We start from the raw sequence: 124,533 nt of genomic DNA, 5'->3' as shown, positions 1-124,533 counted from the left end.
GGGATGGTTAGTATTGACCTCGGGGGGTTATGGCTCGAAATGTTTTTGAATTAGTGGCAAAAAAGGGGGAAAAACTAGGTTTTTCTGGTCTATGGACAATCAGGACAATTTAAAAGCAGTGAAAGGGAGGTAGTTCAAAAACATTTAGCATACAATGTTGGGTGTCATTGGATTTATCTCTCTCATGCTACTTGTCAGATTTTGGACTTATTGCCAAAAAAAGGGGTGGTATTAGTTTTCAATTTATTTCCCCAAATTTCTCAAATTCAGAATTTTTATAAAATGTGAAGAAAAAAACTTTAATTGCACAAATTGCTCAATAAATTTGTAAGATCTTGACATTTGTTTTGTATCAGAAACCCATATTATGTCAAAAATTTGATCAGAATCCAAATTCAGAGCTGTATCAAGCTTGAATGTAGTATCCATACTTGCCCCAACTGTTCAGTGCTCGACCTCTGTGGTTGTATAAAGCTGCGCCCTGTGGAGCACCTGGTTTGTTATTTTCTTGAGTATTACATGTATTATAATAGATAGAAATGAACTATAAACAGCTATTATGTTCAGTAAAGTAAGATCTACAGTTAGTTCAGCATGACTAAAATGGTCAATTGACCCCTTAAGAGTTATTGCCCTTTTTAGTAATTTCTAACAATTTTTAGTAAATTTTTGAAATCTTCTATAAAAATCTTCTATGAAACTACTGAGAAAAGGTGTAGCTTCAGTAAGACCCCTTTTTGACCCCAAAATATAGCAGTTTTACAAAATTGTTAAAATTTAAACTTTTAGCTATTTATTGGAAAGTAGAATACTTCTGCTACATAACTATGTTTTTTTTACAATAACATAGAGTGAATGGACATATATCGGGTACTAGCCTCATTAAGTCATGTAAAATTACTGAAATCTTCATAATTTTAGCAATTGAGTTAATTTTTTAGAACCCATCCCTTTTTTTGGACAATCAATGCATTTGAATCAATTTGAATGTGGTTGGGGTATCTAGTTTAAATTGCTGCTGACCCTGCCTGCCAACCAAGATGGCTGCCATGGCTGAAAATAGAACATAGCGGTAAAATGTAGATGCACTTAAGTTTATCATATATGATACTTTATATTTATAAGGACTGTCAACTTAAAATCAATAGTTAGTAAAGAAGGCATGCCATTTTAGCGTGTGCACTCTTGTTTCAGTTTGTTCTTATGTTGTTTGTTACTACACTGTCACAGATAAGGGAAGGGTTGAGCGCTCACAAACTTATTTAACCCCTCCTAATTTTTATGTGCCTGTTGCCCAAGCAGACTTGGAGTAATTGTAATTGTAATCATTAATCAGCTGTAATTGATTACAATTTTTCAAGTAATTATTGTAATTGTAAATCAGCCCAAGTCAGAAGCCTTTAGTTCAGTGGTTGTGGGTTCATTTGTTTTTCGTAAATTGCTATGAATTATACCATTATGTTTCTAAATTGAATTGTTTCATATTTTTCTTGTTGGGGCCTTTGATTGCTGACTATTCTGTATTGGTTTCTTTTATTTGTTGTAGGCTGTACCGTTGCATATAGTATCTTTCATCCACTTCACATGAACTTTGGTGTATAGTTATCTCATAGGCAATCGTACAACATCTCCTTCTTTTTGTTTATATAAATCAACGTTTAATTGAAAATGCTGTGCTTTTTTCCAACTTTAATCTGTTATTTTTCTTGCTCTTTTTTACATGTGGTGACTAATTATAATTTATATATAATTATATACCATATTATAACATTTGCCCTCCATAGTTCATTTATTCCTTTCAATTGTTTGCAGGCTCTTGATTTGACAAATGTTGCAGCTGGTTGTCATAGTTGTGATTTAAAGGTTTAAGGAACAAGAAGAAAATTTTACTAAGACTAAATTTAAAGAATAGGTAAAACAAATATACATATATATTTTTTATATTGCAGATAATTTTCATGTTACTTGATACAAATTTGAAACACTATGACACATGGACAAAGAATAAAGTTAGTGAAAATCTAAAGTCATATATCCAGTACACTAAGTCATATGACATCATGAAGGCAGAAGACCGAAGTGAAATTATGGATCTTTTATTTTGGTTAGGATGCGTTCAGAAAGGAGACTTTGAACACTACTTTTTTTTTGGTCAAGAATGATAATACTTCATTGATTATAGAATTTAATAATTAGGAATTTTTCACTTTATTTGGTGGTGTCCTGTAGGTAAAATGTATGTGAAGGATTGCCAATTTATATACAATGTAGCAATTGCACTTAAAATCAATGCTAAGTTAACTAACATGAACTTTGAAAACTTGCTTTTTCAATGTGGAAATGTTCCTTGCCAAGGTTTGATCACATATTGAATTGTATTAAAATGTGTCTACTCAACAGACATCCCTGTAATGATGTTTTCAAAACATTTAATTGTGTTGAATTTTTATTAGTTTGCCTAAAATGGAGTTTTTGAAAATTGAGTTTACAAATTGATGGATTTTTGATTTTTTTTTCAAACTGAGTAAAATGTTGTTCATTAAATCTTGTTGAACGTAAAATGTCTGTTTTTGAATGGTTCCACACTTAATTTAAATATTTTTATGTTGACATCTATATTTATACTGATTGAGGGGTAAACAGCAATCAGTATTATTACATAGTCATCTTTGTGATTAATATCTGGTTAATTCAGGGTTCACTAAATTGTCCCTTTTTTTATTCACACTCTTCGTCTTTTTCAATTTTGGGGTGTCTAGACATGTTAGACTAATTGGTATCTTAACTCTGACTATATATGAAGTTTGACCTTTCAATTGACAAAGCAAGACAATTACATGTTATCTGATAGAAACCTGAATTGCTGTTGTAAGGGCAAAAATATTTTTTTTAAATATTTTCTATTTTATACATTTGTGTAATTATTGTAGTTTAATTAGTATACATATATGTTTATTTTTGATGGAATGAATAATTTCTTTTCTGGTATCGTGGATTTGCAAGATTAAAGAAAGTATGGCGTTGATTAAGGACTTTATATATTTGTTGCACTTTGTAATTATATATCATATATGTTTTATGTAAAGATGCACAGGTTACGGGTATACAACATATATTGTAAATTTTGGAAATCATATTGAATATTTATTCTTGATTTTTTTCTTTTTACTGAAGGTTTAATCAGTTTTAAAACCTTATTTATTATTTTAATAATTTTATTCATATACTTAATTCTATGTTATCTTAATCTTTTTAATCATATGAATTTTGCAATTAATTTCCTCTTTTCTACAGGACTGTATATAGCATGTACCTCTATATCTTGTATTATAACATAACTGTTTTTACTTCAATTATTTAATACTGAATCTTTATTGAAATTAAACCCCCTCTCTAAGAAAACATGGGCTACTTATATATATATCTATATATATATATATATATATATATTTTGCATTTATCTTGTCCATCCATTTGTCCATCTGATTGTTTAGTCCAACACTTATTTTTAATCAAATTTTCTTAAGTTACAAGTACATAGAATGCAACATGACTGTGTTGTAAGTTACATATTAACATTTTTCACTTTCTAATGAAATAAAAGTATAGTTAACCCCTCGTGGTCTCGGACTCAGTTGACTCGAAATTTCGGATGAGTCGAAGTTTTCACGTGGTCCCGAAGTTTATTCCATACAAAAGTATGTAATTCGACTCCTGATAAGTCGAAATTGGATGAGTCGAAATTTCGGTTGAGTCGAACTAAATTTACGATCCCAAGGTTAACAAAAGCATTAAAAATTCATTTTTTATCTCGAACTAATACACATATGTCAAAACATGACCTCCGGGATTTAAATGGATTGAAGAGTTATCTGACAATACACATGTAATTAAATTTCCGGTCACTGACCACTGTATTGATTTATGACATGCTATTTCCATGAGTGTTTACCTAAGATTATCTTTTATAGAATTTTTATAAATAATTAATGATACATTGAAAAAGTATTTAAAATGTTTACAAAACAATTAATTTGTGATGAACACTAATGAGCTTGGGTGTGTGTGTATAAAGTGAGGATTATGGCTTCCGTTGATGATCACTTAAAAACTACTCAAACGGCGTCTTTAATCTTGTTATATTTTCTTTTGAAAAGAAAGAGTGAGATAAAACAAAATGAATAGAAATCTAAATTTTCTTAAATCTCTTGTGTCCGAGAATAAACAATTTTGTCAGCTATAATTGACCTGAATAACGAAACTATCGATTGGAAATTACTCTCTAGGAAAAGCCATAGGATTTTTTTTTATTTGAATAAGTAAAAAAAATGTCATTATAATAATAAAAGACTGTGACATACAAATATATCGATCTGATACTAGAATATCGATCCCCATGCCATATTCACCCAGATTTATTTTAGCTTTACCAAGCTAAGCAAGAGTTGTGTCCATTAGATTGTCAACTTTTGGTGTTCGTTTGAGTCGAACAATGTGTATCTCGAAATATTTCTCTGGTCCGGCTGACTTCGACATAACGAGAGTCGACGGTATTTTAAATTAATTTTTTAAGTGTGATTATGGCAATAACTGTTAATGAATTTACTTAAGAGAATTTAAAAGCCCCCCCCACAGTTCTATAACATTGTATAATTATGTGTGCCCCTTTACAAATGGAGAAATTGCTGAATATTTTGTTTCCATTCTCTTTTACTTTAGTTTTCCTCCATCAAATTTTATAAAACTTATACACAATGCTTTTTATTACATAACACAGATCAATTTGAATTTTGGTAGCGCCCCTTTACAAATGAAAAAAAACTGAAATTTTCGCCTTCATTCTATAACTTTAGTTTGCCTCAAGCAAATGTTTAGAAACTTGTACATAATGCTATTACAACAAAACTCAGATCAATTGTGAATTATTAGGTAGTTTCTGTTTTATTATTATTAAGTTATGTCCCTTTATAACTTTATATGCAAGCAGGGGCATCATTTGTCTCCCATGACATATTCTTAATTTATTTTGTAATTTTTAATTCAAATGTTGTATATATATATCAAAAATGAATTTGAAAAAAATGCATAAGTTTTACATTTAAAAAAAAATGAACTTTTTATTCAGGCTGTATGGGTGCTAGGTATTAAAACTTTTTAAGTTTGTTTCTTAAGTAAACTGTGTGTACACACTGCAATTCAAGACAGTCTGATGAACCTTATCAAGTTTAAGGTACAGCTTTAGTGGAACTGTCCTGACACATTTTGCTTCTCTTATAAAATTCTGAATCAATCTAGATATAACTTCACAGAATTATCATGTCAATGTTAAGTTTATAATTTATAATTTATCACAGCATAGTAAAAAAAATGATAGTCAGTTTATTTTTTTAAGTGTTTTACTTTAAATATTTTTTAATGGAATATTCTCTGCATTTATCATTAGATTCCATCTGCTTCATTTTCAATCAATTTATTCATTATAACTATTGTATATTCAGAACATAATTGTAGAATAAGCAATTTTTTTTTATTGCAGTATTCTTTTCATATTTTGATTGACACAATATTTGTTATGTTTAAGATATTGGTGTTTTCAATGATTATTATTAAGAAGAATTTGGCTATAACTATATCTTCTTGCAAAGAATATACTAAATGTGAATGATTTGTTGAACATATATATATATTAATATATAATCTGACTTTGTTACTAAAACTGTTTTTTATTTTTTTTTTGTCAAGCCTTCTGCTTCTGTCAGAGAAAGCTCAACAATAGTGATACGGCAGCGACAGCAGTGTTAGCAAACTTTTTAAAGCTGAATAGGATAACTTTATTTTGCATATTCCTACCTTACTAGGTTCTCATGCCTGTAAGACAGTTTGTACGTTAAGCCCATATCTCAGATTCTATAACCAATTGGTCTATTATATTTGGTGTATTGAATGATTGTAAGTTGTACATGTCCAACTTGCGGGTGTCATCTAACCTTGACCTCATTTTCATGGTTCAGTGGTTAAAATTGTTTTTGTGTTTTGGTCTTTTACTAACACTGTAAAGCCCTACATTGGTCAACTTTATTTGCTGTATGAAAATATGTTATGATGTACATGTCAGTCTGGCCTGTTATATTTGACAGTGACCCCATTTTCAGGGTCCATTGATCAATGCTAAGTTTTTGTTATTTTTGTCTGTTTTTCTAGTACTATAAGCAATAGGTCAACTTAATTTGGTGTATTAAATGAATGAAAGTCGTATATGTCTGTATGGAAATTCCCATCTTGCATGTTGTGTTGACTATTTTATATTATCTGTTTGTGCGTTTCTATATGTGTTGGATGTTTTGCGTGTGTTTGGCAAAGAAATGACAAAGAAATGACTATAGCAGTACTAGGTCAAGCCTTCTATAGCTTGCTTTGCAGTATGGGTTTTTCTCATAGTTGAAGGGCATTAGTGAACTTTTGTTCCAAACTTACTTTTTTAATGCTCTCTGGGGAAAATTATACTATATTTTTTTTTATATACACAATCTGTCAAAATATCCTTTGGTATTTTGGAACAAAATTTTAACTTGATCAACAACTTGTCTTGTTGTTAGCTATATAACAAATATCTAGTCAAAATCTTCAGGCATGACATTTTGAGGAAAAAAGTGTTGAAAACTGATTATTAAAGTGAATTTTCTAAGTCAAAGGACCATAACTCTGCACAAAAAAATCAGACAGGAACAAAATTCAAACTTGATTATCATTTGTAACTTGCCACCATAAAGACATACACCTATCAAATCAATATCTTCACGTATAAAAAACCAAGAATATGTCCATAGTACATGGATGCCCCACTCGCACTATCATTTTCTATGTTCAGTGGACTGTGAAATGGGGGTCAAAACTAGAAAGATCATATCAAAGGTAACGTGTACTAAGTTGCAAGTTGATTGGACTTCAAATTCCTCAAAAACTACCTTGACCAAAAACTTAAACCTGAAGCAGGACAGACAGACAAACAGACAGACCAGAAAACAAAATGCCCCTCTACTGTCGTAGGTGGGGCATAAACAAAACACTGGTTACAAATTTCCAAGAAATCAAATCAAATGCCTTTTTGAAATCTATGAGCAGCAAAATTCCTGGAATATCTTTTTCCTCAGTAAATTGCATAATATCATGCCTGTCAAAATTTTGATGGAACGTATTATGGTATACAAATATCTGGCGTCCGTCTGTCAATTTGTCAGTCGTAAACATGTCGCACTGTAACTTGAAAACAACTTATCCAAATTTCATGAAACTTAATGCAGTTTTTTCTTATTATGGTCAAACAATCTGTATACTTTTTGGTGAAAATAAGATTAAAACTTTTTGAGTTACAGGACTTTGTAACTGAAACAGGGCCAAGTGAGCTTTTCTCATCACTTGGCGTCTGACGTCCTACGTCGTCGTCCGTCCTTAACTTTTACAAAAATCTTCTCCTCTAAAACTACTGGGCCAAATTAAACCAAACTTGGCAACAATCATCATTTGGGTATCTAGTTTAAAAATTGTGTCCGGTGACCTAGTCAACCAACCAAGATGGCCGCCATGGCTAAAAATAGAACATAGGAGTAAAATGCAATTTTTGGCTTATAACTCAGAAACCAAAGCATTTAAAGCAAATCTGACATGGGGTTAAATTGTTTGTCAGGTCAAGATCTATCTGCCCTGAAAATTTCAGATGAATCGGTCAACCCATTGTTGGGTTGTTGCCCCTGAATTGGTAATTTTAAGGAAATTTTGCTGTTTTTGGTTATTATCTTGAATAATATTATAGATAAAGATAAACAGTGAACAGCCATTATGTTCAGCAAAGTAAGATTGACAAATAAGTCAACACGACTGAAATTGTCAGTTGACCCCTGTAGGAGTTATTGCCCTTTATAGTAAATTTTTTTACATTTTTCATAAATTTTTGTAGATTTTTAGAAAATATTTTCCACTGTAATTACTGGACCAAGTTCATTATAGATAGAGATAATTGTAGCAACAAGAATGTTCGGTAAAGTAAGATCTATAAACACATCACCATCATCAAAACACAATTTTGTTATGAATTTATCTGTGTCCATTGTTTAATATGCACATAGACCAAGGTGAGCGACACAGGCTCTTGAGAGCCTCTAGTTTCACATGTCGCACCGATTTATGATTGTGGCTTAAAATTTTACACACTTCTTAGTTATATTAATCTAAAGATCTGTATACTTTTTGGTGATGATTCAAAATTTTATTTTAGAGTTATTGAGTTTTTTGTAAAAAAAAAAGGGGGGTACATGTCACGCCGTATCTCAGAAACTATTTATGAGTTTTGCATTAAACTTCACACACTTGTTAGTTATATTAATCTGAAGATCTGTATACTTTTTCATTATGATTCTTAATTTTATTTTTTGAGTCGGTGAATTTTTATTGAGCTTTTTGGTAAAAAAGGTAGTCTTTTTTGGTCACCTTTCATGCTGTATCTCTATTGCTTAAAAGCTTACACACTTAATATGGGGAATATATAAAGAAACATTATACTATGAAAACTGAAACATGTTGTAATGATTTTTGTTTCTCTCTTTTATCAACTTCTGTTTTATGTAAATTTTCAGTTTATGTATTGACATGCAAAATTTTCTTTTCTAAAATCTTTGCTTCCTTAATCAGAATTATTGCTTCAATTTGGTATCATATAAAACATGTTGTGAGCAATTTTTTTCTGTCTCTTATATTAACTTCCTATTGAGCAGGAATATTGGTGTGTTTTGCTAACTATAAACTATGTATCCTTTGTTAAATGCACATACACTGCGAATAAGATGAATTATTTTACATGAAAATTGAATTGTTGTTTGTATGTTAAAATATGACAGATGCTTAGCTATTGTTAAATGCTTATATATACATTTAAATCATTGTTTGACTGCTTATATTAAGTCATTTTAATTTGTAAATTATACATTCAGCATACCCATATACACTTGTAAACATATGAGTTATTTCATATTACAATAAATCATAATTGTCTGCCTGGAATTGTTATATGTTTGGCACTACTTTATTTATATATGGATAGATATAATTTCCCCTGTATGGGTTTCACTAACATTGTGATTATAAATCAATTGAAACATGCTTGGTATAATTGGTTTTTATTGTCGAGCCTGCGACTTTTGTCCCAGAAAGCTCGACATAGGGATAGTGATCCAGCAGCGGCAGCGTTAGCTAACTTCTTAAAATCTTTATAGTTTAGAAGGTGGGAGACCTGGATGCTTCATACTTTGTATATGGATGCATCATGTTACGAAGTTTTCGCCAGTCACATGTCCAATGTCCAATGTCCTTGACCTCATTTTCATGGTGCAGTGACTACTTGGAAAAAAAGTTAAGACTTTTTGTAATATTATGTTAAATTCTCTCTTATTATAAGTAATAGAATAACTATATTTGGTATGTGCGTACCTTGCAAGGTCCTCATGCACTTCAGACAGTTTTCACTTGACCTCAACCTCATTTCATGGATCAGTGAACAAGGATAAGTTTTGGTGGTCAAGTTCAAATCTCAGATACTATAAGCAATAGGTCTAGTATATTGGGTGAATGGAAGGACTGTGAGGTGTACATGTCCAACTGGCAGGTGTCATCTGACCTTGACCTCATTTTCACGTTTCAGTGGTTGTAGTTAATTTTTGTTTTGGTCTGGTTAGCTCACCTGGCCCGAAGGGCCAAGTGAGCTTTTCTCATCACTTGGCGTCCGGCGTCCGGCGTCGTCCGTCGTCCGTTGTCCGTCGTCGTTAACTTTTACAAAAATCTTCTCCTCTGAAACTACTGGGCCAAATTTAACCAAACTTGGCCACAATCATCATTGGGGTATCTAGTTTAAAAAATGTGTTCGGTTACCCGGCCAACCAACCAAGATGGCCGCCATGGCTAAAAATAGAACATAGGGGTAAAATGCAGTTTTTGGCTTATAACTCTGAAACCGAACCATTTAGAGCAAATCTGACATGGGGTTAAATTGTTTATTAAGTCAAGATCTATCTGCCCTGAAATTTTCAGACGAATCGGACAACCGGTTGTTGGGTTGCTGCCCCTGAATTGGCAATTTTAAGGAAATTTTGCCGTTATATGGTTATTATCTTGAATATTATTATAGATAGAGATAAACTGTAAACAGCAATAATGTTCAGCAAAGTAAGATCTACAAATAAGTCAACATGACCGAAATGGTCAGTTGACCCATATAGGAGTTATTGCCCTTTATAGTCAATTTTTAACCATTTTTCGTAAATCTTAGTAATCTTTTACAAAAATCTTCTCCTCTGAAACTACTAGGCCAAATTTATCCAAACTTGGCCACAATTATCTTTGGGGTATCTAGTTTAAAAAATGTGTCCAGTGACCCGGCCAACCAACCAAGATGGCCGCCACGGCTAAAAATAGAACATAGGGGTAAAATGCAGTTTTTGGCTTATAACTTAAAAACCAAAGCATTTAGAGCAAATCTGACAATTGGTAAAATTGTTTAACAGGTCAAGATTTATTTACCCTGAAATTTTCAGATGAATCTGACAACCTGTTGTTGGGTTGCTGCCCCTGAATTGGTAATTTTAAGGAAATTTTACTGTTTTTGGTTATTATCTTGAAAATTATTATAGATAGAAATAAACTGTAAACAGCAATAATGTTCAGCAAAGTAAGATTTACAAATAAGTCAACATGACCGAAATGGTCAGTTGACCAATATAGGAGTTATTGCCCTTTATAGTCAATTTTCAACAATTTTTATAAAATTGTAAATCTTAGTAATCTTTTACAAAAATCTTCTCCTCTGAAACTACTGGGCCAAATTAATCCAAACTTATCCACAATCATCTTTTGGTTATCTAGTTTAAAAAAATGTGTCTGATGACCCGGCTATCCAACCAAGATGGCCGCCATGGCTAAAAATAGAACATAGGGGTAAAATGCAGTTTTTGGCTTATAACTCAAAAACCAAAGCCTTTAGAGCAAATCTGACACGGGGGTCAAATTGTTTATCAAGTCAAGATCTATCTGCCCTGAAATTTTCAGATAAATCGGACAACCCGTTGTTGGGTTCCTGCCCCTGAATTGGTAATTTTAAGGAAATTTTACTGTTTTTGGTTATTATCTTGAAAATTATTATAGATAGAAATAAACTGTAAACAGCAATAATGTTCAGCAAAGTAAGATTTACAAATAAGTCAACATGACCGAAATGGTCAGTTGACCCATATAGGAGTTATTGCCCTTTATAGTCAATTTTTAACCATTTTTCGTAAATCTTAGTAATCTTTTACAAAAATCTTCTCCTCTGAAACTGATGGGCCAAATTAATCCAAACTTATCCACAATCATCTTTGGGGTATCTAGTTTAAAAAAATATGTCCGATGACCTGGCCATCCAACCAAGATGGCCACCATGGCTAAAAATAGAACATAGGGGTAAAATGCAGTTTTTGGCTTATAACTCAAAAACCAAAGCGTTTAGAGCAAATCTGACGGGGTTAAATTGTTTATCAGGTCAAGATCTATCTGCCCCGAAATTTTCAAATGAATCGGACAACCCGTTGTTGGGTTGCTGCCCCTGAATTGGTAATTTTAAGGAAATTTTGCTGTTTTTGGTTATTGTCTTGAATATTATTATAGATAGAGATAAACTGTAAACAGCAATAATGTTCAGCAAAGTAAGATTTACAAATAAGTCAACATGACCGAAATGGTCAATTGACCCCCTAAGGAGTTATTGTCCTTTATAGTCAATTTTCAACAATTTTTATAAAATTGTAAATTTTTACTAAAATTTTCCACTGAAACTACTGGGCCAAGTTCATTATAGATAGAGATAATTGTAAGCTGCAAGGATGTTCAGTAAAGTAAGATGTACAAACACATCACCATCACCACAATACAATTTTGTCATGAATCCATCTGCTTCCTTTGTTTAATAGTCACATAGACCAAGGTGAGCGACACAGGCTCTTTAGAGCCTCTAGTTTTATTTGCGGTCGTATATTGGTATCACGGCATCGTCATCCAAAGAGGGATAGTTTCCGGATAATAACTTTAGTATAAGAAAATAGAAATCAATAAAATTTTAACGCAATGTTTATAACCACGTAAGGAAGGTTGGGATTGATTTTGGGGGTTATGGTCCCATCGGTTTAGGAATTAGGGGCCCAAAACATACATTTATCTAGTTTCAGGACAATAATTGTGTATAAGTATTTCAATTACTCTGAAATTATACCACAATGTTCCTACCATAAAGCAGAAGGTTGGGATTTATTTTAAAGGTTATGGGGCAAACAGTCTAGGAATTAAGGGCCAAAAAGGGGCCAAAAACAAGCATTTTTGGGATACGATTGCTTGTAATTCAGTTGTCGTTTGTTGCTGTGTTAAACATTTGTTTTTCGTTCAGTTGTTTTTACATTAATATACATGTAGTTTTGTCGTTTGGTTTCATATTTGTGATTTTGGGGTCTTTCAAAGCCGACAATGCGGTATGGGCTTTGCGTATTGTTGAAGGCTTTACAGTGACCTATAAAGATCTGTTAATTTCTGTGTCATTTGTTCTTTTGTGCAGAGTTGTCTAATTGGCAATCATACCACATCTGTGTTTTTCTGTTGCGTTCAAAACGCCTTGGACAGTTGGAGTGACGGATAGATACTGTTACCAGAGACATATATGTCTCTGCTGTTACTATATATATACATGCATCTATATTCAATAACATTTCAGCACAGGCACTTGTTTCTGACAATATGTGGTTTACTATCCATACCCGTACTAAAAAAATCACTCGATTTTTAATTTTAGTACGGGTATGGATAGTAAACCCCATATTGACAGAAACAAGTGCCTGTGAGTAAAGGCCAGAAAACTCGATCGTGATTCAGTTGTTTTAACTTGCTCTTGATGTTAACGTATTATATTAGTCCTTTGGTACTTAAAGTATATAATTTGATTCTTTTGTGGCCAAGAAACGTGACCGTCACGCGTTAGGCTAAAATAGAAAATAAGGATAACATGCAGTTTTTGACTTATATTTCAGAAACTAAAGTAGTTATAGTAAAATTGATAAGGAGTCAAATTATTCAACAGGTCGGCACTAATTCTGAAAAATCCGACAACCCAATGTTGGGTTACTGCCCCTGAAATGCACAGTAACTTGTTTCTGTCAATATGGGGTTTACTATCCATACCCGTACTAAAAATCACGAGTTTTAGGGCCTTTATTGTACCTTTTTCTTCCTCAATTGGAGATATAACCCAGAGCCCAGAGGTAAATTTAAGGGGGAGCAGGGTTTTATTTCTAAAAAAATGGTTGAATATAGAGGAAACACAGGCGGATCAATCCATTTTAAAAAAGGGTTCCTAACCCAGGACAAAAAGGGAGGATTGTATAGAGAACAAAAAATCTCACCCCTTTTGAATCCGCCACTGTGGAATCACTGAAGAATGAGAAGAGCGGGCCCTTACTTTATGAAAATTTCTACATCCGCTAGGGTCTGTGATAAATCTACGCTAAATAAGCTATTGTTATTAATTACGTTAAGTAGGTCAACAAATCATCTCGCCAACAATTACAACTAGATGCATTTAATACCTATCTATTATTTCTATTATACTGACAATGAACAAATAATACAAATAAAATTCTATTTGGAAGTCTCATACCTCATAGGCGGATCCAGGGGGGGGGGAATTTGGTTGATTATATAGGGAATCATTGAAGCATGACTGGAGCGGGCCCCCTCTTAGGTCAGTCAGAGGGCCCCCCCTTACGAAAAGTTCTGGATCCGCCACTGTACCTTGATAAACTCGTAACATAGAATAAGTGACGTATTTGATCACGTAAGTTTCATTGCTAGAAAAAAATACCTTTTAAATTAACTAAGAAAGTTGGTTTTATATAATTTAAACAAAAAATTAAGGTATTTTACACTTTATCTATTTCATAAATAAAAAGCAAGATATACATCAGTTTAATTTAGATATATATGATTAAAGACCGTACACTTAAGTTATAGTTTGAAGCAAGCGCATAGGTCATCATATATATATACGTCTTCAAATTTCGAAGTGTCGGCATTTAACTAAAATAAACGCAATTGAGCTAATTTTTGGTGCATCTGAAAGATAATGTAAAAGCCTTTAAGAATAATACCGTAATTCAATGAACAAATAAGTTTTTCATAGAAAAATATAATATGTTTGCAGGGAAATGCATACTTAAACCCCGTGCCTACTTTAGTGAATATATATACTTTTCAATTAACCGGAAACTGTTCATGAGAGAAATGTAAAAATAGTTTCGATGAAACCTTTTCAAATTACGTCAACGAATAAATATCAGGAAAAATTAATAAGTTAAAACTCAAATGAATTTTCCAGAATTTCCAGAATTTGACAAATCTGTGTGTTTTTCAAAGTGAATAAACAAAGACACAACTTATGGATATAGAGGTAAGATACAATTGAATTGTACAAACATATCAATTTTCGAAGTTGGGATTGAGAACTTTGTTTTCCTAAAACATATCTTTTTTGCAGTTTAGCAAGGTTCTTAAATTGAAGAAAATACAGTTCTAAAATTTACATTGTTGACTTAAAGTAAGAATTGTATGTATCGTTGGCAGTTTGACTGTCCGTCTGGTATATTTCGTCCCTCTTTTAATGATCTATTAATATATAGATATCCATGATTTATCCTCATTCTGTACATGGGATTTGGAAAACTGACATGTATTTATAACTTTGGACCTCAGTCAAAATATTTCCATAGCTTAACTCATCTTAGGTCCATGAAACCTTATGCAATTGCCTATCATTTGTACCTAATGTGGATAAAAGCTTAGCCGTAGGGAGTTTTGTATGAATTAAAGAAGTGAATGGAAAAATCAGCCTACCCCACCTTTGGACATCAATTAAAAAAGTTCCTTGAATTTACCCACCCGGGTCTTAAAGTCCAGATAACCTTAAATATCAGTTGTACGGCTTATGTGGACAAAACCTTTGCCACAGGGACTTTTTTTTATAAATTAAAGAGGGGAAGTGGTAGGGTCACCCTACCCCAAATTGGCACCTCAATTAAAAACGTTAAAACACTTTACCCATCTTGGTCGTTGGGTCCAAACAACCTCTGTACTTATTGTTGACAAAAGCTTTGCCGTAGGGAACTTTTGATAAATTAAAGGAGGGAGGTGTTGGGGGCACACTACCTAAACTTTTAACCTCAATCAAAAACGTTTATAAACCTTACCCACCTTGGTCTTTTGGTCCAGACAACCTTAAACAAAATACCTATCATTTGAACTAAGTGTGGACAAAACCTTTCCCGTAGAGATTTTTTTTATGAATTACAGAATAGATGAGGTGGTGTCACCCTACCATAACTTTGGACCTAAATTAAAATAGTCCCACCTTTTACCACCTGGGCGTTCGGTCAAAGCAACCATAGGCATTTTATTGGCTATTATTGGTACCATGTGTGGATAAAAGGTTATCATAAGCTTGACTGCACGCGGGCGGATAAAGTCATGAAACTTTTTTAATTAAGGTCCAAAGTTATGATAGGGTGATTTTTTCCATCCCCTTCTTTAATTTATAAAAAGGGACGTGGTAGGGATACCCTGCCCCAACTTTGGAGCTCAATTCAAAAAGTTCCGTACTTTTACGCACCTGGGTCTTTGGGTTCAGGCAATCTAAGGCAATTGCCTATTATTTGTAAAACTATTTATCACTGTAGACAAAAGCTTTGTCGTAGGGAATTTTTAATGAAGGAAAGAAGGGAGGTAGTAGGGTCACCCTACCAACTTTGGACCTCAATCAAAAAAGTTCCATATGAATACCCACCTAGGTCTTCACTCCTGGTCACTTTAGGAAATTGCCTATCATAAGTACCAAGTGTGGACAAAAGCTTTCCATAGGGAACTTTTTATGAATTAAAGAACGGGGTTGGAAAAGTCAGCCGACCTCAAATTTGGACATTATCAAAAAAGTTCTATAACTTCACTCACCTGGGTCTCCTGGTAACTTTGATAACTATTTACACCACTGGGTCGATGCCGAAATCTGCTGTTGGACGTTTCGTCCCCGAGGGTATCACCAGCCCAGTAGTCAGCAGTTCGGTGTTGACATGAATATCAATTATGTGGTCATTTTTATAAATTTCTTGTTTACAAAACTTTGATTTTTTCGAAAAACTAAGGATTTTCTTATCCCAGGCATAGATTACCTTAATTAGCCGTATTCGGCACAACTTCTTGGAATTTTGGATTCTCAATGCTCTTCAACTTTGTTTTTGTTTGGCTTTATAACTATTTTGATATGAGCGTCATTGATGAGTCTTATGTAGACGAAACGCGCGTCTGGCGTACTAAATTATAATCCTTGTAACTTTGATAACTATTTGGGTCCAGGCAACATAAGGAAATAGCCAATCATTTGTACCTAGTATGGACAAAAGCTTAGCCGTAGGGATTGTTTTAATAAATTAAAGAAAAGGGATGTAAAGGTCAGCCGACATCAAATTCGGACCTCAATAAAAAAAAGTTCCACAACTTTAAACACCTGGTTCTTAAGGTCCAGGCAACTTTTGAACAAAAGCTTAGCCGTGAGGATTGTTTTAATAAATTACAAAAGGGGGATAAAAAAGTCAGCCCATATCAAAATTTAGACCTCAATCAAAAAAAAGTTCCATAACTTTAAACACCTGAGTCTAAAGATCAGGCAATCATTTGTACCTAGTGTGGACAAAAGCTTAGCCGTAGAAAATCTTTAATGAACTCAAGAACGAAGGTGGAAGGGTCACCTTACCCTAACTTTGGACATCAATTACAGCATTCCATTATTTTTAACAACCTGGGTCTTCGGGTCCAGGCAACCTTGGGCAATTGCCTATCATTCTTACCTGGTATGGACAAAGGCTAACGGTAGGGTTTTTTTATTAATTAAAGAAGGGGGATTGAAAAGTCAGTCTACCCCATCAAGTTTCATAAATTAAACCACCTGGGTCTTTAAGTCAATGCAACTTTATGCAATTGCCAATCATGTGTACCTAGTATGGACAAAAAGCATAGCCGTAGGGATTTTTGTACATGTGAAGCCATAGATGAAATGCCGGACCAGTTTAAGGTTAATAACTGCAAGTCAAGAAGTCAAATCAAGCTGTGATTAATTTCCTCTCTTGATAAGCAAATACAGTTCGGTGTGAGCCAAGGCTCCATGTTAAAGACCATTCTTTGGCCCATTATGTTCTACTTCTATAAATTGTTATTTGGATGGAGAGTTGTCTCATTGGCACTCATATCACATCTCCCTATAATATCTAATCATAAACCTATAGCTGTTCAATGTAACTTATGGGAGTGCAACCCGAGTATAAATCTCAATAACCGAAAATTATACCAATTATACCACGGTTTTGTTGTTTAGGAATTCAAAAGAAAAAAAATGTCAAGACCTTGCCGCGGCCGCCTGAATTTTTTGATAGAAACAACAAAGTCAGTGTGGGGCCACTAAGCTAAACTGCCCACTTTGCACCAGCTGAAATAAATGATTGCTTAGGGTGGGAATCGAACCCACATACACCAACTCTGTTGTCCTATATTTTAAATTGACCAAGATTCTCTCCCAGAACCAACAAATAAAGTTTAAAAATATGTTGATTTTTGGTTATGAAATGGTAAACTTTCTATAGGCTCCACTGTACAGCTATATCTACATGAATTACATCTAATAAAATTGAGAATGGAAATGGGGAATGTGTCAAAGAGACAACAACAAGACCAAATAAAAAACAACAGCAGAGGGTCACCAACAGGTCTTCAATGTAGCGAGAAATTCTCGCACCCGGAGGCGTCCCTCAGCTTACCACATGTATCCTGGTTGATGTACCACAGGAGGATGTTTTACTCCTTATAAACCAGATGTACCCTGGTTGATGTAATGCAGGAGGATGTTATACACCTTATATACCACATGTATCCTGGTTGATGTAACACAGGAGGATGTTATGCACCTTATATACCACATGTATCCTGGTCGATGTACTACAGGAGGATGTTATACACCTTATATACCACATGTATCCTGGTCGATGTACCACAGGAGGATGTTATGCACCTTATATACCACATGTATCCTGGTTGATGTAACACCGGAGGATGTTATACACCTAATATACCACATGTACCCTGGTTGATGTAACACAGGAGGATGATATACCACATGTATCCTGGTTGATGTAACACTGGAGGATGTTATACACCTTATATACCACATGTACCCTGGTTGATGTAACACAGGAGGATGTTATACACCTTACATACAACATGTACTCTAGTTGATGTAACACAGGAGGATGTTATACACTTTAAATACCACATGTACCCTGGTTGATGTAACACTGGAGGATGTTATACACCTTACATACAACATGTACCCGGGATGATGTAACACAGGAGGATGTTATACACCTAATATACCACATGTATCCTGGTGGATGTAACACAGGAGGATGTTATACACCTAATATACCACATGTATCCTGGTGGATGTAACACAGGAGGATGTTATACACCTAATATACCACATGTATCCTGGTGGATGTAACACAGGAGGATGTTATACACCTAATATACCACATGTACCCTGGTGGATGTAACACAGGAGGATGTTATACACCTAATATACCACATGTATCCTGGTGGATGTAACACAGGAGGATGTTATACACCTAATATACCACATGTATCCTGGTGGATGTAATACAGGAGGATGTTATACACCTAATATACCACATGTACTCTGGGGGATGTAACACAGGAGGATGTTATACACCTTATATACCACATGCACCCTAGTTTATGCAACACAAGATGATGTTATACACCCTATATACCACATGTATCCTAGAGGATGTTATACACCTTATATACCACATGTACCCCGTTTGATGTAACACAGGAGGATGTTATACACCTAATACACCACATGTACTCTGGTGGATATAACACAGGAGGATCTTATACACCTTATATACCACATGTACCCTAGTTTATGCAACACAGGAGGATGTTATACACCCTATATACCACATGTATCCTGGTGGATGTAACACAGGAGGATGTTATACACCTTATATACCACATGTACCCTGGTTGATGTAACACAGGAGGATGTTATACACCTTAAATACCACATGTACCCTGGTTGATGTAACACAGGAGGATGTTATACACCTTACATACAACATGAACCCGGGTTGATGTAACACAGGAGGATGTTATACACCTAATATACCACATATATCTTGGTGGATGTAACACAGGAGGATGTTATACACCTAATATACCACATGTACCCTGGGGGATGTAACACAGGAGGATGTTATACACCTTTCATACAACATGTACCCTGGTTGATGTAACACAGGAGGATGTTATACACCTTAAATACCACATGTACCCTGGTTGATGTAACACAGGAGGATGTTATACACCTTAAATACCACATGTACCCTGGTTGATGTAACACAGGAGGATGTTATACACCTTACATACAACATGTACTCTGGCTGATGTAACACAGGAGGATGTTATACACCTTTAATACAACATGTAACACAGGAGGATGTTATACACCTAATATACCACATGTATCCTGGTGGATGTAACACAGGAGGATGTTATACACCTAATATACCACATGTATCCTGGTGGATGTAACACAGGAGGATGTTATACACCTATTATACCACATGTATCCTGGTGGATGTAACACAGGAGGATGTTATACACCTAATATACCACATGTACCCTGGTTGATGTAACACAGGAGGATGTTATACACCTTATATACCACATGTATCCTGCTTGATGTAACACAGGAGGATGTTATGCACCTTGTATACCACATGTATCCTGGTCGATGTACTACAGGAGGATGTTATACACCTTATATACCACATGTATCCTGGTCGATGTACCACAGGAGGATGTTATGCACCTTATATACCACATGTATCCTGGTTGATGTAACACTGGAGGATGATATACACCTAATATACCACATGTACCCTGGTTGATGTAACACAGGAGGATGTTATACACCTTATATACCACATGTATCCTGGTTGATGTAACACTGGAGGATGTTATACACCTTATATACCACATGTACCCTGGTTGATGTAACACAGGAGGATGTTATACACCTTACATACAACATGTACTCTAGTTGATGTAACACAGGAGGATGTTATACACCTAATATACAACATATATCTTGGTGGATGTAACACAGGAGGATGTTATACACCTAATATACCACATGTACCCTGGGGGATGTAACACAGGAGGATGTTATACACCTTTCATACAACATGTACCCTGGTTGATGTAACACAGGAGGATGTTATACACCTTAAATACCACATGTACCCTGGTTGATGTAACACAGGAGGATGTTATACACCTTACATACAACATGTACCCTGGTTGATGTAACACAGGAGGATGTTATACACCTTATATACCACATGTACCCCGGTTGATGTAACACAGGAGGATGTTATACACCTTATATACCACATGTACCCCGGTTGATGTAACAGGAGGATGTTATACACCTTATATACCACATGTACCCCGGTTGATGTAACACAGGAGGATGTTATACACCTTATATACCACATGTATCCTGGTCGATGTAACACAGGAGGATGTTATACACCTTATATACCACATGTACCCTGGTTGATGTAACACAGGAGGATGTTATACACCTTACATACAACATGTACCCTGGTTGATATAACACCAGAGGATGTTATACACCTTATATACCACATGTACCCTGGTGGATGTAACACAGGATGATGTTATACACCTTACATACAACATCAACCCGGGTCGATGTAACACAGGAGGATGTTATACACCTTATATACCACATGTATCCTGGTGGATGTAACACAGGAGGATGTTATACACCTTATATACCACATGTATCCTGGTGGATGTAACACAGGAGGATGTTATACACCTTATATACCACATGTACCCTGGTTGATGTAACACAGGAGGATGTTATACACCTTACATACAACATGTACCCGGGTCGATGTAACACAGGAAGATGTTATACACCTAATATACCACATGTACTCTGGTGGATGTAACACAGGAGGATGTTATACACCTTACATACAACATGTACCCGGGTTGGTGTAACACAAGAGGATGTTATAAAACACTAGAAAATATCCTGTAATCATATAAAGCATCAAAACAAATAAAAACATTGACAACAATAAGGCTGAACTCATCAGATGGATACATTTAACAAAAATCTATGATTATTTCAAGAAAATAATCAATGCATATGAGCATATAATATAAAAAAAAAAAAAAAGATGTGGTATGATTGCCAATTGCCAAGAGACCATGTGACACAGAAATTAACAACTATAGGTCACCGTACGACCTTCAACAATGAGCAAAGCTCATACCTCGTAGTTAGCTATAAAAGGTCCTGAAATGACAAATGTAGAACAATTCAAACGAGAAAACTAACGGCCTAATTTATGTATAACTAGAGGCTCCCAAGAGCCTGTGTCGCTCACCTTGGTCTATGTGCATATTAAACAATGGACACAGATAAATTCATGACAAAATTGTGTTTTGGTGATGGTGATGTATTTGTAGATTTTTCTTTACTGAACATTCTTGTTGCTACAATTATCTCTATCTATAATGAACTTGGCACAGTAATTACAGTGGAAAACATTTTCTAAAAATTTACAAAAATTGATGAAAATTGACTATAAAGGGCAATAACTCCTTGAGGGGTCAATTGACAATTTTGGTCATGTTAATTTATTTGTAGATCTTACTTTGCTGAACATTATTGCTCTTTACAGTTTATCTCTATCTATAATAATATTCAAGATAATAACCAAAATCTGCAAAATTTCCTTAAAACTACTAATTCAGGGGCAGCAACCCAACAACAGGTTGTCCAATTTGCCTGAAAATTTCAGGACAGATAAATCTTGACCTGATAAACAATTTTACCCATTGACAGATTTGCTCTAAATGCTTTGGTTTTAGAGTTATAAGCCAAAATCTACATGTTACCCCTATGTTCTATTTTTAGCCATGGCGGCCATCTTGGTTGGTTGGCAGGATCACGCCACACATTTTTTTAACAAGATACCCCAATGATGATTGTGGCCAAGTTTGGATTAATTTGGCCCAGTAGTTTCAGAGGAGAAGTTTTTTGTAAACACATGAAACAATTACAAAAATTTAAGAAAAATGGTTAAAAATTGCCTATTAACGGCAATAACTCCTTAAGGGGTCAACTGACAATTTTGGTGATGTTGACTTATTTGTAGATCTTATTTTGCTGAACATTATTACTGTTTTTAGATAAATCTTGACTTGATAAAAAATATTAATCCATGTCAGATTTGCTCTCAATGCTTTCTTTTCAGAGTTATAAGCCAAAATCTTCATTTAACCCCTATGTTCTATTTTTAGCCATAGAGGCCATCTTGGTTTTTGACCGGGTCACTGAACACATTTTTTAAATTAGTTACCCCAATGATGATTGTGGTCAAGTTTGGTTAAATTTGGCCCATTAGTTTCAGAGAAGATTTTTGTAAAAGTTAACGACGACAGACGACGGACCAGGGACACCAAGTGATGAGAAAAGCTCACTTGGCCCTTTGGGCCAGGTGAGCTAAAAATAGATGTTTCTCATTGCTTTTAACCGTATAAGAATGATTTTATGTGCATCGAATTATTAATCAAACGATTTACCGTAGTTTCACTCACATTGTTGAAATTCTTTTTCTTTAACTAACGAGTACACGTACAATGCATGTGTTGTCAATCTCTAGCTAGGGGTTAAATTGAAGTTCACATGAATACAGATTTAAAGAGGTCGACTCATTCACTTGCAAGTGAATAACTAATTATCAATGTTTCTTAGCGCAATTTGACAAAATTGAACCTTTTTGGCTGCAAAAAGCGTATTGTTATTTCACTATTTCACTTTCATTATTGATTGAACAAAAAAAATCAAACTTTAGATTTTTTATAAATACAAATACAAAAACCATGAAAGAGGATCAACATTGATACATAAGGTTTTAACAAGTGAATTAAAATGTAAGTTACAGATGGCATCACCTTGCCAAAATTTAACAATGAACACAAATAGAAAACATTTACATCATTCGATTGTCAAGTCTAAAAATAAACACTGTACTTCAGAATCATAAAATTTACTAATTGTTAATATACTGCATCAACATAATAGTACATACTGGTCATATATATATATATGTTATGTACAAGTTATCATTTTGTACAAATTATAATTAGTACAAAAATATTGTACAAATTATAATTTGTATTTTGACTTTGTACGAATTGTAATTTGTACAAAAAGTGCATGTACAAATTACAATTTGTACAAAATAGGACAAAAATTCACTTATATATAAATAACTTGTACAATAATTTTTTATACGGATTTTGGCGAAAAAAGCATTGATACACATTATTGAATTGATACGTACTAAATGACCTGAAAGTAAACCTAAGTTACATAATTCAAAAGTAGTTCTTTATCAATTGTTAGAGCAGGTGATATAGTGATTTATGGAATCAGGTATTGCAGACCATCTTTTGACTCTCAAATCGATAACGACCTGTTTTACAGGCATTTTAACTGTTTCATATAGCGAGCGTTGAAGCTCAGGAACCGTTGCTGTGAATAAACATGTGTATTTAGTTGCTTCAGTCAGACTTTTAGACAAAATAAATATCCCAGAAGATTAAACACCCCGTTTGGTTAGGAATATGACTATGCTAAAGTCAGGAATATGTCAGTTGTTGTTTTGCCTTTTTTTATCATTGTTTTTTTTCAACAATATGAAATATGAAATTTTACAAATATACCCCGTAATCGTTTGCAAAGTTTCTAAATAAAAAAAAATACCTCAAAATAACGATAAGAACTAATCAAGCAGTACTATTGAATGATATTTTTTTTTAAGAAAAAGACGTTTATGTATTAAAAATTTGAAAAAAATCCTATTTGTTTACTTTTTTTTCTCTCAAAAATTTCAAAGATCAACCTGCCTTTTGTAGTAAGTGTTGTGTATAAACGGTGTATTATGTTAATAAGGTTTAGTGTGTTGTCAGTTAATTACAATTCTATTGTGTGAATCATTGCATTTTTCACCAAAATTCGTATTTAAAACTGTTGTACAACATGTACAAGTTATAAGTGAATTTTGGTCAAATTTTGTACAAATTATAATTTAAACAAAATGATAACTTGTACACAACATATACACTCAATAGATAGACCATCTTACATCATAGTACTATCTTACTACACCATAAAAACCAATTATACCAAGCATGTTTCATTAGATAGACCATCTAACATTTCTGTTTTTTTGATTAATCATTCCTAATGGGCTTTGCACATTATTTTTTCTAAGTGTTATATTTTTTAAATTCTATTTCAAACTTAATTATCTTTTTCAATTAGAGCATTCATTTTTTTGCATACACAAGTCCAAGTTCACTTTATTTCATTCTTCTAAATAATCAAAATTTGTATTCATTGAAATGTATACTAAAGTAACTCAACAGTATAACCAAAATCATACATAAAATAGTGTAAATATACTATAATGTTGCAAAGCATGAGCCAATAAATACAGAATAAAGGACTCTTTGTTTTTGATACTGACTTTATCACTGTGTTATATCAGGTGAGCCCGAACCTGAAATTTCACAGTGATAAAGTTAGTATCAAAAACCAAAAGGTCCTTTATTCTGTTTATCGGTAATTACGAAAAAATAAAAATATTTACAATAAAAAAGCAAATAACAAACGAACTATATTGCGTCGAATTACAGCGATTCATACTTGACGTCACAGGCTGCATTATGTCATTTGAAATTTGGTCACAGTGTAGTAATCATAGCGTTCTTTGCACAAAATATTGAAAATGAAATATTGCATGTGTTTTATTAATTTTGTTTTGGACACTGTAACAATTCCAAATATAAGCGGTTAGTCATATTATTTCTATTTTGTCACAAAGCACAGAATGATAGTGATACGATATGAGACATCAGATTAGTTATTGTTTTAGAATTTCAACTTCAAGCTCAATTTTTTTTTATCAATCTTTGGCTTATGGACAATGATGGATAACATTTATCTTGTCTGATATTATACGCTCAGCGTTCATCCTGACAACAACCACATTGATTTCAAATCATTTTTGGAAAGCACTGTGTAATTTAGTCCAAACAATTATGACATCTTGAAAGACTATTATATCGTCGCTGGGCTTCCAAAATGTTGTAAATTATAAGCACTGTAAATAATAATAATAAATGACTTTTTTGGCTAAAAATACTTTTTGACACCAATGGTCTGGGCAGGAGAAAATCTTTGGTATTACAAAATAGCAAACAGTTAGACCAATCAAAACGTTTGAAATAAGACATATTACAAAATTGCCAATGTCAGTTGTTTGTAAAGTTTGCTTCCAAAATGTTATATGAAAATTTGAAAATCATTGTATAACGGCTTTGGGAATTAAATAATTGTACACTTCTTTATTTCTGTGAAAATAATTTAAGTTCTTTGATAATCCAGAAATGTCTCAGTTTTCATTTCACTGTTATTTACAAAAATGTTCAAGTTCGCATACAATATTTTGGAAGCATTAATTTTGTCAAAATTTTCCAGGGGCAGCAACCTAACAACCAGTTGTCCAATTCATCTGAAAATTTCAGGGCATATAGATTTTTACTTGATAAACAAGTTGTCCCCTTGTAAGATTTGCTTTGAATGCTTTGGTTTCAAAGTTATAAGCCAAAATCTACATTTTACCCCCATGTTCTATTTTTAGCTATGGCAGCCATCTTGGTTGGTTGGCTGGGCCACCACACACATTTTTTAAACTATATACCCTAATAATGATTGTGGCTACGTTCGGTTTAATTTGACCCAGTAGTTTCAGAGGAGAAGATTTTTGTAAAAGATTGACTTTGGCAAATTGTTTGATCATGTTGATTAATCCCTGAGCATTGGAATGAGTTACATGAGTTAGTTTATTGCATTTTTCTGTTGCACAGAATATTGACTAAATCTATTCTGTTATAAGGTTTCGTCACACACTTTCTTGGCTACTCATTGAAACAGTGTCTACAGAATTTCCATGCTGGCAAGAACTTTTGTTATTATTTCCATGTAAACTAAGTTTCTCAACTGGCAACTGTGGAGTTGCTAACCATGAATGATTTAAAATGTCTTCAAAAGATGGCCTATCTGATGGACGAATTGCTAAACACTTTTTTATTAAGTCTTTCACATCATGTGATAATCTTCCCCTAAATGATACTTCTGCTTTCATGATTTGTTCATCTTGTTCAAATGGAATATCTCCACAAACTAAGTCAAATAATAAAATTCCCAGTGACCACACTGTTGCTGATTTACCATGGTACCGATGGTGTTTTATCCATTCAGGAGGACTGTACACTCTTGTACCTTAAAAATAAAGATATGACAATTAAGAATAACTTTTCTAATGCATTTCTATACAGAATTAACAATTAAAATTAAGCTTTAACTTTTTTAATGCATTTCTATACAGAATTTAAGTTTTATATGTATTTTTAGTCTCAATTTTTGTCATCAATCAACTGAATTCTTACTGCCTAAAATGAAGTGATGTGTGAAGTGTTCATGTCACAACTCATTCATAAGAAAGCCTGACAGATGATCAATTTATAATATATTAATACCCTTAAAGTAATTTGTGTTAGTAAAATTTACTAATAACCCCATTTATTCATATCTAATAAGCCAAAGTATTGATTTAAAAAACTCGGGTAAATGTTTTGACATGCATGACTGTTCACAGGTATGCAAGGAGTTCTTGTGAACCAACTTAAAATGTCCCACATAATCAATTCTACAGTTGACTTGTTACAAATTATAAAAGCATTTAATAATAGGTTGATAGCAACCAGTCATATTTTTTTGGCTAATGCTACCAATACATGTATAATAACCCAATATCATAACTTGTTATGCACTGTAATTTAAACCTAGTGGTTAACTTTGTGTAAACAATGTATGCTATGTATGTTTCCCTACTGAATATATGAATCATTGCCAAGTTATGCTGAGACACATGTGTGATCATTTATGCTGATATTTTCAGCAGCAGCAACTGTGTAATTGATATGTTTTGCTAGCAGGGGTCGAATTTAAGCTTTTTTGTGTACTGGCCAGCTGGACCAGTGGACTGAAAATCAACTGGTCCGGCTCCAAATCTACTGGTCCTGTAAAAATGACATGCAAAATGAGTGCTGGTATCTATGATGAGTTTATTTTTTGACAACTTTATCAACTGAAATACATACGGTAGTATCCCCCGTAATTGATGTCGCAGGTAAATTCTTTTGTAAACAAACCGAGATTGCAAAGCAATCAGAGATTTTTCAGGGCTTGCCATTGAAGCCGGTAGCCGGTGGAAATCCGCCGTTTACGGTGGCTTCAAGTGCCGGCTACTTCACTGACAAAAATATAAATTCAAAAAGAAAAAACTATCTTTTTCAAATGTTTACAGGCAGTCGAGAGACGTATTGTCGTAAAGTCGCGGTCACGATAAACAAGGATGAAAAGTCAGTGTTTACCTTGGGCTAAATATAGTTCACATGAATTCAGGTCACTGATTGGTTGTCTATTTAAAGTCAGAATGCATCGTTTCTTTTCAAAGACAACAAGAGAGACGTTCCGGTGGCCATTGAAGGATAACAATAGAGATGTTCCGATGGTCATTAACTCGTTGGCTTTTTTTGGCTTTTAAAACCACAGGCGCTTGGGTGTATGATACAGATTTTTTTTTTTTTTTTTTTTTTTGCTGATTAAAATATTCAATTTTCTATATACTCGACCTCAAATAAATAACATTTCCAAATGATTTACGTATCCGACTTATTGAATAGTTTACAAAAAAAAAGAGAAAATCAGGGGATATATCAATTTTCTGTCAATGCTTGAGAAATAATTGTATGGTTTAAATACGCGTATTACAGTCTTTAGAGAGAAAAGGGGGGGGGGGGGGGGGGGGTCATTTGTTAACAAATGCACGTAGTTATGCAAAAAAAAATCGATCAAGATTTTTTTAACAAACCGGATTATTATATGAATAAATCTCCTTTAAAAGTAAATGAGTTTTAAGCATGAAAATTAAAAAAAATAACATAAAAAAAAATGAAATTTCTTTGAGATTTTTTTTTCTTTCTTTAATTTCATACATAAAAAATGGTCATTTGAAAGATGAAATTAGGTGCCAGGAGATTGCGAGAATGCAGTATTTTGCTCTATTTATACCAGAGCTTCTGGGGGCCTTGAGCGGTCCCCAAACCCCCTGCCACAAGGCACCAAGCTTACAGCTTGGTGGGCGTCCGGCTTCGCCGAACGCATGTTACAGCAGCCTATAATTTTAATTCAGCCTTCTACTTCAATTTCAATGGAAAGCCCTGATCAGAGATTTTTATCGGCAAATTTCTACTGGTCCGCCGGACCACCAGCTGACACAATCTACTGGTCCGACGCAAATTCTACTGGTCTAGGACCATCGGACCAGCGCTAATTTCGACCCCTGTTTGCCAGCCAATGTAAAGCATTCTTAGCATCTCCCATATTGAGCATGTTGAGATCAATTAAAATGTGTAGGTGGATGAACTTTAGTATTAAATCAAATACTCAATATTCCTATAACACTACAACAAAATGCAATCTATTAAAGATGCTCACCATCAAAGGTCACATAAACTGTATCTTTGAGCAATGTACCAGATCCAAAGTCAATTATTTTCAGTTCACCAGTTTTCAAATCCACTAAAATATTTTCATCTTTAATGTCTCGGTGTACAACACCTGATCTATGAACACTATAAAGAGTTTCTACAATTTGTCTAAAGAACACTTTGCTGGTTTCTTCATTTACAGCGCCCTTTTCTGTGATATAGTCAAATAAGTCTTGAACATGCTCTGGTCGTTCCATCACTATAACATAACTGTGAGCACTATTGTTTTTCACTTCATACCAATCTAACATTTTAATACATCCAGAAACATGAGAAACTTTTTTCAAGAGAATAATTTCCATTGGTATATTATGTCCATTATGAAGTCCCCATTCAGTCACTTTAATTTTGTTGATTAATTTAACTGCAACCTGAAAGAGATATATGGACCATAATTTGCTATTGGGCTCGTTTCCTATAACGATAGAAAAGTGATAAAAATGTGTATTTCTGTAAGAAAAGTTGTAACTACATCTAAAGATGCCTTTATTTTTATCAACATACAAGTGTATGCTACTCTTCCCTAGAAAAAAAATTGAAATTAACAAATTTCAAAGATTATACGACCGTATTTTTGTGTCGCTTCTCGTGTTACTTTTCGCTTCCGAAGTGCATAATGCCGACTGATTTATAGATAATCGTCACCGGCAAATTCGTAACTTTTGCTTTCAAATAATAAAGAACATCGACCAATAAGAATAGTCAGAAGAAAAGGCCGAGAACTATAAGTATTTCTGTAGCAGGTGTAAGAACACTGGCGTTACTTTCATTTCCGATTTCGTAACGCAAATTTTAGATGATGTAATCTGCTTTGTTGTAACAGAATTCTTTATATCAATATGCAAATATGAACTCTCGCGAGATGTTCAAACAGGTAAATCAGAGATGATTTTCATTCTAGTTTTGTTCTTCGTAATAATTAAGTTAGAAAATGACGTTATTGTTATGCGTTACATTTCACATGAAACAAAAGTCCAGTTATTTCCTTTTTTTTATTAAAATTGTGTTTGTCGTTAAGTTCTAATCATTTCCGGACATAGGTGAAACATGTGACTAACATGTGATCACGCCCTTACGGCCGGATATACGAAATACTAGGTCTAAACATTGTTTTTGTTTCCAACGGGATGTTAGCAAACATAATCTGTTTCGTCTTGTATCAAAAAGGAAAATACAATTTTCAAAAAGATTGCACCGGGGGTCTATTATTTTTCCTATGTGCATAATGTTACATACGATCTTGTGTGAAAATAAATGCCCAATGACTTGACAAAATCGATTTCAGATTTGACGATGTTATAACACACTTCGTTTCCGGATAACGATGTAAAGGGTCCTTGGAAAATTCAATCGAAATTACGTCTCTTATCATTGTGCCGATGCTCGTTGGATTGATTTTGTTTCAGCAGTAAATATTACTGGATATTTTAGGTGAATTAAGATAATTTAATAAAAAATACATGTTAATATACCGTTACACTTGGAATGTACAAATTTGGTATCTTTGTCACAATTTTTAATTATTTTTTTTTATTCATGTTCTGCAAACACTTTTCAGAAATGCAATAAACTTGTCAAAGGAGAAGTAAACTTTTACCATGCATGACTTGAAAGGAAGTACTTTATTGATTTTAGCCCACTAAAGTAGGTTAAAATGTGGAAACCATGTAGATGGTGTACAGGTCACAAATATCACATGGTGCCTATTTTAAAGATTTTAATTCCAAGTTCAAAGTTTTTTTCTTTACTGAATTTAAAGAATTTTACATTGCCAATGATTTGGAATAAATTGTATATAACTGGAATTTCAAGACCAAATATAAATACATTTTTTTGGCTAAAACATCAAGATACAACGATTATGGTATCCTGTATCAATGAAGAAAATATGGAAATTTCTGAATAAATTGTACTAATTGTTTTCAAAACAAGCACATATTTAGGAGTTTTATAATACAGTTACATTTAAGATGGATTTTAAGAAAAAGTATACTGTTCGGATTATTTTAAGCAGATTTTGCAATAAAATAAAACTAAAAAAATGCTTTCGGTTTCTTATGGTTTCCTGTCGTGTTTAAAAAAAACTTTAATCTAACATCGAAAATAGATTTTAAATATAAATATGAAGCAAGTAACACTAGTAATGGTGTTCATTTATGTCTTTTGAAATATATTGTGCAAAATAAAGAAAATAAAGATTGGTTTCCTGTTTGGTTTCCTGTCACGTAAACGGTGAATCAAAATGTATTAATTTTTTCTTGAAAAACTCAATTGTTCCATTAATACTATTCTAACACCAACACAACCCACAGAATAAAAGTTAAAGTTTTAGAACTTATAAAAAAGGATAAAAAAAAGAAACCAAAGACCGAATACCAAATTATGGTCCATATATATATCAAATCTGTTAACAACAATACAATGTTTTCATTTTTCAAATATAAACATTTTAAGTAATGTGTTTTATATTTTCATTTCTATTAATTTTTAACAAAGAGGATATATATGTCTAAGAAACAAATGTTTTCTACTATGAAATTTGTTGTAAAAGTTAAAAAGTTAAAAACAAAATTCTTTATTTTATACTTACAGGTAGACCATCACTTTTCCTTGTGCCTCCATAAACTGTTCCAAAACCACCACTTCCCAGCTGTGCACCAACATGATATGTTTTATTGAGCTCTTTTTTTCCTTTTACTGAAAAAAACAAGAGAGACATATAAAAATATGAGTCTAACATAATGCATAAACAACAAAGTAATGTGGAATCAAGTAAAGATGTAATGTACTAACTCGCCATATTTCACTTCAATTTAGAAAAGTAAAATCAAACTTACTTTGCTTTTTCTTCCCAACATGATGATATTTGAATATATCACTTATTTATCATTCAATATAGCCTTAAAGTACTAGGTATTCACTAAGCAAATCTCAAAAAGACATCCCTGTTGACACGACAGAATATACAAATGTTATGAGTTTCTGAAGTTGTGTGTATAGTATAAATGTTAACTATCAATGTGCTATAATCAGGACACAATTCATGCGCTAAGGCACATCCCACTTGGAGAGATGCCAGATTTGTGTTTTGAAAAAGTCTGTTGAAATATTTAATAATTTATATGATGACAATTTCTTACAAAATGCTGAATTTACTATCCCGAGCTTTGAAAAATATTATAAGCGAGGTGTAAGTAATATAAAATTGAATGCAGACAGAGAATTATATTGCGTTGTAGTGATTTGTCTGATTGAATATGTTATAAATCTGTCCGGCTGCCAAATAATAGCTTGCCGCTATTTTTTTACCTACTGTAATATTGATATTTATAGACTATCGTTGATTTTCTCGCTTGAGCCGGGACGGCAATCGAGTTGAGATGACCAATGATAATCTGTTTATCGCTATTTTACCTGTGACGACGTTGTCAATAATAATAATAATAATAAATTCTTTATTTAAAGAGGGTAAACTCAGTTAGTTACAATAAACTAATCTTCCCTGAGGCCCTCACATACAAATTACAATACAATCAAAACAGATATTTACACATAGTTAATTTACACTCATGTAGTTCAATGCATTGTTAAGAACATAAGATATAATGCTGTTTAAGATGTATACATGTAGTCAAAAAATCAAATGAAAATAATAAAAAATAAAAAAATATACAAATACATTGTAGCAAACATTTCTTATCAGGGTTGTGTTAGGTACTTCTTGATACTTTGCTTAAAAGTAAGTGTTTTGAGCTTTACGCATTGTGTGTGGTAGTCCATTCCATAATACTGATCCAGAATAAGCAAAGGATTTCTTAAATAGTTCAGCTTTTGGCTTAGGAACTATCAGATTACCTTGAGTGACACCTCTTAAGGAGTAAGGATTATTATCTGATTTCAGTTTAAACTTTTGAACTAGGTACATTGGTGCTTCCATACACATACATTTATATAGAAGTAAATATTTGTGGTATTTCATTCTATTGTCAACTGTCATCCACCCAAGTTTTTAAGGGGGCTGAGGGGGATAAAGGATCTGCATCTAGAATCAATCTTGCTGCCCTTTTTTGGAGTTTTAAAATTATTGTTATCCCTTCATTTTTACATTCACCCCAAATAATACAGCAGTAGTCAATTAAGGGAAGAATATACCCATTGTAATATGTTTTCCTTGCATTTATATCTAAAAATTTCTTTATTTTTAATTTCATGTCAATTTCGTTAGCAATGCCACGTGCCTGCTTAGTATGATATGAAAAATTATCACAAAAAAAGATCAAAGGAAAAATGCACAAAATAGCGATAAATGTCTTTATATGAGGTAGTTTTTGATAATTCATATACTAGAAGAGAAAACAAAACACATAATAGCATAAATTTGATTTATTTTTCTCTTTTATCACTACACTGAGCAAGCTAAAAAACAAAAGTACAAAATTTCATAACAAACGCATAGTATTCCACTTTTTATCACAACTTTGTAACCACATAAGATTTTATATTGCAACAACCAGTAAAAGAAAGATAAATAAATTGTCTATAACACTGAACCAATAATGTCGTTTATATTAAGTTCACTTATTAACTATCAATTGATAAAAACAGCGCAATTTAAGTTGTTAAAAAATTGAAAACAAAATGTTTAATAATTTAATGTGTGGGAAGTTAATTTATGTGTCAGTAGATGTTTCCTGGATAGTTGTGTCATCGACAACATGTAAATATTTTATATGTAGTAGGTATATAAATATCAACCACACAATAATCGCTTTTTTCCTTTTTCAGTGTTCATCAAAGAGATATATGCCATAACTAAGTAATAGGTTGTCTATCAATAATATCACTTACCTGATGACATTATAATCATGATAATAGTCTCATCACTTGCTATCAATGTTAACATCCTAAAATAAAAAAAATCTTCAATTCATAGCAACTCAATAAAATTTTCTTTTGTATTTTTATCAGTTAATTAAAAATAAAAAGAATTGTCTTCTTCATGTTCTTATTTGACATGTTTGATCCACATTATGGTATTACAAACAAATATGAATTTCACAAGAATCAAAGTTTAAAATTAGCAAGTTGTATTTAAAATTACGTAAACATATTCATGAAACTTTATGACATTTATAAAATCATGCACATTTTTACAGTGTTCTCCACAAAAGATGCATTTAGCATCAAGGTATTATGGAAACTGGAAATGCTATCTTGCTTCGCTTCTAAAAATTATATCATCATCCAAAACATAATCCATAAGAAAACCATTTCAGATAGTGTCACATAAAGGCCTGGGGAGAACACTATAAATTATTTGCTATACATTTTGTAATTTGTTGGTTATACTATTGTTGACAATTATGACATAACCAAAATCGCTATTAAAATGGGATGTAAAAAATTAACAACACACATTAAAAAAAAAAAAGAGAAAGTAAATAAAATTTATCAATTCTGGCCATACTTTATTTGTTTGGAAATCAGAGAACCCCGACATTTGACAGGTTGCTGGCAATTAATATTTGAATTAGTCATGTTACACATACACATTATAGAAATAGTATTCCTACACCAAACATAGTGCCATTTCTGGCCCTTTAATACCTGTACCCTCTATGAGATGCTAATACTAATACACAAATGTGGAAGTGAACAACAACAAAAATACCATTAAATGCATAATTAGTTAAAAAAAAATGGCCTTATCTATACTACGCCGCATTTTTGCGCCTGACCCAAGTCAGGAGCCTCTGGCCTTTGTTAGTCTTGTATTATTTTAATTTTAGTTTCTTGTGTACAATTTGGAAATAAGGAATTTCTCGCTACATTGAAGACCTGTTGGTGACCTTCTGCTGGTTTTTTTTCTATGGTCGGGTTGTTGTCTCTTTGGCACATTCCCCATTTCCATTCTCAATTTTATTCATCATGTACAACATTCTTTTAAATATGTCTCTATGTTCACAGTGACTGAGGCTGCATGGACTAATAATCTAAGGTGGCCTGTTGCTATTAGTTTTTAACAAACAGATTTAATCAAATGATCACCATTACTATTACAACTTAGTTTTATACACAGTCTTGTCCCTTTTGAAATGAAAATGAAAGTAGAATCCCGCGGAATCTCGTTTTGAAAATTCTTAGGGGAAGGTCTAAAACGCGGAAGTGAAAAATTGGTGTATTATAACTAATATCTCTGGAACCGCTAAAGTTAGATTGATAAATAAAACTGATTTTGAAAGCTAATGTAATAGACTATCAGATAAAATTAAAATATAGTATATTTAAACATGACTTTTTACCGAAAAGTTGACCGGAAGTCTTTCTTAGCGTGACTCTGGCAACACATTTTTGAACATTAAAACTTAAATTCACGAAAAAGCATATAACCCGGTCAAAATCTGTCAATTGATTCTTAAAGACAATTTAATGACAAATAACATCATATAAAGAAAAATATGAATACATTACGTAAAAAGGGTAAAAAGTTGATCGGAAGTCACCCTTGTATAGAAATGATGAAGTCAAATTTTCAACTTTGAACTAAAATTCACAAAAAAATTAAAAAGCCCGGTCAAAATCAAGGACATGACTCTGTAAAACAATTTAATGACAAATAATATGATATAAAAAGAAATATAAATACATTACGTAAAAAGGGTAAAAAGTTGACCGGAAGTCCCCCTTGTATATATTAATGATGAAGTTAAATTTTCCACTTTGACCTAAAATTCCTAAACTATTGGGACCAAAACTCCCAAAATCAATCCCAACCTTCCTTTTGTGGTCATAAACCTTGTGTTCAAATTTCATAGATTTCTATTTGCTTATACTAATGTTATAGTGCAAAAACCATGCCTCTTCAGACGACAACGACGATGACGACGCCAACGTCATACCAAATTTTTGCAGTCGTATAAAAAATGTAATTCAGGGCAATAATTCATGTAAGGAGACATCTGATAATTATGGCGGACATAGAAAGAACTTGACATTGTGAACATTTTTGTTAATGTCAGATTTTCAAGATACAATAAAATAAATGCATTTACCCTTCTGTCCTATTCCTATCCATGGCTGTCATGTTGATTGGTTGACAAGAAGGAAGGAACAAAATGCACAAACTTATATATTCTAGGTAACCTAAGGATCATGCAGCTAAAGTTTGGTAGATATTGGTTCAGGGTTTTATAAGAGCTTTTTATAATCATTTACGACGATAAACACCATGAAAATGAGGTCAAGGTCAGATAACACCAACCTGATGAACATATACACCTTACAGTCATTTGATACACCAAATATAGTAAACCAATATCATACAGTATTAGAAAAACCATGGAAGTATTGTCAATATAATACTTCCATGGAAAAAAAAACACACAAAAACTTAACTATAACCACGGAACCATAAAAATGAGGTCAAGGTGAGATGACACCTACCAGTTGGACATGTACAACTTACAGACATTCCAAACACCAAATATAGAAGACGTAGTGCTTATAGCATCTAGACTTTTAAACCATTAACCCTTAACCTTGTTCACTGATCCATGAAATGAGGTATGTGAAGTGGAAACTGTCTGCCGGCCATGAAAATTGCAAAGTATGCACATACCAAATACAGTTATCCTATTACTCATAATACTTAAAATCTTTTTTTTTTTTTTTAAGTAGTCACTGAACCAAGAAAATGAAGTCAAGGACAATAGATATAAGAAGATGTGGTATGAGTGCCAATGAGACAACTCTCCATCCAAGTCACAATTTATAAAAGTAAATCATTATAGGTCAAGGTACAGTCTTAAATTCAACACTGAGACTAGGCTCACCCGAACAAAGGGCCCAAGTAATTACTAGTTTTAAACCATTCAAACAGGGGAAAAAACGGTCTAATCTGTATAAAAACAAGAAACGAGAAATACTTATGAACCACATTAACAGACGACAACCACTGAACATCAGATTCCTGACTTAGGACAGGTGCAAACAATTACAGTGGGATAAAATGCACATATGACAGAAGGAAACATATTAAAGGCATCTATATACAAAGTATGAAGGATCCAGGTCTTTTACCTTCTGCAATATAAAGCTTTTAAGATGTTAGCTAATTACGCCACCGCCGCCAGACCAATATCCCTATGTCGATCTTTCTGCAACAGAAATCACAGGCTCAACAAAAACAAGAATCAGTTTGAAAGGATTGAAGAATAAATGTAAAATAAGGCAAATGAGAAAACCAACAAAACGGACTCATTTATGTCTTAGGTATAATTAAGCAAATTGCAAAACCAAAAGCTCAAACACACCAAACGAATTAACACTACCTGTTATATTCCCAACCCAGTACATACATTTTGTTATGTAGAATATAGTGGACTTACACTGGTTTTACAGCCAGCCAAATCTCACTTGTATGACAGTTCCAAAAAAAATCATAAAATTGAAGTATTACAAAACAGTATTATAATAATTTATTATCAATATTGCACATAAACAAATTAAATAGTATAATTAACAACATATGATATAATGAAACAACCAGGAATGTCGATAATTAACATAAATTTTCAAGAATTAATATTCAATTAATTGTTTAATTTAAGTTTTATTAAATGCTTAGCGAGAGTTGTATTATTTTTAGGACTTTTAAATGATCAGCACATGTCATTATTTAAACAATCTGGAATCTTGGATTCCCCTTTTTCCATAATAAAATAAAGAATACGCACACAAAAACAGTTTATAACATACATCATCCAGCCTCAAGCCAAATAAAAATATATGTGTGGTTCCAGTAACCCTACCGTCCCTACTTTTTTGACTTAAAAATAGCCTACCCTAAACATGTTATTGTCATTTTTCGTTAAGCACTGTTAAAGTCAGAATGTTGCTCCCATAGACTCAATGTAAAAAAAAACATCAAATAAAAAAAATTCCCTACCTACCTACCCTAACTATTTTTCAGATGTAACTGGAACCACACATACTTTTTTATTTGGCCTCATATAACTAGAGGCTCTAAAGAGCCTGTGTCGCTCACCTTGGTCTATGTGAATATTAAACAAAGGACGCAGATGGATTCATGACAAAATTGTGTTTTTGTGATGGTGATGTGTTTGTACATCTTACTTTACTGAACATTCTTACTGCTTACAATTATCTCTATTTATAATGAACTTGGCCCAGTAGTTTCAGAGGAGGAGATTTTTGTAAAAGATAAATAAGATTTACGAAAAATGGTTAAAAATTGACTATAAAGGGCAATAACTCCTAAAGGGGTTAACTGACCATTTCAATCATGTTGACTTATTTGTAAATCTTACTTTGCCCAACATTATTGCTGTTTACAGTTTATCTCTATCTATAATAATATTCAAGATAATAACCAAAAACAGCAAAATTTCCTTAAAGTTACCAATTCAGGGGCAGCAACACAAAGCAAAACAAATACTTTTAAAGTTATCATTACACATGAGCATATAAATCAATACTTTTCGCTTGGGTTTGGATGACTTTTAAATAAAACGACCATAAACTCAATTAAAATCAACAAAGCACTAAAATGACCTTTAATATAAAACTTTTTTTGGGCAATTTTATCAAGGACTATCAAGTGAGATGTAAATATTTCTGTACTTAACTTTTAAATTCCACATATTTTTTTTTCATGTTTTTTAAAAGTTCAATATCCTTATAAATGCATCAATATCCCATATCCCATTTACTTTTAGGACAAATATCCCATATCCCTAAAATTAAAATGGCAAATATTCCGTATCCCAATATACCCTATACAAGCCTCTGCAATGAAGTTAGAATTTTTTTACACTGCTTATTTGACAAAATCTTATAGTAAAAATAAAATGATGACAAAGGATCATTTTTGTATGTCATTTGTTTCATTTCAAAATGAGAAATGATATCTAACTGAAACTTACAGCTTATTTCCTATTCCCTATTCGTTACCTATTCCCTATTCCCTATTCGATACCTATTCCCTATTCCCTATTCGTTACCTATTCGTTACTTGTTCCCTATTCCCTATCGTTACCTATTCGTTACTTATTCTCTATTCCCTATTCGTTACCTATTCTCTATTCCCTATTTGTTACCTATTCCCTATTCCCTATTCGTTACCTATATTCGTTACTTATTCCCTATTCCCTATCGTTACCTATTCGTTACTTATTCCCTATTCCTTATTCGTTACTTATTCGATTTTTGATAGCCTTCCCCCTTTTTAATTGTTTATACTCTTATATCTGGTAATAGTTCTAAATTTGTTGAGGTAAAATGATCTTTTTATTACCTATTTATATGTGTTTGTGCTCAACCGATCCTTTTACTTTATGTTCGATACTCATTTGTTCCTTATTTGATTTTTATACGTTCTACCTTTTAACTGCTTTATGTCCGTATGTTTGAAGATGGATCTTGGTTCGAAGGGATGAAATCACCGTGTTAGCGCTTGTATAAAAAAAAGAAGATGTGGTATAATTGCCAATGAGACAACACCCCACAATAGACCAAAATGACACAGATATTATCAACTATAGGTCACTGTGCGGCCTTCAACAATGAGCATAGCCCAAACCTATAAAAGGCCCAGACATGACAATCTCAAACAATTCAAACAACAAAACTAACGGCCGTATTTCATACACAAAAAAATAAACGGAAAACAAATATGTAACACAAAAACAAACGATAACTACTTAATTTCAGGCTCTTGTCTAGGGACAGGCACATACTAACATAATGTGGTGGGGTTAAACATGTTAGCAGGGTGTACATCGTTTCGGAGCATGCTATAACCTTGTTTAATTCGTTCCATTACTCGCTTATAATTCGCTTATAATACGTGTATCATATACGTTGCACCTTTTAAAACATGATTTTCCATTGTTTTGTTGTCTCTGGTGGTATGTTTGGGTTCTTAGAGGTGATATGACTCTATAAGCGCATATGTACCCGTTCCAGCGCTCGGTTAATACCCTGTTACCTATTCGTTACCTATTCACTTATAATACGTTTGTTATACATTGCACCTTTTAGAAAAGATTTTCAATTGTGTCCATGTCTCTGGTGGTAACAATGTGTTCTTAGAGATGAAATGACCCTATTAGCGCGGATGTACCCGTTCCAGCGCTCGGTTAATACCCTGTTACCTATTCACTTTTAATACGTTTGTTGTACGTTGCACCTTTTAAAAAGGATTTTCAATTGTGTCCATGTCTCTGGTGGTAACAATGTGTTTTTAGAGATGAAATGACCCTATTAGCGTGCATGTTCCCTATCCAGCGCTCGGTTAATACCCTGTTACCTATTCGTTACCTCAGAGACATATATACACATATATATGTCTCTGGTTACCTATTCACTTATAATACGTTTGTTGTACGTTACACCTTTTAGAAAAGGATTTTCAATTAAGTTCATATCTCTGGTTGTAATAATGTGTTCTTATAGATGAAATAACCCTATTAGCGAGTATGTACTCGTTCCAGCGCTCGGATAATACCCTGTTACTTATTCGCTTTTAATGCGCAGGGTATACGTTGCACCTTGATATAAATCGTTTTTTAATTGTGTTCATTTCTCTGGTGGTAACAATGTGTTCTTAGGGATGAAATGACCCTATTAGCGTGCATGTACCCGTTCCAGCTCTCGGTTAATACCCTGTTACCTATTCGTTACCTATCACTTATAATACGTTTGTTGTACATTGCACCTTTTAGAAAAGGATTTTCAATTGTGTCCATGTCTCTGGTGGTAACAATGTGTTCTTAGAGATGAAATGACCCTATTAGCGTGCATGTACCAGTTCCAGCTCTCGGTTAATACCCTGTTACCTATTCGTTACCTATTCACTTATAATACGTTTGTTGTACGTTGCACCTTTTAGAAAAGGATTTTCAATTGTGTCCATGTCTCTGGTTATAACAATGTGTTCTTAGAGATGAAATGTGTTCTTAAAGATGAAATGACCCGCTCGGTTAACTTATTCGTTCCTTAATCGCTTTTAATACGCGTGGTTTACGTTGCACCTTGAAATAAATCGTTTTTTAATTTGTGTTCATGTCTCTGGTGGTAATTATGTGTTCTCTGAGTTGAAAAAAAAACTATTAGCGCATATGTACCCATTTCGGTTCTTAGAGGTGAAATAACCCTAATAGAACATATCTTCCCGTTTCAGCGCTCGACTCAGTGATACCCTGTTACTTATTCGTTCCTTATTCGCTTTTAAAACGTGTGTTATGCGTTACACTTTAAAAAAGAAATATTTTTGTGTCTCTGGTGGTAACTGTCGGTTCTTAGAAGTGAAATAACCCTAATAGAACATATGTACCCGTTTCAGCGCTCGACTGATACCCTGTTACTTATTCGTTCCTTATTCGATTTTAATACGCGTGGTATACGATGCACCTTGGAATAAATCGATTAGAACACATTATTACCACCAGAGATATGAACTTAATTGAAAATCCTTTTCTAAAAGGTGCAACGTACAACAAACGTATTATAAGTGAATAAGTATCAAATAGGTAACAGGGTATTAACCGAGCGCTGGAACAGGTGAATGCGCGCTAATAGGATAATTTCATCTCTAAGAACACATTGTTACCACCAGAGACATGAACACAATTAGAAAACGATTTATTTTAAAGTGCAACGTATACCCTGCGCATTAAAAGCGAATAAGAACGAATAAGTAACAGGGTATTATCCGAGCGCTGGAACGGGAACATACGCGCTAATAAGGATATTTCATCTATAAGAACACATTATTACCACCAGAGAAATGAACACAATTAAAAAACGATTTATTTCAAGGTGCAACGTATACCCTGCGCATTAAAAGCGAATAAGGAAAGAATAAATAACAGGGTATCAGTCGAGCGCTGAAACGGGTACATATATTCTATTAGGGTAATTTCACCTCTAAGAACCAACAGTTACCACCAGAGACACAAAGCTATGATACCGTGTGGAAGTGAATGTCAACCAAGCCTACATGCACGAATGTAACTAGCGATGAAAACTAACTATGGCATCATTATTCAATTTTTACGAAGTTTTTGGATTATAAAATTAAAAAATTGTTATGTTTTTAGATAAAGTTTTTGTATTATTGAAACATATACCCTTCCGGAGCACCTGAGATCACCCCTAGTTTTTGTTGGGGTTCGTGTTGTTTATTCTTTAGTTTTCTATGTTGTGTCATGTGTACTATTGTTTTTCTGTTTGTCTTTTACATTTTTAGCCATGGCGTTGTCAGTTTGTTTTAGATTAATGAGTTTGACTGTCCCTTTGGTGTCTTTCGTCCCTCTTTTATAATGTAATTTGAAAAAAAAAATATACCTATATGGTCCAAATACTCATATGGTCCGGCCCGTTAATAACCAAACGAGTATTATACTCATATGGTCATGACCATACCCGTATGGTCCAAATACTCATATGGTCCGGAACATATATAATGAACGCATTTCTAATCCTTTTGAAACCATAAAGCACATGCATATGTATAAAGAAAATTGCAAAAGATTTATATTTTTTTTTATTAGATACTATAATCAATAACAGATAAGAATAACAATACATTAAATCATTCGAAAACTGTTCATCTCAAAATGTTTACATGTTCAATAAATGTTCAATACTGTTCAATCACACAATTGACCACTGAGCGTTTTTCAGCTCTATTGTTTTTTTTATACTATACATTCAATTTTTACTTGAGGTCAACAATGTTAATTTTAGAACTGTATTTTCTTCAATTTAAGTACCTTGCTTAACTGCAAAAAAGATATGTTTTAGGAAAACAAAGTTCTCAATCCCAACTTCGAAGATATTTATAAATATCTTGTTTTGGACCACTTGGTATCTTTGCAATTTATTTTAATGTTATGATAATGTACTTCAAAGGTTAGTTTTATTTATAGAGGAGATTAAAAAATGCAGAAGAATATAAGCTCTCTAAATATAAAAATGCTGTATATTATCATGAAGCATTTAAGATAAGAAAAGGAAAACCTGAACCTCGTTGGCATTTTGACTGTCCCTCTGGTATCTTTCGTCCCTCTTTTTTAGATATCCATGATTTATCCTTATTCTGTACATGGGATTTGAAAACTGTCATGTATTCTTTTAACTTGGGACCTCAATCAAAATATTTCCATAGCTTAACTCACCTGGGTTTATAGGTCCAGGCAATAACCTACCAGTTGAACCTTATGAGGACAAAACCTTTGCCGCAGGGATTTTTTTTATAAATTAAAGAGGGGAAGTGGTAGGGTCACCCTACCCCAAATTGGCACCTCAATCAACTCCCAAAATCAATCCCAACCTGCCTTTTGTGGTCATAAACTTTGTGTCAAAATTTCATAGATTTCTATTTACTTAAACTAAAGTTATAGTGCGAAAACTAAGAAAATGCTTATTTGGGCCCTTTTTGGCCCCTAATTCCTAAACTGTTGGGACCAAAACTGACAAAATCAATCCAAACCTTCCTTTTATGGTCTTGCTGTTTAAATTGCATAGAATAGATTTCTATTTACTTAAACTAAAGTTATAGTGCGAAAACCAAAAGTATTTGGACGACGACGACAAGCCAACGTGATACCAATATACGACCAAAAAATTAAAATTTTTGCGGTCGTATAAAAAAGTTAAAACACTTTACCCATCTTGGTCGTTGGGTCCAAACAACCTTAGGTAATTCCCTATCATTTGTACTTATTGTTGACAAAGCTGTGCCGTAGGGAATTTTTGATAAATTAAAGGTGGGAGGTGGTAACACTACCCAAACTTTAAACCTTATAAAACCTTACCCACCTTGGTCCCATCATTTGTACTAAGTGTGGACAAAACCTTTCCCGAGGGGATTTTTTTTTATGCATTGCAGAATAAAGGAGGTTGTTTCACCCTACCATAACTTTGGAACTCAACTAAAATAGTCCCACCTTTTACCACCTGGGGATTCGGGTCAAAGCAACCTTAGGCAATTGGCTATTATTGGTACCGTGTGTGGATAAAAGCTTAGCATACGGTTGTCTTAAACACATTTCATTTACCTTAAACTTCTCATTTCCTCTTGCTAAACTGCATCTGCTATGATTCTTTAATATGTACACATGTATGAATTTAAATGAAAATTTACACAGTCAAAGCTTATTTGACAAAAATAATCAAAATTATACTAAACCAAAGTGAACCAGAAAGTTGGGCATGGTAAAGACTGTAGTACAGGCACAAATACATCAACTTATATGCATAAGAGCATGTTTCCCTCTTTTTCTTTGAAGTAACCCAGTTTTAACATGACTGCATAAAATTCAAAATCGCAAAGTTTAAACAAATTTGGTAGAAATACAGGATAGTTAAAGAAAAGTTATTGAAATTTTAAAATCTTTAACCCCAAAGTGAATATTTGTGGACACTGCAACCAACGACAAAAGTCGCAGGCTCAACGAAAACCATGAAAGAGGATCAACATTGATACATAAGGTTTTAACAAGTGAAATAAAATGTAAGTAACAGATGGCATCACCTGGCCAAAATTTAACAATGAACACAAATAGAAAACATTTACATTATTTGATTGTCAAGTCTAAAAATAAACACTGTACTTCAGAATCATAAAATTTACTAATTGTAAATATACTGCATCAACATAATAATACATACTGGTCATATATATATAACGTAACGGTAACCAAATTGCACCGAGTACCCAAATTGCACCTATTAAGCCAAAATAGTAAAAATAATCTAACAAGATTTCCTAGAGACCGTAAACTATTTGTATTTTTATGATTTGATACTATGCACATCTTTCAACATAGGTAAAACTATTTAGATATGCACAAAACGTTCACAGTATTTATCAACAGGTGAAGTGTTTACTAAAAAAGCAAAATGTACTGAAACGTCACCATGCGACGTCATCAAAACGTCATCTTTTTAAAATGATCAAATACAATATGTTACAAGTATCCATTTAAAAAAAAATAAAGAGTAAACATTGACAAATATCCAATTGTTCAAAATATTTGAAGAAATTAAAAAAAAGCTCTGTTATTAGAATTTTGACAGTGCGAATTTAAGCATGGATGCAATTTGGGTACTCCTCATTTCAGAATCATTGATGGTTTGGAGGTCAGTTTAGACCAATTTTTCTATGATTCCATATGGATTAAAAATGAAATTGGTGTACTTCTATAATAAAGAAGGATATGGCTACAAAATAAACACAGAATGGAAATTTTTGTCTTTATCATAAAAAAACGTAGGTGAAAAAACTGTCAAAATAGGTGCAATTTGGGTACCGTCACGTTATATACACCAAGTGGTCCATAATTTGTATCATGATTACATTAATACTTTGTTCCATTGCATGATTTGTACCCATTTGACACAGGCTGTTTTTGTTTTGTTTGATTCATCATTCCTAATAAGGCCGTTAGTTTTCTTGTTTGAATTGTTTTACATTTTCTTATCAGGGCCTTTTATAGCTGACTATGCGGTATGGGCTTTGCTCATTGTTGAAGGCCATGCGGTGACCTATAATTGTTAATGTTTGTGTCATTTTGGTCTTTTGTGGATAGTTGTCTCATTGGCAATCATACCACATCTTCTTTTTTATATTTGCACATCATTTTTTCCTAGTGTTATATGTCTTAAATTGTATTTTAAACTTAACTATCTTTTTCAATTAGAGCGTTCATTTTTTTGCATACACAGGTCCAAGTTCTACTTATTTTCATTCTTCTAAATAATCAAAATTTGTATTCATTGAAATGTATACTCAAGTAATTCAACAGTATAACCAAAATCATATATAAAATAGTGTATAATGTTGCAAAGCATGAGCCAATAAAAAACAGTATTGTGCCTGCATAATTTCTACTTTCAGAATGATAAAACAGAAAAAACTATATTGACAATCCTGTGTATTGTTAGCTTAATTTTGTTGTAAAATTTAATATAAAAAATGTGGAAAAATGATGAAAATTTTACAGATCATAACTATAAAACAACATTTTTGCTGTAAAATTAGTCAGTTGGCATTTCAACAACCAGACGTATAGTTTCGTCATTTGATCTAAATAATTTGTTTAATACTCCCGGACAGTTCGCATTTGAATTTCATTATTTCTCAAAAGATCACAATTTGAAGTTCGTTTGTCGTCATTTGAACGCATTTTCGTCACAATTGATATAAATTCCCATCAAAAACTTTGGACATTTCCATTTGAAATAAGTTCCTGTACTTTACATGATTAAACATATTTATCCTTGTCAACACAAATCACAAAAAAAATCACAGACACTGGATTTCTAATACTAGTAGTATTTCTTTGTCTTTGGTGTCAATGAGGTTGCACATTAGAGATCAGATCTAGATGATTGAGATAATGAAACAATCACTGCCTATTAGTATAAAACACAGTTGTCAGTGAATGCCTCGTACATGAGAGAGACTATGATCATGATGATATGATGGGATGTATACTGTTACATTCATCTAGATTTGGATATTCCTGAAATAAAAAAAAAATTATTTGAAGAAGTATTACAACTTTAGTTAAAAGTTAACGATGCAGGATGCAAAGTGATGAGAAAAGCTCACTTGGCCCTTCAGACCAGGTGAGCTAAAAATGGCAAAGTTTACTTAAAACTAATATGAGGCAGGCATTACCTGTAAATGGGGACGAAGTCTGTATGAATTATTTTTTTGTAACTTAAACATTTGTTAAAAAAAAAGAAACGGAAATACCTTAACGTTTCCGATTTTGGTTCTGTTGTTAAGGATTTTAGTTGTGACGTTATTTTAATTATGACGTCATATGCAATGTAAACAAAGAAACGCTATCATCAGGTAACATTTTTTCATATCAAGGAATTATTAAAAATGAAATTGGTATTGCGCGTTCCTTCCTATTTTATACTAGACTGATAAATATATATTTTACTCAAAGTTTCATACAAACGAGACCGGAAAAAGAAAGTACATTGTACATTTCTGCGCATGTCCGGGATTTCAAAACATGACATAAAAAAAATTGAACGATTTTGAGTTCATTACTTAAAACTACTAATTTAGAAGCAGGTTGTCTGATTCATTTGAAAATGTCAGGGCAGACAGATCTTGTCCTAATTAACAATATTACTCCATGTCAGATTTGATGTAAATGCTTTGGTTTCAGAGATTTAAGCCAAATCTACATTTTACCCTTATGTTCTATCTTTAGCTATGGAGGCCATTTTGGTTATATCTTTTAAACACTTTACCCCAATGATGATTGTGGCCAAGTTTGGTTAAGTTTGGCCCAGTAGTTTCAGAGGAGAAGATTTTTGTAAAAGTTCAGGCTAGGTGAGCTAAAAATAGCCAAATAATTTTGATGAGAGAAACCTGTGTTCAAAACCCATAACAATAAGTTTGTTTCACTTTTTTGTCATAATTCCATAAGATGTATCATCTCAAAGATTAAATGAACCTGTCAAAACATGGAAGTCGTCAAGTTAAAGTTAAAATAATTTGGAATTTTCTTGTTTCATAAATAATAAAAAAATAAAAATCTTCCTTTTGGATATCAAATAGGTACCAGGATTATAATTTAGTACGCCAGACGCGCGTTTCGTCTACATAAGACTCATCAGTGATGCTCATATCAAAATATTTATAAAGCCAAACAAGTACAAAGTTGAATAGCATTGAGGATCCAAAATTCCAAAAAGTTGTGCCAAATACGGCTAAGGTAATCTATGCCTGGGATAAGAAAATCCTTAGTTTTTCGAAAAATTCAAAGTTTTGTAACAGGAAATTTATTAAAATGACCACATTATTGATATTCAAACAGGAATGCATGACAACTGATGAATTCCAGGAAGACAACTATGAGGATCTGTTTGTGAAATGACAATATAATGTTGTCTTTGTCTGTGGACAAAACTTGGATGAGAATACCATGCATTTTTTGTTTATAACTGTTGAGTAATTATATTTCAAGGATAACGAATTTAAGAAATGATGACAAAATAGCATACCACTCATATTGCTAGAAATGTGAAACATATTTTTTTTTACATATTTGTGGTCTTGAAAGATATTTTTTACTTTTTTTTCCTACCGACCAACTTGACTTTTTAATGTGAAAAATATGTAAACCAGCAAAATTGAAAAACCCTGGCCTAACAGAAAATACATACATAATTACACTGACATTTGTATAATATAGACATATATTTGGGAACAAGATTTATAAAGTAAATATCAAACTTTAAATGAATTTATAAAAAAAACCATTTTGACTATTTATTTTTTCTGATAATTCCATAATTATAGAATAAATACTTACTTCACCTCTGTTGTCCATAGAGGTCAACATTTGATTAAAATCAATAACAAGGTTATTGAAAGATGGTCGCCCTGATGGATTCTCATGCCAACAGGACAGCATCGTTTTATTAATTATTTCTGAAGCATATGGAGGTCTGCCCATTCTATGACCTTCTTTTAAAAGTTCAAATAATCTTTCCACAGGTACAGATGGATAAGGATTCCCTCCGAGTGTAAATATCTCCCACAACAATACTCCATAGGACCAACTATGAAAAAAAGATTAAAATTGTAAAGAACAAGGATTAATATATTTATGAATAAATTTAAATTACTTAGTGAATCAAAATATGCTTTTATTTCAACCATCTTTGCAATTTTTTTTTACTTGAAGCAAGGTCCTATAAAAATCAGTCATCATAAAGTATCTGTAAGGCCTTTTTTTGGGGAAAATATTACTGCTGTAGAACCTGTGATATAAATTCGTTAAGGTGGTACCCAACACTTTAACTAAAATTAATTTGGCTCCTTTAATTTTCTTAAAATGTTGACAAAGTATTTACTTTGACCCTTTGACAAAAATATAAAAATTTCAAAAAGTTTGAACCAACTGTTTTATCAGAAAAATTACACTGGTTATATAGCAGTTTGACAAACACTTATTTTGATCATTGAGAAGCTTAATACTCCCTTATGAACACAATGTCATTAAAACGTTCTGCTGATTTTACAGAGTTATCTCCCTGTAGTGTTAGGTACCACCTTAAGATGATGTACAGGCATACATGTCAAGTGACATGATATTCGCGTGTAATACACGCTTTTTTAATAGTTTACACGCGACGATTTTGTCACATGGCGTGCATTGTACAGTACAATATGAAACAAGTTGAATTAAACTATAGTATCAGTCTTTTGACCTTTGTTTTCGTAAGACTTAATTTCCAGAACATCTACATCATGTTTCTTATAAATGCTAACACAAATTCTTTAGAATCTGGAATCATTTCACTGTTTGTTCAAATCTTTCAGTATTTTAGGCTATAAAATAAAATCCTCTGTTCAAAACAGTTCTCTTTTTTATGTTTTTATTAATATCCAATAATGGCACTTTTCCCTAGTTAATTAAGATTGGAGTTGAGTTCACCTACACAAGGGTGCAATCAACAGTTTTTTTTCTATGACATAATATTTTAGGGACTATGCATGAGTGACCCTTAGTGGTGGAAGGATTAATAAAGATACTTGTATAAAACTAGATATCACTGAAATCAGAATGATCTCTAGTTTATAATGAAATAAAAATAAAGCGACTTTTACTAAAGTTATGGTGCGAAAACCAAGAATAATGCTTACTTGGGCCCCTTTTTGGCCCCTTATTCCTAAACTGTTCAGACCTCAACTCCAAAAATCAATCCCAACCTTTCTTTTGTGGTCATAAACCTTGTGTTTAAATTTCATTGATTTCTATTTACTTATACTAAAGTTATTGTGCGAAAACCAAAAATAATGCTTATTTGGGCCCTTTTTTGGCCCCTAATTCCTAAACTGTTTGAACTAAAATCCCCAAAATCAATCCCAACCTTTCTTTTGTGGTCATAACCCTTGTGTCAAAATTTCATAGATTTCTATTTACTTAAACTAAAGTTATAGTGCGAAAACCAAGAAAATGCTTATTTGGGCCCTTTTTGGCCCCTAATTCCCCCAAAATCAATCCCAACCTTCCTTTTGTGGTTATAAACCTTGTTTTAAAATTTCATAGATTTCTATTAACTTTTACTAAAGTTAGAGTGCGAAAACTAAAAGTATTCGGACGACGACGCAAACGTGATAGCAATATACGACGAAAAATTAAAATTTTTGCGGTCGTATAAAAATCTAAATACATGGACAGCGATTTCCTGTCGAGCTTGCAAATGCATGCATCGTTTCACTTCTTAGGGTATTGATCAGTGTACACGGCCGATAACTTATATCTTTCAATTTTGAACTATTAGGTGTATAATATACATCTCTATCTTGCGTGTCCGAAAGTGATATAATATATAGTCATTACTAAACTCATACGCTTGTTTATGAATAACATTTCTGGTGAAAAGAAAATTATTTATAAAAATATAAATAATACCAAAAAAAACCAACAGATTTGATGAAGTAAAAATCTATATACATATTTTTTCCAAGGGTAAATTTGGTAAAATGTAATATATACTTGTTGTCAATGGTGAAGGACAGATTGGAACATGCCAGAAATATTGATTTAAAAAAATGTACGCACTTGTCGACCATTCGTATATATGCCTGGATAATAAGTTAAGGAACTATAGCGCAAATTAAAATATATACATGTTTACATAAAGCATAAGAAAGAAACATACATTTTGCGTAAATTGGGGTAAAAGTTTTGTAAAATGACTAGTCCACGTATGCCAACAGTATGTAATCATCAAATGTCAATAGACTATTGTATACAAAAAGAAGAAGAAGAAGAAGAGATTTAAATACAGGTCGATATTATACAATTGACTGTCTTTTGATGAGGTAAATATGCGGTTTTATTGACTTTTGGAAAACTGATATTCACTGAGGCCGATGGTCTAAAATTGACTATAAAGGGCAATAACTCCTAAAGGGGTCAACTGACCATTTCCGTCATGTTGACTTATTTGTAAATCTTACTTTGCTGAACATTATTCCTGTTTACAGTTTATCTCTATCTATAATAATATTCAAGATAATAACCAAAAACAGCAAAATTTCTTTAAAATTACCAATTCAGGGACAGTAACCCAACAACAGGTTGTCTGATTCATCTGAAAATTTCAGGGCAGATAGATCTTGACCTGATAAACAATATTATCCCATGTCAGATTTGCTCTAAATGCTTTGGTTTTTGAGTTATAAGCCAAAAACTGCATTTGACCCCTATTTTCTATTTTTAGCAATGGCGACCATGTTTGTTGATAGATCACAACTTCGGATACAATTTACAAACTAGATACCCTAAGGAACATTCAGTTAAAGTTTGCAAGTATTTGGCCCAGTAGTTTCAGAGGAGAAGATTTTTGTAAAAGATTACTAAGATTTACGAAAAATGGTTAAAAATTGACTATAAAGGGCAATAACTCCTACCTAAAGGGGTCAACTGACCATTTCCGTCATGTTGACTTATTTGTAAATCTTACTTTGCTGAACATTATTCCTGTTTACAGTTTATCTCTATCTATAATAATATTCAAGATAATAACCAAAAACAGCAAAATTTCCTTAAAATTACCAATTCAGGGGCAGCAACCCAACAACAGGTTGTCTGATTCATCTGAAAATTTCAGGGCAGATAGATCTTGACCTGATAAACAATATTACCCCATGTCAGATTTGCTCTAAATGCTTTGGTTTTTGAGTTATAAGCCAAAAACTGCATTTGACCCCTATGTTCTATTTTTAGCAATGGCGACCATGTTTGTTGATAGATCAAAACTTCGGATACAATTTATAAATTAGATACCCTAAGGAACATTCAGTTAAAGTTTGAAAGTATTTGGCCCAGTAGTTTCAGAGGAGAAGATTCTTGAAATAGTTTACGACGACGACAGACGACGGACGCCAAGTGATGGCATAAGCTCACTTGTCCCTTCGGGACAGGTGAGCTAAAAAGGAAGAAATTCATCATCATCACAATTGTTCCGACATGTATGTAATATGTACGCAACTAGAAGTACACTAATAATCCTTGAGGGATGTGAATATTTCCCAGGAAAACTATAGAGTATCAAAGTTTCAAATCAATTTCAGAATTTATTTTCTCTCTTGATATTCAATGACAGCAATTTAAAGAATAAACTGCTTGTCCGCTTTAGGGGTATTCTTTCCAGTTGAAACAGACTTATAATTACATTAAAAAATAGGGAAAGATGACATTATATTTGTTCAATTTTTTTATACATCGTTGGTCAAATAGCTAAAGTATTATATATAGTTACGGTGTGAGACGAAGAGTATTTTAAGAAGGACATTCCCGATTATGTATAAATTTTGTTGATGTTTTTCACACTTGAAAAGCATTGGACCCTTTGGACCTTAATGTAGACCCATTTGAAAACAGTACCAAAAATAAAGAATCTGAATATACGGTTAGATTTAGCATATCAGAGAGCCCCAAATAATTAATTTTTTGATGAAATCAAACAAAGTTTAATTTTGGACCCTTTTGACCCCGAATTGATAAGGACCAAAACTCCCAAAATCAATTCAAATCTTCCTTTTGTGGTCATAAACCTTGTGTTAAAATTTCATAGATTTCCATATAATTATACTAAAGTTATTGAGCAACAAACAAGAAAAATGCTTATTTTGGACCTGTTTTTGGCCTCTAATTCCTAAACTGTAGGGACTAAAACTCTCAAAATCAATCTCGACCTTCCTTTTGTGGTCAAAAACCTTGTGTATATATTTCATAGATTTCTATTTCCTTTTACTTAAGTTTGAGTGCGAAAACCAAATGTCTTCGGACACCAACAACGACGACATTGACGCCGAGGCCAACATGATACCTATATACATGTACAACCAAAAAATTCACAATTTATGCGGTTGTATGAAAACTGCAAAAATTGCGTGGCAGCAGCCCAATAATGGGTTATTAAAAATTGTCTGAAAATTTCAGGGTTGATAAATCTTGACGAATTGAACAATTTTACGCCATGTCAGATTTGCTAAGTAAAAGCTTTAGTTTTTGAGAAATATGCCAGAATAGGCATTTGACACCTTTTATAAACTAGATACCTTAAGAAACATTTATTTAAAGGTTGAAGATATTTGGCCTAGTAGTTTCAGAGGATAAGATTTTTGAAATATGAATCTAGACAGAAGACCACAGACACCAAGTGATGGCATAAGCTCACATGGGGCCAAAAGCTGGTGAGCTAAAAAATAGCAGCAACTAAATTTTCCAAAAGCAGTACTTATAATGTGGCATTTAAACACCAAAAAACAAATTTTTTGTTCTTTGTTAATGTTTTTAAAACAATCAACTTTACATTGGAGGATCCAGAGGGGGGTTTCGGGGGTTGAAACCCCCCCTTTTTTTTGGCAGATCAATGCATTAGAATGGGGACAAATAGTTGGAACACCCCCTTTGTCCTGGGTTGGGAACCCCCATTTTTAAATTGGCTGGATCCGCCCCCGACTTTATATCTTTCTGAAGATAACATTTAACATGTATTTTTGTTAGAAGTGAAAACAACAACTTGAATAATTAACTTACACATCACTCTTGGAAGTATATTTTCTGTCAAATAATGCCTCTGGAGCCATCCATTTCACAGGTAGTCGACCCTGCAATAAAAACATTATCCATTAATACTTATTGCATGATGGCTGCTTAAAATCCAATGGCCAAAGTATATATGCATGTTTAGGTTTTATATACCTATATGGAGTTATTTTCTTTCAGAACGACAGGTCATTCTTTTTCAGAATCAACCCTGACGATACCATGTTTCAATGAAATATGCTCAAAGGCATAAAATAATAACCTGTGTGAGGTCATTATTTTCCTTTATAAAAATGCAATCTATAATTTACTTCAAAATTTTATTCGTCTGATAGTTTTTTGTTGCTGATTTGGAAATTTATATTTTAAAGTTCAATCGATGATAGATGAAAAAGAAACCTTCATTGCCCGCATTTTAATTTTAGAAACAAATAACGTGAAGCTTTGTTAATTTATCGCTACAATAAAGAAACATTATCATATACATGAGATGAATTTTAATACAGACTTTCATAAATAACAAGAGGCTCTCAAGAGCCTGAATCGCTCACCTTAATTTTTTTGGTTAAATCTCTCATCAATGATTATTTTGGCTTTTCAATTTATTTAAATGTTCTTTGAATTGTCCTATTTTCTTCAAAAGCAAAAAAAACCAAGAGGCTGTCACAACGACAGCAAACCGGATTTATTTACATTTATTTGTGTTCTGGCAATATCACAAGAACCATTACTGATGAATGGTGAAAGTGAAAATCATCAATATCAAATTTGACCTCCATTTTGTCATCAGTATCAACATTTTGAAATAATAATATTTGAAAAGCTTAGATTGAATGGTTCATGAGTAAATGCAACAACGTGAATGGAAACGCCATTTTACAATCTTTCAAGAACCATAACCCCTGAACAGTAAAAGTCAAAATCGTCATTATGGAACTTGACCTCTATTTTGTCATCAGTTACAACATATTAAAATTTCAAAAGCTTTGGCTGAATGGTTCATGAGAAAATGCACGGACACGACGGGAAACACCATTTTTCAATCTTTCAAGAACCATAACTCCTGAACGGTAAAAGTAAAAATCGTCATTATTTAACTTGACCTCCATTTTGTTATCAGTAACAGCATATTCAAATTTTGGAAGCTTTGGTAGAACAGTTCATGCATAAATGCACGGACACGACTGGAAACTCCATTTTTCAATCTTTCAAGAACCATAACTCCTGAACGGTAAAAGTCAAAATCATCATTATTACACTTGACCTCCATTTTGTCATCAGTAACAACATATTAAAATTTGGGAAGCTTTGGTAGAACAGTTCATGCGTAAATGCACATACACGACTGGAAATTTCATTTTTCAATCTTTCAAGAACCATAACTCCTGAACGGTAAAAGTCAAAATCGCCATTATTGAACTTGACCTTCATTTAGTTGTCAGTAACAACATATTAAAATTTTAAAAGCTTTGGTTGAACGGTTCATGAGTTAATGCACGGACAACATTTGATTGCCGCCCGCCCGCCAGCCAGACTGCCCGCCCGCCCGCCGTACATCCCTAAATCAATAACCGACATTTTTGTCACAAAAATCCGGTTAAAAATTGTTAAAAAAATAACCACTTTTCCGCGATAGAAATGACATTTCAAATAGAAAAAAAAACCATACCCCTCCCCCTTTTCCATAAACTAAGTGGTACAATAAGTTACTTACAATGTGTCTTGTATTTGTCATACACCGTTATCGGATGGTAACAATACATTTGTGTCTTACTTCATGCAGTTACAGTATTTGAGTAATATTCTTATTGTGTATGGATAATATTTTTTAAAAGATTTATATCTAGATTAATTTGTGAGTTTTATTTCACATTCTAACTGAGTCGTAGGGTGTATTAAAACCTGAACGCATTAGAAAGGAATATCCCACTTAAAATAGGATACTAAATTTTGCAAATCTTTATAAAAACTAATTTTTTTTTTACGCTATATAAGTCAGATAATGCATATTTTAAGGTTTTTCTTGTCGTAGAACACCTCTCGGGTTGTCAGGATTGCTCAGAGAAAGACTTCCCTACGGTCGGTCTTTCATTTGATCAATCCTGACACCCCTCAGGGTGTTCTAGGACAAGAAAAACCTTAAAATAAGCATTATCTATAACATAATGTTAACAATATGAATTTATAATACTTTGTGTTGAATTCTTAACTGAACTGAAATCTTATTTTTATACCTTACATTATATAGTAATTAGTTGATTGGCTAATACCGAATCATGTGTCATAGTTTAATTTCAATGTATTTTCTAACAAAAAATATGTCCAGAGTACACAGATGCCCCACTTGCACTATCATTTTTATGTTCAATGGACCATGAAATTGGGTAAAAATCTAATTTGGCATTAAAATTAGAAAGATCATACCATAGGGAAAGTGTGTTTTAAGTTTCAAGTTGATTGGACTTCAAAATCTTAAACCTGGAGCAGAACAGATGGAAGAACAGACAGACAGATGCCCAGACTGGAAAACTGGGGCATAAAGTATGTTCCCTTGAATTTGACAGTTGCAGGTAATTAATCCTATATTTTATTACAGTACATTAAACATGTATGGGAGGTTAACATTTATCTTTGGTATTTCAAACAAGAGGCTCTCAAGAGCCTGAATCGCTCACCTGAATTTTTTTGGTTTAATCTCTCATCAATGATTATTTTGGCTTTTCAATTTATTTAAATGTTCTTGAAATCGTCCTATTCTCTTCAAAAGCCAAAAAAAAATCAATTTCTCCTATGTTCTATTTTAGCCATAGGAGCTATGTTTCTTGACATACAAGGAAATGAAATATAAAATTTATACTAGATACTCTGAAACTCTGAAACTCATTTAGCCTAAGTTTGGCTGAAATTGATACAGCAGTTTCAAAGGAGAAGATTTTTAAAGTAAGTCAACATGATGAACAAATTGTGAAAAAAGTTTTTAAAGGGCAATAACTCCTTAAGAGGTCAATTGACAATTTTGGTCAAATTGACTTATTTGTAGATCTTACTTTGCTGATCATTTTTGCTGTTTACAGTTTATCTTTATCTATAATAATATTCAAGATAATGACCAAAAACTGCAAAATTTCCTTAAAATTTCCAATTTAGTGGCAGCAACCCAACAATGGTTTGTTTGATTCATCTGAAAATTTCAGGGCTGATAGATCTTGACCTAATGAACATTTTTACCCCATGTCAGATTTGCTCTAAATGCTTTCGTTTTTGAGATATAAGCCAAAAACTGCATTTGACCCCTATGTTCTATTTTAGGTAACGGCGGCCATGTTTTTTGACGGATCAAAAATCGAAGCGCACACTTTGTGCAAGATACTCTAAGGAACAATCATGCTAAGTTTCATTTAAATCCATTCAGTAGTTTCAGAGGAGAAGATTTTTTAAAGTTAGCAAATATGATGAACAAATTGAGAAAAATTGCCATTAAAGGACAATAACCCCTTAAGGGGTCAATTGACAATTTTGGTCATATTAACTTATTTGTAGATCTTACTTTGCTGATCATTTTTGCTGTTTACAGTTTATCTTTATCTATAATAATATTCAAGATAATGACCAAAAACTGCAAAATTTCCTTAAAATTACCAATTAAGTGGCAGCAACCCAACAATGGTTTGTTTGATTCATCTGAAAATTTCAGGGCTGATAGATCTTGACCTAATGAACATTTTTACCCCATGTCAGATTTGCTCTAAATGCTTTCGTTTTCGAGATATAAGCCAAAAACTGCATTTGACCCCTATGTTCTATTTTAGGTAACGGCGGCCATGTTTTTTGACGGATCAAAAATCGAAGCGCACACTTTGTGCAGGATACTCTAAGGAACAATCATGCTAAGTTTCATTCAAATCCATTCAGTAGTTTCAGAGGAGAAGATGTTTGAAAAATTGTTAACGACGACAACGACGACGGACGCCAAGTGATAAGAAAAGCTCACATGGCCTTTTAGGCCAGGTGAGCTAAAAACCATTACTTTTTATTTTGGGTTTCAGTAGAATTTTTTGGAAACTTTGGAAAGCGTATAACACATATTAAATAAGGGGGTATTTGATTGGTTAACTTCAAGTGATGGTTATTTTCTTATATGCAATGAAATGTCATGTCAAATTTTTTATGAAAAGTGCAAATTAAACAGACTGATTGGGGGAAATCAATGGTCGTATTACACCTTTAGTTTTTGTTCAAAAATTTCAGGGCAGATAGATCAAAGCCTGATGAACATTTCAACTCATTTCAGATTTACTGTAGATGTTTTAGTTCCAGAGATATCAGCCAAAAACTACATTTTACCCCTTTGTTATATTTTTAGCCATGACAGACATTTTTGATAGTCAGGGTCTTAAATTTAAGACACAATTTTCTAAACTTATACCAATAGTGATTAAGTCCAAGTCTGGTAACATTTGGTTTATTAGTTTTTAGAGAAAAAGATTTTTGTAAAAAGTAATGGACAATGACAACGACAGACAACTGACACAAAGTATTGAGAAAAGCTATCTTGACCCATAGGGCCAGGTGAGCTTTAAATGTCTTACATCTCCAGTCTTTCTGTAATAATCCACATTGGTAAGATTTCTGGTCAAACCAAAATCTCCAATTTTTAGGACATCTTCAGCAACTAACACATTTCTTGCAGCTAAATCTCTGTGAATACACTGTAATAGAAAAACAAAAACTATTAAATCATACTTAAACTTGACCTCTTTGTCCATACAAGAAGGAGTGCTCTAGTGTTACTTATCTATTCTCTATATGAGCAATCACAAAGAAATTATTTTTTACCACTACAAGCTGACAAAACATGCATTTTTCAGTTTAGCTTTTTACCAAATATGAAGCTAACAAAAAAAATTCAGACTAGAGGCTCTTAAGAGCCTGTGTCACTCACCTTGGTCTATATTCATATTAAACAAAGGACACAGATGGATTCATGACAAAATTGTGTTTTGGTGATGGTGATGTGTTTGTAGATCTTACTTTACTGAACATTCTTGCTACTTACAATTTTCTATATAAACTTGGCCCATTTGTTAGAGAGGAAAATATTTTGTAAAATTAAACAAAATTTACCAAAGTTTAATGAAAATTGTTAAAAAAAAATTTGACTATAAAGGGCAATAACTCCTTAAGGGTTCAACTGACCATTTAAACAAAATTTCCTTTAAGATATTAGCTTTTGATCATAAACAAGCTTAAATACAGTCTCTGATGCATGATTTTTTCTATTATTAATTGTTTTTGGCTTTTAACTAGCTGTCAGTACTCTCAAATCGTATTTTCTTGTTAATATAACTTGTTGATACTTTTCATAATGTTTTTTTGTTATTTTATATGGATCTTGTCTTGATTTGATTTTTTAAACCAGCTTTGATTATTTGGAATATCTACTAATTTTCACTTCTTTTTTTCTTCAAAAAAAGTGATTATTTTCGAAGGGTTAAATATTTCATGGTGGTGTCTTGCCATGGCTTTGTTTGGACTTATTTGTTTGCTTTTTGGCCTTGAATGTTTGTCCCTAATATTTTATTAACTGTACATTTGCATTCAGGTATCGCAGTTCAAATTTATTCGTTCATAGTGTGCTAATTTATGTTTTTTGATTGAGTTATAAGCCTTCCAATTGATATTTTATCGTGTGGTTTTCTATGTTTTGATGTTATGCTATTGTTTCAGAAAAAGGGAGAAGGTTTGGTATCATTAACACATTTAATCATACTACAAATGTTTGCACCTGTCCTAAGTCAGGAATCTGATGTTGTCGTTTGTTTATGTGATTTATACATGTATCTCGTTTCTTGTTTTTTTTATATATATTAGACCGTTGGTTTTCCTGATTGAATGGTTTTACACTAGTAATTTTGAAGCCCTTTATAGCTGTTTGTTCGGTGTGAGCCAAGGCTCCTGGTTGAAAGCTGTACATTGACCTATAATGCATATGGTTTACTTTTATAAATTGTTATTTTGATGGAGAGTTGTCGCATTGGCACTCACACCACATCTTCCTATATCTATTTTGTGCAAATTAGAAATAGTATAAGAAAGTCATTAAAATTTCAAAAACTTAAACCACAGAGTGAATGTGTTGTTTCCTAGCAGAAGATCTAATATAAAAAAGAAGATGTGGTATGATTGCCAATGAGACAACTATCCACAAAAGACCAAATTGACACAAACATTAACAACTATAGGTCATCGTACGGCCTTCAACAATGAGCAAAGCCCATACCGCATAGTCAGTTATAATAGGCCCCGATAAGACAATGTAAAACAATTCAAACGAGAAAACTAACGGCCTTATTTATGAAAAAAAATGAACGAAAAACAAATATGTAACACATAAACAAACGACAACCACTGCATTACAGGCTCCTGACTTTGGACAGGCACATACATAAATAATGTGGCGGGGTTAAACATGTTAGCGGGATCCCAACCCTCCCCCTAATCTGGGACAGTGGTAGAACAGTACAACATAAGAACGAACTATAAAAATCAGTTGAAAAAGGCTTAACTCATCAGATGGACAAAAAATACAAGTGGACGTGGCCGGGTAATAAGTCCATTTAAAAGTAAAATACAGAAAAACATGGATTTATTTTTTTACAAAATTTACTTCTGGCTACTGTTTTATGATCATAAACAAGCTAATGTCAAAGTTTGGTACAAACCCAGGATATTTTAAGAAAGTTATTGAAATTCTAAAAACTTTAACTACAGAGTGAATATATTGTTTCACTGCAGAAAATTTAAGTCCATTTATACGTAAAATATGGAAAAAATGGAACTTTATTTTTACAAAATTGACTTCTGGATACTATCGTTTGACCATAAACGAGCTTCTGTTCAAGTTTGGTACAAACCCAGTATAGTTTAAGAAAGTTGTAAAAATTTTAAAAAGTTAAACCACAGAGTGATTGTAATATTTCACCGCAGAAAATTTAAGTCCATTTGTATGTAAAATACGGAATAAATGGACTTTTTTTTTGTACAAAATTCACTTCTTCATTTATGATCATAAACAATCTTCTGTCCAAGTTTGGTAGAAGTTCAGTATAGTTTAAGAAAGTTATTAAAATTTTAAAAACTTTAAACCACAGAGTGAATATTTGAGGACACAGCTGTCGCTGACGTGGACGGAATGTAGGATTGCTATGTCTCACCTTTTCAACTAAAGTCGAAGGCTAGACAAAAAGCACAATATCATGAAGCTATGAAGATTCTCTTTATGTTCTAATAACATAATAATAACTCTTATCTTTTTAATCAAAGAATAAATTAGCATTAAAGGTCTATAAACTAAAATTATTCACAAAAAAGTTTAAATCTAAATCTAACCTTTCTATATGCCAGGTATTCCATTCCTCTGGCTATCTGGTAGGCATATGATATCAAGTCTTTTTCTGTTAATGGTTTGAATGAGCCTTTTTCTAAATCTTGCTTTTTGTATCCTGCAGAATTATGTGGTCTTCTTGATCTCAAGTAGTCTCGCATGTTACCATGTGGAGCAAGTTCAACCAATACATATAATGGCCCTGAAATTATACAATTTTCTGACAATTTCTTCATAGTTTTCAAGAAAACATGGTTAACCTAAGATTGACAATTGTGAATACACATGTACACATATATGTCTACTTTTTATCATGTCTTTATTATCATCAGATTACATATTTGATATCCTTGTATAAATAACTTTAAAGTCATGAAACCTCAAATTTAAAAAAAACATGCAAATGTTTTTTTATAACAAAATGGATAGTTTTCATTATTAAACCTATGTACATATATTTTTTTCTGAAGAAAATTCTTTAATTTGTCCACATTTAGAAAAAATTTACATTTTTTAATTGATTGCTTCCAGGAAGCAATTTGCCAACGTATTTTCCGCATGCAAAGTGACCTTAGCGTGAACCATTGTGTAAAAATCCTGTGATGGCAATATGCATGATTCTGTCACTGAAATAAACTATTATTTGATTGTACATGTAAAACATATCCATGCTTTTTTGTTGATTGTTTACTATAAGGTGACAAGGTAAAATTCGGAGTCAAAACATGACATGTAATGAGCTTCCATATTTGTTAAATCATAACAGACAGAAAGAAAAAAAATTGACAATTATATGATATATTTCCATAAAAAATGTGCACAGAGGACTAAGTTTATGATATATACATGCATTGGTTCAAGAATTGGATAAACTTTATTTTTCACCAGTCACTCGTTACATGTGACTTTAAAAAAAAAAACATATTAATCAATCTGCTAATTTCTGTTCTTCTGATGTTGCAAAAATACAAAGTTTCTATTACTGTTAGCTGCTATATGAAGGACCAACTTTTCCATTGTAATATATATGTAGTACTTGAAGGTGTGATGGGGACGCTGAAGTGGGATGGTCAAGCTGAAATTTGATGGCCACACTGAAGTGGGATGGTCTGCGCTGAAGTATGATGGTCCTTTCGCTGAAGTGCGATGGTTTGGCTTGACGTTTGAGTATTGTGACGTTTTCTAATACAACGTTACATCAAATACAATAGAATACAAAATAAAACAGGGATTCGTAGGCAGGAGAATAAGATTGTGTTGATAAAAGTTTCATGCAAGTAGATAAAAAATGCATGCGATCAAGTAAAGGATAATTAAAGTAACTAACGATTCTAGTCTCGAACAGTGTTCTGCAATGCAGGTGGATATTTAACCCCGCCACATTATTTATGCTTGTGCCTGTCCCAAGTCAGGAGCCTGTAATTCAGTGGTTGTCGTTTGTTTATGTGTTACATATTTGTTTTTCGTTCATTTTTTAAAATAAATAAGGCCGTTAGTTTTCTCCTTTGAATTGTTTTACATTGTCTTATCGGGGCATTTTATAGCTGACTATATGCGGTATGGGCTTTGCTCATTGCATGTTGAAGGCCGTACGGTGACCTATAATTGTTAATGTTTGTGTCATTTTGGTCTTTTGTGGATAGTGGATAGTTCTCACATTGGCAATCATACCACATCTTCTTTTTTAAACTACCTTGACCAAAAACTTAAACCTGAAGGTACGAAGGAACGAAGGAACGAACGGACGGACAGACAGAAGGACAGACGGACGGACAGATGGAAGGACAGACGGACGCACAGACCAGAAAACATCATGCCCCTCTACTATCGTAGGTGGGGCATAAAAATATGGTAGCCTAGGTGTACTGAATATAGTAAAGTGCTTTTTTTACAGATTTAGTGAAATATTTGTGATAGACTACAGATTTGATGTACAAAGCTCTTCACATTTTACATACATCAATTAGACCATTTAACCAGAGCCATGAATACAAGATATGCTGCACTTTTTTATGTGATAATCTACATTTCTCTATATTCAGAGTTCACAAATGGTTTATTAAATTTGATTAAGCACAGAAACACAAATATCAGGAATAATAAAGCTGTCAGATAGAAAGTCAGCATGTCACTTAGAAATAAAATGTAAACTGCTTTAAAATGCTTATTATAGCCGTAGAATGCCAAAATGACATTTTAAAAGAATTTCTGTAAACTAAAGATGTAAATCCTTTACTTTGATTGAGTTTGACAAATTGAAGCCAGCAAATCATTCAGGAAAGTTGCTAAAGTACAGAATCTAGATTTCCGGAATCTATTTCTTAGGCCCACACAGTTATTTCGTAGTGCATTTCTTTTAGACAATGAATTCAAATTGAAAAAAATTGCACCTGCTCATTCTCAAAAAGATTTTTACAGTGAAGTGTACAACCAGTGAGACAAATAATATCAAAATTAATTAGAAATTTCTACCAGCTCTAAATCAAAATGTTGACAATTCTGTGTTAAGGGGGTGGAATAAGTGGAGAAATTTGATTGGTTAAGTTCCAGTGATGGTTATTTTCTTGTATGCAATCAAATGTTATGTTAAATTTTTTCTATAGTACTGGACAGGATAAAACTTTACTCATGCCAAGTATATCTTTATTTGTAACAAAGATAAATTCTGACATTTTTTCTAAAAGTGCAAATTTAACAAAGACTATGGTCGAGTTGTTGTCGCTTTGACACATTCCCCATTTCCTTTTTCAATTTTAATAGGGAAAAATCAATGGTGGTATTACACCTAGAGCAAATCTGATATGTGTGGGTAATCTTCTTTCTATGAAACTACTGAGACACATTTAACCATACTTGACCATAATAATTAATATGTTTTTTCTTTAAAAAATGTATCAGATGACCCCACCTTCCAACCCTCATGGCCCACAAGAATAAAAATGGAACATAGGGGTAAAATGCAGATTTTTGTATATATCTCTGAAACTAAACCATTTGGAGCAAATCCGACAGGGGGCAGTTAATGGTTTTCTCAGAGCATGGGTCCTGTGTAATTTGAGGAGAAGATTTTTTAAAAAGTTAACGGACATTGAATATATGGACGACAGACAACAAGTGCTGCCCATTGGACCAAGATCGTTTTTAACCCTTAAAGTACACCACTTACCATTTTGTGTACAACATCCCAGGAAATTAATGATATTTTCATGGCATCCTATTAATTTCATCACTTCCATTTCTTGCATTAAATCTGTCAATTCTCTATCGGTTGCATCCTCTAAAATATTTAAACAATATTGACAATTATTAATGGATAAAACCATTGGTCACATTCAAAGAATACTGTGGATTCATTCATTTTCATGGATTGCTTAAAACTTGCATAATCGTGGATAATTGATTTTGTAAGTTTTCCAATCTCTGTATTCAAAGCCTATTCAAAATATGTTATTCAATGAACATTTGAATTCAATGTTCACCTGTACCCACGAAAATTGGTATCAAACTAATGTTAATGAATCAAAAGTAATTTGTCCCAACCCAGGACAAAGAGGGGTTCCATTTACTATATGTCCCCATTCAAAAACATTGATCAGGAACCTTCCCCTTGCAGTGGCGTAGCTTGCATGTATGCTCAGATGCTCAAGCATCCACATCATTTTGACAAAACAAAAATAAAAAAAACAGCAGTTTAACTCGGAAGAATCAAAATGTAACAAGGCTGAGGATATGAGGACAACGTCCAGTCATTTTCGAAGCAGTATGCCTGGTCTTTCATTTAGGATAATTTAGTTTGATACATGAATCGCAGAATAGTGTTTCAAGTTTACTTTTGTTCGTATAAATAGTCTATGTCATCAGCTAAGGCAAGCGGAGAGGACTGATACGCAGACCCGTGGACATGTTTCATCTGAAATTGAACCTAGTGGAGGGATGGCTTCTCATTTGACTATAGTAACTAACAACTAAAACACCATATCCTGATATCGTTTCTTGCGACATTGTAAACGACATGATAAAACAAATCAATTTGTAATAGATCGTGATAAGTCCTAGGCTTATGAATTCCCGTTTCTATTTAGGTTCAAATACTAATTTTATTTTCATTCAGTAAAGAACAAAGATCCAATATTCCCCGCCATGCAAATTACATGTCATATTTTATCTATTAAAGGCCAAGGAACAAGGGAATAACTAAAAAAAAAACTTTTATTTCTTTTTCTTTTTCTTTTTAATATCTAAAAAGAAATAAAAGCTTCACAGCAAATGAAATGGGATTTCCATTACAATTTATATTTCAAAGGGACATTACTAGTTAAAAATATTTGATTACAAATTATTTTCAAAATTGTCAAAGACATTGCTTATGATATGAGTTTCACTTAATCTGACAAGAATTGTACACATGAGAGTGCTAACAAGACCGGACGATCGGACGCCTGGTATTTTTATGTCTCCTGCATGTGTTTAGCTCAGTAATAAAAAATCCAAGGTTGTAGACTCAAATTCCTGGAAAGAGAAGTCACTTCAGTTCCTATACTCAGAAGTTCCTAAATTATACAGAAGTGCCGCTGTAATGGAGTCCGTTTAAGGTTCATGTGGACCCTATGGCTAAAATGGCCGTATTTTCACCTCAAAATTTACTCTGAGTACATACAAACCTGCGCATCTGTAAAAAATTCCAGGCATGGCATGCCCTAGATAAATAAATTTCAAATATGTTTTATGTTTTAGAAAAATAAAAACTTACCAGGATTTTGCCGTGCACTTTTTTTCATTCCTCCAGAAGGTGCCAAAATAAACTAAGTTGGGAAACAGGTTTGAGAACTTCCCCACAGGTAATAATTGAAGTGAGCTGTATTGCTTGACATGGACATCAGATGGACAATAGATACCTAACAATAATTGGTCATTTAAACTGTGTACCTGAGTGGACCATATCAAGGTAAACTCAACTGTTTGTTAATTTTATCATCTTCTGCAGGGACGAAAAAAAGTGTACGGCAAAATCCAGTTAAGTTATAAATTTTTTAATTCATACAATGCATTTGAATTCTATTTATCTAGGGCATGCTATGCCTTAAAACTTTTCCAGATGCACAGGTTTGCCTGTACTCAGAGTAAATTTTGAGGTGAAAATACGGCGATTTTAGCCATAGGGTCCACATGAACCTTAAACGGTTTTTGATATGTCAAATAGAAGATTCGGGGGGAAACTTTACATCAAATATTTACGAATTGAATGATGGTAGTTTCAAGGAAACAATAAAATTTGGTTAAAAATATAAATATATGAATTGGTGGGTATTTTGAATTTAAACAAAAATCTAACTAGTGTCGGATTCTGGGGGAGTACATGTGCTTAAATAAAAAATATTTTCTGCACAAAAAGGTCCAAAACATTTTTCGGCTTGCTCGACTCTGCAAAACATCCACATCATTTCAACCCTGGCTACGCCACTGCCTTGGATCCCCAATAGAACAAGCAGAGCTTGCAATGCTCACAAGTTTGTTTTTTTGCTTAAATCTTTCATCAATGACTGTTTTTGCTTTGAAATAAAATACAAATTTATACTAAATTCATTTGCGAAGATTTATAAAGTTAAAAAAAAATAAAACAACTTGTGTAATTGTCCTTAAAGGGCAATAACTCCGTAACGGGTCAATTGACAATTTTGGTCATAAAAAACATTTTTGAAGATGTTACTTTGCTGAACATTTTTTGCTGTTTACAGTTTATCTTTATCTTTAATTAATTTCATACAAAAACTAAAAAAAATCCTAAAAATAACCAATTTAGTGGCAGGAACCCAACAATGGCAGCCATGTTTGTCGATGGATCAAAACTTCAGATACAATTTATAAGCAAGATACCAGATAATTACGGAAATTTTTTTTTGTTAAAGTTTGAAATCTTTGGCCCTGTAGTTTCAGAGAAGGTTTTTTGAAATAGTTAACAACAGATGATGATGGACGCCAAGTCATTGGTGATAACATAAGCTCAAATGGTTATAGCTAACAAGAATGTGTCCCCAGTACATGAATAGCCTATCCACACTATCATTTTCTATGTTCAGTGGACCTTGAAAATGGGGGAAAATTTCAAGTTTGGCATAAAAATTACAAAGATTATAAAATAGAAAACATGAGCCCTAAGTTTCAAGTTGATTGGACTTCAACTTCATCAAAAACTACCTCTACCAAAAACTTTAACCAATCCTTTAACCTGAAGTGGGACAGACAGACGGAAGGACAAACGTACGGAAGAACGAACCAATGGATGGACAGATGAATAAATGGACAGACAAAAGAACGAATGAATGGACGCACAGAACAGAAAACATAATGCACCAAAATGGGGCATAATAAATGGGACATTAAAATGGGTTTTAATCGATCCTACAAACTATCCACTGTCTTTTGGTATGTATAACGAACACATTTACATTTATACCCTGTGTGTTATACATGACTACAAATATTTTCTTAGTTTTTTTTCAGGTCCAAAATTGGACCAAGAAATTTCAAATTGAAGTGAAAAGTAAGGATTTTTTTTGCTCAAACCTTGATTGTTTTTTATGTGTTATAATATTAATATTCTTGATTTGTCATGTTTTATTCAAATAAAATACATTTTATATCTTTGTTGTTACGTTTTTCGTGTAAATTTGTCAATATGTTTTGCAATCCGGAAATTTGCCAATTGTCTTAATATTGAAGACACAATAAAGCTTTTGTTCTTGGTTAAATTAGCCTAAAGTTGTGTTCCTTGTTGTCATAACTTATTGTTTTGTATGTGTTCATCATAAAGAGTTGAAGAAAAGTGTATGAAAATTGAATAAACAACACTCATTTTGAAAAGATAAACCATATAATATATCAGGTGATCACAAGTCATGTTGGTCAGTCATGTGACATAATATTGTAAAGTGATGATTTATTCTATGAGAAGTTTATTTTTATAAATACGTTTTTACTTTGTAACTTTTCAACTTTTAAACAACTGTTTAAAACCTTTCAAGAAATTATGATTGAAAACATGATTATCACATAATTGTAACCTGAACAAATTTAATTAGGAACAAGGTCAACCTGTCACTGATTTGTTTTGACATTCATTAGACCTGGGGTTGAAGTCATAAAACTTTGCTCAGTGCTTGGAGCACAAAAATCTTGCTCAAAACATAAAATCCAGCATTTTGATTGGTTTTTATTTGTATAAGTACAAAAAACTGGCTCAAATATTTATTACTTCAAGGCCTGTTGATTGAGGTGGGATAATCCAGATTAACAGCTAGAATCATCAAATAAAAAATAAAAGTATTGAGATTTTAACAATTCATTACAGCACTAATGACATTAATTGATTTGTAATTATTTTATTGTTTGAATCAGAACATTAATTGGATATTTATAATCTTGTCCTTTATACTAAAACAATTCATCCTTTTAACTGTGATTTTCAAAAAATTATCAAAGTTCAAAGCCCATAATTATAGCAAAAATGAGCCAAGCGGAACAAAACTGAAACTTAACAATTCCTAGTTGTGGAATTAGGGAATGACAGAATAATGGAATGACGGAATGACAGAATTACGGAATGACCGAATTACGGACATGGGCAAAACTATATGGCACCGACATCTTTGTTGCGGGCCATATTCATTGCAGGGCCATAACAATGCAAATTTTTCAATAAAGATAAAAAAGATGGAAAAAAATCAATTCTTATTTCCCAAAATTTTATGCTTGTCTAATAAAAAAAGAAAACCTAAGCATAAATCCAGTTTTCATTAATACTATTTGATTTTTGATCTAAAATATATAAGTAAATTTTACCCTTCAACATCTTGACTGCTATGGCAGTTGTTGGAGCTTTATTTAAACCAACAGCTTCTGCTTTAAAAACTTTACCAAATGCTCCTTCCCCAAGAGGTTCACCAAGTGATAACCTATAACAATAAATAAATTATTTCATCTCATATTCATTTAGATATTGAGATACTGATTGATGTAACCATATATATATAACTAAATAAAATTCTAATAGTTGTACACATTTTCTTAGATATAAGAAGATATGGTATGAGTGCCAATGAGACAACTCTCCATCCAAATGACAATTTATAAAAGTAAACCATTATATGTCAATGTACGGCCTTAACACAGAGCCTTGGCTCACACTGAACAACAAGCTATAAAGGGCCCCAAAATTACTAGAGTAAAACAATTCAAACGGGAAAACCAACGTTCTAATCTATATAAAACCAGAGGCTCTAAAGAGCCTGTGTCGCTCACTTTTGTCTATGTGAATATTCAAGGACATGACAAAATTGTGTTTTGGTGATAACTAAGATTTATGAAAAATGGTTAAATATTGACTATAAAGGGCAATAACTCCTAAAGGGGTCAACTGACCATTTCGGTTATGTTGACTTATTTGTAAATCTTACTTTGCTGAACATTATTGCTGTTTAGTTTATCTCTATCTATTATAATCATGATAATATTCAAGATAATAACCAAAAACAGCAAAATTCAGGGGTAGCAACCCAACAAAAGGTTGTCCGATTCATCTAAATTTTTTAGGGCAGACAGATCTTGACCTGATAAACAATTTCACTCTAAACAGATTTGTTCTAAATGCTTTGGTTTTTGAGTTATAAGCCAAAAGCTGCATTTTACCCCTATGTTCTATATTTAGCCCTGGCGACCATCTTGGTTGGTTGGCCGGGTCACTGGACACAATTTTTAAACTAGATACCCTAATAATGTTTTGGCCATGTTTGGTTAAATTTGGCCCAATAGTTTCAGAGGAGAAAATTTTTTTAAAAGTTAACGACGATGGATGACGGACGCCAAGTGATGAGAAAAGCTCACTTGGACCTTCGGGCCAGGTGAGCTAAAAACAAGAAACGAGAAACACATATAAATTATATAAACAAACTACAACTACTGTACATCAGATTCCTGACTTAGGACAGGTGCAACCATTTGCAGTGATGGATTAAATGTTTTAATGGGTTAAACCATTTATTACTAATGATTTACAATTTTCAGGGTTTTTGAACAATTTTGTACCGAGACACATGTTTTTTTTTATCTAGGTAATGTGAGAATGTTATATTTGTTCTTTTAAAAAATTACCAGAAAATCAAGTTTCTCACATTGTATTGCATGATCAGGCCTCTACAATAACATTTTTTTCAACTTGTCCAGGAGGACTTTGCATTATAAGTTGATTCAAGGAACAAAAGAAATTTAAAACAATAGAACAGAAGTTAGTTTTATATCTTTTGAAATATTTTTCAAAAATTATGAGTCAAGAAAAACTGAAACTAGTCATGTCAAAGAACTTAGGATCTACTTTTTAACAATGCCAAGTCAAATCAGACTTGCATATGAGGCACCGTCTGAATTAGGCATGTCAATGTAAATTCATTGGATTTGTATCTTGTTTTTATTTTAAAGTCGAATTTTTTGTCAGCTTTTTCCAGTTTTATCCATTTCATACATATTTTTGGTGGAAAGACATGTTACTCATTTTTTGGCATGACACTTATCGATAGAAGGGTAACCGCGATTTTTATTTTTAAAAATGTTAGCGATGGTAGTATTTTTAGATAGGCGATTTTGAAGATTGAGACGTGTAGATACCCTTTGAACGAGTTAAGTATTTAATATTTTTCCATTTCTAAGCTTCCTATTTGTTTTTTGTTTGTGAATTAATGAATTAAGTTATGAAAAAATGATTAATCTGTTCAGCTAAAGATGTCAAACGCTATCTGTATTAATTACCCAAAAAAGATAGGGTATATCAGGGTAGTGACTGACGTCTGACTAAATATTCTCGCTCGGACACACACTCCATAATCTAGTATATTATAAGAGCATATAAACCTGTTAAATTAAATTAATATTGATATAGCTTTTACTTGTCTGACCTTTTTATCCTCTAGTACAAGACAATCAGACAAGTGTTATTGTTGAGCCCTAACGATTCCAGTATATATATGAGAAAATGTTAAACCTTGGAAAAAAAGAGTTTTTGGAAAAACTTCTTGTTATATTTCATACTACAGTGGTTACAATATCAATTGAATTCATCTGAAAATTGATACAACCAATCAAATATCAGGTCATTATACAGCTTTTAACCAAAGAAACAATCTGGATGTCAGAAACAGTGAGCAATGCTATTTGTGGGTCGACAGATATAAGTTAAAATGTTGTCATGAGTCAATATATATGTCTTTACAGTATGATAACTTTCATGGAATGGTCAATGTTATGCTTTAACTTACTGTTCCCGTCTAAATTCCCAGTGTTTGTCCAGAGGGAGATCATACTCTGACATCATGGTCAAATCAGATGACAAGCGTCTTCTTGGACCAGGTTCAATTCTGATTGTGGGTAAAACAAATGGTTGTGTACCATCATAAGATTTGTATGGATGGTAATTCTCATTCTGGAATTGATGCAAAACATTCTGATATGAAATTAAAATGTATACCTGTTTCAAATTTGTGTGCAGATCCATGTCATTTTTTTAATTATCATTAATTGTAATAGAAATAAACATCATAAAAGTTTGAAGAGCACACAGACTATCGCTAAAAATAAATGAAGCAAGTCCAGATGCAAAGCTGTTATAAATATTCAAATCTAAAATTGACAAAAACTTCCATAAAACTAAATTAGATTCTGTCTAGATTGAATATCTTTATTTTCATAATCTAAACATTACTGATGAACATTTAATGAATCTCAATAATCTTCCTTTCTTAAGACTTACTTTGTAACTTTTACACCATATAAAGACAACTTCCTCATAAAACTTCATTTCCTAATTATAACCGAATAAGTCAAACATATTCTTTTTTTGTGCACTTGTATTTGAACTTATCAGTAATAAAATATGTTTGAATATTGAAACTAGCCTGTGTCATGACAATTACTCTCTTGACATTTCTATATTTGCTGGACTGTACCCTCTTGTAACGTCTATAACATATAAATATCAGGAGTAACAGGAAGAGAACAACTACTGATGCGACACCACCGATAATGTAGATTACTATTTGCTCTTTATCGTTTGTTCCTCCTGACCTAATGTCTACTGCTTCTGCTTGTTCATCTGCAATTAAAGTATTTGTAATTAAAAAGTTTTCAAAAGATGAAATAATATGTTTGAAAGGAAATGGTAAATATGTGTCAGCTCAATAGCTGGCTTATCTACAATATTTATAACCAATTCAATCCTTTTTTCCTCCTCATCAAACTTTTAATTGTTAAAAGTCTTTATTTTAGGAATGATTGTAATATTTTTTTCTGTCTATGAAGGAATAATATCATTAAAAAAAAATGTGGTGCACACTGAATAACCCACTACATAAGTTACTCTAAAGTGTGTATCACATTCAACATTTTTAACGATGAACGCCATGATTTTTTTTGGTGTTAAAACTGCTTATTCTCCTTTTTTGTAAGTGTTCTATACTTTAAGCACCTGCATAGCCATTTTTACTTGATAGAAATATAAGATAAGGGGGTTTCAAATATTTATTTATTACATATATAAAGTTAAGATAAAGTGATCAGCCATCATATATAGTTGGTAAAAAGTATCTCTGCTTAAGCTACATAATGTCAACTTTGGTAACACTATTGAGCAGTGGCTTTCTGGTAGGTAGCTGTCTCAATATGTTTGGTAAAGTCATTAGGGTCACCATAGTCAGCTTGGCAAGAAGTGTAGTAAGCATGATCTTGACCCAATGCTGGGGCGTAGCTGGGTCCTTTTGAAGTGCACGCCAACCAGTGTGGGGATTGCACCCCCCCCCCCCCAGGTTTTTTTGGCTAGACGCAAAATGGTGCGTTCTGAAGGCCTAAAATTGGTTTGAATAGCAAATTATTAAGACTGTATTTAATAATTTTTTATTGAGAAACATCAAAAATCTGCCCTTTGTTTTTTAGCTGCAACAAAAACGTTCATGGCCTTGTCTAAGTTTACCTGAAAATCACGGTGGATGTGCATTAAACCCAAAGCTGACAATCTGTCATTTCTCATTGTGGAACGGATGTACGTTTTCAAACCTTTCAGCTGTAGCACTAGCAACGGACATTGTAAGAACACACAGTATTAATTGTATCAATAGACGGATACAATTTGGGATTAACGATATCAAGCGTTTGACACAGTGTTGTCGGCACTTTATCACTAGGTAGGATTCGACAGCGAGCTCGCCAGCGTTCAACCTCTCTCTTGAAGTCTTGAATGCGTTGACGCCTTATTTCGACAGGAAGGTTTCAAAACAGAACAATATGAAGTAGCCTTTCAAAATATCACAATAATTTAAAGAGGGAATTCAGATTACCATGATTACCCTTATCGTAATTTACGTATAAAAGAGGGGCGAAAGATACCAAAGGGACAGTCAAACTTGTATAAAGGTTACTGTAATTCATTAAATTGTTCAGGGTCGGATCCAATGTTGCGAGATAAAAATGGAACAAAAGTCAATTGGTTATGTTTTGCCAAAATTATGTACGAAATTTACAACCCTTATATCCAAACAAAGACGTGGGTTTACAACCCCTGCAGCCCTGTTAGTTCCACGAAGCGCATTATATATTTTTTTTATTGAAATAGAGTTAATATACCTTGTCGGAAATTTGAAGGTGTGGACATCTTTCCATTTGTCGGTCAAAAGTTGTAATTTTACATCTTTTCCTAAGGATGTCGAATCTTTCAACAAAGAAATATCTGGATAAGATGGTCCCAGATTTTTTTGTACTGTCTTTGACATTGACACTGATGTGGCGCTAAAGCTAAGTTCTGACATCGTCAATTTGTGACGTTTCAGAGTCTATATTGTCCTGATTTGTTGCTGGTTGTGTTTCTGCATGACTATCACTATTGGTACTGTTAGTAGGATTTTTAGTGAAAAAATCGTCTAAAGTTTGCCATTTAGGCTTGTCACGCTTTGAACTGCTCATGTTTATGTTGCTTTTTATGCTTTTTACTTTGAGTACCGGAAAATTCACGCAAATAAATTAAAAACGATTTCGGTCAGAGTTGATTTTACATATTGAAATATAATTGTGACGTTATTAAAATAGTTATACTGTATCGTTTTCTAATTTGCTTGGTTAAGTTAAATTTTATATTTCGTTATTACTCGTTTGTATTTTTATTTTATTTTCCGGCGTAAATAATTTTTTTAGACCCCACGATGTGCACGCCATGGCGTGACAGCGTATATGGAGCTACGCCCCAGCAATGGCACTTGACTTGTACAATTTAAAATCAGATCTTCAGGCAGAGAAAATTTGGCTAGATAATTGGTTGTTTTTAATTTGCTGCTAGGGTATTTGGTAATAACAGAGACATACATGTATAATACATTATATGTCTATGGGATAACATAGTTTGCATTTCATCAAATTATAAAAACTTAGAATTGTCAAAGACAAACATACTTATACTTAGGTATTCCATTGGTTTAGATAGAAAACAAGCCATAAATATCGTATTTGATTTCATTAAGACATTTGTCTTTGAGGTTCAGTACTATAACTGTTCAATGTTTTCAACATCATCAAATTAAAGTCTTTTAATTACATCTTAATCCATTGTCAGTATTTCACTTTTAATCATCCAGACGTGTGTCTTAAACTAGCTAGTTGATGACCAGGTAATTGCCAATAATTTGTTATTGCTGTATATATAGTCTAATAATAAACACCTTCATTGATTACTCGAAGCTATTTACCTTACGACACAAAAACAAGAAAAAGAAATGGTGACCTTCTGTTTTTTTTTATATCAATTTCGAGTTTCTCAAGAGTTTTACCCTGTCAGTTTTAATTTTGTAAACAAAAATGTTTACTGAAACTTTTTCGATGTTGACATTTTCAAAAGTTGTAGATTTCAAATTTTAATGGGAGGGATGGAAGAGGGTCTGAAAAACCAGAGATTTCGACTCCCATCGGAAGAATCACATGTATGACATACAAAATTTAATTATTACACACTATACAAACTAGACTAAGTGAAATCCCTGGCCACACTTCACTCTGAAACTGTTTTATAGCAAAGTCAATGTTGGATTTCTTTGACAGACACAAATGATGCCTTATTTAAAAATAACTGTCTAACACTTTACCTAAAATATGACAAAGGTAAATTATATTATCACCCAAAAGAGCAAATATAAATAAGAATCAAAATCCTGACCCCATGCACAAAAAATGGAAAAACCACCAACTAAGTGAACACTTCCTAGCATTAAACTGTAGGACAATTATCTGTATGCGAGCTCCCCTTATGCAAGTAACTACTACAAAAAATGATTAAGAGCAAATATTAAACAAAATCAAAACCCTGACCACATGCACACCTTCAATACATGTACAAAGACTACAAACAGACATCAGAGTGAAAACTTCCTAGAATTCAAACTGTAGGAGGAGTTAAGTGGAATAACTGTACACCCATAATGGGACGGACATACAGAGAGACACTGACAGGGGTAAAATAATATGACGTTTCAGTTGTGGCGGCATTAAAAGAATTAATTTTTTTAGAAAAAACTGTACATTTCCAATTTTCATGATGCCAAACCTCCTATTTTTATGACAGTCTATAACAAATTTATTGATAATGATGTAATCGAAAATTGATAATTAAATTCTCCAAACGATTAAATCATTTTTATGTGAATATTTTGCTCTAAGATGCATTATTTCTTGGTGAAAAACAAACATTTCTCATTCTTATCTAAGCCTTTACCTAAAACAGTTAGCCAGGCAGTCTGGTAATATCTACCAAGTGGATTAGAAATCAAGCAACCATACCATCCAGCATTATCTTTTGTTACATTCTTTATTGTCAGTATTTCTGGGTGACTTAAATTCACCATGGATTGCTAAAATATCAAATAAAACAGCATTAGAGGATGAGTATATAAAACATTGAAAAGCAAAATTTTCAAAAAAGTGAACTAAGACAATAAATTATCAAAAAAGTGAAAAAAGAAGAAAATATTTCAATAAACTAGACAATTAGAATCACATTATTTTCTTAAGTCACTTGAGATTTGTCATGCAGTCAGTTTTTTAAATATACACATGTATATATACTATTGTATAACACTTTTTAACAGCAAGATAAACTTATCAACAGACAATAAGAAATTAAATTTAAAGAAACATTCACATCAAGATCATTCAGACACACAATATCTGTAAACATTTCATGACTCAGTGAGACAATTTTCAAGCGACATACATTTTGGTGTGAAAATCCCAATGCAACCTTCTACTTGAGGTATTAATAAGTATGTTCCTTATGTTGTTACTACAATCCCCTTCCCTTTCATGAATGTGACCTACCAAATTAGACTATTTACCGGACTTGTTATTACATAAGCAACATGATGGGTGCCACATGTGCCACATGTGGAGCAGAATCTGCTTACCATTCCGGAGCACCTGAGATGACCCCCAATTTTTGATGGGATTCGTGTTGCTTATTCTTTATTTTCCTATGTTGTGTCATGTGTTCTATTGTTTGTCTTTTTTATTTTTAGCCAGGTGTTGTCAGTTTATTTTAGTTGATTTATAAGTTTGACTGTTCCTCTGGTATCTTTCGTCCCTCTTTTTTTTAAGTCTAGATTGACTATATAGATATAGATAGAAAAATACTGGTCTTGGCCCGTAATTCCTAAACAGTTTGGACCATCACCACCAAAAAATGTCTGAATATTCCTTTTGTGGTTTTAATATAACTAAAAAGTGTGTGAAGATTCATGGAATAATCATAAATAGTTTCTGAGATACGGCACAACATGTATTTTTAATAAACATGATCACTCTAAAATAAGATAAAGAATCATCACAAAAAAGTAAACAGATCTTCAGATTAATATAACTTACCAGTAACCACTGAACCATGAAAATGAGGTCAAGGTCAGATGACACCTGCCAGTTGGACATGTACACCTTACAGTCCTTCCATACACCAATATACAAGACCTATTGCTTATAGTATCTGAGATATGGACTTGACCACCAAAACTTAACCTTGTTCACTGATCAATGAAATGAGGTCGAGGTCAAGTGAAAACTGTCTGACAGGCATGATGACCTTGCAAGGTACGCACATACCAAATATAGTTATCCTATTACTTATAATAAGAGTGAATTTAACATTACAAAAAATCTGAACTTTTTTTTAAGTAGTCACTGAACCATGAAAATGAGGTCAAGGACATTGGACATGTGACTGACAGAAACTTCGTAACATGAGGCATCTATATACAAAGTATGAGGTATCCAGGTCTTCAATCTAATAAAATACAAAGCTTTTAAGAAGTTAGCTAATGCCGCCGCCGCTGCTGCCGGATCACTATCACTATGTCTAGCTTTCTGTGAGAAAAGTTGCAGGCTCGACAAAAATTGTCATAATGAAAATAATTCTTTTAGTAGAAAATCATTTTACCTGTATGATGTTGACATATGGCTGGTTTTCATCGTCTCTATAGGAACCATTGACTGTGTATTGTTGTAACCATTGTGTATGGTGCTGTAGGTCATTTCTCAACACTTTACACTCAAACCTAGCATCACTCCCGGCTTGAACTGTCTGGTTATTTGGTCCCAAACCAATTGGTTTTGTCATTATTGTCACTTTTAATATATATGATTAATTAATTATTTACAGTTTTTACCGTTTCCATGAATAAATACACTATTAAATTGATGTAAAAGAACGGAGAAAACTGAATTAGTGACATGCTTAAACTTAATTGACAATAAAGTATTTTATATATGTTTCTCACACAAAATTAATTTGGGAAATGATCTAACAATTTGAAATTGGTTAAAAAATTTATATAAAATTTCAATTGAAGATTTCTTGCTATTGTGTAATTGCGTTATACTGTGCTTATGCGCAGTACTGTGCAAAAGAAGATTTCTTTCTATTGCGCAAACTGTGTAATTAGATTTTTCTTGTTTTTTGTTATTTGGCAATATTGTGCAAGATATAGATTTCTTGCTATTGTGCAATTGCAAATTTCTAGCTATAAAGATATCAGAATTAAGTCCCCTACTGGTTGCCATCTTGGATGATGGATCAGCTACAAAGTAACAATACTTGGTAAGCACCTCATAACAACAATCATGCTATTTTTGGTGTCATGGCATTCAATAGTTCTTTTAAAGAAGACATTTGTATGTATTTCCAATAGGGTCCTTTGTTAAACTAAAGCCCCTGCTGGCAGCCACCTTGCATGATGGACAGGCTACAAAGCAACAACATTTGGTAGGCACTTCATAAAGAACATTCATGCTATGTTTGATGTCATCCCATTCATTGGTTCTCTAGACATGCTAGAGGAAAATCAAATGTAAAAAGTTATTGACGACTAAAATGGATGATAACGACGGACTCCAAGTGGTGGCCAGGTGAGCTAAAAAGAAACACTCTACAAATCAGCTTTTTTTTTTATTGCAATCCAAGCATTTATGGAATTTAATATTTAATTGACACCATCAACATCTGTATAGTTGTCAAAAGTAATCTAGATCAGTGATTCAAAAAAATATGATTACCTACTAGATTCCAGAAAATATTGCTACTTTATTTCTCAATAAAATGTATTCATACAAATTTCAAATTATACTTACATTGAAGAACTTCAATTTTAAAAGTAAAATTTAATATACCCTGTGTATTTTCTAATACACAGGTATATTGTCCTTCGTCCATTTTTTCCAAATTTAAAATAGAAAGTTTCCATTTTCTTATATGGTACTGAAAATATACATTTTTTTTTTTTAATCTGTAACATATATCAAGAATAAATATATTTTTTTTTTAGACATTTTGAAAACAAACAATGTTAATATAATGTATTAAATCAATTTTTAAGACATTTCAGCCATTGGCCTTCTCCGGTTTCTTTTTTTTTCTTCACAACTATACATGGCAGACATTTTTTTTCTTTTTCAATCTTTAAGATGTTATAGATATAATTCCTTGGAATGGTGTCACAATATCATGACGTCATTGGTCATAATACTTTTCATACAATATGTACTTGGGTCAATGCTTTCACACCCCAATAAAGGAGAAGGTCTGGTAAGGGTCGATTTTGGCCTCAAATTTCATGTTCATTTAACGAAAGATTTTGGACACTTTTTAAACAGTTAAGTGTCTATCTAATTGATTCAATAAGTTTATGTGAAAGCTTTTAACTGATTTAGTCCTTAAAAACAAAAAAAGATTCAAGCTTAGAGATGAAAAGCTATCAAATATGCAAAAAAACGTCACTTTTCAGATTGTTTTTGTCAAAAATGAAAGTGGCTGCAGTCGTGTTCATTCTCAACCTATATGTCATGTTTTATCATCAAATACAACTTACATTTCAATATTATGAATTAACATGAAGGCGGCCACTTTTGTTTATTGAAAACACAAAATCAAAGTAAAGGACTTATAAAGGTTGATGAAGATTGTTTTAATATTAATCCACTGTTAATCCTAATCGGTCTTTAATAAAAGGGTTTTGAAATGAAGAAAATAACGCAAACTACTCAAGTTTTCTTATTTATCCATGAATAATTTATACATAATTATACAGAAATATTTTGTATTAACCAAAAACATGAAAACTCTTTGAAATTTCATGTATATCTTATATAATGTTTTTCTTATTTTGTCGTTTTATTTATCTTAAAAAAAGTTTCTTTTTCCAAACCAAAATGATTATAATAAAGGCACTATATGTGCAAGAAAATGTATTCGTTAACGTATTTTTAGCTCACCTGACCTGAAAGGTCAAGTGAGCTTTTCTCATCACTTGGCGTCCGTCGTCCGGCGTCCGTCGTCTGTAAACTTTTACACAAATCTTCTCCTCTGAAACTACTGCACCAAATTTAACCAAACTTGGCCAAAATCATCCTTGGGGTATCTAGTTTAAAAATGTGTCCGATGACCTGGCCATCAAACCAAGAAGGCCGCCATGGCTAAAAATAGAACACAGGGGTAAAATATTTTGGCTTATATCTTTAAAACCAAAGCATTTAGAGCAAATCTGACATGGGTTAAAAACTACTGGGCCAAATTTGAACTTACTTGGCCACAATCATAATTGTGGTATATAGTTTTAAAAATGTGTCCGATGACCCCACCTACCAAACAAGCTAAAATTAGAACATAGTGGTAAAATGCAGTTTTTGCTTTATATCTTTGAAACTAATAAGTAATTTAGGGCAAATCTTTCAAGATTTAAATGTCCATCAGAATACGATCTATCCCCTCACAAATTTTCAGATGAATCATACAACCCGTTGTTGGGTTGCTGCCCTAAAATTGGGAATTTTAAGGGAATTTTGCAGTTTTTGGTTATTATCTTGAATACTATTATAGATAGTAAAACTGCTATATTTTAGGGCCAAAAATGGGTCTTACTGAACCTACTCCTTTACAAAAACTAAATTCTTAAATGTAACTATTACTAGAACAAAAATATGAGCAAAATAATGTGGGTCAAATACAAAATAACAGATCATTTATTGAAATCAACCTAGCTGTATCAATAATATTAAAAACTGATCATGTCATCATGTCACATTTTATCAAGTTGTATTGAACATTATTATCATACTTGACTTTTTATACTAATGTATGCAATGTATATGTTTGCATTTTGTTTGATTTCTCATGATGAGGGCCTCAGGGAAGATAAGTTATATAGCTAACTGTGTAACCTTCTTAAAATAAAGTATTGTTGTTGTTGTTGTTGGTCACATAAAAAGCAGATTCTGATGACGCTTCTGGAACACAGGTCTGACATCATGACACAGCTTTTTGGTAGAGCTCATGTTGTGAAGTCTTTTTAAGTTTCAATATGTAACATTTAGTGGTCTACTGTTTCTTCTAAGTTTTTGCCATGGCGCTGTTAGCTTGTCAATAGCATAGGTTGAATGTCTCTTGGGTATCTTTTACCTCTCTATCAGAATAACCAAATAATAATGACTTCAAAAATATTTATATGGGGATTTGACAACATTTATACATCCAGCTGCACCACTTCAATCTACTTCAAATTTTTAATGTCATCATTTCATGAATAGCAATTTAAACTGTTTCTATTTACTAATTGAAAAAGTCATTGCCAAAGTTGAGTTCCACATGGTTTGAATGAAATTAGTTTTGCTTTGTGCATACTTATCATTTTGGTCTTATAATTCTTATCAATGTATTCATTTCAATCATTTTTTCTCGAGTTACTTACGTGTCCTCCCTTCATGCCAGGATCAATGTATTGCTTGTTTTTATACCACTTAATGGTAGGTTTTGGTTTTCCACAAGCAACACATTTAATTTCCACTGTAGACATTTCTGGTCTGGCAATCCACTCTCCATTGGTTTTATCTTTAAAAACTGGTGGACCTGTGCCAGACAGACAGACACGGCTTACACTCCTTCAATACAACAGATATAGTTGACATAAATTGCTTATATAGTTTAAGAAAAACATACCAAAACACAAAAATTTTCCACTAAGCAATGAACCGTGAAAATAAGGTCAAGGTCAGACTGACATGTACATCATAAGATATTTCTATACACCAAATATAGTTGACCTATTAAATGGTATTATAGTGTAGGAAAAAAGACAAAACTTAAAAACTTAATCATGTTAATACACTTTGACAACTGACATGAAAATGAGGTATAGGTCAGATGACACAGGTCTATAGTTGACCTATTGCATAAAACATTAGAAAAAAGACCAAAACTCAAAAACTTAAATTTGACCACTGAACCATGAAAATGAGGTCAAGGTTAAGTGAAAACTGTCTCACAGACATGAGGACCTTAAAGGGTACACATATATACCAAATATAGTAATCCTATTACTCATAACAAGAGGCTCTCAAGTGCCTGAATCCCTCACCTGTTATTTTTGCTTAAAATCTTTCCCCAACGATAATTTTGCTTTTCAATATACATTAATGAGTGTCTTAAAAATTCCATTTAATCTGTCATATTTTCAAAAGCGAAAAAAATGCATTTTACCACCAATGTTTCATTTTAGTCATAGTGGCTATGATTCTTGACGTACAAGGAAACATCTCTGTGGGCCCTGCTATGAATAATGTGCATTAAAAAATTGTATCTTTACCATAGGACATGGAGTTGTCAACTAAAACAAAAGTTTTTGACCTTGACCTTTGACCTAGGAAGTTGTACATAAATAATGACACACCCTTTGGTGTTGGTTTATTTACATGTCAAGTATAAACTTTGAAATGATAACGGTTATCTAGATATGGAGCGGACACAATCTCCACCACAGGACACGGGGTTGTCTTGTCAACTAAAACCAGTTTTTGACCTTGACCTTTGATTTAGGAAGTTGTACATACATCATGACACACCCTCTGGTGTTGGTTAATAAACATATTAAGTATTAAGTATAAAATCATAACGGTTATCTAGATATGGAGCGGACACGATCTTCACCACAGGACACGGGGTTGTCAACCATGTCAACTGAAACCAAAGTTTTTGGCCTTGACCTTTGACCTAGGAAAATGTACATAAATTATGACACACCTATGGTGTTGGTTTATTTACATGTCAAGTATAAACTTTGAAATGATAACCGTTATCTAGATATGGAGCGGATACGATCTTCACCACAGGACACGGGGTTGTCAACTGAAACCAAAGTTTTTGACCTTGACCTTTGACCTAGGAAGTTGTACATACATCATGACACACCCTCTGGTGTTGGTTAATAAACATGTTAAGTATTAAGTATAAAATCATAATGGTTATCTAGATATGGAGCGGACATGATCTTCACCATAGGACATGGAGTTGTCAACTGAAACCAAAGTTTTTGACCTTGACCTTTGACCTAGGAAGTTGTACATAAATTATGACACACTCTTTGGTGTTGGTTTATTTACATGTCAAGTATAAACTTTGAAATGATAACGGTTATTTAGATATGGAGCGGACACGATCTTCACCACAGGAAGTTACCATATGCGGCTGCTAAGGATTTCATCATTCCCTATGAGAGTCATGTCCCCTTGAAGCTATTTCTTTCTTTTGCATTTTTCTCAAAAAGTATTCAAGATAGAATCAATTTGAAAACGGCAACATGTTCAAGACCAGATGGCAATGTTAATAAACATATACAATGATTTTGTTGTTAATCCTTATAAGGAGTTATTTCCCTTGAAAAAATATTGTATCTCGAGAACTGGAAGTCGTAAAGACTTGGGACCTACACCAATAATCTTAAGTTCATGTGACCTTCAATTTGCACCCAAGGTCACCAATGTTGTCCTTCAACTGCAGATTATTTATCATCTAACAGATTTGAGATATCTATTGTCATTTTAGAGATAAGGCAGTTTCAAATTTTGCGAGCGGAGGCATGTATTTATTGGGTGGGGTCATTGAGTGCAAAACATAAATTTCCTTTTAAGATAAGGTTGTTGTATATCAAATGAAAGGTCTTCAATTGAACATTTCAAATATCCAATTCCTGTAATCCAAAAATTAGTTGGATGGGGCTATTAAGTGCAAAAATCAAACTTTCTAGAACTTGGTGTTGTAGCATATCACTCTATTTTACATATAACATACTTCCGATCTAAAAAATTAAGGCCGATGGGGTCATTAAGTGTAAAAAGCGAAAAGGTTCCGAAGGTATGCTTGTCGTATATCAAATGAAAGGTCGTAACAAGAACAAAATAAAGGGCTGCGCTTTAGTGCATGATACGCCCGTTGCTCTTTTAACTTGTCTTTTATGCTTTAAATGAATTTATATGATCAACTAGAAATATATATACAAATCAAAAGGGATGTTACATTAATATATCCACCAAAGTTTCATAAAATCCCCCTTTTTTAAGTATAAAAATTCATTACTTAAGAAAACGTAAAATCTAAAATTTATAAAAATGGAAAGGGAGCTTATGTCAATAGATATAAACAATTTATCAAAGTTGCATAAAATTTTGTGAAAGTGTTAGTTATCGTCCCAAAATTGGAAAATCCTCCCTTTTTTAAGCATAAAAATTCATAACACGAAATTGTAAAATCTGAAATTTATAAAAATTGAAAGGGAGCTTACATCAATAGATATAAACAATTCACCAAAGTTTCATGGACATTGGTGAAAGTCTTTTTCAGTTATTGTCCGAAGTGTTGAAAATCCCCCTTTTTTTATGAATAAAGCCCCATAAATCCAAAACTTAAAATCTGAAATTTATAAAAATTGAAAGGGAGCTTGCATCAATAGATATAAACAATTCACCAAAGTTTCATGGACATTGGTGAAAGCCTTTTTGAGTTATTGTCCGAAGTGTTGAAAATCCCCCCTTTTTAATGAATAAAGCCCCATAAATCCAAAACTTAAAATCTGAAATTAAAAAAAAACGAAAGGGAGCTTACGTCAATAGATATAAACAATTCACTTAAGTTTCATGGAAATTGGTGAAAGTGTTATTGAGTTATTGTCTGAAGTGTGGACGACGGACGGTTGGACAGACGGACGGACGGACGGACAATGGTATACCATAATACCTCCCGTCTAAAAGACGACGGGCGTATAAAAATGTACATTACGAAAACATCACTTTTACAGGTAAGACCTTTCAATTGTTTTACAAACAATTGAGATACTAGTTTTGTATTTGTATTTGTATTTTGTAAATGTTGGCTGGTATCATTTCTGTATAGGAATTTACACCTATAAAATTATTTGATTTGATTTGATTCTATCAATATTCTCTTATCTTATACTATCTTATACTGTCTGGACAGAGGAAGAGCTTTGACCATATCATATTTCTTCATTACAGATATGTTGGTTAAATATCTGACCTCAAACTCTCACTTTATATATCACCTAAATTAGTGGTGTTGATTGATAAAGACAGCTGTGCACATATAAAGGTGTCAGAACAGTCCTTGGGTTTTCCCAGAGTAATGTTTATATTTATGTTGCATTTATAAGGGTTGAAAGAGGTATAAGTTTAAGGTGAATCATATTTCAAAGCGATTTTCATGGGAATTGTGTACAAAAATAAAATAGAAGTTTGTATAGGTGCTCCCTTTGGTTTTGATTTGATGTATGTGATATCAGGGAGTATTATCCCAGTTTTTGGATAATTTGTTTCTGAATGGATAGTATATATATAAAAGATAAAGGTGGAATGATTAAAAATCTGAAACCTGGTTTTGTAGATTATAGTGTGCATGCATGGTCAATCAAAGAAATGAAAATTACCCAAATGTACTATTTTTTTTTTGCAGTTAATTAGCTATAATGAGCTATATTTTTCAATTGATCATACCCCAAAAAAAATATCCTTAGATTAGGAATTAAAGACTAACATTTAATCAGCTTTAAAACGAGTTAAGGATTATAACAAAAGTACACACTGAATGTCTCGCCTAATTTATTAATTATTGATTTTACATTGATATTCCTTATTTTTATACATGTTATACTTCATGTTAGAATGCCATATTTTGATTGGCTAATACAAGAGTGTTAATTTAGTCTATCACATGGCTGAGCGGATGACAATTTTTTTAAATGTTACCCTCTCTTCCAGACAAATAAAAAATCGACACTATTTCACTTACTTTCATAAATGATTGAACAAAAAAAATCATATTTCAGTTGTTTTATATATCTTGTAGCTACAATATAGTGCCCCTTTAAACTGTGAGCATATAAATATCATATTTCTTGTTGCATGTAACTTTAACTAAAATGTTGATACTATATTGTTATTCTTATATGCTTAACTGACCTTAAATTGAAATTTCTTACCTGTGTTTCTGTAATGTTATGATGGTCAAAAGGAACATTATTTTGACAAACCTGTCAATTAAAATGTACAAGTTATAAGATGTATGTTAGGTTGATCCTAGTCCAAAATCCTCAATCAAAATTTCAATCAAGTTCAAACCAGATGCTCCGCAAGGCGCAGCTTTATACCACCGCAGAGGTTGAACCCTGAACGGTTGGGGCAAGTATGGACACAACATTCAAGCTGGATTCAGCTCTAAATTTGGATTGTGATTAAATAGTTGACACAGCGCCAGGTAGTTTCATATTCCGGAAACGGTTTTCCGATGTGTGTTTGACATTTATCATGAACTCTCTCTTCCTGTTAACGATCATTATAACTTGGCATGTTTAACTATGTTAGTCAATAAATAGACAATATCTCAAGTTTTCTGACACAGAATGAATGTGGTCTAATAAACTTAAAATTTGTATTTTACCTTTCAGCAATTCACTATGCTGTTGAATATTAATCCTCTCAAAAAAATGTTTGAAGAAATTTTCTTTATATTTATGAAATCTGAAATGAGTAAAAATTTAACGCCCCCCCCCCCCCCCCGCCCCAATTTTTTTTTCACATCCCCCTTTCCCTTATTCCAAAACTGATCTCAATTCAAATTTCTAATGGAGTTTGCAACAATAAATACTCATTTAAATACCTCATAAAATATTAAAATGTAAAAAAAAGTGCTTGTTATCACTGAATGGTAAAGGTTATTCAATTTTTGTTAAAATCAAACTAAGTTTAATTTTTGGACCCTTTGGACCTTAATGTAGACCAATTTGAAAACGGGACCAAAAATTAAGAATCTACATACACAGTTAGATTCGGCATATCAAAGAACCCCAATTATTCAATTTTTGATGAAATCAAACAAAGTTTAATTTTGGACCCCGATTTGGACCAACTTGAAAACTGGGCCCATAATCAAAAATCAAAGTACATGTTTAGATAAAGCATATCAAATAAGCCCAAGAATTTAATTTTTGTTAATGTAGACCAATTTGAAAACGGGACCAAAAATTAAGAATCTACATACACAGTTAGATTTGGCATATCAAAGAACCCATTTATTCAATTTTTGATGAAATCAAACAAAGTTTAATTTTGGACCCCCATTTGGACCAACTTGAAAACTAGGCCAATAATTAAAAATCTAAGTACATTTTTAAATTCAGCATATCAAAGAACCTCAAGGATGTATAATTTTTGTTAAAATCAAACTAAATTTAATTTTGGACCCTTTGGACCTTAATGTATAGTCGCCGTCACGTAAAATTGGCACCATGTTTTTTGTCAAAATTTCCTTAAATATCGACCGCGTTTACTAAAGATCATGTTTTTCAATTAGCGGAATCAAATATCATTCCAAAAATCAACTACTGTCCTACCTTTTATTGTGTTTGCACTGTATAATCCTGACCTTCACATAATCCAAGATTAATTTGTATGGTGGAATCCGACATTGTTATTACCGGAAGTGTTGCCGTGGAGTTCCACGTGCTCTCCATTTTCTTGTGTCTCTCAGAGCTTTTCGTCATCTTTACGTAAAAAGCACGGGAAATTGTATCATCAATAACAATGTTACCAGAGAGTAACGAATGTTATGGAATAAGGGACCCTCATAGAAACCAAGATGGCGGTTATACAATGTAAATAATCTTGAAAAATGTGAAGGTCAGGATTATACAGTGCAAACACAATAAAAGGTAGGACAGTAGTGGATATTTGGACAGGATTTTACTTCCGCTAAAAGAAAAACACCATCTTGAATAGACGCGGCTGATATTTAAAAATTTTTTAACAAACATGGTGCCAATTTTACGTGATGGCGACTATAGACCAATTTGAAAACGGGACCAAAAATTAAGAATCTACATACATAGTTAGATTCAGCATATCAAAGAACCCCAATTATTCAATTTTTGATGAAATCACACAAAGTTCAATTTTGGACCCTTTGGGCCCCTTATTCCTAAACTGTTGGGACCAAAAATAATGCTTATTTGGGCCCCTTTTTGGCCCCTAATTCATAAACTGTTGTTACCCTAACTCCAAAAATCAATCCCAACCTTCCTTTTGTGGTCATTAACCTTGTGTTTAAATTTCATTGATTTCTATTTACTTATACTAAAGTTATTGTGCGAAAACCAAGAATAATGCTTATTTGGGCCCTTTTTTGGCCCTTAATTTCTAAACTGTTGGAACCAAAACTCCCAAAATCAATCCCAACCGTCCTTTTGTGGTCATAAACCTTGTGTCAAAATTTCATAGATTTCTATTCACTTAAACTAAAGTTATAGTGCGAAAACCAAGAAAAAGGTTATTTGGGCCCTTTTTGGCCCCTAATTCCTAAAATGTTGGGACAAAAACTCCCAAAATCAATCCCAACCTTCTTTTTGTGGTCATAAACCTTGTGTTAAAATTTCATTGATTTCTATTCACTTTTACTAAAGTTAGAGTGCGAAAACTAAAAGTATTCGGACGACGACGACGACGCCAACGTGATAGCAATATACGACCAAAAAATTAAAATTTTTGCGGTCGTATAAAAAGGAATTGTTTGCTGGAAGCAATTAAAAAAAGAAAACGTATTCTAAATTAGGACAAATTATAGAATTTTCATGAGAAAAAAAGTATACATACAAAGCCCTATAAAAAGGAAGGGTTCCTGTTTAATTTTTATTTTTAATATTACTCACTATACACAACTTTTAACTATTTTACAATTTTTTTCTTCAACAATTATAAAAAAGAAGTTATGGTATGATTGCCAATCAACCAACCCTATACTGACAGTTATAGGTCACCATACAGCCACACTCATGCCATATCTTCTTATTTACATTTGTATAATGCATGGTATGCGATTACTTCTATGAATGAGACAGACAGGGGTTTGTTGCAATTTGCCGGGTTTACTATCCATTAGTCCAAATAATTATGACGTCTTGAAAGGCTTCATGGGAGCACGGTTTTATTTCTAAAAAATGGTTGAATATAGAGGAAACACAGGCGGATCAATCCATTATAAAAAAGGGTTCTCTAATTTTTGTGCTATTTTCACATTTCCTGACCGGTGTGAGAAAAATATTTCTCCTCACTAGTGAAAAATCTGTTCTCGGCAAATGATTGGTCGAAATTTGATTATGACGTCAAAATGTTTTGTTTTCTTCTCAATTTTCCTATTGTGACGTCATGAAAAAAGGCGACCTTGCCTGATGACGTCGCATATAAAGAGCACAATTTTCTGAAAATCTTTGAAAAAGAACGATAAAAAGCATTAGAGAAACAGATTCCGACACTATAACTCGTGTATTACGATATTTCTCCACTCTCGACAGTTAAATTTTATTATTTAAAGGGAAATAATAAAATTTAACTGTCTCGAGTGGAGAAATACCGTAATACACTTGTTGCAGTGTAAGAATCTATATTTCCTAACCCAGGACGAAAAGGGGGGATTGTATAGGGAACAAAAAAACTTACCCCTTTTGTCAATCCGCCACTGTGGAATCATTGTGGAATCACTGAAGAATGAGAAGAGCGGGCCCTTACTTAATGAAAATTTCTAGATCCGCTATAATTATACTTAGCTAAGCATCTGGAGAGAGAAAATGTTATGGATACATATTTCATGTTCATTCTACATAATTCTACCTTTTAAAATTTGTAAAGTGCGTATGACGAACTTGTAGAAGGAGTTTAGGAAGTGCGTTAACGATATATAAAAGAAAGTCGTTGACGGTGACTGTCTTGAATAACATTTGTGATTTCGTCATATTAGATTAGTCCAAATAATGACAATAATTATGCCGTCTGGCAAGGCTATTTTTATTCTATTTTTCTGGGACGCCTTCCTACGTAAATTAAAATAGCCTTGCCAGACGTCATAATTATTTGAACTAATATTAGATTATACAGATCATATAATATATCCAGTGGCAGATCCAAAAGGTGGGGGGGGGGGGGGGGGGGGGTGTCCGACGGTTGGACCCCCATTTTTTGACAATCAATGCATTTGAATGGGGACATGTGGTTGGGAACTCCCTCCTTGATCCCACAAGGCTGTGTAAGGACCCCCCCCTTTTTTTAATTAAGGTGGTACCTAACACTACAGGGAGATAACTCTGTAAAATCAGAGACATATAATACAATATGTATTATATGTCTCTGGTAAAATCAGCTAAACATTTTAATTACGTTGTGTTGTAAAGGGAATATTAAGCTTCTCGATGATCAAAATTGTTGTTTGGCAAACTGCTATATAACCAGTGTAATTTTTCTGACAAAACGGTTGGTTCAAAATTTTCAAAATTTTTATATACTTGTTAAAGGGTCAAAGTAAATACTTTGTCAAAATTTTATGAAAATTAAACGAGCCAAATTAATTTTAGTGAAAGTGTTAGGTACCAACTTTAAAATGGCTGGATATATATCATATATCAACGAAACAGTAGTCAAACCAATTGACATCTGCCATGATCTGGACATCTAAAGGGCAATATATATATAGGGTAGATTTCGATAATACAAATTCCAGAAGTCAACTCAAAAATTTTCTTATACTCGCAGGACTTTCTACCGTAAACGGCCGTGGGAACCAATTTATCTAACAATTAGGAAGTGTCAAGTCCCGTCAATATGTTGTCTATTGTCTATAATTTCCTAAATCATCATACACATTAATGTGTATGGACGTTGTCCAAGAATAACGTCAGTAAAATTGTACTATTTTTTTGAAAATCTAAATACTTACATAATGACTATTTCAACGAATCTGACGATAATTAATATCCAAGCACCAGAAATGTGTGTTTAATTCTCGAGGTTAAATTCAATTTTGGAAAAACCGACTAGTTGAGCTACTAAAATGCCGTAATCTGACCCGTATGGTGACAGAAATGTAATTAATTTAAAAAACATGACGACGAGATGCTGCATTTTTATTTTGTTCATAGCATTAATGTGTATGGTCAATTCCCAAAATGTATGTCACAAATGTGAATGCACTATCAGGTAAGTAAATATTATCTACCTATAAATTATTTTAAATTTTCATTAACATGTCTTACTATTGCCCTGTGTACGCATGCAGTGCGAAAACTAGTGACAAAATCTCGAAGAACAAAATATTACCTACACATCTACATTAGATAGAGATAAACTGTAAACAGCAATAATGTTCAGCAAAGTAAGATCTACAAATAAGTCGAAGGACCAAAATTGTCAGAGAACCCCTTAAGGAGTTATTGTCCTTTATAGTCAATATTGAACAACTTTTCGTCATTTTTCTTCATTTTTGTAACTTGTACAAAAATCTTCTTTTCTAAAACTATGGGCCAATTTAACAAAACTTGGCCACAATCATTACTAGGGTATCTATTTTAAAAAGTGTCTTATGACCCCGCCTACCAACCAAGATGGCCGACATCAGTAAATACAGTAACAGGTGAGCGACACAGGCTCTAGTGTACTTTTATGGTAGGGAATTTATATTCGGGTTTAAGCTTTATGAAAGCATAGATAGGGAGTTGTACATGTAGTGTGAACACATGTTTAATTTATATCGTGCTACCACTTTCCTGTTGGCCGATAGTATCGCCATATAAGACCCTAAAAATGGGACGCCATACCTTAGGAGTTGACCATTTGGTTGTAACATTGGGTCACCGTAGCCATATTTGGACCTTAAATCGGGACGCCATACCCTATTTTTTTTTGGTAAACCTGTAACTTTGAGCGAGGTCGTCGCTAGCTAATACTGAGAGCTAATACGAAGAAGAGTTATGAAGATTTAAAACAGTCTTTTTTAAATTTCAGCGAGGAATATTCAGACATTCGAGCAGTGCGCATGGTACAACCAGTGTGCACCGAAGGTAGTTTCAAATGGTATAATGTTTATGGAGGAGCTCTCCGTATTAACTTTAAACCATTTTTTCTTCACGTTGGTGATTTCCTGTTGTGTTTCATTTTGTATGCAGAAAATGTAAGAGTTCAGATTTCACAAGAACTTCCAAATAAGTCTACATACAGTGTTAACTTTAAACGACCAGCTGGCTTAAAGCGACTTCTAGCAGTAGACGGCAGAACTAATGAGACATGTATAATGTCCTCTGGTGAAAGCATTCATTTATTTCTAGAACCAGAAAGAACTGTAGAGTCTGTTGGGTTTAGTTTTGTTGACATACAATTCATAATGAAAAGAAAGAAGACATAAAAGCTTATAACCATTATACACAGTGTTCTTCTTTTGTCAAACAACTAGTTCATGTTTTGTCGAGCCTGTGACTTTTGTCGCAGAAAGCTTAGCATAGGGATAGTGATCCGGCTACGGCGGCGACGGCGGCGTTAGCTGACTTCTTAAAAGCTTTATATTCTAGAAGGTTGACAGGAAGACCTGGAAGCTTCATACTTTGTATATAGATGCCTCATGTTACGAACTTTCCGTCAGTCACATTTTCAATGTCATTGACCTCATTTTCATGGTTGATTGACTACTTGAAAAAAAAAAAGATTTTTTGTGATGTTAAATTCTCTCTTATTATAAGTAATAAGCAAGGATAACTATATTTTGTAAGTGCGTACATTGAGAGGTCCTCATGACCGTCAGACAGTTTTCACTTGACCTTAACCTCATTGCATGGATCAGTGCACAAGGCTAAGTTTTGGTGGTCAAGTCCATATCTCAAGGACTGTCAGGTGTGCATGTTCAACTGACAGGTGTCATCTGACCTTGACCTCATTTTCATGGTTCGGTTGTCAAAGTTAAGTTTATGAGTTTTTGTCTATTTTTCCAATACTAAATGCAATAGTGCAACTGTATTTGGTGTATCGAAATGTTTTATGATCTAAATGTCAGTTGGGCAGATTTAATTTGATCTTGACATCATTTTCACGGTTCATTGATAAGTGTTAAGTATTTGTGTTTTGGTCCGTTTTTCTTAATTTATAAGCAATAGGTCATCTATATATATTTGTTGTAAGGAAGAATTGTGTTACACCCACCAGGGTACATGTGGTAAATAAGGTACGTGTATAACATCTTCCTGTTTTACACCCCACCAGGGTACATGTGGTATATAAGGTGTATAACAGCCTCATGTGTTACACCCACCAGGTTACATGTGGTATATAAGGTGTATAACAGCCTCCTGTGTTACATCAACCATGGTTCATGTGGTATATAAGGTGTATAACATCCTTCTGTGTTACATCAACCATGATACATGTGGTATGTAAGGTGTATAACATCCTCCTGTGTTACATCCACCAGGATACATGTGGTATATAAGGTGTATCACATCCTCATGTGTTACACCCACCAGGGTACATGTGGTATATAAGGTGTATAACATCCTCCTGTGTTACATCCCCCAGGATACATGTGGTATATTAGGTGTATAACATCCTCCTGTGTTACATCCACCAGGATACATGTGGTATATTAGGTGTATAAAATCCTCCTGTGTTACATCCACCAGGATACATGTGGTATATAAGGTGTATAACATCCGTCTGTGTTACATCAACCATGATACATGTGGTATATAAGGTGTATAACATCCTCCAGTGTTACATCCACCAGGATACATGTGGTATATAAGGTGTATAACATCCTCCTGTGTTACATCAACCAGGACACATGTAGTATATAAGGTGCATAACATCCTCCTGTGTTACACCCACCAGGGTACATGTGGTATATAAGGTGTATCAAATCCTCATGTGTTACACCCACCAGGGTACATGTGGTAAATAAGGTGTATAACATCTTCCTGTGTTACATCAACCATGGTACATGTGGTAAATAAGGTGTATAATATTCTCCTGTGTTTCATCAACCAGGACACATGTGGTATATAAGGTGTATAACAGCCTCCTGTGTTACATCAACCAGAGTACATTTGGTATATAAGGTGTATAACATCCTCCTGTGTGACATCAACCAAGGTACATGAGGTATATAAGGTGTATAAAATCTTCCTGTTTTACACCCACCAGGGTACATGTGGTATATAAGGTGTATAACATCCTCCTGTGTGACATCAATCATGGTATATGTGGTATATAAGGTGTATAACATCCTCCTGTGTTACATCAACCAGGTTACATGTGGTATGTAAGGTGTATAACAGCCTCCTGTGTTACATCAACCATGGTACGTGTGGTATATACGGTGTATAACATCCTCCTGTGTTACATCAACCATGGTTCATGTAGTATATAAGGTGTATAACATCCTCCTGTGTTACATCAACCATGGTACATGTGGTAAATAAGGTGTATAACATCCTACTGTGTTACACCCACCAGGGTACATGTGGTATATAAGGTGTATCACATCCTCATGTGTTACACCCACCAGGGTACATGTGGTAAATAAGGTGTATAACTTCTTCCTGTATTACATCAACAAGGACACATGTGGTAAATAAGGTGTATAACATCTTCCTGTGTGACATCAACCAGGGTACATGTGGTATATAAGGTGTATAACATCCTCCTGTGTTACATCAACCAGGGTACATGTGGTAAGGTGTATAACACCCTCCTGTGTTACATCAACCATGGTACATGTGGTAAATAAGGTGTATAACATCCTACTGTGTTACACCCACCAGGGTACATGTGGTATATAAGGTGTATCACATCCTCATGTGTTACACCCACCACAGTACATGTGGCAAATAAGGTGTATAACATCTTCCTGTGTTACATCAACCAGGGTACATGTTGTAAATAAGGTGTATAACATCCTCCTGTGTTACATCAACCATGGTACATGTGGTATATAAGGTGTATAATATCCTCCTGTGTTACATCAACCAGGACACATGTGGTATATAAGGTGTATAACAGCCTCCTGTGTTATATCAACCAATGTACATTTGGTATATAAGGTGTATAACATCTTCCTGTGTGACATCAACCAGGGTGCAAGTGGTATACAAGGTGTATAACATCCTCCTGTGTGACATCAACCAGGGTATATGTGGTATATAAGGTGTATAACATCCTCCTGTGTTACATCAACCAGGTTACATGTGGTATGTAAGGTGTATAACAGCCTCCTGTGTTACATCAACCATGGCACATGTGGTATATAAGGTGTATAACATCCTCCTGTGTTACATCAACCATGGTTCCTGTGGTATATAAGGTGTATTACATCCTCATGTGTTACATCAACCATGGTACATGTGGTAAATAAGGTGTATAACATCCTCCTGTGTTACACCCACCAGGGTACATGTGGTATATAAGGTGTATCACATCCTCATGTGTTACACCCACCAAGGTACATGTGGTTAATAAGGTGTATGACATCTTCCTGTGTTACATCAACAAGGACACATGTGGTATATAAGGTGTGTAACATCCTCCTGTGTTACATCAACCAGGGTACATGTGGTAAGGTGTATAACATCCTCCTGTGTTACATCAACCATGGTACATGTGGTATATAAGGTGTATAGCATCCTCCTGTGTTACATCAACCGTGGCACATATGATATATAAGGTGTATAACATCCTCCTGTGTGACATCAACCAAGGTACATGTGGTATATAAGGTGTATAACATCTTCCTGTTTTACACCCACCAGGGTACATGTGGTATATAAGGTGTAAAACATCCTCCTGTGTGACATCAATCATGGTATATGTGGTATATAAGGTGTATAACATCCTCCTGTGTTACATCAACCAGGTTACATGTGGTATGTAAGGTGTATAACAGCCTCCTGTGTTACATCAACCATGGTACATGTGGTATATACAGTGTATAACATCCTCCTGTGTTACATCAACCATGGTTCATGTAGTATATAAGGTGTATAACATCCTCCTGTGTTACATAAACCATGGAACATGTGGTAAATAAGGTGTATAACATCCTCCTGTGTTACACCCACCAGGGTACATGTGGTATATAAGGTGTATCACATCCTCATGTGTTACACCCACCAGGGTACATGTGGTAAATAAGGTGTATAACATCTTCCTGTATTACATCAACAAGGACACATGTGGTAAATAAGGTGTATAACATCTTCCTGTGTGACATCAACCAGGGTACATGTGGTATATAAGGTGTATAACATCCTCCTGTGTTACATCAACCAGGGTACATGTGGTAAGGTGTATAACACCCTCCTGTGTTACATCAACCATGGTACATGTGGTAAATAAGGTGTATAACATCCTACTGTGTTACACCCACCAGGGTACATGTGGAATATAAGGTGTATCACATCCTCATGTGTTACACCCACCATAGTACATGTGGCAAATAAGGTGTATAACATCTTCCTGTGTTACATCAACCAGGGTACATGTTGTAAATAAGGTGTATAACATCCTCCTGTGTTACATCAACCAGGGTACATGTGGTATATAATGTGTATAATATTCTCCTGTGTTACATCAACCAGGACACATGTGGTATATAAGGTGTATAACAGCCTCCCGTGTTATATCAACCATGGTACATTTGGTATATCAGGTGTATAACATCTTCCTGTGTGACATCAACCAGGGTGCAAGTGGTATATAAGGTGTATAACATCCTCCTGTGTGACATCAACCAGGGTATATGTGGTATATAAGGTGTATAACATCCTCCTGTGTTACATCAACCAGGTTACATGTGGTATGTAAGGTGTATATCAGCCTCCTGTGTTACATCAACCATGGCACATGTGGTATATAAGGTGTATAACATCCTCCTGTGTTACATCAACCATGGTTCATGTGGTATATAAGGTGTATTACATCCTCATGTGTTACATCAACCATGGTACATGTGGTAAATAAGGTGTATATCATCCTCCTGTGTTACACCCACCAGGGTACATGTGGTATATAAGGTGTATCACATCCTCATGTGTTACACCCACCATAGTACATGTGGCAAATAAGGTGTATAACATCTTCCTGTGTTACATCAACCAGGGTACATGTTGTAAATAAGGTGTATAACATCCTCATGTGTTACATCAACCAGGGTACATGTGGTATATAAGGTGTATAATATTCTCCTGTGTTACATCAACCAGCACTACTGGACGAAAAAACAACTGTCCATACCAGTAACAGTCGTTGTACGACTGTCTTAGTCTGTAAAAGACAAGTAATGACTGTCAAATCTGTCATATTTCGTTGCAACAGTTCATTTATGTCTGTCCCAACTTTTCTACGGGTTGTGAAAGTCAAAAAATGCTACCATCAGTCATTTCAGAACTGTTGCAGTGGTTTACGGTGTTGTCACAGTCAACATCTATTTATTACAGTCTTTCTAATAGTTGTGGCAGTTGCATAATGTCCGTCCCAACCTTTTAATAGTTGGAACAGTTAAAATTTGTTTGTGTCAACTTTTCAGACGTTGATGCAGTCAAAAAATGTTTGTCACAACGTTTTTAGAGTTGGGACAGTCGTTAAATGTTTGTTACAACTTTCTAAAGGTTGGCACAGTCATTAAATGTTTATTACAACTTATAAAAGGTTGAAACAGTCGTTAAATGTTTAAAACAAACACTTCATAGGTTGATACAGTCGGTAAATGTTTTAATACAAATATTTTAGCGTAACGGTAGTCCATCAGTGTAAAAAAAAATCACGTCTCACCCGGCTCTCAAGATTTGATTGTGTTGTGAAATAGTCCATTACTTATACTATTATCGTCTATCGTGCGATTGTAAACTTGTTTTGCTGTTTATTCACTTATTTTGCGATCGTTGTTTGTCTTTTGTCGTTTTCCATTTATTGCCGTAGAATTGTCCGTTCATTTTTGACAGTCATGTGCGTTTGACTTTAAATAATCCTTTTGATATCCTTACTTTTTATTTTATAATATCTGTTTTATAACATTTTCGTACATAACTGGTTTTAAAAACCAGAAGCTTTCGTTTAAAATAGAGTTTTAATATTATTGCAGAAGAATGAGAAGATGATAATGGATTCATTCAAATTCATATTTGATAAATTCTGCGCAATAGAAAAATGTACAAGGGTGTACCTGAAATAAATTTAAAGATTATGACTAAGTTACCAATATTGTACAGCATAATAAACCCGTTTTAATTCGAATTACACCAAGAGGGACATTTCCGATGATTAAAAAAATAATTAGTAAAATCTGTCAAGTTTCATTAAAAACGGAAAACAATTCTTCACCGTAAACGATTTATCCACTTTAATTTTTTGTCGGCAAAAAAACAAAAAAACCGGGACCTCAGGTCGGCAAACTATATTTTTACACAGGTAACTACAGATGTTAGACCACATGTTCAATAATCTGAGCTGGAAAATACAATCGGTGAGTAGAAATTATCAATATTTTAAAGCATGTCTATCGAATAATCATGGATTCATAATTTTGAAGGGAAAATGTGCATATTTGTCGGCTTACAGACCTTACAATGTGTTCTCATTGGCGGATCCAAAGGGGGGGGGATTCCAAGGGTTCGAACCTCCTTTGTTTTGGCCGCTCAATGCATTTAAATGGGGATATATAGTTGTACCCCCCTCCCCCCCCTCCCCCTGTTTCGTTCTGGGTTGGACCCCCCCCCTTTTTAGAATGGCTGGATCCGCCACTGATCCTACGGAATCTATATTGAAATACTCCGATATGCTATATATAGCTATGAATCGACGTTATATATTACCACACTCGTGCATAGTTGCATGTTCCAGGGAAAATATAAGCTTTGAGCCACCTTTAAGCTTCAATGTTAAAGTTGTGCTTCATAATAAATCATTGAAAGTCATGAAGGACACCGTCCCCCCCCCCCCTATTATCATGTGTATGTCATTTATTCCCTTAATTATTTTGCATACATCACCCTGAGCGGAATACATAAAAGGTTACTCTATATCTTCCCCGTTTTTGTGGGAATAATTTGGTCGATTATATAGGGAATCACTCAAGCATGACTGGATCCGTGACCCTAAGGGCAGTCAGGGGCCCTGTCCCTTATGAAAAGTTCTGGATCTGCCACTGACCATGCTGACCTATACATCATGTAGTGTACATATTATATGTTAATGTATTGCTAACTCGGGTCATAAATTTGCATGAAATACTTGTCACTGGACATTTTATAACCAACAACCAACCGATCTTTACATGTACGTATCCATATAAATGTGTTTTTTATCATGCTTATGCTGGATTACTAGTATTTCCCTAGTTTTGCTTTATCAGCTGATAGTTTTTGTTCTATTTAGAATGCATTGTGACGTCACGATTTCGATAAAAAAAAATGCATAGTACAAACACATATGATTTGATCATAAAATGTTAAGAAAATTATTAACTTTAAGATTAAATAGTGACTTATTTAGTGTTTAGCAAGTGTCCATTTTCATTTATATTTTAAATAATTCTCAAATCATGGACAACAAAACATTAATATATTTGATAATAGCTTGCATTTGCCAGGCATTGAATGTGAATAAATATTTTAAAAATGGTTTAAAATAGCATTAATCATCAAAATAAAACAATATTATTAAACTAATGTTCCTGAAACAAGGCACAGAGTCATAAACAGTTGCCATTTAAACACAGTTGATTAAACAAATTGTGCTAATTCAATTAGTAATTGTTTTATCATGTACTGCATTGTTTAAAAAACACATATTAAAAGAGCAAAGCTAGCATCATAATTTTATTCTTTTTAGATTTAACATAGAATTTATATTAAATCACTATAATTTGTTAATACTTTGAACCCAAACTATGTATTTTCATGTGAAATTTTCATATAAATTGTGCTCTGTTAGCATTGTTTTTCAAAATTCATTTGTGCCATACATGTTATCTAACTTACAAGTAGTAACATTCAATGGTCATTATATTTATTCCGCAATTATTAAGGACCTTCTAATCATAAGTCATATATATTTTTGACACGCATTCAATTGTGTTTTGGTTACTTTATTGTTGCCTATTAAACTGTTGGGTTGATGCATCATTGATATATCCCATATCTCCTTTGATCATGTGCATTCACATACGACTGCAGATTTTTTGCATTTTTTACATAATCATGATAATTATTTTATGTAAACATTCAATATGTCAGGAAAACATAACAAAACAATCTATCTGTATGCATATTTTTTTATGTTAACATGGTATAAACTTTTTAAAAGTATTTTATGAAGCTCAAAATATTTTTTATAGATATAGTATTATCCAGTAAGTTCTCATAAAATTTACTGTGTTAACTGCATTGTATGTGTTGTATCTACTAATTTAGTCTAAAACAATTTTTTTTTCTTCAAATTCAAAATTAACAATTAAAATATTTGTATTTACTGAATATGACCATGCAAATGTGACATTAAAATAGGTAATAATCAGGATGTTAACACTGGATATGCGATAGGTAATAATCAGAAATTCTTATATACATGATCTAGCTAATATACAAATTAAGAAACAATAGTTTATTGCCCTGGGGGATGATATTTAATCTGTCATTGGTATAATGATACAATTTTATAATAATGTTCACAAATTATCATGATTAAAATTGTCCTCTTCAAAATTTTGATAACTTTTTCAAAACAAATTATAATTTAAGAAAAATATGAAACAGCAGGATATATATATTATTTTGGATATTAAAATGCAAATTTTAAAAGTAATCTGAATATTGATTTATTAAAATAAAATTGGGTAAATAACTGAATTAAATAAAAAAGTGAGCTGCAAAGCATTATTTAATGCAAGCTGTTATAACAAATGAATAAGTAAAAAGTATTCAGGGTAACACAAAAGATGTAAAAATTATTAAACTCAAGGATTTAAAACATTAACTGGGATGGTTAAGTCTTGGAACAATATTTTTACATCACAAAGGTTTATTCATTATATGCACTGGACAAAGGTAGTCAATATCATCTACATGTATATATAGTAACAGGGCATTAATTTATTTTATTTTTTCGTTCCTTAAACTTTTCTTTGTCATGTTTGTAGTATCAATATATTTCATATTAAATCATAAACATAATTAAAATAAACAAAAGAAATAACCTGTTGTGTTTTAGAGAGGAATAACTATGTCCATGATGTCTGACTTTAAAGAATTGATGAAAAAAATTATGGTGTGAGCCTCAATGAGACAGTAACCCTTCAATGAAAGTACACAATCACACTTAACAAATCATTAATGCAGGAAAAAAGACAACACTATATAGAATTTAGACCCCCTTAAAAGATTTATTTTTCTTGTTAATAGGGACTTGAAAATAGAATTGTATTAGTGCTAGAATTTTTTGGTCAATCAAATGAGAAGTGCTAGTTTTATCTAGGTAAATACAGTTATTGTAATTAACTTTCTTATTATTGCACAATGTATATACATGTAGTATCATATATTTATTATTAGTTAAACATTTACTGTACTTGAGTCTAAATGTATATTTTATTTTGTAGAATCATACTGAATATGTATTGGTTTGACCATGATTCCCACTTTAATAGAATATGACACCTGCTAGTACATGTGCACTTTGATGCATAGAAAATATAGATGTCACTGAGTCGCTGTATAGCTGCAAATTGTGAAACAATGGATTAATTCATTATTTAATGCTAGTTATCTATTGTTTTTGGAAATTATGAATATGGCGTGCAGCATTATTCCATGATGATAATGTGATGTTCTGATTAAATTGGACAAGAAGAAAATTGTGCCTTGTACAAATAGGAAAATTACAAATTGTATTAAAGGAGGACCACATTACTGGAGGACTAATTACCTTGGGTTATCATGATCAATTGTGAATTTGGAATAACAAAATTTCGTAGTTGCAGTGAATATTAATACATGTAGTGCGATCATACATGTACATTATTTCTGAATTCCATGAATACCCAGGATAACTATTCATTTGAAATAGCAATTTGGAATAATGAAAATGCATAGTTTCAGTGAATACTACTAATAATAGTGCATCATATCTGAATTCATGAATACTTTTAATTAGTTGATAATCAGTCATTTTAATATAATAACAATATGGATAATGTGAATTTCTAGTTTCAGTGAAATTAACAAAACAGTACATGTATATCACATCTGAAGTTTATGTTGGCATTGCAATTGTTAACTACCGCCAGCATGTCCAGGGTGTGTAAAAAGATCTTAACCAACTATGAGGGTCTCGTGCAGTCCGTGTCAATTGTTTAGAGTCAAATGACTGCTTGCTGTACTTAAATTATTAAAGTCTGAATTAGAATTAAATAAAAATCTTAATTAGCATGATTAGTCATGTTAGTGGCCAAGTGTTCATGGTTTTTGAAACAAATAAACCATGCACGTACATTTAAGTATAATTTTATTATCCCTCCTGAAACAAAAGTTGAAGTACATGCATGCAAGCCAAGAAATATGTATTACAATCTGGCAGTGGCTACAGCGTACCGTTTTGTATTTAAGCTTCACCAGATACATTTTAGAAGCTGAAATGCCTGGATACTTCCTTTAAAATGTTATGAAGTTTCTGTTATTGATTTGTTCATTGCACTTCACCTAGTTTTCATGGTACACTACATGTACATGTAACTGTTTACAAAAAAATATTACTGTTTGAACAGTCACAGTGAAATACACTTGAAGTCTTAAATGTATAACGTATGTATATTAATTGAGTTACTGGATTAATTGTTATGGTATCTTGAAAGGTGTACATGTCTCAGTGTCTGTCAGGCAGGGTTGGCCTGATCCTGACTTCATTTCATGGATCAGTGATTAAGGTTACTTCAGTTACATGTAATTTGTCAAGTTTGTTTCTCACACATGTTTAAAAATACTGCAAGCAGTAGGAAAAGTAGGTCAACTTTATTTGGTTTATAAAATGAGTGTAAGGTGAATATGTCTAATTGCAAGACTTACATCAGACTTTGACCCCAATGAAAATGTCATGGTTCATTGAACAATGCTTAGTTTTTGTGGTTTGATCTATTTTCAAATGTTTCTCAAACTACAATGTACATGTACATGCATGCCATGTATAGGATCACTATTTTTGGCATATTATTGGATATTCATAAGTTAGTTTTCATGGTTTGGGTGTTAAGAATGTTAAGTCTATTTCACAGAGAGTATAAATCACTAAATTTTGGGTATCATGGGTATGGAATGTCAGTTTGTAGGGTGTACATCATCTAGCTGTCTGGCATGGTTATATTGACTGCAACTTCATTTTCAAAGGTTAATGAAAATTGAAAGTTTATGTGATACTTGTACATGTAGTAAAACCTTCATACATGTAGGCAAAGCAGAGATGACATCTCAGCATTTGCACATTCACTCTTGTTTACATCTGACGCCAGTGATCATGTCTACATCTTGATTATACACATGTACAGTAGCTGCTTTTTGATAACAAAAGTCTGACAACTATTAACAATTGTTATAATTCATTTGATAATACTAGGTATTTTAGTCTTGTATAACATATAAAAAAGAAGATGTGGTATGATTGCCAATGAGACAACTATCCACAAAAGACCAAAATGACACAAATATTAACAATTTACGGTAACCGTACGGCCTTCAACAATGAGGAAAGCCCATACCACATAGTCGGCTATAAAAGGCCCTGATCAGACAATGTAAAACAATTCAAACGAGAAAACTAACGGCCTTATTTATTTTAAAAAATGAACGAAAAACAAATATGTAACACATAAACAAACGACAACCACTGAATTATTTACAGGCTACTGACTTGGGACAGGCACATACATAAATAATGTGGCGGGGTTAAACATGTTAGCGAGTTCCCAACCCTCCCACTAACCTGGGACATTGGTATAACATGTATACTGTATGATAACCAGAATAAGGAGATGTGGTATGAATTTCAATAAGACAACCATCAACCGTAAACCAAGACGGGGATCTCCATGGATGAAAATTGAACGATGGAGGAACTTCAAGTGAAGTGATGTAATTGTTAGTAACTGTACATCCTTCAACAATGAGCAAAATCAGTTCCCCATAAGTGTGATAATGAAAAACCTATAACAGGCCTAGCTATATTAGATAATGTAACACCGTGTAAACAAGTTCAGATGAGAAACCCAAGTTGGATTTTTATACCATGTATACAAAAGCAACATTGATACGTAAGTGATGACAAATATAATATTGTGGTTAATCAAAGACTTGTACTATAATAGTTGATCATCTGCCCTTTAATATTCATGTTTTTCTACAAATCAATTCTATCTGCTTTTGAATAAATGCCTTCTTAATATATATCCCAAGATGTTAAACAACATGTTCCCATTGTTTTCCATAAACACAATAAGCATTACAAAGTCATACATGTATAACGCACTAAACCATTATAGGTCAATGTATAGCCTCCGGCGCGGATCCAGGGGGGGGGGGGGGGGGGTTCCGGGGGTTTGAATCCCCCCTTTTTTGGACGATCAAGGCATTTGAATGGGTACATGTAATTGGAACCCCCCTTTGTCCTGGGTTAGTAACAACTCCTTTTTAAAATGGCTGGATCCGCCCCTTGGCCTTCAACATGGAGCCTCGGCTCACACCGAACAAAAAAATATAAAGGGACCCAAAATATTGTCTGTACATAATTATCTATCTAGTAACATTGTTAGTTTTCTTTACTGATTGAATAATATGTCATTATTGTACAAGCATTTATGGGATTAAATAATTTGAATTTGAACAATTGAAATGGGAAAATATTTTGGATAAACGTTAGTACATCTGATCAACTGAAACCACACAAGAGAATCCGATGTCAGTCTTTAGAATTTAATAAGACCGGAGTCTAAAGAATACATCAAGTTCTAAAAAGTGATGTGAAAAAATAAAAGAATTAAGATTTGATTTCCCTGTCTTAAACAATGCGAGTTTTCATGTTTTGAACATTTGAACTTTCACTTGCGCTAGTTAATTTGTCGGGTCTTGAACAGTACGTCCATCTACTAGTATTTACATAAATTATGTATGGTAAATTCTTTGCGAAAAATCCGGTGAAAATATGAATTTTTCTCGCGAGTGATAATAATATTTTTTTTACCTCAATCATGAATGCTGACGTGCTATTTACCTGTATCATGTGTATCTATTACAATTGAACTTCAAATAGACCATTCCGTACAATGTACAATTCAAAGTCGAGTTAATATTGACCTATTCAAAAATAAAATACGGTAAAATAAAATAAATTAAATTCAGATAGATTTAAGATTTGTTTTCCATAGCTGCAAATGATGTGTTAAATGTCTGATTTTTTTTTTTACATGTATAGAAATCAAAATGATTATACGGCAATATTTATAATTTTACAAGAAATGTAGCCCCCCAAAAATTAGTGTGTGAAATAATATAAGCCCTCAAGAAAATATAAAGCAGTTTTATGTGGGGATAAGTTTGACAAGTGCGTGTATTAGGAGTTCCCCGCTAGGTTTAGAGTATATCATGTATATTCAGCGTTATTATGAAGTGATGTGATTCGTAAAACTACGGGTATTGAAAACAACCGTGTATGCATGAATGATTTTACACCTAACTAATTTAATAGAAAAATAATTAAATTGTTATTTAGATGATATAAAAATTGTCAACTTTTAATTCAGTTGTAAAGATACATTTGGTAACAAATATATTGGGTAACGTTTTTCGATTTTTCTGTTATTTTTTTAGTAGATATATCTTTTATCTAGTGAAATTGCAGGTATCTAGTGCTGGTTCCGATTTTATTGGTTCGAAGAGATAGGGGCGAGGAAGTGTTAAAAAATATATAAATTCAGCACATGCACTAAATAACCGAGGAATACAAAAATGTGTTCAGCGGCAAATATTTCAAAATACTTTTTTTTTTAAATCAATATCTATCTAAAATTAATGTATTACATTGGAGTGATAGTTGTTTCTCTTTGTCACAACCTTATATTTCACACAGTAAATTTTTTTTTACAAATAATTGAACCTATATCCCTGACTGTTAGACATTTTGTATCCGTGACTTTTAAGTGTACATGAAGATCAATGTTTGGAACATGCTACGCTTATAAATTAGCTATGCCTATACAATGGTTGTAGCTATCATATTTTAACTGTTACAACTTTTTCTGCGTTTAAACAGTTTATTTATGACTGTTTCAACGTTTTACGTGTTGGTACAGTAATTAAATGACTGTTACAACTTTCAAATGGTTGCATCAGTTTTATTACGACTATGACAACCCTTTAGGCGTTTAATCAGTTTATTTATGACTGTTGCAACATTTTTCGAGTTGGGACAGTTGTAAATCAACTGTTACAACTTTGAAATAGTTGTATCAGTCCTTTAATAACGGTGACAGTTATTTCTTGCGTTGTTACAGTCGATTTATGTTGTAGACAAACACTTTTAAAGTTGGGACAGTTACAAAAAAACTGCAGCAGTGAAATTTAACAACTGTTACAACTTTAACAAACATTATCAGTCTTAGAACGACTGTTACTGGTATGGACAGACGTTTTTTCGTCCAGTAGTGCAGGACACATGTGGTATATAAGGTGTATAACAGCCTCCTGTGTTATATCAACCATGGTACATTTGGTATATAAGGTGTATAACATCTTCCTGTGTGACATCAACCAGGGTGCAAGTGGTATATAAGGTGTATAACATCCTCCTGTGTGACATCAACCAGGGTATATGTGGTATATAAGGTGTATAACATCCTCCTGTGTTACATCAACCATGGTTCCTGTGGTATATAAGGTGTATTACATCCTCATGTGTTACATCAACCATGGTACATGTGGTAAATAAGGTGTATAACATCCTCCTGTGTTACACCCACCAGGGTACATGTGGTATATAAGGTGTATCACATCCTCATGTGTTACAACCACCAAGGTACATGTGGTTAATAAGGTGTATGACATCTTCCTGTGTTACATCAACAAGGACACATGTGGTATATAAGGTGTGTAACATCCTCCTGTGTTACATCAACCAGGGTACATGTGGTAAGGTGTATAACATCCTCCTGTGTTACATCAACCATGGTACATGTGGTATATAAGGTGTATAGCATCCTCCTGTGTTACATCAACCGTGGCACATATGATATATAAGGTGTATAACATCCTCCTGTGTGACATCAACCAAGGTACATGTGGTATATAAGGTGTATAACATCTTCCTGTTTTACACCCACCAGGGTACATGTGGTATATAAGGTGTAAAACATCCTCCTGTGTGACATCAATCATGGTATATGTGGTATATAAGGTGTATAACATCCTCCTGTGTTACATCAACCAGGTTACATGTGGTATGTAAGGTGTATAACAGCCTCCTGTGTTACATCAACCATGGTACATGTGGTATATACGGTGTATAACATCCTCCTGTGTTACATCAACCATGGTTCATGTAGTATATAAGGTGTATAACATCCTCCTGTGTTACATCAACCATGGAACATGTGGTAAATAAGGTGTATAACATCCTTCTGTGTTACACCCACCAGGGTACATGTGGTATATAAGGTGTATCACATCCTCATGTGTTACACCCACCAGGGTACATGTGGTAAATAAGGTGTATAACATCTTCCTGTATTACATCAACAAGGACACATGTGGTAAATAAGGTGTATAACATCTTCCTGTGTGACATCAACCAGGGTACATGTGGTATATAAGGTGTATAACATCCTCCTGTGTTACATCAACCAGGGTACATGTGGTAAGGTGTATAACACCCTCCTGTGTTACATCAACCATGGTACATGTGGTAAATAAGGTGTATAACATCCTACTGTGTTACACCCACCAGGGTACATGTGGTATATAAGGTGTATCACATCCTCATGTGTTACACCCACCATAGTACATGTGGCAAATAAGGTGTATAACATCTTCCTGTGTTACATCAACCAGGGTACATGTTGTAAATAAGGTGTATAACATCCTCCTGTGTTACATCAACCATGGTACATGTGGTATATAAGGTGTATAATATTCTCCTGTGTTACATCAACCAGGACACATGTGGTATATAAGGTGTATAACAGCCTCCCGTGTTATATCAACCATGGTACATTTGGTATATCAGGTGTATAACATCTTCCTGTGTGACATCAACCAGGGTGCAAGTGGTATATAAGGTGTATAACATCCTCCTGTGTGACATCAACCAGGGTATATGTGGTATATAAGGTGTATAACATCCTCCTGTGTTACATCAACCAGGTTACATGTGGTATGTAAGGTGTATATCAGCCTCCTGTGTTACATCAACCATGGCACATGTGGTATATAAGGTGTATAACATCCTCCTGTGTTACATCAACCATGGTTCATGTGGTATATAAGGTGTATTACATCCTCATGTGTTACATCAACCATGGTACATGTGGTAAATAAGGTGTATATCATCCTCCTGTGTTACACCCACCAGGGTACATGTGGTATATAAGGTGTATCACATCCTCATGTGTTACACCCACCATAGTACATGTGGCAAATAAGGTGTATAACATCTTCCTGTGTTACATCAACCAGGGTACATGTTGTAAATAAGGTGTATAACATCCTCCTGTGTTACATCAACCAGGGTACATGTGGTATATAAGGTGTATAATATTCTCCTGTGTTACATCAACCAGGACACATGTGGTATATAAGGTGTATAACAGCCTCCTGTGTTATATCAACCATGGTACATTTGGTATATAAGGTGTATAACATCTTCCTGTGTGACATCAACCAGGGTGCAAGTGGTATATAAGGTGTATAACATCCTCCTGTGTGACATCAACCAGGGTATATGTGGTATATAAGGTGTATAACATCCTCCTGTGTTACATCAACCAGGTTACATGTGGTATGTAAGGTGTATAACAGCCTCCTGTGTGACATCAACCATGGCACATGTGGTATATAAGGTGTATAACATCCTCCTGTGTTACATCAACCATGGTTCATGTGGTATATAAGGTGTATTACATCCTCATGTGTTACATCAACCATGTGGTAAATAAGGTGTATATCATCCTCCTGTGTTACACCCACCAGGGTACATATGGTATATAAGGTGTATCACATCCTCATTTGTTACACCCACCAGGGTACATGTGGTTAATAAGGTGTATAACATCTTCCTGTGTTACATCAACAAGGACACATGTGGTATATAAAGTGTGTAACATCCTCCTGTGTTACATCAACCAGGGTATATGTAGTAAGGTGTATAACATCATACTGTGTTACATCAACCGTGGCACATATGATATATAAGGTGTATAACATCCTCCTGTGTTATATCAACCATGGAACATGTGGTATATAAGGTGTATAACAGCCTCCTGTGTTACATCAACCAGGGTACATGTGGTAAGGTGTATAACACCCTCCTGTGTTACATCAACCATGGTACATGTGGTAAATAAGGTGTATAACATCCTACTGTGTTACACCCACCAGGGTACATGTGGTATATAAGGTGTATCACATCCTCATGTGTTACACCCACCATAGTACATGTGGCAAATAAGGTGTATAACATCTTCCTGTGTTACATCAACCAGGGTACATGTTGTAAATAAGGTGTATAACATCCTCCTGTGTTACATCAACCATGGTACATGTGGTATATAAGGTGTATAATATTCTCCTGTGTTACATCAACCAGGACACATGTGGTATATAAGGTGTATAACAGCCTCCTGTGTTATATCAACCATGGTACATTTGGTATATAAGGTGTATAACATCTTCCTGTGTGACATCAACCAGGGTGCAAGTGGTATATAAGGTGTATAACATCCTCCTGTGTGACATCAACCAGGGTATATGTAGTATATAAGGTGTATAACATCCTCCTGTGTTACATCAACCATGGCACATGTGGTATATAAGGTGTATAACATCCTCTTGTGTTATATCAACCATGGAACATGTGGTATATAAGGTGTATAACAGCCTCCTGTGTTACACCCACCAGGGTACATGTGGTATATAAGGTGTATAACATCCTCAGGTGTTACATCAACCATGGTACATGTGGTATATAAGGTGTATAACAGCCTCCTGTGTTACACCCACCAGGGTACATGTGGTATATAAGGTGTATAACATCCTCAGGTGTTACATCAACCATGGTACATGTGGTATATAAGGTGTATAACATCCTCAGGTGTTACATCAACCAGGTTACATGTGGTATGTAAGGTGTATAACAGCCTCCTGTGTTACATCAACCATGGTACATGTGATATATAAGGTGTATAACATCCTCCTGTGTTACATCAACCATGGTTCATGTAGTATATAAGGTGTATAACATCCTCCTGTGTTACATCAACCATGGTACATGTGGTAAATAAGGTGTATAACATCCTCCTGTGTTACACCCAACAGGGTACATGTGGTATATAAGGTGTATCACATCCTCATGTGTTACACCCACCAGGGTACATGTGGTAAATAAGGTGTATAACATCTTCCTGTATTACATCAACAAGGACACATGTGGTAAATAAGGTGTATAGCATCTTCCTGTGTGACATCAACCAGGGTACATGTGGCATATAAGGTGTATAACATCCTCCTGTGTTACATCAACCAGGGTACATGTGGTAAGGTGTATAACACCCTCCTGTGTTACATCAACCATGGTACATGTGGTAAATAAGGTGTATAACATCCTACTGTGTTACACCCACCAGGGTACATGTGGTATATAAGGTGTATCACATCCTCATGTGTTACACCCACCATAGTACATGTGGCAAATAAGGTGTATAACATCTTCCTGTGTTACATCAACCAGGGTCCATGTTGTAAATAAGGTGTATAACATCCTCCTGTGTTACACCCACCAGGGTACATGTGGTATATAAGGTGTATCACATCCTCATGTGTTACACCCACCAGGGTACATGTGGTAAATAAGGTGTATAACATCTTCCTGTGTTACATCAACAAGGACACATGTGGTATATAAGGTGTGTAGCATCCTCCTGTGTTACATCAACCAGGGTACATGTGGTAAGGTGTATAACATCCTCCTGTGTTACATCAACCGTGGCACATATGATATATAAGGTGTATAAAATCCTCCTGTGTTATATCAACCATGGTACATGTGGTATATAAGGTGTATAACAGCCTCCTGTGTTACACCCACCAGGGTACATGTGGTATATAAGGTGTATAACATCCTCCTGTGCGAAATCAACCAGGGTACATTTGGTATATAAGGTGTATAACATCCTCCTGTGTTACATCAACCATGGTACATGTGGTATATAAGGTGTATAACATCCTCAGGTGTTACATCAACCATGGTACATGTGGTATATAAGGTGTATAACATCCTCCTGTGTTACATCAACCATGGTTCCTGTGGTATATAAGGTGTATTACATCCTCATGTGTTACATCAACCATGGTACATGTGGTAAATAAGGTGTATAACATCCTCCTGTGTTACACCCACCAGGGTACATGTGGTATATAAGGTGTATCACATCCTCATGTGTTACACCCACCAAGGTACATGTGGTTAATAAGGTGTATGACATCTTCCTGTGTTACATCAACAAGGACACATGTGGTATATAAGGTGTGTAACATCCTCCTGTGTTACATCAACCAGGGTACATGTGGTAAGGTGTATAACATCCTCCTGTGTTACATCAACCGTGGCACATATGATATATAAGGTGTATAACATCCTCCTGTGTGACATCAACCAAGGTACATGTGGTATATAAGGTGTATAACATCTTCCTGTTTTACACCCACCAGGGTACATGTGGTATATAAGGTGTAAAACATCCTCCTGTGTGACATCAATCATGGTATATGTGGTATATAAGGTGTATAACATCCTCCTGTGTTACATCAACCAGGTTACATGTGGTATGTAAGGTGTATAACAGCCTCCTGTGTTACATCAACCATGGTACATGTGGTATATACGGTGTATAACATCCTCCTGTGTTACATCGACCAGGATACATGTGGTATATAAGGTGTATAACAGCCTCCTGTGTTATATCAACCATGGTACATTTGGTATATAAGGTGTATAACATCTTCCTGTGTGACATCAACCAGGGTGCAAGTGTTATATAAGGTGTATAACATCCTCCTGTGTGACATCAACCAGGGTATATGTGGTATATAAGGTGTATAACATCCTCCTGTGTTACATCAACCAGGTTACATGTGGTATGTAAGGTGTATAACAGCCTCCTGTGTTACATCAACCATGGCACATGTGGTATATAAGGTGTATAACATCCTCCTGTGTTATATCAACCATGGAACATGTGGTATATAAGGTGTATAACAGCCTCCTGTGTTACACCCACCAGGGTACATGTGGTATATAAGGTGTATAACATCCTCAGGTGTTACATCAACCATGGTACATGTGGTATATAAGGTGTATAACATCATCAGGTGTTACATCAACCAGGTTACATGTGGTATGTAAGGTGTATAACAGCCTCCTGTGTTACATTGACCATGGTACATGTGATATATAAGGTGTATAACATCCTCCTGTGTTACATCAACCATGGTTCATGTAGTATATAAGGTGTATAACATCCTCCTGTGTTACATCAACCATGGTACATGTGGTAAATAAGGTGTATAACATCCTCCTGTGTTACACCCAACAGGGTACATGTGGTATATAAGGTGTATCACATCCTCATGTGTTACACCCACCAGGGTACATGTGGTAAATAAGGTGTATAACATCTTCCTGTATTACATCAACAAGGACACATGTGGTAAATAAGGTGTATAACATCTTCCTGTGTGACATCAACCAGGGTACATGTGGCATATAAGGTGTATAACATCCTCCTGTGTTACATCAACCAGGGTACATGTGGTAAGGTGTATAACACCCTCCTGTGTTACATCAACCATGGTACATGTGGTAAATAAGGTGTATAACATCCTACTGTGTTACACCCACCAGGGTACATGTGGTATATAAGGTGTATCACATCCTCATGTGTTACACCCACCATAGTACATGTGGCAAATAAGGTGTATAACATCTTCCTGTGTTACATCAACCAGGGTCCATGTTGTAAATAAGGTGTATAACATCCTCTTGTGTTACACCCACCAGGGTACATGTGGTATATAAGGTGTATCACATCCTCATGTGTTACACCCACCAGGGTACATGTGGTAAATAAGGTGTATAACATCTTCCTGTGTTACATCAACAAGGACACATGTGGTATATAAGGTGTGTAACATCCTCCTGTGTTACATCAACCAGGGTACATGTGGTAAGGTGTATAACATCCTCCTGTGTTACATCAACCGTGGCCTATATGATATATAAGGTGTATAAAATCCTCCTGTGTTATATCAACCATGGTACATGTGGTATATAAGGTGTATAACAGCCTCCTGTGTTACACCCACCAGGGTACATGTGGTATATAAGGTGTATAACATCCTCCTGTGCGAAATCAACCAGGGTACATTTGGTATATAAGGTGTATAACATCCTCCTGTGTTACATCAACCATGGTACATGTGGTATATAAGGTGTATAACATCCTCAGGTGTTACATCAACCATGGTACATGTGGTATATAAGGTGTATAACATCATCAGGTGTTACATCAACCAGGTTACATGTGGTATGTAAGGTGTATAACAGCCTCCTGTGTTACATTGACCATGGTACATGTGATATATAAGGTGTATAACATCCTCCTGTGTTACATCAACCATGGTTCATGTAGTATATAAGGTGTATAACATCCTCCTGTGTTACATCAACCATGGTACATGTGGTAAATAAGGTGTATAACATCCTCCTGTGTTACACCCAACAGGGTACATGTGGTATATAAGGTGTATCACATCCTCATGTGTTACACCCACCAGGGTACATGTGGTAAATAAGGTGTATAACATCTTCCTGTATTACATCAACAAGGACACATGTGGTAAATAAGGTGTATAACATCTTCCTGTGTGACATCAACCAGGGTACATGTGGCATATAAGGTGTATAACATCCTCCTGTGTTACATCAACCAGGGTACATGTGGTAAGGTGTATAACACCCTCCTGTGTTACATCAACCATGGTACATGTGGTAAATAAGGTGTATAACATCCTACTGTGTTACACCCACCAGGGTACATGTGGTATATAAGGTGTATCACATCCTCATGTGTTACACCCACCATAGTACATGTGGCAAATAAGGTGTATAACATCTTCCTGTGTTACATCAACCAGGGTCCATGTTGTAAATAAGGTGTATAACATCCTCTTGTGTTACACCCACCAGGGTACATGTGGTATATAAGGTGTATCACATCCTCATGTGTTACACCCACCAGGGTACATGTGGTAAATAAGGTGTATAACATCTTCCTGTGTTACATCAACAAGGACACATGTGGTATATAAGGTGTGTAACATCCTCCTGTGTTACATCAACCAGGGTACATGTGGTAAGGTGTATAACATCCTCCTGTGTTACATCAACCGTGGCCTATATGATATATAAGGTGTATAAAATCCTCCTGTGTTATATCAACCATGGTACATGTGGTATATAAGGTGTATAACAGCCTCCTGTGTTACACCCACCAGGGTACATGTGGTATATAAGGTGTATAACATCCTCCTGTGCGAAATCAACCAGGGTACATTTGGTATATAAGGTGTATAACATCCTCCTGTGTTACATCAACCATGGTACATGTGGTATATAAGGTGTATAACATCCTCAGGTGTTACATCAACCATGGTACATGTGGTATATAAGGTGTATAACATCCTCCTGTGTTACACCCACCAGGGTACATGTGGTATATAAGGTGTATCACATCCTCATGTGTTACACCCACCAAGGTACATGTGGTTAATAAGGTGTATGACATCTTCCTGTGTTACATCAACAAGGACACATGTGGTATATAAGGTGTGTAACATCCTCCTGTGTTACATCAACCAGGGTACATGTGGTAAGGTGTATAACATCCTCCTGTGTTACATCAACCGTGGCACATATGATATATAAGGTGTATAACATCCTCCTGTGTGACATCAACCAAGGTACATGTGGTATATAAGGTGTATAACATCTTCCTGTTTTACACCCACCAGGGTACATGTGGTATATAAGGTGTAAAACATCCTCCTGTGTGACATCAATCATGGTATATGTGGTATATAAGGTGTATAACATCCTCCTGTGTTACATCAACCAGGTTACATGTGGTATGTAAGGTGTATAACAGCCTCCTGTGTTACATCAACCATGGTACATGTGGTATATACGGTGTATAACATCCTCCTGTGTTACATCAACCATGGTTCATGTAGTATATAAGGTGTATAACATCCTCCTGTGTTACATCAACCATGGTACATGTGGTAAATAAGGTGTATAACATCCTCCTGTGTTACACCCACCAGGGTACATGTGGTATATAAGGTGTATCACATCCTCATGTGTTACACCCACCAGGGTACATGTGGTAAATAAGGTGTATAACATCTTCCTATATTACATCAACAAGGACACATGTGGTAAATAAGGTGTATAACATCTTCCTGTGTGACATCAACCAGGGTACATGTGGTATATAAGGTGTATAACATCCTCCTGTGTTACATCAACCAGGGTACATGTGGTAAGGTGTATAACACCCTCCTGTGTTACATCAACCATGGTACATGTGGTAAATAAGGTGTATAACATCCTACTGTGTTACACCCACCAGGGTACATGTGGTATATAAGGTGTATCACATCCTCATGTGTTACACCCACCATAGTACATGTGGCAAATAAGGTGTATAACATCTTCCTGTGTTACATCAACCAGGGTACATGTTGTAAATAAGGTGTATAACATCCTCCTGTGTTACATCAACCATGGTACATGTGGTATATAAGGTGTATAATATTCTCCTGTGTTACATCAACCAGGACACATGTGGTATATAAGGTGTATAACAGCCTCCTGTGTTATATCAACCATGGTACATTTGGTATATAAGGTGTATAACATCTTCCTGTGTGACATCAACCAGGGTGCAAGTGGTATATAAGGTGTATAACATCCTCCTGTGTGACATCAACCAGGGTGCAAGTGGTATATAAGGTGTATAACATCCTCCTGTGTGACATCAACCAGGGTATATGTGGTATATAAGGTGTATAACATCCTCCTGTGTTACATCAACCAGGTTACATGTGGTATGTAAGGTGTATATCAGCCTCCTGTGTTACATCAACCATGGCACATGTGGTATAGAAGGTGTATAACATCCTCCTGTGTTACATCAACCATGGTTCATGTGGTATATAAGGTGTATTACATCCTCATGTGTTACATCAACCATGGTACATGTGGTAAATAAGGTGTATATCATCCTCCTGTGTTACACCCACCAGGGTACATGTGGTATATAAGGTGTATCACATCCTCATGTGTTACACCCACCATAGTACATGTGGCAAATAAGGTGTATAACATCTTCCTGTGTTACATCAACCAGGGTACATGTTGTAAATAAGGTGTATAACATCCTCCTGTGTTACATCAACCATGGTACATGTGGTATATAAGGTGTATAATATTCTCCTGTGTTACATCAACCAGGACACATGTGGTATATAAGGTGTGTAGCATCCTCCTGTGTAACATCAACCAGGGTACATGTGGTAAGGTGTATAACATCCTCCTGTGTTACATCAACCGTGGCACATATGATATATAAGGTGTATAACATCCTCCTGTGTTATACCAACCATGGTACATGTGGTATATAAGGTGTATAACAGCCTCTTGTGTTACACCCACCAGGGTACATGTGGTATATAAGGTGTATAACATCCTCCTGTGCGACATCAACCAGGGTACATTTGGTATATAAGGTGTATAACATCCTCCTGTGTTACATCAACCATGGTACATGTGGTATATAAGGTGTATAACATCCTCAGGTGTTACATCAACCATGGTACATGTGGTATATAAGGTGTATAACATCCTCAGGTGTTACATCAACCATGGTACATGTGGTATATAAGGTAAGTATTTCACGTTTTATCAGGACACGAAAACAAATTTACAACAAATACAATAGGTATAGATCTACATGAGGCATCATACTTCGTTTATCCTTTCTGAATTCAAACATCACAAACAGTCAAAAGGCGACCCGCTCTAGCAATGGATTGACTGTTCAAGGAGAGGCAATGGAAATTATCACATACAAAAATCGAATCTATCGCATGCAGCCATATGCAAATTTCCATCTTCGTATATATTGGTGACCGTTACGCATAGATTAGAGTCATGGTTGCTTTAGGGAGACGAGAAGGGAGTCTACATGCATACAAACGCCATGCAGTGGACAAAAACCGCTGCTCAAACAAAGTTCATTATAAAAAAGAAGATGTGGTATGATTGCTAATGAGACAACTCTCCACAACAGACCAGATGACTGGAAATTAACAACTATATTAAATATTACTTATTTTTATCAAAATAATAAATTTATAAAAATTGTTTAAGTTATTCTGTTATTCCATAGTTTACATGTATTACATCTTTCACATTGTTATGTGTTTATTATGCTAATAATTAGTACACAACTGAATATCATTTGTCTTTATTTTAATCATATATAAGTTACTAGTAGTTTTTGATTTATTGATAGAAGAACCATGCTGAAAAGTAATAAACAGAAGCCATATTTTGAATGAACATTCAAAATTATTGTCGCATGTTAGGTCTCGAGGTCTATTGATTATTTAATATTTCACGGAAATGTGTTTTTTTTTATGTTTTAATAAATTTCCAAATATAGGCAACCAATGTTCAATAGTCATAATTCGATAAAAAGGAAACAAATCAAGGCTGCATACAAAAACTGTTAGGGTATTTTAAAGTTTCTCAACATAACAGTTTTATTTCTGAGTTTCCTCCTTCCAAAGTCATTAACCATAGACATGGAATAACTTTTATAGTTCGGTAATTAGGTTTCATGATGTTCTACTATCCAGCCAAAGACACAAGGATATGAATATAACAGTATAGCCTTTATCATGAAAAAACTCTTTGATTGTATTTAAAGCAACAGTAGTATACCGCTGTTCAATAGTCATAAATCTAATCAAACAATAAACAAATTCGGGTAACAAACCAAAACCGAATAATCAATTATAAGAGGAAAACAACATCAAAAGCACTGAACTACAACGAAAACAAACATATATAGAAGCTGTATAGTAAGGAATAACATTTAGCCTCAGAAACAGTTCAAAGAGATTATTCAAAAGCAGAGACCAAGTTTAGTGTAAATAATGAATAAGATTCTAGCATATCAAATCACACAAAATATCAGAACCCTACACTTGAATGAACTCATGGGTTGAAATAGCTGAAAATAGCTTATAATTATTATTTTTAGGCCGATGTGGGAAGGTTTCCTGGACATTTACTCTAATCCATATGGATCTTAAGGCTGCACTAATGGGTTGAAATAGCTGAAAATTGTTCCAGGCTGATATGGGTAGGTTTCTTGGACATTCACTCTAATCTGTATGGATCTTAAGGCTGAACTCATGGGTTGAAATAGCTGCAAATAACTTAGAATTTTGCAGGCCGATGTGGGAATGTTTCCTGGACATTCAGTCCAATCCATATGGATCATAAGGTTGCAACAGCTGGAAATACCTCAAAATTGTTCCAGGCCGATATAGATAGGTTTCAAGGACATTCAGTCCAATCCATATGGATCTTAAGGCTGAACTCATAGGTTGAAATAGCTGAAAAAAGCTTAGATTTGTTCCAGGCCGATATGAGTATGTTTCCTTGACATTCAGTCCAATCCATATGGATCTTAAGGCTGAGCTCATGGGTTGGAATAGCTAACAGTTGTTTCAAGGCGATACGGGTAGGTTTCCGGGACATTCGGTCCAATCCATATGGATCTTAAGGCTGAACTCATGGGTTGAAATAGCTGAAAAAAGCTTAGAACTGTTTTCAGGCCGATGTGGGCAGGTGTCCTGGACATTCAGTCCAATCCATATTAATCTTAAGGCTGAACTAATGGATTCAAATAGCTGAAAATAGCTTAGAATTGTTCCAGACCAATGTAGGTATGTTTCATGGACATTCAGTCAAATCTTTAAGGATCTTAAGGCTGAACTCATGGGTTGAAATAGCTGGAAACAGCTTAGAGTTGTTCCAGGCTGATATGGGTAGGTTTCCTGGACATTCGGTCCAATCCATAAGATCTTAAGGCTGAACTCATGGGTTGAAATAGCTGAAAATAGATTTGAATTGTTCTAGGCTGACATGGGTAGGTTTCCTGGACATGCAGTCCATTCCATATGGATCTTAAGGCTGAACTCATAAGTTGAAATAGCTGAAAATAATTAATTAATTGAGGTATCCCGTGTTATATAAACCATCGCACATCATTGATCAGCTCAGCGCACTTCGGTGCAGACCAGCACACTTCACCAGTGACCATCAACTATTCAAGAAAGTTCAAATCAAGAGGAATGTTAGCAGTGTAACGTGTAACCGGGCGGGGACGTTTAGATATTTTTATCCTCGGGTTTGTACCAGTTTCCTGGGATTTGAAAAGCAATTCAAAAGTTCTAAAGTCAATTAAAAGTTTACACTATCACTATCAAATATGAAACAAATACTATACAACATAAAACGAATTTCAACACCTTTCGGCTTTGACTCCCGGGAACACTGTCGTTTACAGTAAAAGACGTTAATCTACACATGTATACGTTCTTATAAACAATAACTTGAGTTGTGGTATGATTGCCAATGTTCATAATTATGTCATACTTATTATACTCCCCCTAATAATGAATCTATAATGACAAGTGCACATCATATAAAGGTAAATACACATCATATAATGAAAATGGCCATAACAAGACAGTATTGGCGTTCCATAGTAATCTATGCCTGGGATAAAAAAAAATCCTTTGTTTTTCGAAAAATTCAAAGTTTTGTAAACAAGAAATTTATAAAAATAACCACATAATTGTTATTCATGTCAACACCGAACTGCTGACTACTGGGCAGGTGATACCCTCGGGGACGAAACGTCCAACAGCAGAGGCATCGACCCAGTGGTGTAAATAGTTATCAAAGTTACCAGGAGACCCAGGTGAGTGAAGTTATAGAACTTTTTGATAATGTCCAAATTTGAGGTCGGCTGACTTTTCCAACCCCGTTCTTAAATTCATAAAAAGTTCCCTATGGAAAGCTTTTGTCCACACTTGGTACTTTTGATAGTCAATTTCCTAAAGTGACCAGGAGTGAAAACCTAGGTGGGTATTCATATGGAACTTTTTTGATTGAGGTCCAAAGTTGGTAGGGTGACCCTACTACCTCCCTTCTTTCCTTCATTAAAAATTCCCTACGACACAGCTTTTGTCTACAGTGATAAATAGTTTTGCAAATAATAGGCAATTGCCTTAGGTTGCCTGAACCCAAAGACCCAGGTGCGTAAAAGTACGGAACTTTTTGAATTGAGCTCCAAAGTTGGGGCAGGGTATCCCTACCACGTCCCTTTTTATAAATTAAAGAAGGGGATGGAAAAATCACCCTATCATAACTTTGGACCTTAATTAAAAAGTTTCATGACTTTATCCGCCCGCGTGCAGTCAAGCTTATGATAACCTTTTATCCACACATGGTACCAAGAATAGCCAATTGCCTATGGTTGCTTTGACCGAACCACCAGGTGGTAAAAGGTGGGACTATTTTAATTTAGGTCCAAAGTTATGGTAGGGTGACACCACCTCATCTATTCTGCAATTCATAAAAAAAAATCCCTACGGGAAAGGTTTTGTCCACACTTAGTTCAAATGATAGGAATTTTGTTTCAGGTTGTCTGGACCCAAAGACCAATGTGGGTAAGGTTTATAAACGTTTTTGGTTGAGGTTAAAAGTTTAGGTAGTGTGCCCTTACCACCTCCCTCCTTTAATTTATCAAAAGTTCCCTACGGCAAAGCTTTTGTCAACAATAAGTACAGAGGTTGTTTGGATCCAACGACCAAGATGGGTAAAGTGTTTTAACGTTTTTAATTGAGGTGTCAATTTGGGGTAGGGTGACCCTACCACTTCCCCTCTTTAATTTAAAAAAAAATCCCTGTGGCAAAGGTTTTGTCCACATAAGGTACAACTGATAGGTTATTGCATAAGGTTGCATGAACCAAAAGACCCGGGTGGGTTAAGTTATGGAACGTTTTTCAATTGAGGTCCAAAGTTGGGGTAGGGTGTCCATAGCAACTCCCTTCTTTAATTCATTTAAAATTCCCGACGACAAAGGTTTTGTCCACCTTTGGTACACAAGATAGGCACTTGCTTAAGGTTATCTGGACTTTAAGACCCGGGTGGGTAAATTCAATGAACTTTTTTAATTGATGTCCAAAGGTGGGATAGGGTGGCCATAGCAACTCCCTTCTTTAATTCATTTAAAATTCCCGACGACAAAGGTGTTGTCCACCTTTGGTACAAAAGATAGGCAATTGCTTAAGGTTATCTGGACTCTAAGACCCGGATGGGTAAATTCAATGAACTTTTTAAATTGATGTCCAAAGGTGGGATAGGCTGATTTTTCCATTCACTTTTTTAATTCATACAAAACTCCCTACGGCTAAGCTTTTATCCACATTAGGTACAAAAGATAGGCAATTGCATAAGGTTTCCTGGACCTAAAGACCCAGGTGAGTTAAGCTATGGAAATATTTTGATTGAGGTCCAAAGTTAAAAGAATACATGTCAGTTTTCCAAATCCCATGTACAGAATGAGGATAAATCATGGATATCTATATATTAATAGATCAAAAAAAGAGGGACGAAATATACCAGACGGACAATCAAACTGCCAACGAGGTTCACGTTTTGTTTTTCTTATTTTAATTGCTTCACGGGAATATAATACACGAAATTTTTATATTTAGAGAGCTTATATTTTTCTGCATTTTTTAAACTCGTCTATAAATAAAACTAACCTTTGAAGTACATTATCATAACATTAAAATAAATTGCAAAAAATACCAAGTAGTCCAAGATCAAGATATTTATAAATATCTTCGAAGTTGGGATTGAGAACTTTGTTTTCCTAAAACATATCTTTTTTGTAGTTTAGCAAGGTTCTTAAATTGAAGAAAATACAGTTCTAAAATTTATATTGTTGACTTAAAGTAAGAATTGTATGTATAGTAAAAATAAATGTGGCGTTTGCTCTGTATAAACAACATACATATTCGATTCGTTAAGTTGTCACATATTTATACGCATAATTTCTACATGACGTAATGAAATAAACAGCATCACAATTTTGGGTTTTCCCGAATTTCCAGAATTTGACAAATCTGTGTGCTTTTTCAAAGTGAATAAACAAAGACCCAACTTATGGATAGAGAGGTAAGATACAATTGAATTGTACAAACATATCAATTGTTTTAGTTTCATTTGAGTTTTAACTTATTTCCTGATATTTATTCGTTGACGTAATTTGAAAAGGTTTCATCGAAACTATTTTTACATTTCTCTCATGAACAGTTTCCGGTTAATTGAAAAGTATATATATTCACCAAAGTAGGCATGGGGTTTAAGTATGCATTTCCCTGCAAATATATTATATTTTTCTATGAAAAACTTATTTGTTCATTGAATTACGGTATTACGCTTGCTTCAAACTATAACTTAAGTGTACGGTCTTTAATCATATATATCTCAATTAAACATGTATATCTTGCTTTTAACATTGGGTTGTCGGATTTTTCAGAATTAGTGCCGACCTGTTGAATAATTTGACTCCTTATCAATTTTACTATAACTACTTTAGTTTCTGAAATATAAGTCAAAAACTGCATGTTATCCTTATTTTCTATTTTAGCCGTCACGGTCACGTTTCTTGGCCACAAATGAATCAAATTATATACTTTAAGCAAAATACCATAAGGACCAATATAACACGTTTACATCAAGAGCAAGTAAAAACAACTGAATCACGATCGAGTTTTCGGGCCTTTACTCACAGGCACTTGTTTCTGTCAATATGGGGTTTACTATCCATACCCGTACTAAAATTAAAAATCGAGTGATTTTTTAGTACGGGTATGGATAGTAAACCACATATTGACAGAAACAAGTGCCTGTGCTGAAATGTTATTGAATATAGATATATATATAGTAACAGTATCTATCCGTCACTCCAACTGCCCAAGGCGTTTTGAACGCAAATGCTGTGAAACTGTTTGACAAATATCTTTCAAACTTTGATGGTTTGTATGCCATCATATTTAAAAAAAAACAAAAAAAAAACAGAAAAACACAGATGTGGTAAGATTGCCAATTAGACAACTCCGGCTGCACAAAAGAACAAATGACACAGAAATTAACAGATCTTTATAGGTCACTGTAAAGCCTTCAACAATACGCAAAGCCCATGCCGCATTGTCGGCTTTGAAAGACCCCAAAATCACAAATATGAAACCAAACGACAAAACTGCATGTATATTAATGTAAAAACAACTGAACGAAAAACAAATGTTGAACACAGCAATAAACGACAACTGAATTACAGGCTCCTAACTTGGTACAGACAAATATATACAAAATGTGGCGGGGTTAAACATGTTAGCGGAATCTCAACCCTACCCTTAATTCGGACAGTGATGTAACAGCATAGCATATGAACGAACTATATATGTCCATTCTCAATTTTATAAAATTGTGTTGAAAAGGCTAAATACATATAACAAAACACATGGACCTGACATGGTACTTGCACATTCCAACAACAAAAAGTACATATCTGAGAAGACTCGCAGTCAGTGACAGCTAGTTCAAAGCCAATCAAAAAATCGTGCATCAAGACTAAATTATCAATCACATCCAACATACAATGGATGGATGCAGTGGAAAGACGTCATATAAACAGTTAGAGAAAACCATTACCTTGTTCAACGCCAAGATACATGCGTCGACAGATGGTAGATCCATTAAAGTGCATATGTATATAACAATAGTGTCTAGTCTGCTATTAATTTACGGTAGCAAAATCTATATTTATACCAATAACAAAATGTTGTGTCCTAAGTCAACGGATGCCCCATCTGCACTATCATTTCCATGTTAAGTGGACCGTGAAAATGGGGTATAATCTCTAATTTGGCATTAAGAAGATCATATCATAAGGAACATTGGTACTAAGTTTCAAGCTGATTGGACTTCAACTTCATGAAAAACTTCTCGACCATAATCTTTAACCTACCTGGACCAAAAATCTTTAACCTGAAGCGGGACGAACGAATGGACGGACGAACGAACAGACAGACTGACGCACAGACCAGAAAACATAATGGCATAAATGGGACATAAAACCAATATTCAAATACAGAGATGAATTGCTAACATTTAGAATAAGTTTATTTAAAGGGTCAATAAGCTTATAGCTATGGAAGAATAAAGTACAAGTTTTAAGTTATTTGTGGTAACGAAATCCCTAACTTAATAATTTACCACTAATACACATAAATTACGTTTGTTGAAATCTAAAACCTCACAACAGACACGAGCATA

General features: G+C 33.8%; 3 protein-coding genes and 1 long non-coding RNA gene across 8 annotated transcripts in view; 2 read left to right on the top strand and 2 right to left on the bottom strand.

Moving 5' to 3' along the window:
- Window positions 1-2,573, top strand: part of LOC139526470 (uncharacterized) — a 7,893-nt gene extending 5,320 nt beyond the window's left edge. Inside the window, exon 4 of the mRNA XM_071321619.1 lies at window positions 1,950-2,573. Within this exon, the coding sequence (XP_071177720.1) occupies window positions 1,950-2,162 (213 nt within the window). The 3' untranslated portion in view covers window positions 2,163-2,573. The remainder of the gene's footprint in view (window positions 1-1,949) is intronic.
- Window positions 2,574-23,133: 20,560 nt separating this feature from the next.
- On the bottom strand, window positions 23,134-35,093 carry LOC139529139 (serine/threonine-protein kinase pim-3-like). Of its 4 annotated transcripts, none has more exons than XM_071325460.1 (5): window positions 35,050-35,093; window positions 33,823-33,878; window positions 31,565-31,671; window positions 28,922-29,345; window positions 23,134-26,641 (listed from the first exon to the last, which is right to left on the bottom strand). In XM_071325460.1, exons 2-5 carry the CDS (start codon window positions 33,875-33,877, stop codon window positions 26,262-26,264), a joined length of 966 nt encoding a protein of 321 aa, XP_071181561.1. In that variant the 5' UTR covers window position 33,878; window positions 35,050-35,093; the 3' UTR covers window positions 23,134-26,261. The 4 variants fall into 4 exon arrangements, with proteins under 4 accessions (XP_071181561.1, XP_071181558.1, XP_071181560.1 ...); XM_071325457.1 differs by having other exon boundaries at window positions 35,023-35,092; XM_071325459.1 differs by having other exon boundaries at window positions 35,035-35,086.
- A 7,430-nt stretch (window positions 35,094-42,523) lies between these two features.
- Window positions 42,524-89,678, bottom strand: LOC139529121 (fibroblast growth factor receptor 2-like). 2 transcript variants are annotated; one of them, XM_071325432.1, is made up of 15 exons: window positions 89,542-89,678; window positions 85,863-85,913; window positions 81,288-81,477; window positions 78,676-78,802; window positions 77,486-77,673; window positions 75,776-75,911; window positions 71,925-72,121; window positions 71,289-71,452; window positions 68,824-68,936; window positions 64,151-64,261; window positions 60,990-61,186; window positions 58,190-58,309; window positions 53,592-53,662; window positions 48,345-48,594; window positions 42,524-46,526 (listed from the first exon to the last, which is right to left on the bottom strand). In XM_071325432.1, exons 1-15 carry the CDS (start codon window positions 89,661-89,663, stop codon window positions 46,473-46,475), a joined length of 2,091 nt encoding a protein of 696 aa, XP_071181533.1. In that variant the 5' UTR covers window positions 89,664-89,678; the 3' UTR covers window positions 42,524-46,472. The 2 variants fall into 2 exon arrangements, with proteins under 2 accessions (XP_071181533.1, XP_071181534.1); XM_071325433.1 differs by lacking the exon at window positions 89,542-89,678 and adding an exon at window positions 89,371-89,426.
- Window positions 87,146-92,117, top strand: LOC139529134 (uncharacterized). The gene is made up of 2 exons (XR_011665760.1): window positions 87,146-87,590; window positions 91,705-92,117. It is a non-coding gene; the product is annotated as an uncharacterized lncRNA (long non-coding RNA).
- The last annotated feature ends 32,416 nt before the right edge of the window (window positions 92,118-124,533 follow it).

This window comes from Mytilus edulis, chromosome 6, assembly GCF_963676685.1.
Source record: "Mytilus edulis chromosome 6, xbMytEdul2.2, whole genome shotgun sequence".
Taxonomy (NCBI): domain Eukaryota; kingdom Metazoa; phylum Mollusca; class Bivalvia; order Mytilida; family Mytilidae; genus Mytilus; species Mytilus edulis.
The sequence above is the reverse complement of the archived record's forward strand: the minus strand, read 5'-3'. Positions and strand labels throughout refer to the sequence as shown.

Coding starts and splice junctions, on each gene's coding strand:
- LOC139529139 (XM_071325460.1), bottom strand. CDS start 33,877: ATGTTAACATTGATAGCAAGTGATGAGACTATTATCATGATTATAATG. Junction 29,346..31,564: donor GGAAAAGTGATGGTCTACCT/GTAAGTATAAAA, acceptor TATCTCTTTCAG/GTTGCAGTTAAATTAATCAA. Junction 26,642..28,921: donor AGTTTATGTGACCTTTGATG/GTGAGCATCTTT, acceptor TTTATTTTTAAG/GTACAAGAGTGTACAGTCCT.
- LOC139529121 (XM_071325432.1), bottom strand. CDS start 89,663: ATGACGAAATCACAAATGTTATTCAAGACAGTCACCGTCAACGACTTT. Junction 71,453..71,924: donor GAGTAATTGTCATGACACAG/GCTAGTTTCAAT, acceptor CATCAATTCCAG/AATGAGAATTACCATCCATA. Junction 64,262..68,823: donor AGCAGTCAAGATGTTGAAGG/GTAAAATTTACT, acceptor TAAATATTTTAG/AGGATGCAACCGATAGAGAA.